Source organism: Eubalaena glacialis, chromosome 19, assembly GCF_028564815.1.
Source record: "Eubalaena glacialis isolate mEubGla1 chromosome 19, mEubGla1.1.hap2.+ XY, whole genome shotgun sequence".
Taxonomy (NCBI): Eukaryota; Metazoa; Chordata; class Mammalia; order Artiodactyla; family Balaenidae; genus Eubalaena; species Eubalaena glacialis.
The window spans coordinates 57,118,542-57,260,329 of NC_083734.1; the positions used below are offsets into that span (position 1 = coordinate 57,118,542).

At 47.1% G+C, this 141,788-nt stretch overlaps 4 protein-coding genes and 2 non-coding genes across 8 annotated transcripts; 1 reads left to right on the forward strand and 5 right to left on the reverse strand.

Annotated features, from left to right (window-relative positions):
- Window positions 1-627: 627 nt before the first annotated feature.
- RAB37 (RAB37, member RAS oncogene family) lies at window positions 628-70,594 on the reverse strand. Of its 3 annotated transcripts, none has more exons than XM_061174821.1 (9): window positions 70,523-70,594; window positions 15,554-15,664; window positions 4,976-5,017; window positions 4,402-4,468; window positions 4,246-4,298; window positions 3,268-3,333; window positions 2,640-2,696; window positions 2,485-2,561; window positions 628-2,289 (listed from the first exon to the last, which is right to left on the reverse strand). In XM_061174821.1, the coding sequence occupies exons 1-9, from the start codon at window positions 70,592-70,594 to the stop codon at window positions 2,184-2,186; spliced, it is 651 nt and encodes a 216-aa protein (XP_061030804.1). In that variant the 3' UTR covers window positions 628-2,183. The 3 variants fall into 3 exon arrangements, with proteins under 3 accessions (XP_061030804.1, XP_061030803.1, XP_061030805.1); XM_061174820.1 differs by lacking the exons at window positions 15,554-15,664; window positions 70,523-70,594 and adding exons at window positions 6,009-6,119; window positions 8,858-8,960; XM_061174822.1 differs by lacking the exons at window positions 15,554-15,664; window positions 70,523-70,594 and adding an exon at window positions 8,858-8,960.
- LOC133079937 (CMRF35-like molecule 1) lies at window positions 31,988-49,029 on the forward strand. The gene is made up of 5 exons (XM_061175680.1): window positions 31,988-32,096; window positions 44,294-44,620; window positions 46,034-46,097; window positions 46,882-46,994; window positions 48,974-49,029. The coding sequence occupies exons 1-5, from the start codon at window positions 32,054-32,056 to the stop codon at window positions 49,027-49,029; spliced, it is 603 nt and encodes a 200-aa protein (XP_061031663.1). The 5' UTR covers window positions 31,988-32,053.
- A 13,967-nt stretch (window positions 70,595-84,561) lies between the features above and the next one.
- On the reverse strand, window positions 84,562-85,076 carry LOC133079987 (adenosine 5'-monophosphoramidase HINT1). Its single transcript, XM_061175759.1, has one exon. It carries the CDS (start codon window positions 85,063-85,065, stop codon window positions 84,685-84,687), a length of 381 nt encoding a protein of 126 aa, XP_061031742.1. The 5' UTR covers window positions 85,066-85,076; the 3' UTR covers window positions 84,562-84,684.
- Window positions 85,077-85,148: 72 nt separating this feature from the next.
- LOC133081027 (U5 spliceosomal RNA) lies at window positions 85,149-85,266 on the reverse strand. Its single transcript, XR_009698699.1, has one exon. It is a non-coding gene; the product is annotated as a U5 spliceosomal RNA (small nuclear RNA).
- A 20,248-nt stretch (window positions 85,267-105,514) lies between these two features.
- On the reverse strand, window positions 105,515-105,587 carry TRNAW-CCA (transfer RNA tryptophan (anticodon CCA)). Its single transcript has one exon. It is a non-coding gene; the product is annotated as a tRNA-Trp (tRNA).
- Window positions 105,588-114,541: 8,954 nt separating this feature from the next.
- LOC133080121 (CMRF35-like molecule 8) lies at window positions 114,542-128,793 on the reverse strand. Its single transcript, XM_061175985.1, has 7 exons — window positions 128,733-128,793; window positions 123,426-123,755; window positions 122,598-122,739; window positions 120,415-120,509; window positions 116,674-116,711; window positions 116,120-116,227; window positions 114,542-115,260 (listed from the first exon to the last, which is right to left on the reverse strand). Exons 1-7 carry the CDS (start codon window positions 128,791-128,793, stop codon window positions 115,126-115,128), a joined length of 909 nt encoding a protein of 302 aa, XP_061031968.1. The 3' UTR covers window positions 114,542-115,125.
- Window positions 128,794-141,788: the final 12,995 nt, after the last annotated feature.

Below are 141,788 nucleotides of genomic sequence, written 5' to 3' on the forward strand. Positions count from 1 at the left end.
TTGGGGCGACTGTTGCCAGGAAAATCAATCCCGCTCCGGTGCTGCGAGCGGTCTTAGGAATAAGAACGAGGTCCACCGCGGACCCAACAGAGTAGTTTGAATAACGAGATTTTCCCATTTGTGGGGCCACTTTGCTTTGTCCCAGGAACTGCTAATAGGGGTGAGGGCTCTGATCCTCGCTGGGACAGTGTGAGGGTCCAGCAGAGAGCCCAAGACTTCATGGGGCTGCCCATCCAAGACAGGCCACCTAGGGGCAATGGCGTGGGAATTGGCGTCAGCCTTTGGCTAGGGAGGTGGGGCTGGGGAGCGGCAGATCAGAGTCAGGTAACCAATCTCTGGGTACAGCCCATAGGAAAAGGAGCCCTGGCTTTTTTCAGTAGAGAAGGAAAAATGATTAGGACCGTAAGATAAACCTTCTTTCAGCTCCCACTTTCAGATGAGAGGCTGGTCACAGAGGCTGGGGGCAGTCTGTTAGGGGTGAGGTGACCAGTTGGGGACATTGAAGGATGAGGATCAAATGATTTTGGCAATCAGTGACAAGCAACAACAATCCTTTCAACATGATCCGCCCCCGCACCCCCCCCACCCCCGCACCATGTGCACCTCAAAGAAGCAATGGACAGGGTGTACTTTCCAAAATACTGCCATTTACTTCTGAAAAACACAAATGCTAGAGGCCCAGAGCAGCCCATGTGATTGGATTGCCTGCGACCTGCCTTGGGCCCCAGAAGAACCCGGCAAGGTCAGGCTCCTCCCTGCTCTGCCTGGGAGAAGCCTGGAGACCTTCCTTATCGGCCTGAGTTGAAGCTGCTGACTCTGCTCTGGGAGTAAGATTTCTGCCTTGAAAGCAAATGCAGCAGCCTCAGAAATGTACAGTGCATACCTTTCTCACCCATCTCCCCACCCCTGGTGAACAGAGCTGGAGTAAAGTTGCCTCTAGGTCATAATCTGCGCGTCTCCTGCCCTCTTCCCATTGTTGGGGTCAGGGCTTTGGGAGACATGTGACCTTGGCCCCATGTAAACTCCTTGCTGCCCGTCTCCCCACCCACATGACCTTGTTTTGCATACAATGCGTTGATTTTCCCAGAAATGGATAACCTCTCACTCCCTAACCAGGCTCAGTACGGAGGGAGATAAAGCAGTTTGGGCCCTAATGTCCATCTGAGAAGAAAAGGATGTGGCTGATCGGGGAGGAGATGGCACCTGGGTTTAGGGGTTACACAATGGGGTGAGGTTTGCTCACTTCTACCTCCCACCTACTCCAGGAGTCAGGGCTTTCTTTTTATCTGGCTCTTTATCCAGTGGAAGCACTACAGCTGCTTGAAGAAGTAGCCTGTGGGCTGCATACCTGCCAAAGGATTGGGACAGAAGAATAACCTTTCCCTATCAGTAACTGTAGGTGTCTGGGGACACAGGCAGAAAGGTAGAAAGATAAGGCCAGGGATTCAGGGAGGAGGGGCTCCCCTGGGATCTGAGGTCCAGCGAATAGGAACCAGATGTTTCCAGGTGCCCTAATGTGCTTGTGGGCTGGGGGAAATGGGGTACACCTCCCAGAGAGGGGCGAGTAAGGCCAGAGGTAGCCAAACAGACAGACCTAATCTCTGTTACTCCTCTACCCACCTCGCCCCAGGGAACTGGGTCCCTGCCCAATCTCCACATCTCTTATCTTCCCGAGGCTTTGGTCTAGCTCCCGGCACAAGGGCCCTGTCTTATTGGGGAAGATTGTTCTCTGGGGAGCCGGAGGAAATGAAGGGCTGGGTCTGCTCAGCCTCTTGCCAGCTGAAGGGTGGGAATGGGGTCACTACCTGCCTCATACCCCAGAAGTGCATCAGTGCCCCCTGGTGCTGAGCTGAAGCAATATCACCCTCGTCGTGGTTAGGAGGGAGGCCCAGGCCCCTGAGTCCTAGCACTAGAAGGCAAAAGGGGCACCAGCTCCCTTCCTCCGCTTTCTGGTGCCCTTTTGATGAGATTATGTATCATTAAAATGAGATATAAATATTTTACCCTCCTCCGGGGATGCAGGGAAGCTACAGGAGCTAGAATAGGGGCAGGAGTACGGAGGGGCTGTGCACTGGGTCCCCCAACTCTCTCCTCGTTGGCTCAGCCACTTAGAATAAACCAGGTCTGAGGGAGAAGGCTGCGTCCTTGTGTGTCTCTGGAGCTTCCTCTCAGCCCCTTGGGATTCACAAGAAAGAGCAGCAGCTGGGCCGCTTCTTCTGGCATTCCACATAGTCTCGGATCTGGAAGCTGGGTTCATTAGCCTGCCGCCCGGCTCTGTATTTCAGCTCCCTTGAAGAGGAAGAAGAAATGGGCTGGGCAGGCAGTGAGGAACTGAGCCTTCTCCCACTCCCACGGCCCGGGGCCAGGGGGCCTCCGAATGCAGAATATAGTTAGGCCCGGGGACTGGGCCAAGGGCCAGGCCCTACTGAATTCCCAGATGGTGCCACCCTGCCCTGCACGTTCCCTTCCCGGCCCAGCGCTCACTTGGCAATGGCCAGAAAGGCTAGCTCCACGTTCATGCCCGTCTTGGCGCTGGTCTCCATGAAGGGAACTCCATACTCCTGCCAGGGTGAGATTATCCTCAGTGGCCAGTCTCCGGCTGCCCCCACCCCTCCCCCTCCCCCCAGGCAGTCACTTACCCTGGCCAGCATCTCTCCGTCCTCTGAACGGATCATCCTTTCACTGCTCACATCCGCCTGTCAAGCCCAGGTGGGTCACTCTGGGGAAGGAAGCCTTGACCCCAGCTGGCCCCTCTCCTGCCCCGCTGGCCCAGCTTTCTGCCCTGGGAGCAGGCACTGCCCGCCCTCTGCTGGTAGCCTGCGGGACTGCGGGTGGTATGATCCACCTGGGGCCAGGGCTTCTGCCTCCTTCAAGTTCTTACCCAGCTCCCAGCAGGGGGATCTCACCCCAACTCAGGGAGGTGGGTAACTCTGCTTGGCAAGGGGGTGGTGACCAGCCTCGAAGGGCTGACAGTATTTGAGGTTAACCCTTTCCACACTTAGCTCTTAATCTGTGTATCTAGTCCCTAGGATCTAATAGGGGCTGAGCAGCTGGTCATCCCTGGATCTCTCAGGAAGCAGCTTGACCTTTCCCTGCAGGGGGCCATTTCCAAAGCTTTAAGAGGGCAGATATGATGGGCTGAAGCCTCCAGATAGGTCTGACTCCTGAACTGGAGGCTGTAAAGAGTGCTTTGCTGGAAGGATGTCCAGCTAATACTCTTGTGGCAGTGGGAGAAGGGTGGGCTGACCCTGCCCTGGAGCCACTCACCTTGTTGCCTAGGAGCATGATCACCACATCTCTCTGGGCGTACTCGTGAATCTCAGTGAGCCAGGCCTGTGGGAGAGGGTGCGCTGAGCCCCAGCCATTCCCCTCCTCCCTCTTGCCTTTCCTTCTTCTGCCCTGTGGATTATCCTGGACTACTCACTGCCCCTGAACACCGATCATAATGCCCTGTGCATTCTCTCATCTACGTCTTTGTTTGGGCCTCTCCAGTCCTGAGTAGCTCTAAACCCCTTGCAGTGTAGCTCTCAGTTCTGTGAAAGACAGAGGTGACAGAGGCTTTATCTCATAAATCAGCAGTCTCCTCGAGTGCCCTGTTGAGGATTCTAAGGCCCCATAAGGGCTCAGTGATCAAAAATACTGTGATTGATTAGTGATGTCTGCCATGAGCATGGGGCTGGACGTGGCAGTAGGAGTGCCATGGATTCCATCCAGTTTATAAGCAGTTTTATATCTGTATGTCTTGTTCCCCCAGTTTGCTTGTCAACCCCTTGAGGTCAGGGAGCATGTGAAATCTTCACCGTGCTGTGCACAGAGTCAGTGTTTGTATTTGTTGAATTACTGTCTCGACTATTTAATAGTCTGCTTGTGAGGACAGAGCCACTCACTTTATCTGCCTGAGTCACCTTCTTGAAAGTTGGGGTGGACTTTTCTGCTTGGGCTCTCCCCTTGGTCTCTGTGGGTAATTGTCCAGGGTGGAGCTGGACACTTTCTGAACATTTTGTCATGAAATGCTCCATGAATCACAGTCAGGGATAAGCAGGTGGCACACAGCCTGCTTGGCCTTTATGCCCACACGCCGATCAACTACCCAGGAGTAGTTTATTACTTCTGAGTCACAGCTCGGGTGTTTTTAACGAGGCAGCAGTATTCTGTGCTCCACCCATTCTCACAAAGCAGGAAGCAGCCCTGGCCTGCACAGGCCCTGCCCTGCCTGCTCATGAGTGGTGGGTGGGGAGGACCTACCCGGATGTTGTCGAAGGAAGATTTGTTGGTGATGTCATACAGCAGGAGCAAGGCTGGAGGGGGAGAGAGAGGTCACACGGGGAACTTGGGGCAGAAGGGTGGATGTTACAAGTGGGCTGGGGAGGGGGGTGGAGGTGGAGCGCGTGAGGGACCTACCCTGGGCATCTCGGTAATAAGCGTGGGTGACACTGCGGAACCGCTCCTGCCCTGCGGTGTCCCAGATCTAGGAAGGGATGGACAAATGGTCAGAAGGGGGCAGGGACTGTGCTGGGCCGAGGAAAGCCATGTTGTCGTACGAGAGATGGGTGGGGAGCTGAGACGTTTCCTTCTTTAGTTTCTCATGGGCTTGTGAACATCTGATGATGTCCCGGATGGTGGTAGTTAATGAGTTCTCAAGCTCGTTCGGTGCTGTTGCCTCTTGCCCAGCCCAGGGATTAGAGGTGTCCAACTTCCTAGAGCAGATGAGGCCTGGGAAACTGGGGAGGATTTGGAGCGAGCCTAAGCTTGTCTGAAGGCACTTAGAGCTGCTGCCTTTGACAGAAGAGAGGGTGCCTGGGAACGGTTTTTCTGCAGACATCAAACAAACAAAAGCCGTTTCCTCTCCTGGCCCCACAGGAAGTTAGCCCAGGCTGAGCGCAGGGCCGCAGACCTCCTGTGGTTGGGTGCAAAGCTTGGGCAGGCTCCCCCATCCTCTCGCCCACACCCCAGCCCTCCCAGCCGCTGGTCTCACCTGCAGCTTCACCCTCATACCATCCACGGTCACCACCTTGTTCTGAAAGAGAAAAGGGCAGAGGGAGAGGTGGGCGTGGAGGGCAGGGGAGTCTTGGTTTCTGCCTTCTGCTGAATCCTACAGAACAGCAAACATCCTGTCTGGTTGTCCCCCAGGGCCACGGGGGTCCGGTGAGCCCTGGAGACGTCTCCAGCCAGATCGCCCCATCAGGGCAGTGGGACTCTGTCCCCAGGTACCCCTACTTTGGAGTCCTCTCTTCTGGGGACTCCGTCCGCCCTTCTCACAACACGCCAAGGCAGGGAGAGCCTGAGAACCTGCCTGACCGCACCCCTCCTCTTGCCCCGGCCCCGGGCTCAGCAGGGCGCACAGGCGGAGCCCAGCCTCCAAGCTCTTAGAGATGAGACGCCCACCAGCATCTCGGGGACCACAGAGGCTGGATCTGCAGGGCCGGCTTTCCCCTGGCTGTCCACTAGTTCTCCTCAGTGAAGCTTCCCCTCGCACTGGGCGGGAGGCACCTGGCCTTCGAGAGCACCCCTGCCAGCGTTAGACCCTCACTCTCCCGGCCCCTGTGCATGTGCAGTGCTCAGAGCCCTTGGCATCCGGGATGCTGATTTGTAAAGATGGGTTCATCGAGGTGAGAGGGAGGGATGCTGGCAAGCTGCTCTCTGCCCACAGGGCCAGCCCAGCTCCTCGACCTAGTGCGGTGCTGTGCTCCCCGGGACTCCAGAAAGGCTGGCTGGCCTCAGGTCTTGCCAGGGGGGCCCAGCTCGCCCTGTGGGATATATCTGCCCGGCTGGGGGCAGGATTTTAAGACTCAGTCTCTCATTTCTTATCCTGTAGGGGAGCCAGGAGCCTCCCCAAGCCCAGACTCCTCTAAGCTGGCCACCTCTGGGGTCCCTAGGGGAGCATCCTGTGCCCTAGGGTGAGCCACAGCAGTCCTGAGAAGCCAGCGCAGGTGAGGAGAGGACCGCCCCCATGCCTGAGCCATAGCCCCTGGCTCGCTGCTGGGAGGAGGAGCCTGCAGCCACCTCACCCTGAAGTCTATGCCGACAGTGGCTATGAAGGTCCCGGACAGGAAGGCCCCATCTTTGAATTGGATCAGGAAACAGGTTTTGCCGACGCCTGAGTCTCCCAGAAGCATCACCTAGGAGATGGGGGCAGAGGCAGTTAATGGGGAGCTGGGGCGAGTTTCTGGGCTTCCAGGGAGAGCCAGGGAAGGGTGCCGACTGCCCCGAGGGCACCTGCTTCTGGAAAAGCCTGCTGCTGCCTTCACCCTGCCTCTCCTCTCCACATTCCCTGGCTCCGGCTGCCTCTCAGGCTCTCCCTCTGACCCTCCTGTCCTCATCTGGTTTCCTGGAAGCCTGAGTTGCCACCTTAGCACTAAGAGGAACCCCAAACGTGCTCTGTGGCCCCAGAGAACAACCACATTCATGTGGTCTCGACTCTGGCCACATTTGCCGCCCGCTGCACCGTGCTAGGATCCCTTCCCTCTCTGTGTGTATTCCACGCATGTGTGCACACGTGGGCGGGGCTATGGTGCCAGAAAGAGAAGTGTTAATACCTCGGACAGGGATTCCCACCCAAGGGAGTGTATCAGAATCTGATGGGGGCACGGCTCTGTCATTTGCAAAGGCATATTCTAAACTTACTTTTGTTCGGGTGTTTTATTTTTGGTTACATTTATTTGGAAGTTCCTAATGACATTTTATGTTTATAAAAGCGTTGCATGAATTAGGGAAGGTTGAAATTTATACTGAAGCGGAGAGACATTTAGTCTGAAGTTCTTTCCGCAGAAACCTCCCACGTGAGACAAATGGCTGAAAATTGGCATCCCTGGGTCACTGTAGGTGGAGGAGCCGGAGGGAGTTGGGGGGGGGGTGTATGTCTGTCCCTTTCCTGTCTGGCCAGTCTCTGCTCATCTTCTCTGGGGACCATGGGTTGGGGAGGGGACCCCTCTGTCCAGTCATTCCTCAATCTTGGAGAACAGAGGTCTAGACCTAATGCTGGAACTTTCCCAACAGGCCGAGTCGACACTTAATGGGCTGAGCAGGGACTGGGTTTGAGTTATTTTTGAGGCTCTGACCTTGACAATGGAGCCCAAGGGCTTTCCTGCTGTGGGCATGGGGTATGGGATTAGCTAACTTTGGTGGAGAGGTGGGGGGCTGAGCCAAAGGTGTATGAAGGCTGGGGTCCTGGCTTGTACATGGGTTACTGGGGGACTTCGGGAAGATTTCTTAACCCTTCTGTGGCAGTTTCCACAGTGGTTAGAAGGAAAGGGGGATAATTTCTTTGAGGCCTTTCTAGACTCTGTTAATGTCTAGGGTCCACAATGTTGGCATGAACCACCTGACTCCAGAAGAGTGGCCCGGGGTGGGTGCTGCCTGCCTGTGGCCCCATCCCCTCTAATCCTCCCCAAGGAGCTCCCACCAGGCTCTTCCCAGACCATCCTGGACTCAGTCTCCTAGGCAGGCCTCGGGCACGAAGGCTGGTGGGGGCCAGAGGCCAACTCTCCACAGATGCCGCTTGGCCCAGGGGACAGAGGGCAGGCTGGGGGCTAAGGAGCCCTCTGGAGCCTGCATTGCTCCCTGGCTCCTGGGTCGCAGTACCCGATGGGGAAGGAGGGAGAGAGGGAGGGAGGGCAAGCACCTGTGTACTTTACAGACGACGGCTGCCTTGAGCAAATGATGCCACCCACCCAGCCAGGCAAGTCCACCAAACAAGCAGCTGCCCAGCCTTGCCACCTCCTAGGCAAACACCCAGCTGGCTTGTCAGGCAAGGAGGTCAGGCAGTTCCCAGCGGCCTGGGGTTGGCCCTCAGCAGCTCCCCCTCCCCTGAACACACTGGGGGCCGACTTCCTGCCTGGAGCCCACAGAGAACGCTTATCACAACGGCTCTGGGTGGGTGACTTGCAGAGTAGCTTCCCCTGAAACAAGGGGGGTTGCAGGAGGAATCCAAGGCACAGAAAGAGGCAGGTCTCCTTCAAGGCCAGGTAGCATGAGATGGGCGGCCCCTTCGCTAATCTATCCCCAACCCTACAGAGGAAGAGTGGAGGCTCTGGGCTCTCTCAGCACCTCTTTCAGAGCTCCTGGTGCCTGCCTGCTCCAAGGGCATGGAGGGAGGGCACACAGGCCAGTGTCCACCACCAGCCCCGCCTGCTTCCGTTCAGGGCCACCCGCAGAGGGAACCAGCCCCAGACAGCTGACTTAAGCTCTCCCAGGTGGGAGACTTGTGCCTAACGCCCCAGATCTTTCTCAGGTTCTAACAATTCCCATGTGGGTCTGCATTCTGGCTAGCAATATCCTCCCAGAAGAAGGTGTGGGCAGTGACTGCAGAGGTGGAAAGGGAAGGGGTAGCACCTGGGGGCAGCTGGGGTCCTAAAGATCTTCAGTCCTAAGGCCTGGAAACTGGGAGAAGGGCATTAACTGCAAGTTCCCCCGCCGCCAGGGGGCGTCCTTTCTGAGTCGCCAGGCAGCCCTATTTCCCAGCGCTTCGCGGGTGCCTGTACCCTGGAGGGTTGTGCGCTCAAACCCTACCTAGAAGCATGGGATTCCTGGGGCTCGTATTGGCCGGAGTGTGGCAGAAGAAAATGGGGTTGGGGTCCTCTGGGTGGGGAGGCACTCGCTCCTTCCGACCTTCCTCTCCCTTCTCCCATGGAGCCAGCCCAGATCCCTGGACGCTGGCATGGGCCCAGGGCTCTGTCTCGACCCTCCTTCCTTATTCTGGGAGACCCGGCTGCCTGGGGGGAAGGGATGAGTCCAACGCAGACGCAGCCAGAAAGGGTCTTGGGCGGGGAGGGCCGGGGTCCCAGGACGAAGAGCGCGGGGAGGGGTGACCCCCAGAGCCGGCACCGAGTCCCCAGCGCTGGGTGCAGTGCCCACCCACCTTGCCCGTAAGATCGTAGCTCGGACTGCAGGGTGGGGAGCGCTCGGGGGCCTCGCCATTCCGGGTGGCAGCGGCGCCAGGCGTGCCCGTCATGTCCCTGGACCAGAGGTGAGCTGGGGCAGGCGGCGGGCGAGGGACGGCGCAGGAACCGCCTCGCCTTAGGCTCCACCCACTCCTTCTCCCCTCCACCGCCCCGGCCCGGACCCCGGCAGGCTCCTCCCCGCGTCCGCCACCTGAAAGACACTGGCGGGGAGCTGGCTGTCCCGCGGGGGCGCGCAGGACCGCAGGGTCAGCTCCCGAGGGCCAGGAGGGCCCCCCTGAGCCACGCTGGCCTGAGAGCGTGGGCCAGATCCAGCCCTAGGACCGGTCCCCAAGGTTGCCAGCTGCCGGGGTTAGGTTCCCACCGGGAGCTGTCCCTGGAGACCCCGCCTTCAGGGGAAAGTCTGGCCTCGCTGGGACCCGCGGACCCGCGCCCGGGTTGCCACTGCGCAGCGTGGCCAAGAGGCGGCGCCCGGGCTCCGTCCAGCAGGCGGGCAACAGGTGGTTCCGGGGGCGGGGGCCGGGGAGGCTGGAGACGCCCCTGGGCAGCGCGGCGCGGGGTTCACGAGGAGGCGTGCCTTCCGAGCGCAGCTCTCAGGCAGTTTCGCTTTTGCTAATGCACCCCAGCTCGACATCATCTGAATGTAATTATGTTTACCGACCGATGGATATTCATTCACCTTGCAGCACATTTGCACTTCGGGGCCCCTGGCCGGTGCTTGGACTTTTACACCTCCCATTTCCGCCTGACCTGTTGGGCTGCGCCCAGAATGTGCCCCCCCCCCAACGAGAGCCTTCCGAGGTGGACTTCCCCGCACACCTCCCAATCCAGGCGCTCCCGAAGGCAGGGCTGGCCCCCGGCACCGAGTAGGCCTTAAACGTTTGGTATCAAAAGAATTCATGAAGTCCTGAATCTTTTTTTTTTTTGCCCCACCGTGCTGGCGCGTGGGATCTTAGTTCCCCGACTAGGGATCGAACCCACGCCCCCAGCAATGGAAGCGCAGAGTCTTAACCACAGGACCGCCAGGGAAGTCCCTGTGGTGAATCATTTTGAGCAGAGTCTCCAGGACATCCAAGGAACCCTGCAGCTCCTGGTGACAGAGGGTGAGAGTATGTCCGGGGTTGTCCATAGCAGAGTTCAGGGGCCCTGACCTGGGCTAACCATTCAATTACGCTGTCCCAACATCTTATATAAGTGAGGTCAGGTTCCCGCGGAACAGGGTGGGTGCGTTACAAAGGAACTGTGTGAAGGGTGTGAGGAGAGGCAGGGGCCCTGCACCTCTTTATCTACATGTTGGGGTGAGGGGCAAGGGGCAGGCATGGCTTATGGGTGACCATAGGCCCCGAGGGGACTGTGTGTCCACCCGCCTCCTACCACGTGACTTTTGGCATCGGCTGGAGCTGTTTGCCGGAAGTGCTGTGCCATAACCTCATCTGCACACAGGGAGGGACTCAAACGGGGAGCCATACCTGGGCGAGGAGCAGCTCTACGCAACCCTGCAGGCGTGCGTTCTTGCCTGCTGTTTGGGTGCCAGAGGCTCTGGCTGCACATAACGCCCCAGTGCATTCAATGTCCTGGGCTCCGGGCTCCTGAGGGCTCATCCAGGAACCCTGCAGGGGAGAGGGTTTCAGCGCAAGTGGGTAATGACCAAGGAGGAAGGAGAGAGGGGACCTGGCCTGGTCCTCCCTGGCCTTCCACTGCCAACCAGGCTGATACGGGTTGCATTATGGTCCCCCCGCTCCCCAAAGAGATGCTGAAGTCCTAAACCCCAGTAACTCAGAATGTGACCTTATTTGGAAGTAGGATCATTGCGGATGTAATTATTTAAGATGAGGTCATGGAGAGTAGGGTGGGCCCTTAATCCAACACGACTGGTGTCCTTATAAGAAGAGGACACACAAGGAGAAAATGGCCATGTGGAGACAGAGGCAAAGATGGGAGTATTGCAGCTACAAGCCAAGGAATGCCAAGGATTTCCGGGAGCCACCAGAAGCTGGAAGAGGCAAGGAAGACCAAGACAGAGGCTGGGGGGCTGAGGCATGTGGAGCATCCCTTTGAGCCTTCAGAGGGAGCGTGGCCCTGCCGATGCCTTGATTTCTGGCCTCCGGTTGTGGTTTGTGTTGGCTCCACCAAGACCCTCTTTGTCCTGTGGCACACAGGTTTGGGATGGAGACGGTTGCCTATCAGTGTGAACGCTCCAGAAGTAGTGGAGAAATACAAACACTGTCTTGCTGTACGCTGCACCGGAGTCCGAGTGGGCTGGTGGCACTGGGGGAGGCCCGGCTTCCCTCTTCTGGGCCACGCCTGTGTGGCCCGCTGGGTCTGGGGCCTGGCTGTGTTGTATGCAGAGCGTTACACACTGTCCTCTGGGACACTGCAGCGCAGAGGCCAGTGAGGCAGAAGCGAGAGGGGGTCAGGGGTGTTCAGAATTGGGGGTGCAAGAGAGGCAGGTTTTGCCCCAAAGGGAGGGAGCACAGCCCACTCAGGGACAGGGGGCTCTTTAGACGGGTGTCCTGGAGAGCACAACCTCTGGGAGGTCCATGCCTCCCGACAGCCTCTTTAGTGTTGTGTACACGCCGGGGCAGCCTGCATCTCCCCAGGTACTCACACCAGGCACACCTCACCCCACCCACACCTCACACCCCACACAGACACACACAGCTCACAGCACACCACAAATAGACACCTTACGTCATGCACGCAACTCACACACACACCTCAGATCTCACATGCGCCCAGCATCACAGAAACACGTACGCCTCACGCCATGCACACCTCACATCAAGCCACGTACACCGTCTTGTATCAGCTACAATCACACACACACGCCTCATGACACACCACACACCCTACATCATCCCACAAACACACGTGTCACATCATGAACACAGACGCACCTCGTATCATACCATAAACACACAGTGCCTTACACGGCCCCCCCGAAACACGCATCTTAAATGACCACCCCTCCCGAAGCACACACCTCACGTCCCCCCAGACACCTCTCACCACATCACTGTTACAGACACGGGTCATCCCACACCACCAACACACACACCACTGCACAAACACACCCCCCTAACTGGCCGCCATGTCTCACGCCGTCCCCAGGTGTACAAATCACCCTCCAAATAAAGCCCCTCTTTTTTTTTTTTTTTTTTTTTTTCCGGCCGTACCATGGGGCTTGCAGGATCTTAGTTCCCCTACCAGGGCTCGAACCCGCGCCCTCGGCAGTGAAAGCGAGGAGTCCTAACCACTGGACCGCCAAGGAATTCCTGGAAAGCGCCTCTTAAATGACCCCAGCCCCTCTCATCACCTCCGAATCCAGAAGGCACATACACCCCACATTACCCCTAACAGATCTCCCTGCCCTCCGGTGCACAAGTCACCCCACACACCCACACCCCTTCCTGATACAGGAGGTGATGATGTCTCGTGAAACCTCATGGTTGTTGAGAGGAGGGCCTTTGTGTGCAGCCGAGGAGATCGGGGAGCGAGCAGAGGGGGCTGGAAGAAACCCCCAGAGCTGGGCGGAAAGGTGCACAGCCCTGTGAGTGCAGGGTCAGGATGTGGAGGGGAGACCAAGACAGAGGCTGGGGGGCTGAGGCACGTGGAGCATCTGCATCAGAGTCCGTGGTGGCTGACAACATGCAAATCCTGGTCCCCACGTGTGCGTGGGTGAGCTTGGGACCTGCACTGCAGACAAAACGGAGGTTTTTATGTGCATTACATGAGTGTTTGAAAAACCACCAGGCTAAATTGTGCAAGACCTCAGCTGGCAGATGATGGGTTTTGACTTTACTGGAAGGCGGAAGTGAGACCGATAGTGCTTGGTGGTGGGGAGCAGGGGCAAGGCTTTTGGAAGATGAACTTTACAGCAGTGTTCAGGCAAGACTGGAGAGTTTGGGGGACACCGAGGCAAGAGATAGCCAAGAGGACCTGAACTGGCATGGGGGAGGGGCCAGCTGGAGCAACTACTGTGTGAGCCCGGTCGGTGTCAGCACCCCAGTAAACCCATCCGCGGGACTCGGCAGCCAGTTTGATGGAGGTGATGATGGAGTAGTTGGGGAAGATATTGGTTTGAGAGGCATCTACCCAGGACCTGGGCCGGTCCCACTTCCGGAAGCAATGGGCTCCGGAGGCTCTGAGAAGTGGCCTGAGGGCAGACCCCAGGTGGTCCCCCCACTTACCTCTGTCTCCTTTATTTTTTAGTATTATTATTATTTTTTTGGCCGCATGGCATGCGGGATCTTAGTTCCCCAACCAGGGATCGAACCCGTGACCCCTGCTGTCCTGCAGTGGAAGTGCAGAGTCCTAACCCCTGGACCACCAGGGAATTCCCCACCTCTGTCTCCTTTAAAGTGAAGATCAAGGACTCCTCCCCTCTCCTGCTGCCCAGGCTGCACTCAGCCTTTATGAGCTAGGCCAGCAGGACCTCAGTTACCAGGAATTCAGCCACAACCAGGGCTGGCCACAGGGCACTTGCACGTGGCCAGCTGTCGGCAGTGTTTCAAACCTCTGTGCAAATGACAGACAGACAAATGAGTGTCCTGCAGCCCAGCTCTCTGGGGCTCCCCAGACCACTGATATTGGAAGGAGACCCCAATGCCCTCCAGCCCCTTTGTCAGACAACACAGGAGACTTCAGCTGCTCCACAAAGATCGAGCTGCTCTGAGCAGAGGGTTGGAAAGAGACCTGTCTCTGGAAAGGAAAGGAATTGAGGGTCCTTAGTGCTAGATGAGGGGTGGGAAGGGGGCTTGCGGAGGAGACAGGCATTTTCTCAGCGAGAGCTGCAGACCTCTTTGTATATAACTGGGCAGTGTGTCTAGGCCCAGGGTCAGTCACTTGTCCTTGGTGTGGTTCCCATCATGGGCTGTTGTTCCTGCCCTCTACCACCAGTATGGGGGTTCCCCTAGGTTTGTGTCCCAGCTGAGGGGTAGACTATGTACCCGTTTTGCTCCCAGGTCATGTACTTGACCCAGGAGACCCCAGGTTCAGGCCTGAGTTGGGCCCTCAGGCCCTCACTCAGCATAAGCTGCCCACGGGTTTGTCCTGAGGTGCTGACCGGTGCCAGGCAAGCAGCCGAGGCTCTGGAAGGCCCTGGCCCAGGAGAGGGGAAGATCCCTGCCTGTCCTGTTGACCACACACTTTCTTCCTTCTCACGGGCGAGTTGCCTCACTTTTCTTACCAGGCTGGTGGCAGAATTTCAGGTCCCACCCCTGTGCCTCTGTGGAGTGTGAATCAGAGCCCCCACCCCACTCTCCGCCTCCTGTCCTCTGACAGGCGGAAGGACGGGGGTGGAGTGAGTGAGGAGTTCACTCCTGTGGGGACACCGTGTGCCCCGGGTGCTGAGGGGCAGGTGACGTGGGCCCGTGGTGGAGGACGCCTGACACTGCCATCCTGGTTCATTTCATGGCAGCCTGGTCCAAGGCTTGGGGGTTGCCAGGATGGCCACACTCTCCTGGAACTCAGCCCCGCCCCCCTGGGACTCGGCCCTGCCCTCTGGGGGCTCGGCCCCGCCCTCCTGGGGCTCGGCCCCGCCCCTCACGGCGCTCGGAGCCCAGCTGCTCCTCGTCCCGGGAGAGCCCTGGGTGCTGGTGTTTCAGGTTGGACTCCAGGCCCTGGCGCACACCCTGGCCAGCCTCTCATTTCTGCTCCGTTGTGGGCCCTTGCCTTCTGCACTGTGACCCAGTGGGCAGGCCCAGATTCTGGGGGTCCCCTCTCTCTTCCCACCAGCGTGGCTCTGCTGTGTCCCAGCACCTCGCAGGCCTGGTGCTCTGTTTGGTCCCGGAGGCTGGCCTTTCAAATACCCATGCTGCCCAAGAAATGACATTTGCTCATCTGCGTCTCTGGAGACTAGGATTCTGGAGACCCCAAAACAGGGTCCTGGTGCTCCTGCCACTGTCCAAGAGAGGGCCGAGACCCTTCCAAAGGCCTCCCCAGGGTTCAAGGTCTTCTGACAGCAGCCGGCAGCCGTGGTGAAAGTGGAGAGAAATGGGGCTGTGAGCTAGAGCAAGGGCTTCGTGGCCCACGGAAGGGCTGGGAATAGAGAAAACTTGAGGATGCTTCCTTAATTTGAGCTGCTCCTCTGTGCTGTGTCCAGGGAGAGACAGAGGGCTAAAACCTGAACTTTAACCCTTGACCTGCCAGCGCCCTAGGACCCACATGACAATGCCAAGTTTGGATTGTGCTTAAACTTTTAAGCCATCCCTTTGCCTCTCCAGGCTCTTCTTGCCCTGTGTCTGTATCAAGATATTCCCTTGCTTACTAGTTGTCTTCAGCCATGAGGAACCCAAGAAGAAGATGGAGGGGAAGCAGGAGGAGAGCACCATGGGGGGGGGGCCAATTTATTGCACTGGTTGCTACATTCCACCACCGAGGGTGACAGCTCCTCCCAGCCCTCCACACAGCCCTCTTTGTCCCTGGTTCTGGTGACGGTGCCTTCCTCACTTTTTTTCAGGCTCGGGGTGGGATGGACACCTTGAAACTGCCCAAGGGCCCTGGGCCATCCCTCCTGGTTTCCCCACCCATGGCCTGCATCTTGGTAAATAGCCTTTCTATTAAACCTCCTGAATGATCCAATGTGAGCATCCACCTGTTTCCTGCCGGGACCCTGTCAGAGGCCCAGCAGGGCCCCCGAGCCCAGAGGTACTTACTGTGAATCCGATGCCCAAGGTAGCTGAGAAGGATCCCGCGATGAACTTGCCCTGGTCGAACTGAACGAGCAGAGATGTCTTCCCCACGCCGCTGTCGCCCACCAGGATGATCTGAAAGGGAGCAGCAGAGACGGTTGAGGGCCTGCCGTGTAGATTAGGCTGCTGAGAGGTCCTGGTGGCTGCGGGAGTGCGTTCTCTAAATACACATATACGTGTGTGCACACACATCCCCCCCCCACACACATACACAGACACAGGCTAAACTCTGGATTTCCTATTGAAACCACTGAAGACAGCATGAAAGCACAGAGGAAATCTCGTTTCAACCCAAGTTAATTAGCATCTGAGGTGACCCTGAGAATGTGCCTCTCAGACTTCCAAACACAGGGGCATTCCTGACTGAGGCCCCCGTGGCTGCACTCTGCAATCCAATCCATCGCTGATGTGTTTGTGCTAAGGCCACGCTTCCCACGGGAACTTCCTGGCCAAAGGTGGAGCGTCGCAGGAACACTGAGGCAGATCTGTTCCTGGGAGACACAAGACTCCCCTAAAGGCCGACTTAGGCTCAAGGACTCTCTCTCGGTTTTACAGAAACTTCCAGAGACTTCAAAGCAGCCTCAGATGCTTCTACCCAACCTTGCTGCTCTCCCTCCTTCACCTGGGGTCAGACCTGCCCTCACCCATGGCCTCACAGCTCTCCCTACCTCTCCTGGCTCCCACCCCATTTATCTTGTAGGTGTTTCCCCTAATAAAATCCTTGTGCATTTAATTCCCTTTTGGCACCTGCTTCTTGGAAGACCTGGATTAACACAATGGGTCTCCTGTATGGGAAAGTCTATAGAATAAAAAAAAATCAGGATGTCTGGATATAGATCTTGGGAAGAGTTGGCACTTGGCCTTGGAGAGGATAACATTTCAAAGGGAAACAAAGTCTGGGAAAGAAGAGTCTGGCTACTTTTGAACTTGGAAGAAGTAAGTGGGGAGAATTAGCTGGAAGTTCAGGTGCTATATTTGAAAGAAAATCATAAGCAGCAGGGAAGAAATATACATGCACCCAGAGGCTGATACCCAGTGGGTGCTCAATGAATGAACGAATGAATGAATGGGTAAATGCCTTAGTTTCAAAGTGGACAGTAGCCGCTTTCCAAAGGCAAGCATTCAAGGTCATTGGAAAGGCTTAGGAGATGCCAACTTTAGCTCAACTTGGAAAAACATAAAGACATAAAAAACCAAAAATGTAGAAGCATAAAGATTGACAGGGCCTCCTTAGGTCAGAGCCGTGGGTGCCAGCACTGTTTGCTCTGACTGTGGCGTTGACTCGATAGCAGGGCAAACATGGGGTTATCCATGATGTTGCCTTTGGACCTCCTCTGACTACCGTCCCCCACCCACACTTCGCGAACCAAATTCCATTCAGCTTTTATTTTCCTCCCGGGTTAAAAGGTTCCATTTGTTTGTTGTGTGCAGCGGCTTTAATAATTCACATCTCAAATCTAACTTCCTCAAGCTGGAAGAAGTGCTTCCTAGAGAGAATATTCCAGAATGTGAGGGGTCAATCTGTCCATCCGTGTCCACCTCATTCATTTACTAAAGGATATATCCTTTTCCTTTCCAGGGTGAAGAGTTCTTATCACTTTCTTCTCTCAGATGAAAACAGTTCCGTCTTCTTCCTTTGCAGGGATGTGAACAGAGCTTGGATGTGAAGGCTGGGGTGTCCACGTGCATCCTCCTGAGGACCTTTGGGGTGTGGAATGTGCAGGAAGGAGAAGGGCAGGGGAGTGTCTGTGGATGGCGGGCTGAGGACCGGGAGATGGCTGTCACTAGGCTGCCACGTTTCGGTGCAGAACTTCTGAGAATCCTACATTCAAATCCAGCTTCTGGGTCAGTAGGCCGGTATTTTTGTCAAGGTAGGAAGATCAGATGCACTTGATTGGATAGTTTTTTAAGCTTGATTTAGAACATTAAAATATTGAGACATATGGTTTATGGGCCACCATTTATATTCTAGCCCTGGTCTCCCAAATGTTACGGGTGGGTCTGCCTAATCTATTACCTTAGAGACACAATGGAGTTTCTCTCTCCACTCAACAGCTGCCAGGATTTTCCTGAAGTTTCTCCAGGGGGGTTCCAAACTTTACTGCTTGGAGAAGCCAGATGCCAACCTCAGATCTAGATTTTCTACTCCACCTTCCCTCTTTTGGAGCATTTATGAAACTGTTAATTAATTGTGGTTGTGACAGCTTCGCCACCATTCAGACAAGTGTCTTTGTTCTCCCTTCTTTTTTTTTTTTTAAATTTTATTGAAGTATAGTTGATTTACAATGTTGTGTTAATTTCTGCTGTAGAGCAAAGTGATTCAGTTATATATATATATATATATTCTTTTTCATATTCTTTTCCATTATGGTTTATCATAGGATTTTTTTTTAATTTTTGAATTTTATTTTATTTATGTTTTTATACAGCAGGTTCTTATTAGTTATCCATTTTATACATATTAGTGTATATATGTCAATCCCAATCTCTCAGTTCATCACACCACCACCCGCTCCCCACCACTTTCCCCCCTTGGTGTCCATACGTTTGTTCTCTACATGTGTGTCTCTATTTCTGCCCTGCAAACCGGTTCATCTGTACCATTTTTCTAGGTTCCACATATATGCGTTAATATACGATATTTGTTTTTCTCTTTCTGACTTACTTCACTCTGTATGACAGTCTCTAGATCCATCCACGTCTCTACGAAAGGAATTTCGTTCCTTTTTATGGCTGAGTAATATTCCATTGTATATACGTACCACATCTTCTTTATCCATTTGTCTGTTGATGGGCATTTAGGTTGCTTCCATGACCTGGCTATTGTAAATAGTGCTGCAATGAACATTGGGGTGCATGTGTCTTTTTGAATTATGGTTTTCTCTGGGTATATGCCCAGTAGTGGGATTGCTGGGTCATAAGGTAATTCTATTTTTAGTTTTTTAAGGAACCTCCATACTGTTCTCCATAGTGGCTGTATCAATTTACCTTCCCACCAACAGTGCAAGAGGGTTCCCTTTTCTCCACACCCTCTCCAGCATTTGTTGTTTGTAGGTTTTCTGATGATGGCCATTCTAACTGGTGTGAGGTGATACCTTATTGTAGTTTTGATTTACATTTCTCTAATAATTAGTGATGTCAAGAAGCTTTTCATGTGCTTCTTGGCCGTCTGTATGTCTTCTTAGGAGAAATGTCTATTTAGATCTTCTGCCCATTTTTTGATTGGGTTGTTTGTTTTTTTAATATTGAGCTGCATGAACTGTTTATATATTTTGGAGATTAATCCTTTGTCCGTTGATTCGTTTGCAAATATTTTCTCCCATTCTGAGGGTTGTCTTTTCGTTTTGTTTGTAATTTCCTTTGCTTTGCAAAAGCTTTTAAGTTTCATTAGGTCCCATTTGTTTATTTTTGTTTTTATCTCCATTACTCTAGAAAGTGGATCAAAAAAGATCTTGCTGTGATTTATGTCAAAGAGAGTTCTTCCTATGTTTTCCTCTAAGAGTTTTATATTGTCCAGTCTTACATTTAGGTCTCTAATCCATTTTGAGTTTATTTTTGTGTATGGTGTTAGGGAGCGTTCTAATTTCATTCTTTTACATGTAGCTGTCCAGTTTTCCCAGCACCACTTATTGAAGAGACTGTCTTTTCTCCATTGTATATCCTTGCCTCCTTTGTCATAGACGAGTTGACCATAGGTGCGTGGGTTTATCTCTGGGCTTTCTATCCTGTTCCATTGATCTCTATTTCTGTTTTTGTGCCAGTACCATATTGTCTTGATCACTGTAGCTTTGTAGTATAGTCTGAAGTCAGGGAGTCTGATTCCTCCACCTCCGTTTTTTTCCCTCAAGCCTGCTTTGGCTATTCGGTGTCTTTTATGTCTCCATACAAAATTAAGATGTTTTGTTCTAGTTCTGTAAAAAATGCCATTGGTAATCTGATAGGGATTGCATTGAATCTGTAGATTGCTTTGGTTAGTATAGTCATTTTCACAATATTGATTCTTCCAATCCAAGAACATGGTATATCTCTCCAACCGTTTGTGTCATCTTTGATTTCTTTCATCAGTGTCTTATAGTTTTCTGAGTACAGGTCTTTTACCTCCCTAGGTAGGTTTATTCCTAGGCATTTTATTCTTTTTGTTGCAATGGTAAATGAGAGTGTTTCCTTAATTTCTCTTTCAGATTTTTCATCATTAGTGTATAGGAATGCAAGAGATTTCTGTGCATTAATTTTGTATCCTGCAACTTTACCAAATTCATTGATTAGCTCTAGTAGTTTTCTGGTGGCATCTTTAGGATTCTCTATGTATAGTATCATGTCATCTGCAAACAGTGACAGTTTTACTTCTTCTTTTCCAATTTAGATTCCTTTTATTTCTTTTTCTTCTCTGATTGCCGTGGCTAGGACTTCCAAAGCTATGTTGAATTATAGTGGCGAGAGTGGACATCCTTGTCTTGTTCCTGATCTTAGAGGAAATGCTTTCAGTTTTTCACCATCGAGAATGATGTTTGCTGTGGGTTTGTCGTATATGGCCTTTATTATGTTGAGGTAGGTTCCCTCTATGCCTACTTTCTGGAGAGTTTTTATCATAAATGGATGTTGAATTTTGTCAAAAGCTTTTTCTGCATCTACTGAGATGATCATATGGTTTTTATTCTTCAGTTTGTTAATATGGTGTATCACATTGATTGATTTGTGTATATTGAAGAATCCTTGCATCCCTGGGATAAATCCCACTTGATCATGGTGTATGATCCTTTTAATGTGTTGTTGGATTCTCTTTGCTAGTATTTTGTTGAGGATTTTTGCATCTATATTCATCAGTGACATTGGTCTGTAATTTTCTTTTTTTGTAGTATCTTTGTCTGGTTTTGGTATCCGGGTGATGGTGGCCTCATAGAATGAGTTTGGGAGTGTTCCTTCCTCTGCAATTTTTGGGAAGAGTTTGAGAAGGATGGGTGTTAGCTCGTCTCTAAATGTTTGATAGAATTCACCTGTGAAGCCATCTGGTCCTGAACTTTTGTTTGTTGGAAGATTTTTTTAAATATAAATTTATTTATTTATTTATTTTTGGCTGCATTGGGTCTTCATTGCTGCGTGCGGACTTTTCTCTCTAGTTGCAGCTAGTGGGGGCTACTCTTTGTTGTGGTGCACAGGCTTTTCATTGCTGTGGCTTCTCTTGTTGCAGAGCATGGGCTCTAGGCACCCGGGCTTCAGTAGTTGTGGTGCGCAGGCTTCAGTAGTTGTGGCTCATGTACTCTACAGCGCAGGCTCAATAGTTGTGGCTATTGAGTCTAGGCACGGGCTTAGTTGCTCCGCAGCATGTGGGATCTTCCCGGACAAGGGCTCAAACCCATGTCCCCTGCATTGGCAGGTGGATTCTTAACCACTGTGCCACCAGGGAAGCCCCTGTTGGAAGATTTTTAATCACAGTTTCAATTTCATTACTTGTGATTGGTCTGTTCATATTTTCTATTTCTTCCTGGTTCAGTCTCAGAAGGTTGTGCTTTTCTAAGAATTTGTCCATTTCTTCCAGGTTGTCCATTTTATTGGCATAGAGTTGCTTGTAGTAGTCTCTTATGATGCTTTGTATTTCTGCGATGTCCATTGTAACTTCTCCTTTTTCATTTCTAATTTTATTGATTTGAGTCCTCTCCCTCTTTTTCTTGATGAGTCTGACTAAAGGTTTATCAATTTTGTTTATCTTCTCAAAGAACCAGCTTTTAGTTTTATCGATCTTTGCTATTGTTTTCTTTGTTGCTATTTCATTTATTTCTGCTCTGATCTTTATGATTTCTTTCCTTCTACTAACTTTGGGTTTTGTTTGTTCTTCTTTCTCTAGTTCCTTTAGGTGTAAGGTTAGATTGTTTATTTGAGATTTTTCTTGTTTCTTGAGGTAGGCTTGTATTGCTATAAACTTCCCTCTTAGAGAACTGCTTTTGCTGCATCCCATAGGTTTTGGATCGTCACGTTTTCACTGTAATTTGTCTCTAGGTATTTTTTGATTTCCTCTTTGATTTCTTCAGTGATCTCTTGGTTATTTAGTAATGTATTGTTTAGCTTCCATGTGTTTGTGTTTGTGTTTTTTACATTTTTTTCCATGTAATTGATTTCTAATCTCATAGCGTTGTGGTCGGAAAAGATGCTTGATATGATTTCAACTTTCTTAAATTTACCAAGGCTTGATTTGTGACCCAAGATGTGATCTATCCTGGAGAATGTTCCATGTGCACTTGAGAAGAAAGTGTAATCTGCTGTTTTTGGATGGAATGTCCTATAAATATCAGTTAAATCTATCTGTTCTATTGTGTCATTTAAAGCTTGTATTTCCTTATTAATTTTCTGTCTGGATGATATGTCTATTGGTGTAAGTGAGGTGTTAAAGTCCCTCACTATTATTGTGTTCCTGTCGATTTCCTCTTTTATAGCTGTTAGCAGTTGCCTTATGTATCGAGGTGCTCCTATGTTGGGTGCATATATATTTATAAATGTTATATCTTCTTCTTGGATTGATCCCTTGATCATTATGTAGTGTCCTTCTTTGTCTCTTGTAACATTCTTTATTTTAAAGTCTATTTTATCTGATATGAGTATTGCTACTCCAGCTTTCTTTTGATTTCCATTTGCATGGAATATCATTTTCCATCCCCTCACTTTCAGTCTGTATGTGTCCCTATGTCTGAAGTGGTCTCTTGTAGACAGCGTATATATGGGTCTTGTTTTTGTATCCATTCAGCGAGCCTGTGTCTTTTGGTTGGAGCATTTAATCCATTCACGTTTAAGGTAATCATCGATATGTATGTTCCTATTACCATTTTCTTAATTGTTACGGGTTTGTTTTTGTAGATCCTTTTCTTCTCTTGTGTTTCCCACTTAGAGAAGTTCCTTTAGCATTTGTTGTAGAGCTGGTTTGGTGGTGCTGAATTCTCTTAGCTTTTGCTTGTCTGTAAAGCTTTTGATTTCTCCATCAAATCTGAATGAGATCTTTGCTGGGTAGAGTAATCTTGGTTGTAGGTTCTTCCCTTTCATCACTTTAAATATATCATGCCACTCCCGTCCGGCTTGTAGTGTTTCTGCTGAGAAATCAGCTGTTAACCTTATGGGAGTTCCCTTGTATGTTATTTGTCGTTTTTCCCTTGTTGCTTTCAATAACTTTTCTTTGTCTTTAATTTTTGTCAACTTGATTACTATGTGTCTCAGCGTGTTTCTCCTTGGGTTTATCCTGCCTGGGACTCTCTGCGCTTCCTGGATTTGGGTGGCTATTTCCTTTCCCATGTTAGGGAAGATTTCGACTATAATCTCTTCAAATATTTTCTCGGGTCTTTTTCACTCTCTTCTCCTTCTGGGACCCCTATAATATGAATGTTGTTGCAGTTAAGGTTGTCCCAGAGGTCTCTCAGCTTGTCTTCATTTCTTTTCATTCTTTTTTCTTTATTCTGTTCTGCAGCAGTGAATTCCACCATTCTGTTTTCCCAGTCACTTATCCGTTCTTCTGCCTCAGTTATTCTGCTATTGATTCCTTCTAGTGTATTTTTCATTTCAGTTATTGTTCATCTCTGTTTGTTTGTTCTTTAATTCTTCTAGGTGTTTGTTCTTTAATTCTTCTAGGTCTTTGTTAAACATTTCTTGCATCTTCTCGATCTTTGCCTCCATTCTTTTTCCGAGGTCCTGGATCATCTTCACTATCATTTTTCTGAATTCTTTTTCTGGAAGGTTGCCTATCTCCACTTCATTTAGTTGTTTTTCTGGGGTTTTATCTTGTTCCTTCATCTGGTACAAAGTCCTCTGCCTTTTCATCTTGTCTATCTTTCTGTGAATGTGGTTTTCCTTCCACAGGCTACAGAATTGTAGTTCTTCTTGCTTCTGCTGTCTGCCCTCTGGTGGATGAGGTTATCTAAGAGGCTTGTGCAAGCTTTCTGATGGGAGGGACTGGTGGTGGGCAGAGCTCAGTAAAACTTTAATCCACTTGTCTGCTGATTGGTGGGGCTGGGTTCCCTCCCTGTTGGTTGTTTCACCTGAGGTGACCCAGCACTGGAGCTTACCCGGCTCTTTGGCGGGGCTAATGGCGGACTCTGGGAGGGCTCACACCAAGGAGTACTTCCCAGAACTTCTGCTGCCAGTGTCCTTGTCCCCACATGAGCCACAGCCACCTGTGGGCTAGAGCCCACGAGCCACAACTACTGAGCCCTCGAGCCACAACTACTGAAGCCCACGTGCCTAGAGCCTGTGCTCCACAACAAGAGAAGCCACCACAATGAGAAGCCTGTGCACTGCAACGAAGAGTAGCCCCTGCTCGCCGCAACTAGAGAAAGCTCACACGTAGCAATGAAGACCCAACATAGCCAAAAAAAAAAAAAAAAAGGGGGCATTTGTAATTTTGCAGAGGATGCAAAGGTTTTCCTATAGTTTTTGTATCGACCCTTGCTAAAAACCAGGGCCTAACATTAAATCACATTTCCATAGAGGCCTCTCAATGGGAGCTGGGCTAATGCTGTCTAAATACATTGCTTTCCTGTGACTTTGTGATTCAGGGGAACATTTAGAAACCAAGATGAATGGGGTGGTTACCATGGCTCTTACAGTGGCTCTGAGCGACCTTTTTTTTTTTTCTTTTTTTTTTTAGCATTGGTGTGTTAATTTCTGCTTTATAACAAAGTGAATCAGCTATACATATACATATATCCCCATATCTCCTCCCTCTTGCGTCTCCCTCCCACCCTCCCTATCCCACCCCAGAGACCTTTTTTAACAAGACAGGAAATTTAGATGCCATAAAGAAAAAGATCAATAGATCTGATTGTATAGAAAAAAATACTCTGGTCTACAGAAGATACCAGCAACAAAATCAAAAGACAGAGGGGGACATATATACACTACCAAATGTAGAATAGATAGCTAGTGGGAAGCAGCCACATAGCACAGGGAGATCAGCTCGGTGCTTTGTGACCACCTAGAGGGGTGGGATAGGGAGGGTGGGAGGGAGGGAGATGCAAGAGGGAAGAGATATGGGGATATATGTATATGTATAACTGATTCACTTTGTTATAAAGCAGAAACTAACACACCATTGTAAAGCAATTATACTCCAATAAAGATGTTAAAAAAAAAAGAAATAAAAATGCAGTTACAAACCAAAAAAAAATGAAAAGACAGAGGGAAAATATTGGCAAGACGTATGACAGACAAAGGGTTAAAACACCGAGTAATATAAAGAGCTCTCAAAGGAAAGTCTCAATAGAAAAATGAACAAAGGTTATGAATAGATATATTTTATGTGTGTGTATATATGGTTAGTTTTATGTGTCAACGTGGCCAGGCTATAATCCCAGTTATTCAATTAAACACTAACCTAGAGATTGCTGTGAAGGCATATTTTCGATGTGATTAACATCTACAATCAGTTGACTTGTAAGTCTTCAATAATCTGCATTTGCCTTATCCAGTTAATTGAAAGACCTTAAGAGCAAAGCTGAGATTTCCCTGAGAAAGAAAAAATTATGCCTCAAGATTGTCGTATTGGCTCCTGCCTGAGAATTTCCAATCTGCTGGCCATCCCTACAGATTTTGGACTTGCCAACTCCCACGGTTGTATAAGCCAACTCCTTGAATGAAATCTCTCTTTATAGATATATTTCCTACTGGTTCTGTTTTTCTGGAGAACCCTGACTGATACAAAATAATATACAAAGGTTCGATAAAACTTTGATAATGGTCAATATTGGCTGAGACTTGGGGAAGCAGGTACTCAACACATACATCGTTGGTGGGAGTCTACATTGGGGCATTTTGGAGAGCAGTTGACAATAGCAGAGCTACAAAAGCAAATTCCTTTGACTCAGCAATTCTATGGCTTTGCTTGCAAAAGTACACCAAGATATGTGTACAAGGCTGCTCGTTGTAGCATTTGTAGGAGCAAATAATTAAGCAGTTGGTATGGGTGAAATAAACTCTAGAATGTACATGCAATGCAATATTGGGAATGATAAAAGAATGAGGAAGATCTGTATGTGCTGTTTGGGATAAACTATATTATTAAGCAAAAGAAGAAGGGGCAGAGAAGTCTGCTTGTATGATGACCTATGTGTACTTCACTTAGGTATATATGCTGGTTTTGCATAAGCTTTTTAAAATACTTACTTAATTAATTAATTAATTTTGCCCACGCCTCACACAGCATGCGGGATCTTAGTTCCCTGACCAAGGATCAAACCCATGCCCCCTGTAGTGGAAGCACGGAGTCTTAACCACTGGACCACCAGGGAAGTCCCACACATTACTTTTGTAATCTGAAAAAGTCTGTGTCTGTGTTGGGGAAGCATGGTGAGCTAGGACAACTCTGGTAAAATCCAAGAAGAATGCCAACGTTTAGCCTAACTGTTGCTTAAAAATACTTGATTTTATTTTTGCAAATAAATCTAGCACACTAAAATGTGCTTAAAAAAGGATCAGGCTCTTTGGGCAAAGGGAGCCTGAATAGCAGCTATTCCGTTTCGTCAATTTCAGCAGGTGTTGTGCACCTTGGATACCCGAGGAGCGGGCAGCAGAGATGACAGACACTCTGTTCTGAAAATCAAAGAACCCTTTCATCTTCTGATCCTAGTAGGGGGTAAACTCACTCTCTGGAGACCTATGTTTTTCTCAAAAAGAAGTTTTGCCCCTGCCTGAATTCCTGGACAAGAGCTTGGTTGAGACTCAGTTTCTCATTCCATAGACTGCAGACTAGAGGGGCATTAGACCTGGAAAATGTTCAACGCCAGTGTTATCAGTCACTTGCTTTGTTAAATCAGTTTCCAGTTCACGATAACACATTCTTTCACTTTTGCGGAAGGTTTTTTTGTCTTTACTCAGACAAAACTATAATTCGAAAAGATACATGCACCCCTATGTTCATAGCAGCACTATTTACAATAGCCAAGACATGGTAACAACCTAAATGTCCACTGACACATGAATGGATAAACAAGATGTGGTACCTATACACAATGGAATATTACTCAGCCATTAAAAAGAATGAAATAATGCCATTTGCAGCAACATGGATGGACTTAGAGATTATCACGCTAAGCGAAGTAAGTCAGAAAAAGAAAAATACCATATGATAACACTTATATGTGGAATCTAAAACATGACACAAAAGAACATATCTACAAAACAGAAACAGACTCACAGACATAGAGAACAGACTTGTGGTTGCCAAGTGTGGGGGGCAGGGAAAGATTGAGAGTTTGGGATTAGTAGATGCAAACTATTATATATAGGATGGACAAACAACAAGGTCCTACTGAATAGCAGAGGGAACTATATTCAGTCCTGTGATAAACCATAATGGAAAAGAATATGTATATGAATAACTGAATCACTTTGCTGTACAGCAGAAATTAACACAACACTGTAAATCAACTATATTTCAATAAAATTTTAAAAAAAAACAGCCTTGGAGTGGATACCCTGAAGACAAGGAGCTCAAGGGTGCTCTGTTTTATTAACTCTTTGATGCTGAACTTCTTCTTCATTGTCAGCACTGAACAGAATCAAAGGGCAGCTGGCTTCTTTCTCAACCTCTCCAGCAGGAAGCAGGATGGCATGCTTATACGAGCCAGACCTGGGGCTGAATCCTGGGTTTGCCAGTTATTAGCCATGTGACCTTGGACAAGGTACTTGCTCTCTGAGCCTTGATTTCTTTACCTGAAAAATAGGAATAACATCACCTTTCCCCTAGATTTGTAGTGAGGGTTCAATACGGTAACTATGTGAAATATGGAGCGTAGCACATAGTGGGTAGAAAAGATGGAGTGAGGTTGGGCCCAAGGTGAACCGAAAGGGTTGGGGACAGTTGCTGAGAACAATTATGGTTTATGACTGGTTCCTAGGTGCTAGACAGAGTTTCTTAGCAGAGGTTACATGGCTAGGGGAAGAATGACAATGCAGTAAAAATGGTTCATTTGTTTATTCATTTTCCACCAATTACTTTATTGAGAATCTACTAAGTGTTAAATGTGGTTTTAGCCACTGGGGATACAGCCCTCACAGATCTTCTAATCCAGAGTGGGAGAGACCCAACGAACCTGATGTTTTCAATACAGGAGCTCCTTCACCTGTGAACAAGTTAGGTTCTGAAAAGACTGTAGTTTGCAAGTCCAACGTGACGAAGAGGAATTTGTGGTCATAGTCTCTGGAGGCATTTCCACCAAAAAGAAATGTGAGCTGGTTCTACTCTCCAAAGCTTTAAAACCATCCTTTTTTTTTTTTTTTTTGGCCATGCCACGCTTCTTTTTTTTAATTTTTTAAATTAATTTATTTATTTTTGGCTGTGTTGGGTCTTCGTTTCTGTGCGAAGGCTTTCTCTAGTTGCGGCAAGCGGGGCCACTCTTCATCGCGGTGCGCGGGCCTCTCACTATTGCGGCCTCTCTTGTTGCGGAGCACAGGCTCCAGACGCGCAGGCTCAGTAGCTGTGGCGCACGGGCTTAGTTGCTCCGCGGCATGTGGGATCTTCCCAGACCAGGGCTCGAACCCGTGTCCCCTGCATTGGCAGGCAGATTCTCAACCACTGCGCCACCAGGGAAGCCCCGTGCCACGCTTCTTGCGGGATCTTAGTTCCCTGACCAGGGATTGAACCCCGGCCCACAGCAGTGAAAGCACCGAGTCCTAACCACTGGACCACCAGGGAATTCCCTAAAACACGGATGACTCTAGTGGTCCAAAGGCTGTTCTGATCTGAACCACAGCGGGGAAGAGGTGAGGGTGAGAGTCTTGAGACAGGAGGGGCAGGACAGGCCATCCTTGAGGAGCTGCGAGGAAAAGTCAGAAGGGCAGAGAGGATTGGAGTGAACAGAAACCATGGGGCAGCTAAAGCTGCAGAGTGGAGGGAGAGGCAGCTGCTGTCAGGGCGGGTCTGGATTTTGTGGGGTCTTCTTTTAGTTTTCGATTGCCACAATAATGCCGCAATGGACTGTCCCAAACTCAGTGGCATGCAATAAGTTTGTGAATGTGGCAGTTTAATCTGGGTGGTCCTTCTGGCCTCAGGTGGGCTCCCTTGCATGTCTGGGGGTCAGCTGGCTGTTGGCTAGGGCCGCCTGGCTCCGTTCCACCTGTCTCTCAATTCAGCCACTGGTTAGCCTGGCATGTTCTCATGGCAGAAGCAGAAGAGCATGAGAATAAGAGGAAGTGCAGGAGGCCTCCGCAGGTTGGGGTTTGGAAATGGTGCAGCATCACTTCTTTCCTCCCTTCCTTCCTTCCTTCCTTCCTTCCTTCCTTCCTTCCTTCCTTTCTTTCTTTCTTTCTTCCTTCCTTCCTTCCTTCCTTCCTTTCTTTCTTCCTTTCTTATTTTTGGCTGCATTGGGTCTTCATTGCTGCACACGGGCTTTCTCTAGTTGGGGCTACTCTTCATTGTGCTGCACGGGCTTCTCATCGCAGTGGCTTCTCTTGTTGCAGAGCATGGGCTCTAGGCGCGTGGGCTTCAGTAGTTGTGGCTCGCTGGCTCTAGAGCGCAGGCTCAGTAGTTGTGGTGCACGGGCTTAGTTGCTCCACGGCATGTGGGATCTTCACGGATGAGGGATTGAACCCGTGTCCCCTGCATTGGCAGGTGGATTCTTAACACTGCACCACCAGAGGAGACCCAGCATCACTTTTGCTGCATTTTCTTGGGCAAAGTAGATCCTAAGTCTGGCCCAGACTCAAGTGGAAGGGGGAGAGACTCTGCCTCTTTGTGAGAAGAACTAGGGGATCAAAGGGTAGATATCCAGGGTGGGACCATCTATCACAGGCCTGAGGCTTATACAATGTTGGGGGCCCTTTTTTAGAAAAAAAGGATCCCCAAATTATGAATACAAAATTTGATATAGGGGTCTGGTCAAGTGAGGGGTGCTGACACCATCGGATTCGTGGCAAATTCACCTCTTCCTCACTTTCACAAAGAAACAAGAATCTAGCCACCCCAGTGAGCAGAGCTGAGAAGGGGAGCACAGCAGAGCCACTGTCATGCTGGTGGCAGAGCCCAGAGTGAGGCTCCTTCAGCCCAGGGGTGCCTGGATTCTGGACACCCATCTGCTCTGGTCCCGGTGAAGTCTGGCTGAACGCTGTTTGCTGTTGTTCCTCCATGGAGAGACTTAGATCCTTGGTTTTCTTCAGTTCCACCTGGTTTAGACTTTGGTTTTGTAATTCTCCAGTGGGTCTTGGAACAGACATCTCGTGGACCTTCTATTCCAGAGTGGGAGAGACTCAACGAAACTGGCCCTTTCAATACAGGAGCTCCTCCCCCTGAGAACAGATTGGGTTCTGAAAAGATTGTAGTTTGTTAGTCCAATATGACCTAGAGAAGTAGCTCGAGCAAGCTACTTGCTCCTTGTCACCAGGAGAACCCGATGATTGCATCAACACACACACAAAACACACATACTACATATGTGCACACACAGCACTAGCACGCACAATGCATTACACACTTGTAACACAGCTCCCACACATGGGCCCACATACAAACAGGAACCCACCACACATGTGCTCATACATGCACGCGCACGTGTGCACACGTACACATATTCACGCACACACACACAGGTGCCTCGGGGCAGGGGAATCTCAGACGACCCGTCCAATTCCTTCCTTCGCAGACGGGGACATTGGAGGCCATTGAAGGTAACTGCTCATGCAGACGTCAATGGCCAAGCCAGGATGAGGGCCTCAAATGGGTCTTTGAGGACACAGGGTCCCCAGAATAGCCTGACGCTCCCCTAGTGCCCAGAGGCATTTGTTTAGAGGAACAGACTTGCTATCACTTAGAGGTGCTCAGAGAATTCTCTTTTCTTGATTCAAAGGAGAATTTCTGTTCTTGATCCAGGAGGGCCCAGGAGCAGAGGGTCAGGCCACAGGCAGAGTTTTGGGTAGTTCAGAGGCTGTTTACTCCTACTGCCTGCTCCCAAGAAAGGAAAGATTACCCCACATCCCTCAAAGCACCTGCCCCTTATTTTTCAGGACGCTCCAAATTGCTTAATTCCTTGTCATTTCCCCTGGAAGCCAAATGGTGTTCCTGTTTGCTGGGGCCCAATGTCTCTTGGCATAGCTGTTCAGTGCCACAGGCCGAGGATGGCTTTGCTGAGCAGCGGGGACCAAGGGCTGACCGAGCTCTCACCCTATGTTGTTGACCTTCTTTTACGGTCTGGAGGTATGTAAAGTGAAAGGCCAATTCTGGCCACATCCTGGCTTATCAGCTGCTGCGTTTTTCTGTGCAGATAACCCTCCTGATGCCTACTGACTCCTGATGAACCTGTGAGGACTTATATCTCTCCCTGGGATTCACTCACTCCTCAAGATGTCACAAGGTATGTGTGACACACAGCAAAAGTGGCTCCAGGAACAAAATATGAGAAAGGTCCAATCCTTTCCTAATTTCTGTGCTTAACCCCAGGTTTTGCTGGGATTCTGATGGGGGAGACGGGTGGGAGATGGGCACAAAATTGTCAAAAAAGAAAGGGAGTCAGACAGGCGAAGCTGGTGCATCCTTTCTTCCCACTGCAACAGATAGTTATTACAAGGTGTGTGTCAAGGGGTGAGGAGCTAGGGGGTAATAGCCACGAACAATGAGCTGGTTTCTTCAGGAAGGTATAATTGACAAGTTTCTGGAGGATTCAGGCTGGAATCGATATCCATGGATTCTCACCTTGTAAGCTGGGGCACAGCAACAAGAGTTCCTGGTATGTTCTCAAGACAGAGGCCCCTCTTGCCCATTGGACCAATAGTTCCCTGCTCACTTGTCCCTACTCTGTTTTTTAGTTCTCCGACCAGGGATCGAACCCGTGCCCACTGTAGTGGAAGAAGTGTGGAGCCGTAACCACTGGACCCCCAGGGAATACCCGTGTCCCTACTCTTTGAGCCCCTTTCTTTTAGTAGGTAGTCTGGGTTTTGTTATCCCCTCACCCCCTCATTCCAATCTCTGGTCTAGATTGGAATCTAGAATCTCTTCTCTGACTTTGGCTCAAGCCCCCCGCGATACAGTGGAACTCCTGACCTTCCAGGCTCCCGAGAATTTGGCTACGCTTGAAATTCCACATTTAGGACATTGTGTGCATCAGCCTTAGCTCCCCACTACTTCTCCAGTGGGGCTGGTTTCCCCCATCCCAGTCTTCCCACCAACGGAGAAGGACTGAGTAAGAGCTGCTCAGAACTGGTGGGTCTGCAAACTTCAAGGTCAAGAAGGAGCAAAGTTCTCCTTTTAGAGAACCCATCATGGCTCCGGACAGGGAGGTATTTCTCAAAAGCTTATTTGTGATCACTTCTGGCATTGTCAAGTGCCTTGAAATTTCACCCATTCCACCTCCTTCCTCTTTTGTCTCATGCGCCAGTGGGAAGGGCCTGAAGGAGGAAGTACAAGAGTGAGAATAAGTGAAAGCAGAAGGGCTGGAAGATGAAGCAGACTGCAGTTGGTTCTCGCTGACACGCTCCGCCAAGGAGGACCCGTGTGAAGAGAAAATGCACCTGCTGCTGCTGTTCTTCCTCCTCCGCCGGCTTGCAGGTGAGCTGGGCCTGGGTCTGTTCTCACGGGAAGAGCCTATGGGGCAGGAGGAGGTGGCTGGCAGAGGGAGGAGGGAGCCCAGCAAGGTGTCCTGCTGAGAAACCAAACCCCTTTCTAAGCAGTTCCTCCCAGTCGTGAGCCTGTGTGTTTCATCCACTCAATCCCTCACCCAGTGTTGCGGTGCCCACAACGGCCAATGCAGAAATATGGAGCATGGTCTTCATAATGAACCCAGAACCAGGCATAACTCCTGACCCCCCAGGGGCTGGTCATTCAAAATGGACAGACTGATGGCCCCCACTGGTCACAGAAAAGCAGAGGCGCCCTAGTTGCTCAGGAGAGCTGGTGAATATTCGCCCCTGCACTGTCACCTTCCAGAAAGCTTTATGAGCAAGGGAAGGCTCTGGGGAAGGGGTGAGGGTGAAGGGGGCCTGGAAGGAAGGGAAGCGGGAGTTTGCCAGATGGAGAGGGAGAGGCAGTTCTAGGCTTTTGGGGAAGGAAATAGTAGAATGGAAAGGTCAAGAGGAGGTTAGCTTGGTAGAATGAAGAGGAAAAGAGGACAGGGCTGTGAGCAGAGACAGAGGGTTGAAGGCAACTTGAAGTTGATGGATACCATTTTTTTCTGGCCATGCCGTGCAGCATGTGGGATCTTAGTTCCCCGACCAGGGATTGAACCCGCACCCCCTGCATTGGAAGCGTGGAGTCTTAACCACTGGACTGCTAGGGAAGTCCCATGGATACCATTTTGATTAAAAGTCAAGGGGATTTTCCTGACTTTGAAATGTTGGGGGACCTCAGAGCTCAGTGTTTGGGCACCTTCTCTATCTAGAGTCATCCTCTTGTTGATCTCACCTCCTCTCTTGGCTTTAAATACCATCTCCATACAGATGATTCCCATTTTTATATCCCTAGCCTGGACATCTCCCTGAACTCAAGAATCTTCTATCCAGCTGCCCATTTGACATCTTCACTCAGATGTTGACATTTCAAATGTGACCTGACCACATCTTCTCCCCTCGAATTCCTTTCTCTCCCATCTTTGTGTTTGGCAACTCCATCTTTTCAGGTGCTCAGGCAGAACCCCGGGGGCATCCATCTCTTCTCTCATATCCCACAATGATTCTTTGAAAATGTAAGCCAGATCCTGTCTCTCCTCTGGCCAAAACCCTCCAATGACCTCCACGTTACTCAGAGTAAAAATCCAGAGTCCTTACAGAGGCTACAAGGTGACACCGTCTGGGTCCCGCACCATATCATCTCCCTGGTCTCCTCTTCTACTCTGCTCCCCCACTTCAGCCACACTGGCCTCTTAGATGTTCTTTGAACATGCCAGGCACACTCCTGCCTCAGGGCCTTTGCACTTGCTGTTCAGTCTGACCAGAGTGCTCTTCCTCAGATAGCCATAGGCTCGAGTCCTCACATCTTTCACGTCTTTGCTTCTCACTGAAGCCTTCATTGATAACCCTAATTAAAACAGCAATTCCCAGGACTTCTCTGGTGGTCCAGTGGTTAAGACTGTGCTTCCACTGCAGGGGGCATGGGTTCGATCCCTCCGCATGCTGTGCAGTGAGGCCAAAGAAAAAAAAAAAGAGCAATTCCTGCATTATTTTTCTCCACGGTTTGTCCTCTCCCTTCCCCCACCTTGATAGAATGTAAGCTTCAGGAGGGCCAGGATTTTTGTGCCTACAACCATGGCAGGTGCAGATTAGACAAATAGTAAGTATTAGTTGAATGAGTGAATACATCTAACGGACAGGGAACAATATGATTGCTGTAACACGCACCACCCCCCCGACCAAATCTTTCTCCTTCTAGTTTCATAGAATTAAATAATTGAGACTCGTAACATTACCCGGTGAGGACATTGCTCGTGGGGTTGTAAAATGGTGCAGCCACTTTGGAAAACAATTTGACATTCTTGAAAATGTTAAACAGGTAGTTACCGCATGACCCAGCAATTCCACTCCTAGGTATATATCCCAGAGAATGGAAGACGTATGTCCATGTAAAAAACTTGTATGCCTGCTGGCGCAGTGGTTAAGAATCCGCCTGCCAATGCAGGGGACACGGGTTCGAGCCCTGGTCTAGGAAGATCCCACATGCCACGGAGCAACTAAGCCCGTGCGCCACAACTACTGAGCCTGAGCTCTAGAGCCCACGAGCCACAACTACTGCAGCCAGCGCACCTAGAGCCCGTACTCCGCAACAAGAGAAGCCACCGCAATGAGAAGCCCGCGCACCACAACAAAGAGTAGCCCCCGCTCGCCGCAACTAGAGAAAGCCTGCGTGCAGCAACGAAGACCCAACGCAGCCAGTAAATAAATAAATAGATAAATAAATAAATTTATTTAAAAAACAAACAAAAAACTGGTATGCAAATGTTCAGGGCAACATAGTTCATAATAGCTAAAAAGTGGAAACAATCTAAATGCACATCAACTGATGGATGGATAAATAAAACGTGGTATACTCATACCATGGTATACTACTAGTCAGAAAAAGGAATGAGGCACTGACACTTGCTACAACCTGGATTAAGCTCAGTGAAAGAATCCAGACACAAAAGACTGTACTTTGTATGATTCCATTCATATGAAAAGTCTAGAATGTGTAAATTCATAGAGACAGAAAGTAGATTAGCGGTTGCCAGGGCCTGGGGGAGGGAGTAAGGGGAAGGGACTCCTCATGAGTATGGGGTTTCTTTTTTGAGATGGTGACAATGTTGCGAAATTGGTGCTGATGTTTGCACAGCTTTGTGAATATCTTAGGAAACCACTGAGCTGTACACTTTAAAAGGGTGAATTACATGGTATGTGAATTATATCTCAGTAAGAAAATAATTAAGGAGCAGAGAGAAGAATTAGGAGCAGTCATGTTGTCCTGAGAAGAGTTTCTGTGGTTGCATTTGGATCTGAGTCTCCAGAGGGCATGACAACCGGACATCCCTTTGTGATCCGTGACTCTTTTACGTGGTCTGATTGGACCATTCATTCCATCTGGCATAGAAATGAAAATGATGCTTCCAAGCAGTGACACATGCTGTGAACAGAGCTGAGCTAGATGTCCTGATTGAGGGGGTGGTGACTGTGCTTTCGACAGGGTGGGCTTAGAAGGAGCCCTCTGAGGCGGAGCCGCCTGAGCTGAGACCTGGAAGATGAGAAGAAGCAGGCACTTCAGATCAGGGACATCTTTTCAGGCACAGGGAACAGCAAGGCTCTGACGTGGAAACGAGCTTGGCCGTGGTACGTTTGAGGAACAGAAAGACCTTGTGGCTTCCTTACACACTTCACAACAGCCTGGTGGGGCCGATTGGGAGGATACTATTATCTCTTTGGGGAGAAGGTCTCTGGGGAGGAGAGAGATGTGTGGCTCTCCTCCTCCTGGCGGCTGTGGGTGCCTTGTGGATGCTCAGCCTTGAGTTTCGGTGTAGAAACAGAGAAGATAGATTTTGGGTGAGGAGTCAGGGGACAAATTGACAAGCAAGGCGGGGAATGCACATAAAGGATTGCTTTTTTCCTCTGACGTCTGGGAACAGGGGAACTTGATGGTGAGCAGATGTGAGAGTAGTGTGTGTGTGTGTGTGTGTGCGCACGCACGTGTGTATATGGTTTAGGAGTGACTGAGGCAGAGCGGGAATATCTGTCTGCAGTGGAACAGGCTAGGCTGTGCACTAACAGGAAGCCAGGCTCCAGTGGGAACCTCTGTGCCCCCTGTCACCAGCCTTTCCCATAGAACTTCCGATTGCAAGTAACACATTTAACCAGCACTACTTCCCTCTTTGCAAGAGTTCATTGTTTTAAAAGTACACAAGAAAAAACCCCAGAAAGTTCCCACCGGGCTTTATAGCATTCATTTTCTGTGAGAAAAGAGAGTTTTAATCCTATCTTTTTCAGAGAAAAATTAGCTGTCTTGTCCAACTTAAGCCTCACCGTAAGTGGTGGCAGAGGTGGACAAGACCCCAGACGTGCTGACCCAGAGTGGAAATTAGCTGATGTCCCCTGTTGAGCCAGAGGCGGGGTCCAGTCCCAACTGTCACTCACTGACAGTGAGCCACTCACCTCCCCCTGGGGCTCAGCTTCCGCCTGATCTAGGATTATTCCTGATCATCTCGGCTGTGAGTAACCATGCCCGGGGAGGATGCTGCTTCTTCGAGCTCCAGGCTGCCTCTGTGCCAAGAGGGTTCCCACAGCAGAGCCAGTGCTCTGCTGAGGTTGATGGGGAGTGGGCACCTGGAAGAGGGGTCCGAGAAGTGAGTGGAACAGATGGTCCAAGGGTCAGATCTGATACTAAATGCTCAGTCGAGTTCAAGGGTCAGATCTGATACTAAATGACAACTAAAGATGGAATGGCCATCCACGTTAGAATCCTAGGGTTGCTGGGACAAATGACCACAAACTTAGTGGCTTAGAACAGCACAAATTTATAATGTTACAGTCTAGAGATCAGAAGTCTAAAATGAGTCAACAGGGCAGCGTTCCTTCTGGTGGCTCTAGGAGGAGAATTTGATTCCTCGACTTCCAGAGGCTTTCCAGAGGCTGCCTGCCACACCTTGTGGCATGCGGATCTTCCCCGACCACCAGGGGTCAAACCTGCGGCCCCTGCAGTGGAAGCGCGGAGTCTTAACCACTGGACCGCCAGGGAAGTCCAGAGGCTGCCTGCTTTCCTTGGCTTGTGGTCCCACATCACTTCAGCCCCCGCTCCATTGTCATCACTCTTTCCCTGACTCAGACCCTCCCGCCTCCCTCGCTTAAGGACCTTTCTGATTATATTGGGCCACCGGGATAATCCAGGATAATCTCTCCATCTCAAGATCCCTAATTTAATGACATCTGCAAAGTCCCTTTTTGCCATGTAAGGGTGAACATATTCACAGATTCTGGGGGTTAGGACACAGACATCTGTAGGGGCCATTGCGCTGCCTACCACACAATTAAACAGCCCTGTCCAGGCATTTGTTTTTCCTACGATTTTGAAAGTAGTAAATGCTCATTGTTGGCACTTGGGAAAGTACAGGAAAAAAATGAAGAATTAGGAAAAATGAAAAAAACCTTATGTCTGCCTTAATGCCCGAGGTGACCAGTTGTTAGGATTTTGGTTTATTTATATTTAATCTTTGTTTTCTATGCATATTTAAAAAGTTCATTGGTATTATACTGCATACGATTTTTTAAAACCCTGATTTTCACTTCATATGAGAGTTTTCCACATAATTAAAAATATTTCTAAGCATAATTATCAGTGTTTGCATTATATTTCATTATATACTTATTTCCCTAATTGATGGAAGTTAACTTTGTTTCCTTTATTTTTGCTAATTATGTGATGAATCTTTGTGCACACCCTTTTTGTTAGCCTCTCTGATTATTTCCTGAGAACCAAATCCTAGATGTAGCATTACTGGAGCAAAGGGCATGACTATGTTTGATACATATGACTGCCATACGGCTTTCTGTATGGCTGAACCAGCTACATTCCTTCCAGCATATTCTCACAGTGCCTGGACCACCTGGCCCCCGTCAGCAAAAAGTGAGTCATCAAAACTTGATTGGTTTGTTACGTGAAAAATGGTGTTGTCTTCCACATTTCTTATTTGCTAGATTATTTAAATGAAACATTTGAATTTTATTAGCCGCTGAATTTCCTCTTTGTGACTTGCCTCTTATCTCTCATCAGTTTTCCAAATGGGGTATTAATGTTTTTCTTCTATACACTCTCAATCGAGAGAAACTATTAATCCTTTTCTATGTTATTTGTTCTAAATATTTCTCTCAGTCTGTTCTTTGCCTTTTCAGTCTTTTTTTATTGGTATGTCCAAGTGTTATATTTGCATGCAGTCAGATTCACTACTAACTCTTTCTTGTTTCCTGTCGTCCAGTGATTTCAAGTTTCAAAAGATCTCCCTGTCATCCAGGAATTGTATAGAGATTCACTTCTGTTTTCTTTCAGTTTAAAAAATGCTTTGCTATTTTATGCTGACCTCCTTAATCTCTCTATATTTACCTAAATGGAGCACACTGAGAGGTGACAGGATAGGGTAATGCCTTAACCCTTCCCTTCTCTGTTTATCGTTTTAGTCTTCTATGGTATATGCGAAATTCTTAAATAGACCAGGTCTGTCTTTAGGCTATTGACTGTGTCCTATTGATATGTGTATCTAGTCTTGTTAGATTCACAAACTGGTTTCTTTATTATGGCCGGGTACTATTTTATTTTTTTAAATTTATTTTTAAAATATTTATTTATTTATTTTTGGCTGCGTTGGGTCTTTGTTGCTGCACGTGGGCTTTTCTCTAGTTGCGGAGAGCAGGGGCTACTCTTTGTTGCGGTGTGCCGGCTTCTTATTGTGGTGGCTTCTCTTGCTGTGGAGCACGGGCTCTAGGCTCGAGAGCTTCAGTAGTTGTGGCACGCGGGCTCAGTAGTCGTGGGTCGTGGGCTCTAGAGCGCAGGCTCAGTAGTTGTGGCACATGGACTTAGTTGCTCCGCAGCATGTGGGATCTTCCTGGACCAGGGATCGAACCCTTGTTCCCTGCATTGGCAGGCAGATTCTTAACCACTGCGCCACCAGGGAAGCCCCTGGCCTGGTACTATTTTGATATCTGGCAGGCAAGTCCCTCCTTACTGCTCATCTTTAATATGTTAAAAATTCTTGTCTTTTCATTTATTCAAATAATCTCTAGCATATATTAAATATAATATTTATTACATAGCCATACATATCCATATATATACACACATGTGTATAGATGGAGATTATCTGAAAAAAATGTACATGCTCTAAAAATGTTCTGGAGGTTTTGAGTTAAATCTATAAATGTATTTGGGAAGGAGGAAAATCTTTACAATATACAGCATTTTCATTCAAGATCATAACAGAGCTCTTCTTTTATATTTATTTATTTTTAAAAATGACACTATTTATTTATTTATTTATTTATTTATTTATTTATTTGTGGCTGTGTTGGATCTTCGTTTCTGTGCGAGCGCTTTCTCTAGTTGCGGCAAGCGGGGGCCACTCTTCATCGCGGTGCGCGGGCCTCTCACTATCGCGGCCTCTCTTGTTGCGGAGCGCAGGCTCCAGACGCGCAGGCTCAGTAGTTGTGGCTCACGGGCCCAGTTACTCGGCGCCATGTGGGATATTCCCAGACCAGGGCTCGAACCCGTGTCCCCTGCATTGGCAGGCAGATTCTCAACCACTGCGCCACCAGGGAAGCCCTTCTTTTATATTTAAACCTTTATGTCCGTCAAGAAAATTTCATTGTGTTCGTGTATGGTTTTTTTTCCTATAAGTCCTGGTTGTTTCTGTTAAAGTTATTCCTTGGTATTTAATACACCTTTATTACTATTGTAAATGAGCACTTTTCCATTTTATTTTCCAACTACTTGTTACTGGTTTATAGGAAAGCCATTGATTTTAATATATTTATTGTGTCTTTAGCCACTCTGTTGAATTCCATTATAAATGAAAATCCTTTTAAACTTAAGATTTAAAAATTTTCTCTAACTGTTATTATTTCCCCCCAATAATTATATATTTTATATTTTTCCATGTCTCACTACATTGGTCAGAATTTCAGAAAACAGCACATGTACAGAAAAGTGGATACAGGATCAATGTCCAGGTTAACACATTATTATAAAGTATATGCCAATGTCTCACATTAATTGTGGTATTTGCTGAGGCTTTTAAGAGATAATCTTTATCAGATAAAGCAAGTTCTATTCTTAATTTGCTAAGAATGTTTAGAAAACCATGAATGGGTGTTGACCTCGTGGCATGTGGGATCTTAGTGTAAAGTGGGAAGAACAAATGTTGTGAACTGATGAATGGATATACAAAATGTGGCAGATCCATGGAATAGTCATCAGCCATAAAAAGGAATGACATACTGACACATGTTATAACATGCATGAATCTTAAAAAGATTCCCTGGGTTCAGCCTGCTGATTTTTCATTTCAGACTTTTGCACTTAAGTTCATGAGTGATATTTGCTTATAATATTTCTTTCTTGCACTGCCCTTGTCAGGGTTTGGCATCAAGATTATGCCAGTCTCATTAAATGGATTTGGGACTGCATCCTCCTTTCCTTTGTTTCAGAATTTTTTTTGTGTAGACATTAAAGTAGGTAGACATTAGGTAGACATTATTTCTTCCTTCAATGTTTAGTAAATAGATATCTCCATTGAAGCTGTATAAGTCTCGAGTTTTCTTTTGGAGAGGTTTTTAATAATGGATTTAATTTATTTAAATAGTTGTAAGATTATTCAGATTTCTATATCTTTTTGTGTTGTTTCAGCATATTGTATTATTTTTGCTAGGCATCTGTTTATTCCAAAAAATTTCAAATTTATTGCCATAATCTTATCTAGATATCCTTTTATTATCCTATCCTATTATTGCCTTATCCTCTTGTTAGCTTTTTTTTTTTTTTTTGGCTGCGTTGGGTCTTCGTTGCTGCGCGCCGGCTTTCTCTCGTTGTGCGAGCGGGGGCTACTCTTCCTTGCGGTGCGCGGGCTTCTCATTGCGGTGGCTTCTCTTATTGCAGAGCACAGGCTCTAGGCGCGCGGGCTCAGTAGTTGTGGCGCATGCTCCGCGGCACGTGGGATCTTCCCGGACCAGGGATCGATCCCGTGTCCCCTGCATTGGCAGGTGGATTCTTAACCACTGTGCCACCAGGGAAGTCCTTATTATCCTTTTAATGTGTGCAGGATATGTACTGATGTCCCCATTTTCATTCCTGATATTCATTATTTAGACCTCTCTCTTTCTGTAATGAATATCTAATTAGGGTTATTTATTTATTTATTTTTAACCAATCATTAATTTGTATTAACTTCATTATTTCCTTTCTTCTACTTTCTTCTTTCCTCCTACTCCTCCTTCTGTTTTTTGTTTAACTTCTGAAATATATGTTTATTAAATTCAAGTCCTTTTTACTTTTCTAATAGATACATTTAACGCTATAAAATGTCCTTAAGCATAACTCCAGATGCATCCCGTAAGAGTCGTTTAAATTAAGGTATAATTTACATATAGTGAAATGTATAGATCGTAAGTGTATAATTCTATGAGTTTTGACAAATTCGTGTAACTTGTATCGCCTATCAAGATACAGGACATTTCCATCACCTGGAGTTCCTTAGTGTCCCTCCCAATCTTTCCCCCACCCATGAATCACTGTTGTAATTTCTATCACCAAAGGTTATTTTGCCTAATGTAGAACTTGGCATAAACGGGATCATGAAGTTTATTCTCTTTTGATCTTTCACTCAGTGTGTTTTTGAGATTCATCCATGTTGTTTTGTGTATCACTAATTCACTCCCTCATTATTCTGTACTATGCTGTTACTATGAATATGCTACTATTTGTTTATCTGTTCCCCTGTTGAACATTTCAGTTTCTTTCTCTTCCTTTCTTTCTTCCTTCCTTCCTTCCTTCCTTTCTTTCTTTCTTTCTTTCTCTCTTTCTTTCTTTGATTTACAGTGTTGTGTTAATTACTGCTATACAGCAGAGTGACTCAGTTATACATATATATACATTCTTTTAAAATATATTCTTTTCCATTATGGTTTATCATGGGATATTGAATATAGTTCTCTGTGCTATACAGTAGGACCTTGTTGTTTATCCATTCTCTATATAAAAGCTTACATCTGCTAATCCCAACCTCCCACTCCATTGAGTTACTTCTAATATGTTGTTATTATAAATAAAGCTGTGATAAAAATTCTTTTTTGTGGACATTTGTTTTTAACTTCTCTTAGATAAATATCTAGAAGTGAAATTGCTAGGTCATAGGATAGATTCATGCTTTGTTTTATAAGAAAAGCACTTTTACAGGGTTCCAAAGTGATGTATAAAGTGGAAACAACCCAAATGTCATGAACTGATGAATGGATATACAAAATGTGGCAGATCCACACCACAGAATAATGTTCAGCCAGAAAAAGGAATGAAATATTGACACATGTTATAACATGGATGAATCTTAAAAAGATTATGCTAAGTAAAAGAAGTCAGACAAAAAAGATCATATATTGTATGCTTCCATTTATATGAAATGTCCAGAAAGGCAAGTCCATAGAGACAGAAAGAAGAATGAAATGTCCAGAAAGGCAAGTCCATAGAGACAGAAAGATTAGTGGTCGCCAGAGGCTTCAGGGAAGAGGGAGGTGAGGAGTCGCTACTAATGGGTACAGGGCTTCTTTCTGAGGTGATGAAAACATTCTGGAATTGGATAGAGTTGATGGTTGTACAACTTTGTGAATATCCTAAAACCCACCGAAGTATACATTTTCAAAGCGTAAAATTTATGATATGTGAATTATATCTTAACTTTAAAAGTGGACAAAAGTAAACACTTAGTCTTCAACACGCTTTATTTAATTTTAGAAAGGAAGAAAATTATCACAGTTTTAAACTTAGCAAATTAGAAAAAGATACGTGGTAATCTCAAGGAAATAAAATTATATCTATGAGAATTAATAATTTAAAACTAAAAACAGTAACATTTACCAACTAAATCTCAAAATGGTTTAACGCAGGAAAAAAGAAAGAGAAAGGGGGGAGGAAAAACATGAAGGAGGAAATCTTGTGGCACATGTAATCAATAAAATAAAACAGCACATGTCATCAAAATGTGTCATTATAATAGGTTTGAAAATTTTAATTATTAAAAGATACTTTATATTTGCAGAACTTTATGCTAATACACTGTAAAATAGATAACTTTTGGGGAAAAACAAAAGAACAGAATTTATTAAAGGACAATAAAAAAGCTTAAATAGGTCAATATTCATGGAGAAAAAAATTTAAGTAATCAAAGAATTTGCCCCAATGAAGAATTTGCCAGATAGTTTTGTAGCCAATTTTTTAAGATCCTAAAGAAACCAAAATTCCTTTGCTCTATTTATGTTCTTATCTCAGAGCACAAAAAAATGGAGATCTGCCAGATCAATTGTGTGAAAGTAGCATATCTCTACTACCAACCCTGACAAAGACACACAAGGAAAATGACAGAAAGAACCTCCCTTATGAGTATGGATCTGAGTTGAGCCCGGACAGCAGGCTCTGCCGGCAGACGGGTTTGGGTGGCCCAGGCTGGATTGCTGTTGTTTCTAAATAAGGCAGAGTTTTAAAATTGAGAGGTTCCACCCCAAACCCAGATTTTGGACTACTCCAGAAAAATGAAAAGATCTGAAATTACACTGCCTGCTTCTTGCATGAGGACAGTGAGCTGAGTGGGAGGGGCCACGCCTCTGCGGGTGGTGTTTGCTCTCCAGATTGCCCTGGTCCTCACTACCTCCCACGGTCTGACACTGATGCCATTCTTCATCATGCTTGAAGTGTTGTTTTTCTTATAATAAAGATACATTTCTCTGTATCTTGAATCTTTCAAAGGTGAGAAAATGAAAGAAAGAGCAAGAACGTATATATCGGAAAATGCTGCTTTACTCTATGATACCTGCCTTACTGCAAAGCTATAGTATTCAAGACAGTATGGATTGACAAAAGGACAGACAAATGGATCAATGGAACAGAACGGAAAATCCATAAAGAACTCACATATTTGCTTTTTGACAAAGGAACCGAAGCAATTCAATGGGAAGAAATGGGATCTGGGCGTTACAGATTCCATAGCATGGGGAGACTGACTGGCATCACTGTTTTGGTCAATTTCAAAGGTGTTCCTTCCAGGGTGGTTTACAGTAGAACCGCTCGAAACAATTAGAACCATTAGGAAGTTTCTCCAGGGCTAGGTGATGGGGGTGTTTCAGCTGAACCTCCTGAGGTCATCAGTACAAAGTCATCTTCTGTGGAAATGGGTCCTCTGGTCTTTCCTCCCCATCATACCAGCATAACACAGAGATGGTTGCAAAAGGACATTGCTGGAAATAGAAAGACTTACTGACCACAGAGAAGGGGAGAGGGGTGAACTACAGGAAGCTATTATTGCTCTGTGTCAATGTTTTTGTTTCTTTGAGATCTGTAGTTGTGCTTTTATGGGATTTTCCTGGTGGCTTTGACCTGAAAGAATTTTGAAGAACAAAAGGTCTTTATGTGTAAGGTATATTCCTTTCTTAACTGCTATTTAACTCATGAGGACCTTGGGTTTATTGGAACTATTCACGATGCAGGAGGCTGTGGCCCTGCCCTCAGGATGGGAGGTGACAGGTACATGGATTCGTGTTTTCCAGAATCTGCCATCACTGGCCCAAAAGCAATGAGCAGCCTAGAGGGGGGCTCGTTGACGGTGCAGTGTCGATACAGCCCTGGGTGGGAGACCCATGTGAAGTGGTGGTGCCGAGGAGCTGCTTGGGGCAGCTGCAAGTTCGTTGTTAAAACCACTGAAGCAGAGAAGGAGGTGAAGAAGGACCGCGCGTGCATCAGGGACAATTGGAAAAACCGCACCATCACCGTGACCATGGAGAAACTCAGGCTGAGCGATGCAGACACTTACTGGTGTGGGATTGAGAGATTTGGAACTGACTATGGGGTCCAAGTTAAAGTGACCATTGACCCAGGTAAGAGTATGTGTATGTGTAGATGTGTCTCTTCAGGGCCTGCTCTGTCCTGGTCCCTGGGGTCCCTCTTTAGTGACCTGTGACTCAGAGTGAACTGTCACAGAGGGTGGGGGAGTCCTGAGGTCTCATGGAACCCACACAGACCACTTGGGATTGGGAGGGGCAGGGCTTCCCTTAGAGGCTCTCGTGGCTCCCAGGGCCTCCTCCAGGATGGGATCAAGCCTTTCTTGACACATTATTTTTCCCTCTGCACAGTCAGTGCCCGAGTCTATTGCCCATGGAGGTCAAGGCGAAGGTCTCACCCGGAGACCCTAATTTCTGCTAATGTTTTCCTGGGACCCCTGTTGCCCAGGTGTTCCTGCTCTTTCTGGAATTTGGGGCTGGGTCTTCAGAGCTGCTGCTCCCACCCCCTGGTCCATATCCCATCTCAGGGGGAAGGACCCAGCACAGTGGGGCTGCTGCGGTTAATTCCTGGGGTCTGGAAAGGCCTCCACAGTCAAAGGGCTGCATTCCCAGGTGCCTGAAATCCCATCATGAGCCATTTACACATTTGGGATTAACGATGTTCTCTTCCTAAGTCCTTTTAGAATGCAAACACTCTGGGCGTGTCGGCTCAGGGGTCTCAGTGCCTTGGTTTGACCGAGTTTATCTGTGGGGCTCTGCTTCTGCTGACCCTCGGGACAGGTGACACCAGCTCATTGGGCACCTGTGACAACGGGGGTGGGCGCACAGTCAACGGAGCCTCCACCACACTGGGAACGAGTGAGGCTTGCTATACTTGCAAAGCACAGCATCATTTCATTCAATCCTGACAACATTCCTGAGATGTAACTATCCCCATTGTGAAAGCTTTATAACTTGCCCCAAGTAAAGGCTCTTCCTGAACCTTATGATTTTGCTCAGGGCTGGTCCTGATCTTTGAAGTCACAGATTTTGGGTATGTCAGCCACCTGATAGCCCCCATTCTGCTCCTGTCCTTGTGGATAAATAGGATGAGAGGCACTGGCCACTGGCCGAGGCCCTGTCATAAGCAGCCGGAGTGTTTGAATTTCAGCTGAACTCCAGCTGCCCTTGTCCTGAGGCAAGCCTGGCCCCCTCTAACCTTCCAAGTTCTGCTTGACGTCCTCTCTGGACCTGTGCCAGCTCCACCTGCCTCTGAGGCTCTGAGTCTCCTAGCGGCCAGGGAGATATGAGCAGTCCAGGCTATAGGCCCTCTCCCTTGGCCCTGCTCCAGACTCCTCAGGCAGCCCATGATCCCCACCACCACCCCCCTACCCACCCCCGGCTCAGAGCCACGTTTAAGGCTGCGGGTGGGTGGGCAGGCAGAGCAGTGTGTAACCTGGTCCGTACGCCAAGCACCAACTGCAGTGCCTGCCACCACTCCTGCCACCTCTGCCATCAACATGTTCACAGCGCCAGTCAGCTTGGAAGAGACCAGTGGCTCCTCGGCTGTGACCAGCCCCGGCTCCAACAGCGGGTAAGCCAGCTCTGATGCTGTGGCCCACTTGGCCCAAACTCTACCAAAGGGGGGACTTTTGTAGTTCCAGGTCCCAGCCAGAGCTTGTCTCCGGACCCTCAAGCTCGAGGATGCTGGGGCCTCCTCTCACTTGCTCTCACAGCTCAGGAGGCCAGAAATGAAATCAAGGTGTCGGCAGGGTTGGCTCCTTCTTTGGGCTCAAAAGTAGACTCTGTCCCAGGCCTCTCTCCTAGTTTCTGGTGGTTGCCAGTAAGCCAAGCACTCCTTGGCTTATGGCAGCATCACTCCAATCTCAGCCTCTGTCATCACATGGCCTTTTCCCTCTGTGTCTGTGTGCCCCCATTTCCCTTTTATAAGGACACCAGTCATTGGATTCAGGCCCGTCCTAATCCAGTACGACCTCATCTTAACTTGACAACCTCTGCAAAGATCTTATTTCCCAATGGGTCACCTTCTCCAGTTCTGAATGAATATGAATTACTGGATGAGGGACACTGTTAGGCCTGTACAGGGGGCAAGCTTAGAAGCAAGGAGACATTTTCAGAGCCTTTGCAATATAATTTCTGTTTGGCTTCTAGACCCACTGAAACACCTTATGGAACCCTCCTCTCTCTTTTTTTTTAAAAACCATCTTTGAGGGCACCTGGGAGCAGGGGTTCCCAGACTGGAAACCTCAGGCCTGTAGGTCAAAAGGTTTCAAGGCATGTGGCTGTCCCTGCTCCCAGGTGGGTGGGATAAGGCCAAAGACAGGAGGTGAGCATGGGGCATCCTCTGTCGTTTCCAGCGGTGTCTTCCTGAAGGTCAGCATCCTCCTTCCCCTCATCTCTGCTGTGTTGCTTCTTCTCTTGATGGTGGCCTCACTTGTGGTTTGGAGAATGGTGAAACAACAGAAGAAAGGTGAGGGGACCTGGCTGACACCGGGCTGGGGCTGGGCTGGGTGGGCGTGTGTGGGATTGATGGCCAGCATGGTCATCCAGGAACCATCAGCCCAAGGGAATACCTGCACTGTCTGGAAGGGGTGCCGTCCCAAAGGCCGCAGCAGCTGGCAGTTTGAGGGGCTGGAGCTTGGAGGGGAACCCAGTAGGTTTGGGACTCAGTTCTGCCTTGATCATCCCTCTATGCTCTTCTTGCTTCTCTGCTCCGCCTCCCTATCTGTTTCTTGGTTTGGCTCCTGGTGGCAGAGATGGCAATGGCCTTAGGCAGGCAGCCTTCCTAGGGTACCCAGACACTTCAGTGGAATTCCTGTGGCTGTCAAGGAGGTACTGAATAGACGTGGGGGCATCGAGACGCACACGCACGCACGCACACGCGCGGATGTATACACGCATGCACGAGCACATGTTCATGCATGCACACACAGCATAGCCCGCGCACGAATGCGCACATGTGCGTGTGCACACTCATACCCAGTTCTCTGTGTTTTCTCAAGCATGTTGGTGGCCACTCCTATTTTTGCCCTTCCTCCCTGCAGTCCTTTCTCAGGCTACCCTACTTGTTCTGTGTATATTTGCCCTTTAGGGAAGGGCCTCGGCTCACCAGTCTGCACTTGTCAATCACGAGGTCTGGCCTCGGCCAAACACTTTTCCTGTCTGGCTCCACTTCCACGTTCTCACATCAATTGCCCCTCCTCCCTTTCTCAGAACCCACTGGGATCTGGGCGCTCACGGGACCCTCTTTAACACTGCTCCCTCCCTACAGCCTGGGGAATCTTGTAGTTTGGAAAGATGGGAGCCTGACTCCTGTTCATCATCCTTTCCCCCCAATGTATTGTCCGTGACCTAAGTTAAAAATACTTTCTGTCCCCCTCAGTATCTATAAACCATAGGGAAAATCTTCTTGTTTCTTTGTTGTCTCCGAAGCTGGGGGCGTGACGGTGGCAGGGGGAGGGCAGGGAGAGAAAGAAACAGGAAGCAGAGGGCACGTGAGAGTAGGTCCAGGCAGTGATGACCCAGCTCGAGTACGCCGCTCAGAGGGCAGCTTCGAGCAATCTCGTCGCGTGGACGACTTGTACTGATGGAGCCCCTCTTGGGTCTGGTACAGTCCGCGCCCAGAAGGCGTGGGAGGAACAGGCTTAGCCATCCAGCAGCCCGCATCCCACCTGAAGACCAACCAGAATTCAGTGGGACAAGGGTGATGAGACAGACATAAATCAAATGCCCTGGGAGCCAGGGAGGGAGGGATTCGACAGCCTGGATAGCTGGAGAAGGTAGGTGTGACTTTGAGTTGACCCCTGCAGGTGGAGAAAGGGTGGCGTCACAGGCAGAATCCCATCAGAAGTTTTAGGTTGAGCCTAATCCCGGGGGAGCTGATAATTGGCGGGGCCACCTGAGCAGCTGATCGCACAGTTCTGTGATGTGGGGAATAGGTGGGCTGAGGTCTCCTTAGTTCTCATCTGAGGGATCAGAATTAGAACCAGGTCTCTTCTCTGTGAGCCCGAAGCCTAATTCACCTCTTTTCTTTCCCAGACCTGAGGGCGCCTGTGAGCCTCTGGATGGGCTTTCTAACTCTGATTGTTTTTGTCTTTTAGCTGCTGGGATATCCCCAGAGCAGGTAAGAGAGTCCCCGAGGTCAGAGCAGAGACACCAGACGCCTTTCCCTCACTTCCTTATTTTCCCTGTCCCAGGAGCACCAAGGTCCAAATGCATCAGACAAGCCCTGTGGCCAAGTGTCCACATACTCATGGCCCAGCTGCAAGGGCCGGGGAAGGGGCCCGGTCGTATGCTGGAATCAGCCAGAAGGGAGGAGGGCTCGGGAGGGGGAGGTGTGGGAGACTAAGAGGAGATGGGGGTTGCAGAGGGAGCTGGGAGAGGGGGTCCCAGGGGAGCAGAGAGCCACGCGTCCCTCCGTGGAAGAAGAACCTGTGTTTCCTCTCCTAGGTGCTTCAGCCCCTGGAGGGCATCAGCTATGCAAACCTGAGCCTGCAGCAGACTGAAAACTCTGGGTCCTCCCGGAAGAAGGCTTCCACGAGGTCCTCTTCCTCTGCCCAGGCCAAAGCGGGGGAAGTGCAGTATGTCACCATGGTATGTGCTTGGTGGGGCTGCTGTGGGGCTCAGACCGGACCCGCTGTTGCCCCTCCTTTGAGGACCGGCTTTCTCCCACCCACGTGGGAGGGTGGGTGCTGGGCAAAGATGCAGCCATTGAAAGACTTGCTGGCAGAGCTCCTGTGCGCTTTTGGCATTTGAAGTGCTTCCACACCAGGTCTTAGCATTGGGAGACTCAGAGCCCGGTCAGACACGGTCCTCATGCTGGGCAGGGGAGACCCAGACAGGCTGAGGGACCTGGGATTCCATGCAAAATGTGCTGCCCTGGCATGGAATTGAGGGAGAGTGCCTTCTGCCGTGGCCGGAGCTAAAGGTGCCTGGCAGAGTGGAGGGAGGAGGAGCTGGGGGGCCTGGGAGAAGACTCCAGAAGCCCTGGAGGGTCTGTCTCCCCAGGGTCCTCCAAGGTCTCCTCCATCCATGGGCACAGCCTCCTGCCAGCCTCTCTAACCCCGAGGACGTCTTCATTGCAGGCTCCCTTTCCTAGGGAGGACATTACCTATGCAGCTCTGTCTTTGGAAACCTCAGATCAAGAGTCAACCTATAGCAACATGGGGTACCTCATCACCCACATTCCCAGCGGGAGCCACGAGGAGCTCACGGAATACAGCACCATCAGGAAGCCTTAGCCTGTGCTCCAGGGGCGCCTCTCAGACCCACTCGAGGCCTCTGAGTACATTCCTGCTTCATCTGCTTTCTGCCTGCCCCTCAGTCCCCTCATGGGACCAGCCAGTTACTGAGGCCTCTGCCTGATGCAGCCAGCATCATGGCCAGCTATGGTTTGGGCTCGGGGCCTATTCTCAGGGAGCTTCTGGGAGTTAGACAGGGGTCTTTCCACATCCCTTTCTCTCCCACACAGCTTGGGAGGGGGCTAGGGATATACTCTGGAGCTGCTGAGGGAGCAATCACAATGATAACGACAATAATAGTAATTCACTTTTATTTATTGCTTATCATGAGTGGTGGACTGAATAATGGTCCTAAAAGTTATTGGCATCTGAACCCTCAGAACCTGTGAATGTTACCTTCTGTGGCATAAGGGACTGTGCAGATGTAACAGAGTTGAGGATTTGTGGATGGGGAGATTATTCTGGATTATCCAGCTGGGCCCTGAATATAAGCTCAAGGGTTCTTATAGGAGGGAGGCAAGAAGGTCACAGAGGAGAAGACAGTGTGATGGTGGGAGCAAAAGTCGGAGTGATGCAGCCAGGATCCACAGAACACCGCAGCCTCCAGGAGCTGAAAAGGCAGGAACGGATCCTCCCCAGAGCCCCCAGAAGGAACCAGCCCAGCTGACATCTTGACTTTAGCCCAGTGAAACTGATTTCATACTTCTGGCCTCCAGAATTGTAGGAGAATAAATTTGTATTGTGTTAATGAAGCCATTACATTTGTGGTAATTTGTTACAGCAGTAATAGGAAAAAATATACTATGTAACAGGTACTCTTCCCTAAATGCTTTACCTACAGTAACTAATTTAATCCTCACTGCAACCCTAAGAGGACGCCTTTATTATTGTCCCCATTTTACAGAGGAAGAATCTGGGTACAGAGAGGTTCAGTGACTTACCAAATTTTACTGCTAGCAAGTGGATAAATTAGAATTTGAACTTGGGCATTTTGGCTCCAGAGTCTGGAGTCTGGGCCACCACCCTGGACTGTGTGTAAGGAGGATAATGTGTGTGAGTGTGTTTGTGTGTGTGTGTGTGTGTGTGTGTGTGTGTACACAGCTACTCACACAGGGACAGTCATCGAGTATATACAGACGCTGGACTTGCTGTCTTTATTCTAGGGTCCTGGCAGCTCTCCCTCTGGAATCCTGAATCTGGTCCCAGCTTGCCATCTCCATGGTTACCAAACTAGTCCAGTCCCCGGCCTGGAGTCCCTCTTGCTCTCTGCTCCTGAGTCCATTCTCCTCCCAGCAGCCAGAGGGATCTTTTTAAAGCACAGACCTGATCACTCCCTGCTTGTAACCTTCCAGTGGCTTCTTCCACAGCCCAGGAGGCCCCCAGGATCCATAGGTCCCTGGCTGCCCCTAAGACCCTCTCTCTGGCTACTCTCCCTCTCACTTGCCCTGCTCTGCCCACACTGGACTTTCTTCCATCCTTCTAACAAGATAATACGTGGTCCCTTCTCAGGGCATTGGCACTTGCTATCCCTTCTTTCTGGAATGGTCTTCCAATGGATATGTGAGTAGTTAGGTTTGCCAAAGAGAGAGAAAGGCAGGGAGAGAGGGAGGGAGGGAGAGAGGGAGAAAAGGAGAAAAGGGAATTCCCTGGTGGTCCAGTGGTTAGGACTTGGCACTTTCACTGCCGGGTGCCCATGTTCAATCCCTGGTCGGGGAACTAAGATCCCACAAGTCACGTGGTGTGGCCAAAAAAACCCAAAAAGCTTATTTTCATTATCACAACTCAGCTCAAATATTCCTCCCAGGGTGGCCTTCCCAGACCCCCCTAACAGCAGTGGCCCCTGCTACACCTCTGATTCCTCTCTGTCACATCGCCCTAAGTAAAAGTAGTACTTACTTTTGAGCTAACTTTATGAGCCTCCCTCCCTCCCACCCTCCCTCCCCCTTGGCAAACAAGTCTGTTCTCTATGGACAGAGACCTTTTGAGAGTCAGTTGAGGGAGAAAAATATACTGCACTGGCAATCTTCAAAATACATGGCCTTTAGCAGGAAGGGCCAGGAAGGGCCAGGCAGCTAACATCAGGGAAATTGTTTCATAATCAACAATTTTTTAGATCAAGAGGGACTGATATAGTAGTCAGCCTTTTATTTTATCAAGTAGGTGCATTCTTACCCAATGTAGTTGGAATTGTTATTGGTCAGTTCATTGGAAAAGTTGGTTAAATCAAGGAATCACACAAAAGATATATTCTTTCTCTAAATGCTTTCTTTGGCTCAAAATATCTAAATGTGTCGTCATTTGCTAGTATTTGGTTGTAGCTCTAAGCCTCTTTTTCGCTGATGGGTCTGCTGAAAGAGGGACTCATTGCCTTTTCTGCACAAATCACACACACTGTCTCGTCCTGGAGTTTCTAGTTCCAGTTTCCCTAACGTTGGAGCAAGACATTCTAGATACTTACGAAGCAACCTGATTGCAAAACTTCTTCTCATTTTTATGTTTTCACTGTGAATATTTTACAGTCCTCTCCCTCATTCCTAATTTGATCTTTTTTAAAAAAATGGCATGCTTTGAGTTTTTCTAAAGCATTCAATTTAGTTTTTGTAGAAATAACCGTTCTTTTTGTTTACATTTCCTGTCATTGGTCAATATCCTTTCTGTTTACACTCTTAATTGGTTAGTTTATGGATGAATTCATTAAATTGCATAATTATAATTAACATGTTTGACCGGCCTAAACAAGTTTGGGCCTGAATGCAGTTGAGTCTTGTTAAACACGTACCTCAACGGATGAGAGCACAAGCGAGGGGACCTTAAAGGCATCTGCCCGTTGCCACAAGCATAAAGATGGTATGTTTCACCAAGAGATTGAAGGGTGTTGGTTGATCTAATAAGTTGGTTAAGAAAGGGATCGGGGGCTTCCCTGGTGGCGCAGTGGTTGAGAGTCTCCCTGCCGGTGCAGGGGACACGGGTTCAAGCCCTGGTCTGGGAAGATCCCACATGCCGCGGAGCAACTAGGTCCGTGAGCCACAATTACTGAGCCTGCGCGTCTGGAGCCTGTGCTCCGCAACAAGAGAGGCCGCGACAGTGAGAGGCCCGCGCACCGCGATGAAGAGTGGCCCCCGCTTGCCACAACTAGAGAAAGCCCTCGCACAGAAACGAAGACCCAACGCAGCCAAAAATAATAAATAAATTAATTAATTTAAAAAAAAAGCAATTGTATTAAAAAAAAAAAAGAAAGGGATTGGTTAAGACAGTTTCTACTAAACCATCTGTTATGACCATAGTTTCATAAAAGAAATGACATTTAAGCACCCCAAGTCAGAATAATAGGCAGTGTTTCCCAGGAAGGACAGTTGGCGACTTTATGCCAATATGGATTTCTGTTGTGTGTGTATATAATCTCCTACAAATTTATTGATACTTTGTCAAGGGCTGGTGCTCACATATGGACTAAGGATTGGCAGCTACTGAGCTTGTCTACACTGTTCTCTAGACATGGATTCTCTCCTCTAGGTCCAGCTAGTGTGGTCTAGTGTCCCCCTAAAGCCTTCTAGTAATCTTATTCATCGGAACTCTAAGGTTTTCACTCATGAGGGCCCCGTGACCCTACATCAGTTGGGAAAAAGGCCCCTTTAATCACTCAGATTCCCCCGCCCAGCATAAGCTCTCCCCCAAATAATCCACTGTGATCGCAAACTCACACGGTCTTGTCGTGAAGGGGTGCGGTTCTAGCATCAAGGAAGGGTGACTCACCCACTGGTTTTACTGAGGAAACTCTGAGGAGCGGTTCAGAATTAAGGAAGGGGTAAGACTCTGTTTCTAAGGGTCAGAAATAGAGAAGAGACATTCTGAATGCTTGTGTGGTAGAAAATCCACTCTTAGCAGAAAGGAGGGATGTCTACTCTATGTTCCAGAATAAAAATTCCATCCTGGGGAGTTCCTGAAGACTCCCACATCCTCCCTATCACCCTTTCCATCTTCAGTGCCACAAACCCAGATATCCCCAATCCTGTTTTTTATTAGTTTATTAATTGTTTCATTTTAAGTTATAAAATATTTGGTGCATACTATATGTTTATATAGGATGCAGATATGTTATAAAGGGTAGGGAAGCAAACACCTCATGCTCACAACCTTAATGAAGAAATGGAACAGTACCAAATCCACTGAAGCCACCCACTCATTGTTTGTCCTTGTTTTCTTCCAAGGAAGAATGTGCTTGCCTAAGGTGGCTCTAAGGGCCCATCTCAACACTTGGCCCGTTCTCCTTGCCTTCATGTTAATTACCAAAGCCATCAGATAGCTGGTCTACATTATGCAGCATTCATACTAAGTTAACACATCTATGCAACTCTTCCTGTATTAATACGACTTTTCTCCCCCAGTAAACCTACAAGCCAATGCTTAATTGTGCCTATGTGCTCTTTAAAGATCTGGTGATGGGTTTGTCACTGGGGGAGCAAACACGTAGAGTTTCCTTCTGGCATCCCCATGCAGAATGCTCCCCTCTATCAAGGATGGTGAGGGTTTCTGTGACAAAGAAGCACCAGGTCACAACCCTTGGTCTCAGCCACACTGCCCAGCGCCAGCCCTCTGGTCATTGGAAGGAGCTGCAAAGTTCAGACGATGTACTCATTTCAAAAGTTCACACAGCCTTTGCAAGATTTGTAATAAGCCACAAAAGCAGAAGGACTAAACGCCAGAGACCCTTGTCCTCCCACTGAAACACCCTGATGTCTGTCGGATGGCAAATGAAAGAAGAACCAGCAGAGAAGTATTTTACCTAAAAATATCTGAGACATGAGAACAGATGTGAAAGTGGAGGTAAAATGAAGGAGCTTCTTCCCTGGAGCTGTCTTGGTGTCCGTAAATCTTGGCTTTCTTTCCTGGGGTTGTTATCTTGCAGTTGGTTTAAAAATTTTTTTTTAATTTTTAAATTTTTATTGAAGTATAGTTGATTTACAGTGTTGTGTTAATTTCAGGTGTGATTCAGTTATATATATATATATATACACACATATATTCTTTTTCAGACTCTTTTCCATTATAGGTTATTACAAGATATTGAATACAGTTCACTGTGCTATACAGTAGGTCCTTGTTGTTTATCTATTGCAGTTGTTGGGTTTTTTAAAATATATATATTTTTGGCCGTGCTGTGTGGCAGGTGGGGTCTTAGTTTCTTGACCAGGGAACGAACCTGTGCCCCCCACAGTGGAAGCTCGGAGTCTTAACCACTGGACTAGCCAGGGAAGTCCCAGCAGTGGGGTTTTTTGTTTGTTTGTTTGTTTGTTTTAATTTAATTTAATTTATTTTTTATACAGCAGGTTCTTATTAGTTATCTATTTTATACATATTTGTGTATACATGTCAAACCCAGTTTCCCAAGTCATCCCACCCCCACCCCCCCGCCACTTCCCCCCTTGGTGTCCACATGTTTATTCTCTGCGTCTGTGTCTCTATTTCTGCCCTGCAAACAGGTTCATCTGTACCATTTTTCTAGGTTCCACATATAAGCATTAATATATGATATTTGTCGTTCTCTTTCTGACTTACTTCACTCTGTATGACAGTCGCAGTGGGGTTTTGATGGAGGCAAATTCCCAGGGGATAACGTTGCTCCTGAGCCCCAATTAACAGGGACTCACTGCACCAGGCCTGCTTTCCAATGATGTCTGGGCAGCTCTGGAGGCAGAGTCTTGAATCTGCTTCGTGTCCCCCATTGGCATCGACTGTGCTTCGGTGTCTGTCCGGGGCTAGGCTGAGATTGTTGCCAGGGCCACACTAGAATTTTGGGAGGTCAGCAACAGAAGGGGCTTGAGGCAGCTTCCAGTGCAAGCTTTTGTTTCCTGTGGACCCCGGTGGTCCAAGGTGGGACATGCCAGCATGATAATGGGGAGGAGCTTAGGGCCTGAGGTCAGACGCCCTGGGTTGGGGTTCTTTCTTTCTTTCTTTCTTTCTCTCTCTGTCTCTGTCTCTCTCTCTCTTTCTTTCTCTCTCTCTCTCGCTCTCTCTCTCCCTCCCTTCCTTCCTTCCTTCCTTTCCTTCCTTCCTTCCTCCTTCCTTTCCTTCCTTCCTTTCCTTCCTTCCTTCCTTCCTTCCTTCCTTTCCTTCCTTCCTTCCTTCTTCCTTCCTTCCTTTCCTTCCTTTCCTTCCTTCCTTCCTTCTTTTTTTTCTTTCTTTCTTCCTTCCTTCCTTGTTTTTTTCTTTCTTTCTTTCTTTCTTCCTTCCTTCCTTGTTTTCTTTCTTCCTTCCTTGTTTTTTTCTTTCTTTCTTTCTTCCTTCCTTCCTTCCTTCTTTTTTTCTTTCTTTCTTCCTTCCTTCCTTTCCTTCCTTCCTTCTTTCTTTTTTTTCTTTCTTTCTTCCTTCCTTCCTTGTTTTTTTCTTTCTTTCTTCCTTCCTTTCCTTCCTTCCTTCCTTCCTTCCTTTTTCTTTCTTTCTTTTTGTGGCCCCACAGCATGGCATGTGGGATCTTAGTTCCCCGACCAGGGATTGAACCTGTGCCTCCCACAGTGGAAGCGTGGAGTCTTAACCACTGGACTGCCAGGGAAGTCCCGGGGTTCTGTCTTTTTCTTGTTTATTTGCTGGGTGGCCTTGGACAATCATAGATGTGTCTCTGGGTCTTTTCAGTTCTCTGCAAGATGGAGTTTAACCAAAGTGCCACAGACCCTCTAGCTTGTGATCTCAAGGTAACCTTCTGGTTCCCAGTGTGTAATAGCGTAGGCCCCGCTGATGTCTTTCCAGCCGACCCCAGCTCTCTCTGAGAGGTCCCTCAGGAGCTACTGCCACACACCCAGTAGAAGCTCCTTTAAGGCTTTTTAAAAGGCAATATGTTAGCATTTAGTTAATACGGATGGTGGGTACATGGGCATTTCTTTTTTGTTATGCTAGTCTCTGTATCTTTTGTTAAGCTTCAAAATTTCAGAATTAACAATGAATTTTCATGTATACATACAATGGAATATCATGTAGTCATTAAAAGATGTGGATGACAAAATGCCTGTTCTATATATATATATATATATACACACACACAGATACATACATATATACACACACACATATATATCACATATGTATATACACACATATATACATATATACACACATACATATATATATACACACACATACATATACATAGATATATTCAGAGTGCAATTCCATTTTTATTTAAGGTAGGTGTTTTGAAGCAGTGGCATCACAGGTAACTTTTTCCTTTGCTTTGCATTTCTCAAATTTGTAATTAAACATGTATTAATAATAATGGTTCCCATTATTAACTAATAGCCACCAATAAAAGCTGACTGTTCACTCAACACCATGCTCAAATCACAAACACAAGTCTCGTTTACTTCTCCCCCAGCCTATGTGGCAGCCACTTACCCCCAGGGGCCTGCCCAAGGCTGGGGCCTCGCTTATCCACCCTTGGATGTTCTGATCTGCCTTCCATGCCATGCTTCCTGCTGCCCACGGCCCTTGCAGACTGCTCTTCTCCTGGGCCATTCTTTGCCAGTGACCACCGCTGCTGACACAGTGATGGCCCTGGGGAGGAATACAACTCATTCCTCAGCCATTCTGCCCAGAGCATAAGATAGCCCTTCTCTGGCTCCTCACAGCTCATTTGAAACCAGGTGTGGGGTGAGGCCAAAAGAAAGGAGATACACCCCAAAGAATAGCTCAGAACTACTGCAGAGACCTGCGCTCAGACCCTCCAGGGGTTCCTATTTGACAGCAGGAATGGTTATATAATTTGTGGGTCTCAGCACAAAATAAAAATATGGGGTTCCTTGTACAAAAATTAATACTCTCAAGATGGTGACAGCAGAGTATTAAAACAATCACGGAGCCCTTCCAAATGTAGGGCCCAGGTTGCACACTCATGACACTTGCCTTGTTTGGCAGGCTTCTGTCTCACTTCTCATCTGCCTTCCTGAGTCCAATCCAGGCATCTTCACACAACCTGATTCTGATCCCAAAATGAGGAGGAAGAACTTTCCTTCATTCCAGCCTGAGCTTCACCTCCTGCCTCCTCACCCCCGTCCCCCCTTCCCCCACCCCAATCAGCCTCCTCCCTGGGTGATTGAAAATTGAGAGTTGGGTCATCTTCCTCCATAGGAAAATCTACTCCCACCCGCAGGGTGAGGTCTGGCTTCACAGCCCCAGTAAACCAATCCCTTTATAGGGTGACGTCAGTTCATTTCCTGAGTCTGGTTACTAAGAAACTAAGTTGGATTAGTCAGTCTTAAGTGACACCATGAGTGGGACACAACTAGCCCAATTTAGATGGGAGAGTGACAAGTTCAGTTCATTTCTTTTTCAATCACTTCTCACTAAAACATTTAAAAGACACTGTGACCCAACCTCCTCTGGGATTACCATAGGGACATCCGTCATTGCATGACGAGTCCACAGCTTACATCACCCCCATTTTCTTTGGAAATTGCTCTCTTCCACTCTCCATTGATAGGGAATGGGCAGGACCAACTCCACCTTCGGGGTGGACATGTGACGCATCTCAGCCCAATGAGCATTAGATCTAGGACTTTAGTTGAAACAGGGAGCTGTGAGGATGTGACCCTGGAGCTGCTGGCAACCATGTGACCCCAGGAGGAGGTTGTAATTAAAGTTGAACCAGAGGGAAGAATGTTGAGGGACAGAGAGAGTGAGGCTGCTGGTGCCATCGTTTGAGTCCCCAGATCCAACCTAGCCGGATGTCAGCAGCATCCCCCGGCTCGCCAGTGAATTCTCTTTTTGGCTTAAGATGGTTTGAGTTGGTTTTGTCACTGGCAATCAAAGGGGCCCTGACCACAGGGCTCCCCTTTCACAGGCAGTAATAATGTCTGTGCTGCTTACACTCCGTGCTGTGGAAATCAAATGTGACAACTTATATGCAACTGCTCTGCAGGCTGCAAAGGGCTTTTGAATGGAATGACCAGGGAAGGTCAGTCAGCTGATGCAGAGCCAGGACAGCACCCCGAGCCCAGTTCTCTTTCATTGCTAGTGAGCTGCCTCCTGCTCTAAGAAAATCAGTGAAAAGGGCAAGTGGTGGATGGAGCAGGTGGCAGACAGGGCAGGGAGTGGGCAGGATAGTTGGTGGACAGGACAGGGGTGAACAGAGCAGGGTGTAGATGAGAAGAAAGTGGACAGAACAAGAGGTGGTCAGGGACTACCCTGTGTGGCCTTCTCATGCATTTGTGGTGTCTATGATGTCTGGGGGAGACCTGGCTTTTCAGGCATAGGCAGGGAAGAGTGAAGGTCTTGGAGGGCATGAGCCCAGAGCTCACCTGGCCCCTCACTTCTGCCTTTCCAAAACCTCTCTTCATGCATCAACTTGTCATCTCAAGGGGTCAGGGCCCTGGCCTTTTTTGTTTGTTTGTTTGCCACTTGTGTCACTTTCATCCAACACAGTACTGTAAGTTGCAGCCAGAACAATCAGACAAGAAAAATAAATAAAATAATCCAAATCAAAAAAAGGCCCTGGGGGCTTCCCTGGTGGCGCAGTGGTTAAGAATCCGCCTGCCAATGCAGGGGACGCGGGTTCGAGCCCTGGTCCGGGAAGATCCCACATGCCACGGAGCAACTAAGCCCATGCACCACAACTACTGAGCCTGCGCTCTAGAGCCTGCGAGCCACAACTACTGAAGCCAGCGCGCCTAGAGGCCATGCTTCGAAACAAGAGAAGCCACCGCAATGAGAAGCCCACACACACCGCAACAAAGACCGCGACTAGAGAAAGCCCGCGCGCAGCAACGGAGATCCAATGCAGCCAAAAATAAATAAATAAATAAATAAATTTATTAAAAAAAAAAAAAAAAGGGCCCTGGCATTTTTGAGTTTGGATGTTTTTTTGGCTCAGATCTTTAGAGACGCTGAGGGAGGGGTACCAGCTTTGTTTCTCTGAATCTGACTCTGCCATGCTTGGGCCATGGATCTTTGCTCTGGGCACTTCGCAGAACAAACCCCTTCCTTTTTTGGACGTGGACTTGAAGGGATCCCTGTCTTGGGTGCCCAGAGCCATTCTGGCCTTCAGAGGTGGGGCCCTTTCCTGGAGCTGTGGAGTTTACAGCCTTTCGGATCAGTGACTGAATCAGGATCCAGAACTTGGCAGCCTGAGAGAGCTGCAAGCATTTGACCTGGTCCCCTGCTTCCCACCATGTGAGACGAGAGGTCTCTGACCTTTGAGAAGTCTTCTTGGGCACTGATGTCCATGGGTCAACATGGGCTACAGTCAGATATGGCCTGAGTCCTCTGTGCCAGCCGGCTAAGCCACCCAGCCTGCCAGACTCAGCTCCTTGGGGTGGGGAATGGATCTTGTGCCTGGACCCTCAGGGACACATGGCACTTGGCAGACGTTTGCTGATTCTCAAGATTCTCAACCAGAAATATCCAGTTTCAAGGGGGGCATGTGGAATGGGGCAGTGGTGGGATATAAGGAAATGACTGCAATCACCTTTTTTCTCTTTCATGGTCTCTCCCGTGAAACCCATATCCCTAAGGCCCTGACATGGGCCCTGAGCGAGATGGCGGCAGAGTGGTGGGATGACAGCTGGGGGAAGCATCCCTCTCCCACCTTCCTCTCTCCCCATCACCAGGTCAAGTCCAGGGCATTCTCAAACTCAAAGGCAAGTGGTCCCTAAAGGAGTGTTGGAAACTGGATATCTGGGGAGAATAGAATGCCTACCTGCCCTAAGTCACAGTTAAACACAGTCAAGGGAGGCAGAGGTCAGTGTGGAGAGGACCCAAGGGTAGGAGGGGCAGAGGGGGTTGTAGACTGAGGCTGTCCTTGTAGTGTAGCCAGCCGTCAAACCATAGCAGCCTGATATCTTTAAACTTCTGAGTTCTCCAAGTCTCTTTTTTTTTTTTTTTTCTGAATTTCATGCTTAGCAAACCATCTCCTGATTATAATGTGGCTTGGCATCTAGGACAATACCTCAGTTTTGTGAGTTTGATTAACACAAGCCTGCCTGGAGATATGGTTCCATTCTTTTTTGCTTTATTTTGCATTTTTTTGGCTTTTATTTTTAATGCTTTTTTGAGATGGATCCACCCTTGACTGAGTGAACAAAACTCATCTCTGATCCTGCAGAGCTGGGGACACCCTAAAGTGATGACAATCTGTGAGCCCCTTGGAGAAACCCTTTGCCCTCTCCTGACTCTACCTCTTTGCATTTGCAGCTTGCTGGGGTTTGAATCTGGGCTCTGCCACTTATTAGCTGGGTGACCTTAGGTAAGTTTCTTAATGTCTATGTGCCTCAGTCTACTCATCTGTAAAATGAGATTAAAATAGGGTTGTTGGGACTTCCCTGGTGGCGCAGTGGTTAAGAACCCGCCTGCCAATGCAGGGGACACAGGTTCGATCCCTGGTCCGGGAAGATCTCACATGCCGTGGAGCAACTAAGCTCGTGTGCCACAACTACTGAGCCCGCGCGCCACAACTACTGAAGCCTGCGTGCCTAGAGCCTGTGCTCCGGAACAAGAGAAGCCACCGTGATGAGAAGCCCATGCACTGCAACAAAGAGTAGCCCCCGCTCACCGCAACTAGAGAAAGCCCGCGCACAGCAACGAAGACCCAACGCAGCCAAAAATAAATAAATAAATAAATACATTTATTTAAAAAAAAAAAAAATAGGGTTGTTGCAGGACTGAAGGACATCAAATGCTTAGCACAGTGCCCGGCACATACGTGCTATGTAAGGCTCTGCTGTTATTGTTTGAATTCCCATAATGCCTACCTGCTGTGAACCTCGAGCAAGTAACTATTTTTTTTTTCCATCTGGCTTCCATTTCCTTATTTATAACATGGAATTAATAATAACATCTACTAGAAAAAGCATGGGGTAAGAGTACAGTGTCATAGCATTTATTACAGTTTTTTTGTAAAACCTATAAACTATAATGCTTTATAGCATTATAGTTTTTTGTAAACTATAATGCTCCACAAATGAACCATTTGTCTTGATTTTTATCATTTATTATTAACAATTGTTAGTCTTACTGGGCCCCTCTAGACTATAGTGCAGATGATTTTAATACTTAGTTCATAGCCTAATGAAACCTGAGAAGGGGACCAGAGAAGAGGGCAGAACCTGGGTGAAGAGAAGGTTTGGCGCTGCCCCCCCAGAGCGAGGAGGTGCCTGAGGGGCTGGAGGGGGTCTCTGCCTCTTCTGTGCTCTGTACCGGCGGCTTCGTTCCCTCTCAGAGGTTAAGTGGCTGCGCCATGTGAAGTTGGGAGGGGCTGGAAGAAGTAGTTGACTGTCCCCTGGGGGTATCGCTCTGCTAGAGGGCAGAGCCGCCTTTTAAAAAGCAGAGCTGCCAGCAGTGGTGTGGATGCAAAACTCAAACGGCAGAGGGAGGAGGAAGAGGGAAAATTCTTGCTTTGCCTTTAAAAGGCTTGTAACAACAAAAGAAGAGACAAAGAATAAGAACGCCTCATCCCTGGCCCTGCCTATACCTTGTGAGAGGAGGGGTGTGTGTGTGTGTGTGTCTGTGTGTGTGTGTGTATGTCTGTGTGTGTGTCTGTGTGTGTGTCTGTGTGTGTGTTTATGTCTGTGTGTGTGTGTATGTCTCTGTGTGTGTGTGTATGTCTGTGTGTGTGTGTCTGTGTGTGTGTGTATGTCTGTGTGTGTATGTCTGTGTGTGTGTATGTCTGTGTGTATGTCTGTGTGTGTGTGTATGTCTGTGTGTGTGTATGTCTGTGTGTGCGTGTATGTCTGTGTGTGCGTGTATGTCTGTGTGTGTGTGTGTCTGTGTGTGTGTGTGTCTGTGTGTGTGTGTATGTCTGTGTGTGTGTATGTCTGTGTGTGCGTGTATGTCTGTGTGTGTGTGTATGTCTGTGTGTGTGTCTGTGTGTGTGTATGTCTGTGTGTGCGTGTATGTCTGTGTGTGTGTATGTCTGTGTATGTGTGTGTCTGTGTGTGTGTCATGTCTGTGTGTGTGTGTATGTCTGTGTGTGTGTATGTCTGTGTGTGTATGTCTGTGTGTGCGTGTATGTCTGTGTGTGCGTGTATGTCTCTCTGTGTGTGTGTGTATGTCTGTGTGTGTGTATGTCTGTGTGTGTGTGTATGTCTGTGTGTGTATGTCTGTGTGTGTGTGTATGTCTGTGTGTGTGTGTATGTGTGTGTGTGTATGTCTGTGTGTGTGTGTATGTCTGTGTGTGTATGTCTCTGTGTGTGTGTATGTCTGTGTGTGTATGTCTCTCTGTGTGTGTGTGTATGTCTGTGTGTGTATGTCTGTGTGTGCGTGTATGTCTGTGTGTGTGTGTATGTCTCTGTGTGTGTGTGTGTATGTCTGTGTGTGCGTGTATGTCTGTGTGTGTGTATGTCTGTGTGTGTGTGTCTGTGTGTGTCATGTCTGTGTGTGTGTGTGTATGTCTGTGTGTGTGTATGTCTGTGTGTGCGTGTATGTCTGTGTGTGTGTATGTCTGTGTGTGTGTGTCTGTGTGTGTCTATGTGTGTGTGTATGTCTGTGTGTGTGTGTGTGTCTGTGTGTGTGTATGTCTGTGTGTGTATGTCTGTGTGTGTGTGTCTGTGTGTGCGTGTATGTCTGTGTGTGTGTATGTCTGTGTGTGTGTGTCTGTGTGTGTGTATGTCTGTGTGTGTGTGTATGTCTGTGTGTGTGTGTGTCTGTGTGTGTATGTCTGTGTGTGTGCGTGTATGTCTGTGTGTGTGTGTATGTCTCTGTGTGTGTGTCTGTGTGTGTGTGTGTGTGTGTGTGCTGTTGGCAGCAGGGGGCAGAGGACTAGAAAGCCAAAGGAAATATGAACTTAAACACAACTTGGTTCAAGACACCTGAAAGCGTACCTATGGCATTTACATAAGCACAAATTATTAAAAATACACCCTTATGTTGATGGGTAAAAACTGTCCGCTAATAAGCAGAAATGCAAATAAGAAGGGAGGGAGCAGACTTTGGCATCAAGGTCAGGGAAATAAGAATCATTTGCTGGGGGAATTTTGAGTTCTGCTTGTTTCAACAGTTATATTATTTTCACTGCACTGCTTAGGACCTTGCTAACTTCGGGAGCAGCGTGAGGTCGGGGAGGCTTTGATGGGTGCAATCAGGGGTTAAGATTTCCAGATCTGTTGTCTGCTGCTGTCTTGGAGTTCTCTCATTTGTCCCCAGAAAACCTCCTCTGCTTGGCAGATGGGAGGATGGTCCAGGGCTGTTCCATCTGGGGAGGTACATTGCCTGAGCTCTCTGCTAGGTAGCAAAGGAGCTGTGATCTCCATTCTTACTTGGAATCTCCAAGGATTGTTTCTCTTGCCTGAGAGAGGAGGATAGAAACGAGGAGCATGCTGGGATAAACTTAGAGCCACTTCAAATGTCCAGTTCCACAGTTCCCTAGCCAGGTGCTCACCTCTGGCTGTTCACTTCCAGCAAAGCTGGATTTCTGGTCCTGAAGATGAAGGAAGGCATAGCCCTTTCCCAGAACACCTCACAAGGGAAACATTAGCATAGCAACACTAGTGAGTTTCAGAAGTTTCTTCACAAAGGGTCCCAGGAACTCTAAATTAGAGGGAAGAGTGCTCGGAGAGGGAAGCCTGAGAGTTTGGAAAATGCCTTTGAGACATGGGACAGAGTCATTTGTCATGGGATGGTCATTTCCTGCTAAGGTTATGCAGGAGAACCAGCCAGCATCACTCCCCATGCTAGCTGGCTGGCTGGGATCTGGGCGGGACTGACGAATTAGCCAAATGAGTCCCAGATGGTCAGAGATGGTTAATGATGTAACATACACATTTGTTTATCCGAAAGTATCCAGAGTGGGCAAGAGAGGAAAACAAGCAAATGGAAATATTCTACAGGGAGTGGAGCAGCTAACCTTTCTTGGCTTTCTTGTTTGTTCCTGAGCTGAAGATAGAAATCTGGCAAGAAGTGGATCTAGTCTTCTCACACTTTCCTTTTATATATATTTTTCTTTTGCTTCTTCCTTCTCCATCTCCTCCTCCCCTCCTCCTCTTCTTCTTCTTTCCTCTCTCTTTTTCTTTTTTTAGAAAACAAACCACTTTATTGAGGTATTATGGTACTGAAGTATGATGAACTCACTTTGAGACTAAAATCTCTTCACCTACAGGGCATGGATTTTCTGTGGAATCGGATTCTTTGACCACAAATTTGTGTTTCATTAACATTGTTTTTTTAAAAATATTTATTTAATTATTTGGCTGCGCCGGGTCTTAGTTGCGGCACGTAGGATCTTCTATCTTCCTTGCAGCATGAGGGATCTTTTAGTTGCGGCATGCGAACTCTTAGTTGCAGCATGTGGGATCTAGTTCCCTGACCAGGGATTGAACCCAGGCCCCCTGCACTGGGAGCGCAGAGTCTTAGTCACTGGACCACCAGGGAAGTCCCCCATTAATGTTGTTTAATGGAAGAAAAGTGCTCTTGAGGGATAAAGAATGGTAGAGGGAGACAGAATAGCTGGTATGGCCTTTTGCTGGTTGATTTGTCTTTCTCTGGTAAAATTTTCTGTCAAGGAAGAACAATACCACTGAACCCAGACCCTTCTCTAGGATCAGTGGGTGACAGCCTTGTGGGAGGGAGGCTGGCTGGTGTATGGAACTCTGCCTTTTTTAGATATTAACTCTCAAGCAGAGGCCATGAGAGAGAGGCCTCAAATTGAGGTCAGAAGTGACCATTTCTTTCTGAGTTATCTCACTATATCTTCCCGTACTTTTATCAGGGTCCATCTGAGACTCTGTACAGTATTATAGCAATTTGTGTGCATGTTGTAGAGGCCATGAGCTTATTGAAGGTGGGAACTACTTTTTTGGGGTGTGCGTGTGTGTGTGTGTGTTCTTCATAACGCTCAGCATAGTTTCTTACCCTTTGAAAATGCTCAATACGTGTTTGCTGAATGACTAGATGAGGCACGTGGGCTATTGAAAGAGGTAGACATACAAGATGAGCTGTAGAAGTGGGACGTGAAAGACAAGCACAAGAGAGGTGGGAGAGGAGTGGAGGTGACCTGCTTACCTTTCCCACTCACCTAGAAGAGGTGTTGGAGCAGAGTTAGAGGACATGGGAATCCTTGCAGGACAGAGAACTTTCATCCTTATCTCTCTAATGATTCCATTTTTTTTCCAGTGAGGCCCAAGCCCTGGATGAATGGATGGACAGTCCATGCCTTTATGCCCCCTGGGTGCTGGTTTTTCTGAGATTCAATAGAAGAGACTGACTTTAACTTAGTAATTATTTGCTCCTCTTGGAACAAGATTGGCATGTGGGTGTTCATCACAGCACTGGTGTGGATGAGTTAGGAAGTGAGTTCTATTTTTTTTGCGGGGGCGGGGACCTGCACCACGTGGCCTGCGGGATCTTAGTTCCCTGACCAGGGATCGCACCTGTGCCCCCTGCAGCGAAAGCGCCAAGTCTTAACCACTGGACCGCCAGGGAAGTCCAGGAAGTGAGCTCTTGAACTCACTTTGTCCTGATTCACTAGCATCTGGGGCAAAAGCTGCCCCCATTCTGTACTTCATTTGCTCAGAATTCACAGCCAGGACCTGACACAGCAAGAACCCACCACGGAGTGTTTCTGAGCCCCTAACTCACATCATTGCCTTTGATGGCTCATGAGACTGTACTGGCAGCGAAAGAGGGCCGGGAGTTCTCTAAGGGAAAGAGCAGCAAGGTTGTTCACATGTTTTAAATTATTTAGTTGCATCAAATATTCAGATTTGTGAGAACATCAGCAACTCTATTTAAAAACTCCAAGCACGTCATGGATGAACTCAGTGTTTCCAGGCAGTTCCCAGCTTCCAGCCCACACTCAAATATTCTAAGAGTTACTCAGGCTCATTTGGGTCAGCCTTCACCTCTCGGGATGAGCTAAAGTGCAAGTGCCATCCAAGGTTGATGATACTTGGTGTATGTTTTTCAGATAAGTGAATTTTAATGAGAGGTCTCATTGCACCCCATACCTCACCTCCCAGAGGAAAGAGCTATTCAACTTAGGAAATCAGAGTTGCAAGGTTCACACAGTCATGACTTTTGTGTAGGGGTGTGTGTGTGTGTGTGTGTGTGTGTGTGTGTGTGTGTGAGCTTAATCCCTTGGGATTGTGCCTGTGAAATATGTGTGTGTTTCTGCATATGAAGTTGCTGCTCTTCTCACAAAGCTTCATTATTTTAGGTGAGACCCAATGTGACACCTATTGACGTTGTTCTGGAGCTCAAGATGTGTGTCCTAATAACAACCATTTATTGAATGTTTCCTATACATCCAAGAAAGAAAGAAAGAAAGAAAGAAATTACATTATGTTATCTAACATTTTCACTCAAAAAACCCCAATAAGCCAGGTATTATTATTCCTATTTTATAGATAAGAGAAGAAAGGCTCACAGATGTCATTCAAAGTCACATCAAGGTCTGATTCCAAGCCTGGGGTTTCTTTCCATCATACAGCAATACCTCTTTTCCGGCAGGTTTCTAAGACTATCCTACATAAAATCTGGTAGCCCTGTCGAAACATTAAATAACACTTCCCCCTCTATAAAGGTGACCTCTGGGGAGGAGAATAGGAAGTGTGTGTGTGGAAGGGGGTATGTGGGGTGTGGTTTCTGGGAAGCTGGTAAGGGTCTACCTTTATTTTGATAGTGGTTGCACAGAGCTGCTCTCTTTGTGATAACCCATCATGTTATACCCCATCAGGGTATACACATATGATTTGGGCTTTTCTTGTGTTTGTTATACTTCAATAAAATGTTTATTTAAAAAATCCTTCCTAGCAACTAATGCTGGAGGGGAGCCCTGCCTCCCATGGTCAATATGTTCTAATTAATCAACAGGATTCCCTGGACTCTATTACACAGCAAATTTAAAAATAATACAAATATGTCCAGAACTTCTGCTGCCAGTGTCCTTGTCCTCACGGTGAGCCACGGCCACCCCCCGCCTCTGCAGGAGACCCTCCGACGCTAGCAGGTTTACTCGATATATATGGAAGGAAGGAGAAGGACGTGCCTGCCATTTTATGGATTAAGAAGAATGCCTGGAGTTATGCCAGGGAAAATCATCATTTCTTACTCTATCAACTGGAGATCTTTTATAGTTTTGGGATAATTAGTAAGATTATTGATCTATCATTAATTCAAATCTGAGTTTCAATTAATTTAATCAGACTATCAGATGGAAATCTAGGTAACTTGAGGCTTTGATTCAGTGGGAAGATAAAAGAAAGAAGGAAAACAGGGAATAAGGCATCAGACTCTGTGTGGACCAATATTATATGCTGGTTGTATCACACTGCCATTTTAGTTGTAAGACTTTTTAAAATTTGGATATACACAAATAATGTGATGTAATTAGCTTTATCAAGTGAAATGTATACAGTAAGCATTAAAATGTATACATGACTCATGAGGAATGTTTGCTCTTAAGACTAATGTCCCTTCCAGGGGCTTCCCTGGTGGCACAGTGGTTGAGAATCTGCCTGCCAATGCAGGGGACATGGGTTCGAGCCCTGGTCCGGGAAGATCCCACATGCCGCAGAGCATCTGGGCCCGTGTGCCACAACTACTGAGCCTGTGCTCTAGAGCCTGCGAGCCACAACTACTGAGCCCGCGTGCCACAACTACTGAAGCCCGCGTGCCACAGCTACTGAAGTCCGCATGCCTAGAGCCCGTGCTCCACAACAAGAGAAGCCACCACAATGAGAAACCCGCGCACTGCAACAAAGAGTAGCCCCCGCTCGCCACAACTAGAGAAAGCCTGCGCGCAGCAACGAAGACCCAACACAGCCAAAAATAAATAAACAAAATAAATTAATAAAAAATACAAATATGTTGATACCTTGCCCCTTTACAAAAAGGTTTCTAAGCGTATCATAATAAAAAGTCATGTACAAAAATAAAATAATATTAGGAGGAGGTGACCAGTATTATAGGAAAAGGAACATTTCTACACATCACAGAAGGTTTAAGGCCAGCTTCTGCTCTCAAGATGCTTACAACCAAGCTGAAGATATTGAGTATTTACTAGCGGTAAGTAGACACCTGTCTTCAAATATACTGGAACTCATAGGAAAAGGCTCTCTTCCAATTTGGTAATCAATAAACCCAAAGGAAGTGAAAGTTCTCATGGGCTACATCTTACATTTCATGTGTGGGTAATTGAGGTGGGAAAGACCACACTTGACCAATAATTTTAAATCTTTGACCGCCAAATCTTAAAGCTTTTAAAATGAATATTTATATCTTTATAAGATGGTTTAAACTTGGAGAGACCCATGTATCTAGTCACCAGGATGCTTTTGTAATTGATTTGTAACTATGTTCCCTTTTGTTTGCATGCATTTTCTACTGAGGTTAGATTCACCACCTCAAAGAACACACATCTTATTCTAGTTTACTTCAAACTGTAGTGGTTTTTAAACTTCCTGACTGGGGAAGTTACACACTTTTCGCCTTCTCTATACCCTAGGGGCTTAGGGACCTGGAGGGAGAAGTCACTGGGCTATTCAAATCTATAGACCACTTCCCTTAGTAATTGGTTTTCTGCAATTTGTGTCAGAAATAGCCAGCGTGGCACACGGCTGTGTTTCTGAAATTTAATGTGCATATTTATTTTCTAGGGATCGTGTTAAAACACAGATTCAGATTCAGCAGGTCTGGGGTGCAGCTTGAGATTTCACATTTCTAACAAGCTCTGAGGTAATGCCAACGCTGCTGGTCTATGGGCCAAACTTGTGGAGGGAAAGGAATATTAGGCTTTGAATCATAATTCCTGGCCTTGTTTTCTTGGACAAGTCACTTTGCCTCTCCCGATTTCAGTTTCCTCAAATGTCAACTATATAATAGGGGACAAAAGTGGATGCAATTACTTCGAAGCTTACATTCATGGAATTTTCAGAGTGATACTTTGATTTAAAAAAATCTCCACTTATAGGATCATGTGCAGCCTTTCAGGGAACTAATAGATAAACCGGTATTAGCAAAGTAGGAAATATAAGGGCTGAATGAGGAGGGCAGAGAAAGGGATGAGGTGCAATAACGACTTCTTATGGCAAATATAAGGTTCTGATGCTTCAGAGTGATGGATGTTGGATCAATAAGTGTTGCCTAGAGAGGCTGCTACTTTTTCCCAACAATCACTTCAAGAGGATATTTTTGATAATTTACATTATTGATAATTTAGTTATAATCTAGTTATGTTATTGATAACTTAGTTGTATAAAAAACTTGAATGAGGGAAGCAAGGGATGAGTGCGAGCAATGAAATAAGCAAACACTTTCAGGAGGCTATGAGTGAGTCATGGCTGGAGGGCAGCTTTCTGGAGGCACAAGGGAGTCTGGTTTGAAAACAGCAGTTTATTTCTGCTGCAGATCATTTCTATGTTTAACTTCAGCCAAGTTGGCCAGGAACTCAGATATTTGACCACAGCTACCAGACTTAACGGGTCCGGAGCTTGTGAGGTAAGGGTGGGAGGACAAATGTAGCCTCCCACAAGGGTTACGGAGGGCAATGGTGCTCGAGGTTCACAGGGTTGAGAGGCAGGAAGAGTGAGTGAGAAGGGGACACAGGTGATTTAAATGCATGAACCAAGCTCCTGACCATCTGAACCTCTGGGGGCGGCCCCTCCCCCGCCTTCAAGCATCTGTTTTGAGCAGCAAACAGGATCACGCAGAAAGCGTTCTCCAGGCTCACAGACACAGGCTAATTTCTCTTTAAGTTCCAAAGCCAAGCGAGGGGAACGGAGAGAACTGGTGACGGCGCCCTCTCCCAGGATTGAGATGGGGGCGGGGGACTAGAGATCCTTACCTTATGCAGGACGTGCTCATGGAAGTCAGGGCCAGCTCCCCCCTGGTAGGAGTCGAGTCTCTGCAGATCCATGCCTGGCTTGGAGCCCGCTGGTCCGCACTCTCCCAGCGCTCTGCGTCAGTGCTCCCAGAAGCTCTGTCCGGGCTCTGCGGGGTGCAGCCGGCTCCGGTCTAAGCCTCGCGGACCGGACCGCATCCGGTTCAGCACTGGACAGCTCCCGCAGCCGCTGCGGCGCGGTACCCTGAGAGCAGGCGAAGGCTGCTGCCCTCCGCAACCGCGGCGTGTCAGCACCAGGAACAGCGATACAGTCCCTGCGCGCCTGGGACCAGAGTTCTGTCCTAGTCCCCTGTCTCGTGACTCCAGGATGCTGGGAGGGACGCCAGATTTTAATCTAGCCGGTGGCCCGTGCGTATCTCATTCAGCTACCGGATTCCGGAGCCTCAGCGACCCAGCTGCGTTCTCCGGGTATTGCGGTCCCGGGAGCTCACCGTTCCTGATTCTTAGTGACCGAGCATGCCCGTCACACCACGCCGCTCAACTCTCCTCCCGCGGTTGCAGAGGCAAAGCCCTGCGGCGCTGGAGCCACTGCTCTTTTGGTCTCTGGACAGTTCCCTCCAGTAGGTATGAGGTCGACAGGTGATGGCCCAGAGGGGTCCCTGACGTTTCTGAAATATTTTTCAAAATCTTGCTTCACTGCATTTTCCTAGAGGGAGGGTCCAGAGCTTAAATTACACTCTCTAGGATGCATATGTCCCCCCCAGAGTTAAGAACAATTGTCTTGGGAAAGGCAGAAGGATTGTTTGGTTAAGAGCACAGGCTCCAGAGTTCAAATCATGGCTCTGAAAGTTATAAGTTGTGTAACCTTGGACAAGTTACTTAACCTCCCCTAAATGTCCACAAAATGCAAATAATAATAGTACCTACACCATGGTGTTGTTCTGAGGATTTAATGAGTTTATTTACGTAAAGAGCCTAGTACGGTGCCTGACGCATGTTAGGAACTCAAAAAATGTTAGCCATTGTGCTCTCTGGGCAAGGGGATGGGAGCTCTGTCTACCTCCCCTAAACACCAGGAGAGTCCTGCTGCTGGGACCACCAATTTGCAGAGTTGTATTACCACCAGGAAAGGTGAGCATGAAGATGACCACCATTGGAACTGGGAGCTGAGACTGTGGTCTCAGAGGTTTTCCTAATATGATGACCTTGACATTCAGCAGGCAGCTACCTCATTAGACACAAGTCCTATCACCACTGGCCTCTAGAGTCAATATTAATATGGAGGGAAAGGGCCAGGCCTAAGTTTAAAAGGGTGCCTTTTACATCTGGGCTTCAATTCCTTTTCTGGCTGGGTAGTTTTAACCAAATCACTTAAGTTCTCTGGGATTGCTAACATTTTCTCATCTGTAAAATAGGTAGAGCTATGTGTGCCTACCTCATTGGGTTTTTGTGAGGAGTAAATGAGACAATTATGTGAACATCTTACTTTCTTTTTAAACTGTAAAACAAGTTTCACTTACCAGGTGCTAGTATTACTGGAATCTCTATACTATAGATACTCAATAAGTATTAATTAAATGAACAAAGCCAGGGAAACTGTGTTTGTATGTATGAGATTCTCAGTAGTCCTATGGGTGGGGTTCTTAACCTGAGGTGAATAGATGGACTTTAGGTGAACTGTGAAACATTGTTTGATGGAACAATGTTATGAAAAGTTTTGCTTATGTGGATTTTTATGGAGAGAAGTCTCATAGATTTCATTATGTTTTCAAAGTTGTCTAGTCAAAAAAAATTTAAGGGTCAACAGCTTAAGAGAAACTCTCATCATAACTTTTCCCTGAGCTTCCTCATCATCCATGACTACTGTAGTTAAGAAGGTTCCAGAAGCCAACAGCTGCTTTGCCCCAAACTTTACATTCCTGGGAAGGGTCACCACTTCTTGGGGTCTGGTTCTGAGCGCTGAAGGTTCATAAACATGATTCCATCTGTTTGCTCAAGGCTTATGGAGAGCACATAATGGAGGATCTGAACTGATCTGGAGTTGATGATGGAAGACCTCCCTGAGAAATGATGTTTAAGCTGAGATCTAGAGGAAGAGTGGGCATCAGTCAGGTGAAGGAAGTGGTGGTGTGTCTCTAGGCACATTGATCAGCATGTGAAAAAACTTCACGGTGGTCAGGAGCTGAAAAAAAAAGCCAGTCTGGCTGGAGTCCAGAAAGGGAGGGGAGAAAAATGACGGGAGACAAGTCTAGAGAGGTAAGGACCAGATCTGTGGGCGAGGTTTTGGACTTTATTCTAAGCAATTCAAACCATGGAAGGACTTTAAATAGGGGAGTGACATGGCCAGATTTGAGTTTTAAAGATACTACTCTGGCTATTGTGTAGAGAATGGATTAAGAGTCAAGAATAAATGTGCTCATCTTTTTATATTGATTTTAAAATCTCTTTATATATTAAGGACATTAATCTTTTATGTCATAAATATTTCATTATTTTCTGTGGATTGTTTTCTAATGATTAACTTTGTTTATGCTTTTATTGTACCATATTAAAGTTTTTAATCTTTAAGTTTGGATTAAGCATAAGTAGGTGTTAGCCAGGCAGAGGATATCAGAAAGTGTATTGTTGAGCAAACAATATAAGTAAAGAAAAATAGATATTCTTTAGGGACTGTGTCCATTAAAATGTGATAGGATGATAAATTGATTTTCTCTATTCTAGGGCTATTTATGTTCAAATAACTAATACTATTAATTTAGAATTTCAAACTTTATAATTTCTTTTAAAGTTGTTAAGGTGTGTTTTATGATTTATCTTGCTGAACATTCCAGGTGATCTTGAGAAGAATATGTATTTTGTTGTTGGATGGAGTATTCTATAAATATCAATCAGATCGGACTTGAGGACACGGGGAGGGGGAAGGGTAAGCTGGGACGAAGTGAGAAAGTGGCATGGACTAATATATACTACCAAATGTAAAATAGATAGCTAGTGGGAAGCAGCCGCATAGCACAGGGAGATCAGCTTGGTGCTTTGTGACCACCTAGAGGGGTGGGATAGGGAGGGTGGGAGGGAGAAGCAAGAGGGAGGAGATATGGGGATATATGTATATGTATAGCTGATTCACTTTGTTATAAAGCAGAAACTAACACACCATTGTAAAGCAATTATACTCCAATAAAGATGTTTAAAAAAAAAAAAGATGTTTAAAAAAATATATCAATCAAATCAAGTTGATTGATAGTGCTTTTCAAGTCAACTATATCCTTATTGATTTTCTGCATGCTAGATCTATCCGTTACTGACAGAAGGTTTTGAAACCTCCTACTATAATTGTGGGTTCGTCTTTTTCTCCTTTCAGTTCTATCAGTTTTGGCCTCAAGTATTTTGACACTCTGTTTTTAGGTGCATACACATTTCTTGGAGAACCGACTCCTTTATCGTTTTGAAGTGCCTTCCTTTATTACTGACAGTTTTCTTTGTTTTGAAATCTTCTTTGCTTGAAATTAATATAGCTACTCCAGCTTTCTTTTGATCAGTGCTAGCGTGGTATAACTTTCTCCATCCCTTTACTTTTTTTCTTTTTTTAATTAATTAATTTAATTTATTTATTTTTGGCTGCAGTGGGTCTTCGTTGCTGCGCGCAAGCTCTCTCCAGTTGTGGCGAGCGGGGGCCACTCTTTGTTGCGGTGCGCGGGCCTCTCACTGCGGTGGCTTCTCTCGTTGCGGAGCACGGGCTCTAGGCACGCGGGCTTCCGTAGTTGTGACTCGCGGGCTCTAGAGCGCAGGCCCAGTAGCTGTGGCGCAGGGGCTTCGCTGCTCCGCAGCTTGTGGGAACTTCCCGGACCAGGGCTCGAACCCGTGTCCCCTGCATTGGCAGGCTGATTCCCAACCACTGCGCCACCAGGGAAGCCCTCCATCCCTTTACTTTTAGCCTATTGGAATCTTTATATTTAAAGTGTGTTTCTTGTAGACAACATATACTTAAGTCTTTTTTTTTTTTTTTAATCCACTCTATCTCTGTCTTTTAATTGGTGTATTAAGCCATTCACATTTAAAGTGATTGCTGATGTATTTGGGTTAATATCAACTGTGTTTGTAACTATTTTCTATTCATCGCCAGATGCTTCTTGCTTCTGCATTCTCTGGTTTTAAATGAGCAGTTTTATATGATTCTTTTTATCTCCTCTTTTAGCATATCAATAAAAAATTCTTAAAACTTTTTAAGTGGTTGTCTTAGAGTTATCAGTACTGTGTGTGTGTATATATATATATATATTTTTTTTTAAAATATTTATTTATTTATTTGGCTACACTGGGTCTTAGTTGTGGCACATGGGATCTTTGTTGCTGAGTGTGGGATCTTTAGTTGTGGCATGCGGGATCTTTTTAGTTGCAGCATGCGGGCTCTTAGTTGCAGCATGCGAGACCTAGTTCCCTGACCAGGGATCGAACCCAGGCCCCCTGCAATGGGAGCGTGGAGTCTTAACCACCGGACTGCAAAGGAAGTCCCATCAGTACTGTATATATTTTTAACTAAACTAAATCCACCTTCAAATGATACTATCCCTGCTTCAAGTGTAGTGTAGGACCTTAAAAACAGTATTCTCAATTCTTCCCTCCCATCCTTTGTGACATTGCTGTCATTCATTTCACTTATCCATGTGCAATAATCATTAAATACATTGTTGTTTTTGTTACTTTAAATAATTATGTTTTAGATCAATTAAGAATAAGAAGAATAAGATTTTATTTTACCATCATTTATTCCTCCTCTGACACCCTCCCTTGCTTTATGTAGATCCAAGTTTGTGAGGCATATCATTGTCCTTTGCCTGAAAAATATCTTTTACCATTTCTTGCAAGGAAAGTCAGCTGACAATGAATTCCCTTGGTTGTCTGTCTAAGAAAGTTCTTTATTTCTTCTTCATTTTTGAAAGATAATTTTGTTGAATATAGAATTCTAGGTTGGTGAGTTTTCCCCAACTAATTTAAATATTTTATGTTACATTCTTGCTTGCATACTTTTTGATGAGAAGTTTGCTATAATTTTTACTCCTGTTCCTCTATAGGAAAGCTACTTTTTCCTCCTTTGGCTTCTTTCAAGATTTTGTTTTTGGTTTTCTTCAGTTTGAATATGATATGATTAGATATAGTTTGTTTGTTTTGTCATGTTTTTGTTTTTTGGCCTTTATTGTGCTTGGGTGTTTTTTTTTGCTGCACCATGCAGATTTTGGGACCCTAGCTCCCCAACCAGGGATCGAACCCTCACCCTCAGCAGTGAAAACGTGAAGTCCTAACCACTGGACAGCCAGGGAATTCCCTGTACTTAGTCTTTTAGATTTGGTTTCTGTCATTCATTTTGGAAAATTCTCAGCCATTATTACTTCAACTATTATTACTTCAAATATTTCTTCTGATACTTTCTCCCTTTATTTTTCTTCTGGCATTCAATTCACATGCATATTACATCTTTAAAAATTATTCTACAATTCTTGGATTTTCTGTTCTGTTTTTCTTTTCATTTTGTTTGGGAATTTTCTATTAACCTGTCTTCAAGCTAACTGATAATTTTCTTAGCCAGGTGTAATCTACTGATGAGCCCATTAAGGTCATTCTTCGCTTCCATTACAGTGGGGTGTTTTTTTTTTTTCCCTGACTTATTTCTCTTTTTTTCCATTACAGTGCTTTTGATTTCTTTCTACTTACATTACCTGTCTTGGCATGTTGCCTACTTTTCCCATGATATCCTTGAACATATTAATCACAGTTATTTCAATTTCATGTCTGATAATTCCAAGATCTATGTCATATCTGAGTCTGGTCCTGATGTTTACTTTGTCTCTTTAGACTGTGTTTTCCCTTGCCTTTTAGTGTGCCTTGTAATTTTTTGTTGAAAGCCAGACAAGTTGTATCAGGTAATAGGAATTGAGGTGAACAGGTCTTCAGTGTGTGGATTTATGCTACTCTGACTAGGAGTTAGGACTTGTTCAATGTTTGTTGTAGCTATGGGTGCCAGAGACTTTAGAATGCTCTAGGGTCCTTGTTTTTGTCTCCTCTCTTGACATTGGGCTTCCCTAAGTACTTCTACATCAGAGAGTCTGTGCCTTGCAGCTCTTTCAGCTGTAATCCGCCATTACTATATTGGAACCCTGTTGGTGCGGGAAAGGGGGATGTTTCATCATCTTCCAGTTAAATCTCTTTTAATGGGTCTTTTAGTGGGTCTGTGTCCCTGGCTTGTGACTTCACCAATGTTCTTCTTGCTCAGATTTTTACCTGCCTTAAGTGACACAGGAAGGCTAGAGGGGGCTCAAGTGAGAGGAATGCCCTCCCCTCATGGCTTTGGGACAAGGCTCAGGTACAGTCTTCTCTCTGCAGATGAGGCCTTTGTTACAGCGAAGGCTTTGGGCATATTTCACAAGGATTGCTCTTTCCCTCCCCTTGCAAGAGCCATGAGGATATTTTTAAATCTTTCCTGTGAGAACCTGGTGGGTTGTCTGGAGGTCAAGTCTGTGAAAGTGTGGGACCCTCCTAAGACTGTGGCTCCCAGGAGTTTCACTCTCACATGAGTCCATGTTCAGCCTCCAGTAGTTCCTCAAAATTACTGTTGCAGGAAAGGGGACCCCTTCCAGGGCCCGAGAGTGGGCTCTTGTCTAACACTCGGAAATGAATTGTCTGAGGAGACACACGTGCTGACAAAGCAAGAGAATTTATTGGGAAGGGGTGCCTGGGCAGAGAGCAGGAGGATAAGGGAACCCAGGAGAACTGCTCTGCCACGTGGCTCGCTGTCTCGGGTTTTATGGTAATGGGGTTAGTTTCCGGGTTGTCTCTGGCCAATCACTCTGACTCAGGGTCCTTCCTGGTGGTGCGTGCATCACTCAGCTGAGATGGATTCCAGCGAGAAGGATTCTGGGAGGTTGGTAGGACTGGTATCTCCTCTCTCCTTTTGACCTTTCCCGAATTCTTCCGGTTGGTGGTGGCTTGTTGGTTCTGAGTTCCTTACCAGGACCTCCTGTTGCAAGATAGCTCATGCAGATGGTTACTGTGGTGCCTGACCAGGGTGGGTGGTTTCAGCCAGTGGTTCCCCTAACATTACCATTTAAGAGTTCCTATCAGTTCATGGCTCCAGTGCCTTTTGCTCCAGGGAAGCTGATCTCGGCCGCGACTTTCTGGATTCATCTGTCTCTCCAGATTTCAGGGTAGCAGTTTTCCCTGCAGACTCAGTTCTCTGATGGGTCCAAGAAAAGCAGTTGATTTTTAGTTTGTCCTGCTTTTTCCTGTAAGGGTGGAAGTGATGACTTCCAACTCTTACCTATCAGAGTTAAAACGAGTCCTTCATTTAGATTTAGAGTATCATCTTTCCTGGGAAAAATACCAAAAAACAAAACAAAATAAATACAAAAATCAACCAGCCATACAAACAAACAAACAAGTTTGATTTTCCAATCTCTTTTTCTGGGCTTCATGCCTTCTGGACCTTTTTGTAACATTTTAAATCAACGTAATAATTTTCAAAGACACCTTATTCTCACAGTAATTACATTTTGGATTGGTATGTTTTTAATATTTGGAGCTGCTCAAGTGTCATTGGAAAGTACATTTGTTACTTGAAAACTGGGTTTGCCTCTTGAGCGGGTGTCTAAGAAAAGACACAACCAAGCCAAAGTGTGGGAGAAGGAAGGATTTATTACTTGCAGCAACTAAGGAGAACACTGGGGATCTTTCCCAAAGCAGTGTCTCTCCGAACAGCAAAATTGGGAAAATTTTAAGCTAAGGGTGCATGCATGTTCATGAAGGGGCTTGAGCAGAGGAGAATTCAGCATAGAACTGGGTCGACAGAGTCCAGGCTCTAGTTGATTGAAGTCATGATGGTCAACAAAGGTCAGCATCATCATTCCTTAGGTTCCTGTTAGTCTGGTGGTTGGTTGCTTAAGGGGGTTTGGATCTTGCAAAACAGCTCAAGAACGTCCTTTAGGCTAATCTTTACCTTCAAAACAGAACTGGGAGTCTTTGTAACTGATATATTGCCTCCGATATGGTTAAGTTATCTCTCTGGGCTGGTAATAGCTGTTTGTTCTTACATTCTTTATTCCTCTTAAAATCATTAACTACTGAGAACTATTCTGCAAGGGTGAGCATTGTGGTCAGGCTTAGGTCACAGAATGACTTAGGCCTTTTTTATGTCAAGAAAGCTATGTCTGGTTCTCTTCCTCTGGGGACCCCCAACCCTATCTGCCTACACATTAGCAGACCTATCTCAGGATAGTGATTCATTTTATGGAGATTTTTAAAGTGACATTTTCTTACAATGCAATGAAATAAAATTCATATTTTATGGCAAGACAAGAAAAATTCAGATCTAACATATTTCTCTGCCTGTTTGGGTCTCCTCCCTCCCTTTTAGTATGTATCATGCATCTGCGTTACCCAGACCTCCTTAGACAATAACATTCCTTCCTAATCTTGTAAGTGGTCACGATGACCCATTACTCGCTTTGTACGTGTAGATCTGGATTGTGTAAACTATCAATACTTCATTTGATGTATAACCCTTTGTCTCAGAAACACATATAACAGTCCTCAGAGCTTTCTGAAAGACTGTCTCCCAGGTTATAATCCTTAGATTGTCTTGAATAAAATTATCTGTTCCTTTCTTAGATCAACAAAGTCCGTGTGCAGCAACGAAGACCCAACGCAGCCAAAAAAAAAATTAAAAAATAAAAAAAAATTTTTTTTGATTCAGTTTTTTGTCGACAATTGTCTCCATGTGCTGAGGAGGTAATTTATTTGCACGTGGACTCTCTGACGCCATGTTTCCTTGAAGAGGCAGAGAGGCAACTACACTGCAAATCCAGCTTTGTTGCCAACTGCTTATTCCCCGTTCTGGGGTCTGCCTCTTGGTCCAGCTCCCTCTGTGGGAAATGGAGCTAGAATTCTACTAGGGCATGTGGTTCTCAGAGTCTCTTCTTTCAGCCCTTGATTTCAGGGTCAGTGACTATTTGAATTTTCTGTGCTCAGTTTCCCTTCCTTATCTCTACACAGCTCCAGTGATCAGCGGTGTTGGGTTATGTGGGTTCAGTTGCCTTTGCTTTTGTGGTTTGCAATCCACATTTTTATATTAATGGCAGGTTACGTCCACCCTGAGAAATTTACCTCTATCAGCATCTCCCTGTTAGATGGGATTCTTACGAGCACTCATTTACATTTTAATAGGAAGCTTTCAGTTCTTTGGGAAAGACAATCACTTTTGGTGGATTCCCTTTCCATATCTGTCATGACTGAACTAACGACATTCAAGAATTTTATTTTTTTCACTTCATTTTGAAAGTTTTAAACAAAGCAATAGGGACTTCCAGTGGTTAAGACGCCACGCTTCCAATGCAGGGAGCGCAGGTTCGAACCCTGGTCAGGGATCTAAGATCCCACATGCCATGTGGCGTGGCCAAAAAACCCAAAAAACAAAGCAATAAATGCCTATAGCCAAAACCAGAATGGTATACTAAAGAAAAAAAAATAGAAAGGAAAATAAAGTGGTGAGAAAGGGCTCTTCTCTCCACTACCAATCTCTCTCCTTTAAGGCAAACCCTTTTTAGCTCTTTCTCGTTTTTAGTTCCTACGATGTTGATTTTATGCTTATCAACTACAGGCACTTGCTGTTGACTTGTACCCCTATATTTCCCCTGCTTATCCTTCTTGATATAGTTATGCCACTGTCTTTCGTTCTTTCACTAGTTAACTCTGCCATTTCGCGTAACAGACTGAAACCTCCATTTCTTGTTTCATTAATCGTAGATTGTATCTTTTTAGTCCACAAGATGTAAGACGAATAATTAGCACCCCCATCCTTCCTTTCACTTCTCTTCCCCTTACATTTCCCAACCTCTATCAGATATACTTTTAAAAATAGCCTTTTAGAATTATTTTATGCTTATAGAAAAGTTACACAAATAGTATAGAAAGTTCTTTTATACTCCCAGTTTCCCCCAGTTATATACCCAGTTTCCCCTACTATTAACCTTTGCACATTTGTCACAGTTATGAACCAGTATTGATGTATTATCATTAACTAAAGTCCATACTTTGTTTGTATGTCCTTATTTTTTAACCTAATGTCTTCATTCTGTTCCAGGCCCCAATCCATGGTATCACATTATATTGAATTGTTATGTTTCCTTAGGCTTCCTCAGACTATGCAAATTGCTCAGACTTGCTTTATTTATGATGACCTTGACAGTTTTGAGGAGTATTGGTCAGGTATTTTGTAAAATGTTTTCAATTTGGATTTGTCTGACGTTTTTCTCATGATTAGTGTGGGATTATGTCATTGTCAATTTACCATATCAAGAGAATGTGGTATCAGTATGACTTATTGATGGTTTAAACCTGGATCATCTGACTGAGGTTGTGTTTGTCAGGTTTACCCACTGACATTTATCTCCTCTTTAACATCCTTTTTTTTGGAATACTTCATTCTTTTCTGGAACTAAGATTCCTAGGATTCCAGGGTCCTAGCTCTAGGGTTATCTTGTATGTTTCTTTTTCCCTCTCTTTTTATTGAAGTATAGTTGATTTACAATGTTGTATTAGTTCCAGGTGTACAGCAAAGTGATTATATATATAAAAGCAGATTCTTTTCCATACACATTATTGCAAGATATTGAATATAGTCCCCTGTGCTATACAGTAGGACCTTGTTGTTTATCTATTTTATATACAGTAGTGTGTATCTGTTAATTAGGGTTATCTTATACATTTCTACCCCAGACTTAGAATCAGTCATTTCTCTAAGAACCTCTGGTTCCTTTTGTTGGAGAAAGTATTAGGAACAAGATCTGGGTGCTTCATATGTTCGTTGCTACTGAGATATTGTCAGGGGTACTTTTAAAAAAATAATTAATTAATTTATGGCTGCATTGGGTCTTTGTTGCTGCGCGCGGGCTTTCTCTTACTGTGGCGAGCAGGGACTTCTCTTTGTTGCGGTGTGTGGGCTTCTCATTGCGGTGGCTTCTCTTGTTGCGGAGCATGGGCTCTAGGCCCGTGGGCTTCCGTAGTTGTGGCACGCGGGCTCAATAGTTGTGGCTTGCGGGCTCTAGAGCTCAGGCTCAGTAGTTGTGGCGCACGGGCTTAGTTGCTCCGTGGCATGTGGGATCTTCCCGGACCAGGGCTCGAACCTGTGTCCCCTGCACTGGCAGGCGGGTTCTTAACCCCTGTGCCACCAGGGAAGTCCCTGTCAGGTGTACTTTTGCTTTTAAAGTTTCTCAACTGATAGAAAGAATGTATTTTATGTAATCATAGTAATATAATATGTAACTATACTATAATCTTTTGTGATTCTTTATAGACTTATTCTAAAATTTGAATCCTTTTCCAAACGCTGGTATTTAAACTGCTATAGGTAGGCAAATACAGTTTACTCACAGAAGCAGATAGTACATTACGATTATGTTTTCATTTCATTTTCAAACGCTTATATCAGCAAGCTCAAAAAAGATTATTCCTATAATACCCCCATTGCTCAAAATCATGCATTGTTTTAATATGTACGTGGTTTTTTTGTATATTTGTTGTCTTTTCGCTGATGTTTATGATTGCTTTTCTTTTTGCTTGTTGGAAGAGGAGATACATTCCTTTTTTTTATTATATCTCCCAGATTTTCCATCTTTTTTGCTTTTCTTTTTCTGCGGTATTCATTCCATTCCTTTTTTGAATCTCAGTGACTTCCTGGTCTGATATGGACTGGTTTCTTTGTATTTAGATAATGACTTTCTTATATTTATTTCCTTTTCCTTGAGTGTTTAATTGCTTTTAAAAATTGAATTCTGGGCCTTCATCACATGCTCAAGGCTGGTTTTCCAAGTTCACTTCTATGCTCTCTCATAACCTCTCCGCTCTAGGACTTTATTTTCCTGCTCCAATCTGAGCTGGCTGCTTTCTGGGCCTGCTGCATAGCTGTCACTAGGGTGTTTTCTTTCAGTTTTATTCCCATGTGGATTCCATATTCCACGTGATTCATACCTTCCTCCTCTTTCTTTGTTTACCCCCTCATGAACTTGGCTTACTTTTCTTGATTTACTTCTCGTGAATAAGTATTTGAGGAAGTTACTTGAGAATGTACTCAAATAACTTCTTAAGAAAGGGAGCATGGGAGGTGAACTTCCTGAGTCTTGACATATCTGAAAATGTGTTTGCTCTCCTCTTACTCAATTTCAGCTGAATTTGGAATTCCAGGTTGAAGACTATTTCCCCCAAGTTTGAAGACATTACTGCAGTGTCTTCAGGTACACGAATCAGAATTAGCATTGCTAATTGGAAGTGTTGCCAACAGAAAGTCTGTTGCCAGACTAATTCCTCAGCTTTGGAAATGAGCTGTTTCATTATTTGTTTTTTCTTTGGCAGCTTTTAGGATCTTGTCTTGATCCATGGTTTCCTGAAATTTCACATTAATTTATCTAATTGTATACCTTTTTTTAAAAAAATATTTATTTATTTGGTTACACCGGGTCTTGGTTGCAGCATGCGGGCTCCTGAGTTGCGGCAGGAGAGCTCCTTAGTTGTGACATGTGAACTCCCAGTTGCTGGATACACATGGGATCATACTCCTAGGCAAGGGATCAAACCCGGAACCCCTGCATCGGGAGCACCGAGTCTCACAAACTAGACTAGCAGGAAAGTCCATCGCTAGATCTATTTTTTTTTTTTTTTTTTTTTTTTTTTTTTAGCGGTTATCTACCTGATTTATTAGCACTAGTTTGATGAAATCAATGGGAAAGTTAATATGCCTAAGGAACTAGACTCAACCCTCTTATATATAATACAAATGCTTCTCTCATTATTACATTTTATACAGTGGCACAAATCCCTCCAAAACTCATCCCCCGCCCCAGAACTTCCCTCATAAAAAAGTCATAAAAATACGTAAAGCCATAAAGTATTAGGGGAATAATTTCTTTTATAAATCCTCCTAGGGTAGGAAAGGCTCTTAAAAATATGAACTAAATTAAAAATTGATACATTAACTATATAAATATTTTAAACAAACACCATAAACAAAGTAAAAAAATGACAGTTGGAAAAAACTCACTTGTAGGACATATACAGCCAATTTCCCTAATCCACCCCCTCTAAATTTTTTAAGTCACTAATAAAATTAAAAATTTAGAAGAAAAACAATTTGCAATAAAATGTGTCAAAATCTACTAAAATGGTCTTAGGGATTAAAAATGGAAGGAACCCATAAACACAAAGAGAATGAGAGAAGAGACAAAGCAGGCAAGAAGTATTAAATTTTAGAAGCTGGAAATGCCTACATGAAGGAAAGCAAAGAAGCAAACCTGTTTGCCCTGCACAAACTTAGAAAGGCTAGGGTGCATGGCAAGACCAAAAAAAAAAAAGTTTTGTTGTCAGCCTACATAAGAACTCAAACCCTGAGATTTCCCCCCAACTCTACATAGCCAGAGTCATGCATAACCTAAAAATTTTTGCTAGTGTGCACATACACATTCACAACAATGAGTTTTCAATTTGGAGAGTTAATTCTAAATAATATATTTTCAAGTCTTTATAATAAATAGCATTAGGTAACAAGGAAACATCATTGTATGGCTTCACATGGTCATCAAAGATTCTGTGACAAATCTACTTTCACCCCTTCCACACTACCCCAGTAGTCCAGGAGAAACACGTGAGCTGGACAAAAAGCATCTTTGCTAGACCCACAACTGTCATTTTCTGGATCAATCACATCACATACTCCTTTTTTCTTAGAAAATAAGAGAATTGGATTAGAAAATCTTCTCCTGGACTAATATTTTACCCTAAAAGGATATTTCAAAGCTAAAGCTAATTTTATGAAATTTTTAAATTTGTCTTCAAAGATCACTCACACCATTATAGCCATGTACATATGCTGAGTCCTCCGTGGGGAGAAAAAAACAAAAACCTCCCAAATTATGAACTCTACCTTCAAACATTCCAACAAATATGTTTTTTAAAATAAGTCAAATACAGAATTCAGACCATGCAACAATGTCTTTTATTACGTATGGGTTTTTAAAATTATTTCTGCAATCTCTCCATACACAGGCAAAAAAAAGTATTGTTTTGCATATTGGAACTTGCAGACCTGATCACTGCATAGAGAAGGGAAAATGATCCCTACAACACACTTAACCAGGAGGCCAATTCATCTGCCGACCTCCAAGAACATGGAGATGAACATGATAGACAGACTGTCCCCCATCTGAACCTTCATTCACCACCATTCGATAACCCTTCTTCAGGCCCAGATCAGCAGCACATTTCTTGCCAACAATCATTAAATGTCCAAGAAGACCTTCATCGTCATCTTCTGCTGCAGAAATCTGGGATATATGTTTCTTGGGTATCACCAGAAAATGTGTTGGTGCTTGAGGGGAAACGTCATGGAAAGCAAGACACTGGTCATCCTCATAAATGATTTTGGCTGGGATTTCCTTGCGAATGATCTTCCCGAAGATCGTGTCGCCACCAGGCCGAGCGGCCTGAGCCTTAGCGATCTCATCTGCCATCTCAGCCTCCCTCCCGCCTAGATCTATTTTTATCACAGAAATATCAGCCTTGTTTATTCCCACAAGGCCTCCATGTGCTGAGGAGGTAATTTATATCACCTCAATATCAAAATATTGAGGCAACAGTCATGCTTTTCCCTCCCTATATGAATCTTTAGTAAAAAGCAAAAGACTCATTCAATTATGAAGAGAATCATGAGTATAGATTGTATACCTTTTTATATCTACTGTGCTAGGTGCTCTGTAGACCCTTTCAGTTTGAAGATGTGTGTCTCCTTTTTCTTTGGGTAATTCTCTTGATTTAACCTTTTTCTCCCTTTAACTATTGATATCCAGAATCAACTCCGTGATGATTTAATGCTGCAAAAAGTTGTGAAAGGAGGAGATGGGATGACCTTTCTAGCATTAAAGATGCAGCAACATCTCTCCCCTAGTGAAGGGCTTGGCTCAGTTCCCGTGATCAAGCTCTGGGCTCTTGGCGTGAGTGAGAAATACATTATAGGAAGGAGCAGCCTGTACATGTAGCCACCTGTCCTTTCCCCCAAATCCACCCCCTCCCCCAACAAGCTTGGATGAGGATGGAGGTTATGAGTCATATTGACCTAGGAGGAACAGCGGTGCCGTCTCCTTCCTTGGGGCTTTGGAGAAGATCATTCATTCATTCATTCATTCTTAGCCAGGCACTGTGCTAAGTGCTGGGGAAAAACAGATAATAGAGCCTCTCGGTTTCTGCCTCTGAGGAGCTGACAGTCTACTAGGTGTGACTAACAGTTACAGAAAGAGCATACCATGTGATAAGGGCCATGATGGGATGTCAGGGAGACAGTGTAGCACTGAAGTCAGCAGCCTGAATCCCAGCTCTGCCATTTGTTATCTGGACGACTCTATTATTTCACTTTGCTAATCTTCACTTTCCTCTTTCATGGGGTTGTCGTGAGGATTAAATGAAATAAGGCATGGGAAATGCTCATCTCAGTACCTGGTAAATATTGAGAATAATAATATTGAGAATAACATGTGCTGCTAGTCTGGAGAAGATGGTGATCAGCTCTCTGCCTGGAGATGAGGAGGAGGGTGGGAGTCAGGGAGGGTTTCATCCAGGAAGGGATCTCCAAGTACTGACACTTCCTTCCTGAGAAAGACCCCCAGGGACTTCCCTGGCAGTCTGGTGGTTAAGACTTCGCCTTCCAATGCAGGGGGTGCGGGTTTGATCCCTGGTCGGGGAACTAGATCCCACATGCCTCGTGGCCAAAAAACCAAAAAACATAAATCAGAAGCAATACTGTAACAAATTCAATAAAGACTAAAAATGGTCCATATCAAAAAAAAAAATCTTAAAAAAAAAAAAACGGCCCCCAGATGGTATCTTCCCTTGTCCCAGAACTCCAAAGAGTCACATTTTTGACCATTGACAAGAGCCTTGCATGAGGGAAATTCACTCTAAGGCCACTGGGGTAGCTTAACTATGATACCAGATTTCTGCTGCCTTGGCTTCTTTATTGGGTACTTTCTGGGAGATGCAAGGATGAATAATGAATGAACCTGCATTATGATCACCATCTGCCAGACTCTTTTGCAGGTATTGTCTAATTTAATCTAACCCAATAATCCTCTGGAGGAGGCTACTCTTCTTCCGGTTTTATGGATGGTGGACGTGAGCTCAGTTCAGGGACATTAAATTAATCACCGACGTCATGCAGATAGCAGACAGAACTGAGATTTGGTCCCTGCAGTGTGGCCACAGGCTGATATGCATTTCACATCCTGCAACTGCCTCATTCGCGTAGAATCATCAATCAAGAATTGTAGGGGGGGCTTCCCTGGTGGCACAGTGCTTGAGAATCTGCCTGCTAATGCAGGGAACATGGGTTCGAGCCCTGGTCTGGGAAGATCCCACATGCCGCGGAGCAACTAGGCCCGTGAGCCACAACTACTGAGCCTGCGCGTCTGGAGCCTGTGCTCCGCAACAAGAGAGGCCGCGACAGTGAGAGGCCCGCGCACCGCGATGAAGAGTGGCCCTCGCTTGCCACAACTAGAGAAAGCCCTCGCACAGAAACGACGACCCAACACAGCCAAAAATAAATAAATTAATTAATTTAAAAAAGAAAAAAGAGAAAAAAGAATTGTGGGGACTTCCCTGGTGGCGCAGTGGTTACGAATCCGCCTGCCAATGCAGGGCACACGGGTTCGAGCCCTGGTCCGGGAAGATCCCACATGCCGCGGAACAACTAAGCCCGTGCACCACAAGTACTGAGCCTGCACTCTAGGGCCCACAAGCCACAACTACTGAGCCCGCGAGCCATAACTACTGAAGCCCGCGCACCTAGAGCCCGTGGTCCACAACAAGAGAAGCCACTGCAATGAGAAGCCCGCGCACCGCAATGAAGAGTAGCCCCCGTTCACCACAACTAGAGAAACACTGCGCGCAGCAACGAAGACTCAGCACAGCCAAAAATAAATAAATAAATGAAATAAATTTATAAAAAGAAAAAAAACGAACTGTGGTTCAGGAAGGGACCTTAGAGATTCACTCAGTGCTTTAAGTTCCGTCACTGGGAACACTCTCTGACATACACTACTTTTTCTAAGTTCCAACCTTTCCTGCCACTCAGCCAGGGTCGGGGGAGGAAAAGCTAAGGGGGTCTGCCTCTCTAGAGGCACAGAAGTGCTGGTGGTCTTGCCGCACCCGCTCCAGCACCCCCGCTCCTGGCACACACAGGGATTGCCACAAAGTTCTGAGCAATGTCCCTGTGCCTTTCTTACCTGGAATCTGGGCAAGTGTGGTAACCCCCAGGGGCTGGGACCCACAAGCCGGTGGTCCTTCTACTGGGTGGGTGCTGCCCTGTCTTGTGTACAGGCCGGCTGCACAGCCCACCGGACCCTGGAGCGTCCAGGCAGGCTCCCTACTGAGCTCAACGTCCTTCGTAACTTACTGCCTCCTCCTTGTGGACATTTGTCCCCAGCGGGCTCACAGAAGCTGGCAGCTGTGCTGTTGGAGGACTGTAAGGTCAGAAGTCCCGGGGGAGATGCGGGGAGATGGGCTGCGTTTGCCCAATAGTCAGGCAAGACGATGAAGGGGGCGAAGTTTCCCTGCGCTTCACTCGGCTACCCTCTCTGCTCCATGTCTTCCTGCTTGTGTAACTTAGGCCCCTTTGCACATAAGAAATATACTTTTAGGAAGTGAAGTCATTTACATCTTAATATGCTTTTCAGTGCACATATCACCTTTTGGGAAGGGATTTGTTCTTTAGGCTTCAGCCTTGGCTGTGAGAATTAACAAAAGATTTTATCCATAGTTAGCAGCAGGTGTGTGTTGTACATCTCTGTGTAGGAGGCATCATATTTTTTTGAGGGTCTTTCTTTGCTGAAATCACACACCACCTGGCCATGATCCTATGCCAGCAGGCCCTCTTACGCAGCCTACCACCTGCTTGCAGTGATCAGCAGATTCAGTTTCAGGTATTTTTCAGAAGAGGCAGAAGGTACTCTGGGCTCCTATGTGCTCCCTCTCCTTTGTGATTTTCTCCTCAAGGCACACAACTGAACGTCAAAACTGGGAAGAGGAGAATTCAATCCCTCCTTCCAAGAGCTGATAATGCAAGGATCCTAAGCTATTTATTCGTCTATTAACCTATTTTTTCTTTCAGTTGAACTTCAGGGTGCACAGAATTGGGATAATCAAAATAATTGAATTCTAGCACATTCATCATTCATCCATGAATGATTCCCTCCCTCCCTCCCTCCCTCCCTTTCTTCCTTTCTTCCTCCCTCCCTCCCTTCCTTCCTTCCTTCCTTCTTTCATTATAACGCAATAAGAAACTGTAAACCCAAACCAAAAGCTAGGACCTTGACAATGACCTATATTTAATCATATTCCCTCTACCCATCCCACCCATACTTTTGTCTCCTGCATCTGAGGTTATGATCATCCTGATTCCTGTGTCCATCACTTCCTTCTTTCCTTTTTTAAGATAGTTTTGTTGCACCTATATGCATTTCTCACAATAAGTTTTTTATTTTAGTTTTTTTTGACTTAAGATTATATTGCTAAGATTCTTCTACATTTTTGCTTTTTGCTGTCATTTGTTGTTTTGACTGCTGTGTACGTTTGGTTGAATGAATAGACCACATTTGTTTTTATCTGTTTTCCTACTGAAGGACACTTGGGCTGTTCCTGGTTTTTATCTGTTGTGTGCAGCGCTGCTGTAAACTGTCTCATAAATGTCTCCTGTTGTACATGTGCAAGCATTTCTCTTTATTTCTCCATCTGAGAATTATTTATTCAAACCCACCGCATGTGCTGCCCTGGTCGTCGTGGAGAGTGTGGCATTCCTCACCTCAAACCTTGTTGGGGGGATGGAGCTGCAGGGCGCTCTGCTGGAAAGGGCTGTGACATATTGAGACAAACCTGGGATTTTGGTTCAGACAGACTTGATCCAAGGTCCACCTGGGTCACTTACTAGGTATGTGACATGGAGCATTTCTTGACCTCTTTGGATTTCAGTGTTCCCGTTTTTAAAATGAGGAGCAATAATATTGCCTCACAGGGCTGTGAGGAATAAATGGGATAAGCACTGCCTAGCACATAGTAGGTACTCTCTATATGCTTATTCTTTCATTCTTCATTTATATCAACCCCCAGGTGCTATCATTATTCCTATACAATATCATATATACTGTACATCTACTATAATACTATGTTGTTATACCTAGTATCAGAATAACAGAAATAAAACATGCAATTCTCAATTTAGAGGAATTTATGATATATCTGAGGATTAAAAATAACATGCAAGAAACAGTGAGACATCAAAGCATAGCTGGAGATGCAGAGCTGCCTGAGAGTAAGTACGCCCCCTTGAGGTAACACGTCAGAGTTCACACTGCGCTAGCCCACTCCACTTACCTGCTTATGACCTCAGGAACCTCACTTTGCTTTTGGAGTCTCTGTTTCCCTGTGGGGGTTAAGAATTATCCTGAGCTCTGAGGCTTTTGTGTGATTAAATGAGATAATCCATAAATCCCTGTGCCGGTGCCTGGCTCACAGTAGGTGCTGCTATTAACCTGGGGTGTAGTGTGAGCTCCTTACACAGACCGAGTGTCCACTGGGTGGGGACTCTGCAGAGGAGATTCAAATCCTGGATTTGGAGGGAGGGAGTCTACTAATAGTTCTCAATACAGACTTCAGATGAGTTCCCTTGGAACTGGGGGGACGGTTGGGTGCCCTTATCAAAAATACAGATTTCAAAAAAAAAAAAAAAAAAAATACAGATTTCCCCAAACTGTCTGAATCAGGATCTCTTGGGGGGTAAGGCTTGGGAATTTGCATTATTATAAAGTTCTATGACGACTCTAATGTGAAGACAAGTTTAGGAACTATGGGATGGGGTTGGGTGGAGAGGAATTAAAGGAGAAGAAAGGAAGAGAGGAAAGGGAAAAGGAGAGTCGGGGTAACCTTCAAGTTAATGGTTCAACGTGGAGTATTTTTGATTCAGAGGGAACATTTCTTTACACCTGATAGTTTAGAAGTGGGAACAGATAGGAGGTCTTATTTCATCTCTCTGCTCTAAAAACCAGGCATAGACGGGGACAAAAATACTGCACTCAACAGGGAGCTTGTGACAAAGGACAGGGACTTGTGACAGTCAGGTGAGTATCAGCAACCTGACCCCTCCCAGCCATATTTGAAGTGAGGTCACCAGGCAATGGCTGTGGCTGAACTAGAGGGGGAACCTATTTCCAAGACAAGCTCTGAGGATGGGACTTTGGTCTCATGTTCTTCCCACCTCCAGGAGGCCAGTGCAGGTGTCAGAGCTATTTTGTCCTGTCCTATCAGCTACGACATCATAGTCTGCCAGGTGATCATTGGCTGTGAGACACACTAAATAAAGTCAGCCTGGAATAATCTCCCAGAGTCTGGTACTGTCTATGTCTGTTATATATCAAGTCATTACATGACCTCATTGACAGCCCTGCAGTTTTCCCATAGCACAAGCATGGAAAAGGGGAGATCCAGACTCCAGGGACGGGTCATGGGGACAAGGGGCAGCCAACTGGATGTTGCAGTTGTCTGGAATTGCTGCTTGATCCAAGCAATGACTGTGCTTAAAAACAATTCAAATAGAGATTTGTTTCCTTCGGTGAGCTGGGAGAGAGTCTTGGTGGGAATGGAGGTAGATGGTGGTAGACATAGAAGCAGAGAGCTTTTCTTTGTGGAAGGCCCTAAGAAAGGGGCTGGCTGAGGGGGGCTGGCTTCTGTGACTCTGTCGTCTCCTTCTGGATAATTTACATCTTTATATTGCATCCACCAGTGGGGAGGTAGTAGAAAGAATGGGTGAGAATATGAGTTTTGGGTCAGATCTGTGCAATTTATGATAATAAATATTAGCTATTATTATTAGAAATAGTTTATTATATTGCACAGCATAAGCATTTAATGTGGTGGCTGATTTCATAATGGGAAGTTGCCCGCAAAGGGTTTAGTGTCAAGGGGTATCGATTCCATAAGCCCACGTGGTTCAGGTGGAGGGGACTGTCCCCTCACCTCTGCCACTTCATCTCCCACTGCTTTTCCACCCTTCCTTTCTAAGTTCCTCAAGAACTACACTCATGGTCTGCATTGCCTCATCGACAACTGGCTTCCACTCCTACACCTCCACTCACTGGCATTTGGATAAATCACAAATGACCCTTATGCTGCTAGATCCCAAGGCCATTCTTTGCATATTTTATTGGACTCCATGCTGTTGGTTTCTCTGTCCTCCTTCAAACCCTAGTCTGCATGGCTCCTGTGACCCTGGGCTGTCCTGGTCCCCCACCTACCTGCTTTGTCACTCACTTCCTTCCCTTCCTTTTGTCACTCATTCCCTCTTTCCCTCTTCCTTTCCTTCCTCTTTCCCTTCCTTCTTTCCACTCTTTACATTTCATCTTCCTGCTGGGTTCTGTCCTCCCTTTCTTCTTTTCTTTCTGTACACTCACTGGGTGATCTCAGCCACTGTCGTGATTCAAGTCTCACTGCTCTTGGCCCCAGATATCCCCCATGGCTATAATGGAGGAAGCATGGCATCACTTATTTATTTATTTTTTTGTGGCATCACTTTTTTTTTTAACATCTTTATTGGAGTATAGTTGCTTTACAATGGTGTGTTAGTTTCTGCTTTATAACAAAGTGAATCAGTTATACATATACATATGTTCCCATATCTCTTCCCTCTTGCGTCTCCCTCCCTCCCACCCTCTCTATCCCACCCCTCTAGGTGGTCACAAAGCACCGAGCTGATCTCCCTGTGCTATGCGGCTGCTTCCCAATAGCTATCTATTTTACGTTTGGTAGTGTATATATGTCCATGTGTGGCATCACTTTTAAAGGACCCTGCCCACCTGGCCACAGTGGAACAGTCCAGGATGTGCACCTGATGAAAGCCAGGCCAATCTCAGTTCTTCCCAGGATTTCTTATTTTCTTTTAACTGAGACTCAGTAAGGGAGTAAGACTCTCTCTGGGAGTAAAACCCATAAGATCGTAAACTTGGGAGAGGTCAGTGGCTGTATTTTCCTTCTCTTGGAAGAAGCCAACTGTGCCCAGGGAGCTGGGCTACAAAGGGTATAGAGTCTTTTGTCTGCGTGTCCTACTTTCCCCATTAAATTGTTAACTCCTTCAAAGCAATACCCATGCCAGCTTCTTCATTGCCTACCTCAAAGCCCCCAACACTGTGCCTTATTCTCTGGACAAATTATGATTCAACAAAGATGCAGTGACAAGGCACAGGCAATGAGCACTTTTGGTCTGTGTTGAGAATCCACCCTGGACCCAGAACTTGGCTTGGGCTGAAGAGAAGGCTTCTCAGGCATTTTTGCTTATCATGAAAGCACTGGCTTTTGTTTTCCCTCTTATCTCCAGAGATGCTTTCAGCCTCGTGAGAGGCAATCATCAATCAACATTTACTCACCAGATACTGCCCTGTGCCAGACATGACAGGATGCACTTTATCAACCTCTTAATTTAGTTTATGTTTCAGGTGGAAACCAGACAAGAAAGATTTCCCCCATCCACCAATTCTCGCTTCTGCTTCTTTTTGGAAAAACAACTCTCAGTTCAAAAGTAAGAGTATTTGGGGGTCATTTTCTTGGCATCTCAGAGGTGGAAGGATGCTAAGAGATTACCTGGTCCAAGGAAAGTGGTCCTGATGACAAAAGGGGGCAATTTGTATAATAGGATTTCAGTTTCAGAAAAATAGTATATCCAGAATAAAGGGGGAAGTATTATTACCAGAGCATTAGCAGTAAGGTAATGGGATTGTGATGATTTTTATTTTCTCAGTATTCTGGATCTTGTGGAATCTCTATAGTGAACATATATTACATTTAAACGAGGAAACAAAAATTAAAAATTTTAAAAATTAAAAAAAACTAAAGAAATTTTCTTCAGTTGGATGGGGGGGCATACAAGTGTACATTTTATTATTATTCTTTATCATGTACTTCTAGGTTATGTATACTCTTTGTATGAAATATTTAATACTCTATTTTTGTAGGTTGCAGAAAATTTCATCTGGAAGCTGCCTTAATTGAAGCAGGGGGCTCCGTGGAGGCTGGCTCTATCAGCCCTTCCCTCTAAGGCCTAGAGACGACCCCTGAGGGGGGCCAGGACCTCAGGTGGGAGCTGTGAGGTCTGGCTCCCTCACTGGGTCTGGTTTCCTCCTGCAGGTGGGAACCCTCAGACCCGGGGGAATGGCAGAAATGGGTCTAGACTCCACCCTTCTAACTTCTTGCTGGCTTTCCCCTCATATACTGCCTCTCTTCATTCAATTTCCTTCTAGTCTTTTCCCCTCTTAATGCCCCAAGCCTAAGTGATACTTTCCTCTTAACCTGATTTTCCATATTCACTCATTTTTCAGGATTTGTTCTTGAAGACTGACTTTTTATTTTGGCAGATGGTGGGAAAGGAGGTGATGGAAAAGGTGTGGGGAGAGGGTTTGGGGGCCTCCCCTGGGTTCGGCCTGCTTGCTTGGTTGCCTGGCAGCCATGTGGGTGGTTCTTAGGTGGCGTGTGGTTAAGAGAGGTTTCCTGGTGTTGCTGGGTCAGATGGGAGCGGAGGGCCCCAGGAGGTGCTAAAACTGCAAACAGATTCCATCCAGACTCCATGTCCCTAAGGGGCCTGGAACCCTGACAGGTTCAGTGAGGGCGACTCTTCACCTGGCTGAACAGTAAGGGAGAAATCGTTTCCGATTCTCAGGGGTCAGAGTCTCGGAGACAGAGTTATTACAGGATCTGGCTCTGGAACAGCTCAGACCGGGAGCGGTGAACACTTGGCACACGTGCCCGCCCTCTGCCTTCCCTTCACTGATCACTAACCAGTGACAGCCTGCTGACCTAGTGAGTCCGGGCTCAGCCTTCAACTCCTGTCAACTCACTGTTCCAGGCACACTTCCAGGGGACTGGAGGGGACCTAAGTTGATTTCCCATCCTGGAAATGCAATCACCCACCAGACGTTAGGTTTCAGCCGCTAGAGGTCCTCCGCTTCCGAAGAGGCTCTGGAGCTCCCCTCCCCCCCCTCCTCCCCCTGCTCCTCCTCCAATCCTCACTCACTCCCCCTCCTTCCCCCTCCCTCTTTCTCCCCCTCCTCCTCTCCCCCTCCTGCTCTCCCTCCAACTCCCCCTCCCTTTCCCCTCCCCCTTCCTCCTCCCCCTGCTCCTCCTCCTCGGCGCCCCCCTTCCTCCTCCTCTAAAGTCCGCTAGGGGGCGCGCTCTCCCGTTCCCCCTCTCCCGGGTGCGGGTGAGTCAGAACTCGAATGCACCGTCCACGCTGCGGAGCTTCTGCGGGCTGGGTCACGGAGTATTGCTTCCCCTGCCGTCAGTCATCCTGGAGTTTCGGTTCTCGAAAATGCAGCTGAGTCAAGAAAAATGATAGCATTACTTCGTCTCCTGACTTCCAGGATTCTGGCCTAACCCGGGACACACACCAGGCTCGGACATGTGGCTTTGGCTCCCGGCGTCCGCAGCCCTGGATTTACGGGGAGAGTAAGGAGTCTGTCCCAGGGCTCTTTTAGCTAGTTTCCCCCACAGACGGCAGTTTGGAGCTGGTGGGCCAGGCTTTCTGGGCCCCGCTGTGGGCTTCCGAGAGGGAACGGTGGTCTCCAACATCGTGGGGACGCGCGGGCTCTGCGTCTGGACGTCAGGGCCCGTGTGGCCGACCCTCTGGAGGCTGACGCTTGGCTGGTGGAAGGAGGTGATGAGAGAGACTCGGAGAATGGGGGATGGGGGACGGGGCGGGGGTGGAACTGTCTGGCATTTGAAAGGGTTTTCAGTGGGATCGGAGATTTCAACCTGGAGAGGTTTAGAAAGGCGTTTCAGATGGTGGTGGACCTCCCAGGAAGACCCAGGAATGTGAGATGGTGACATATCTGGGCTAAGAAGTGGACTTACCAGGACAGAGTCATATGGGCTTGGGTGGGTAAAGAGAGAGGCCGGGGGAGTTGGGAGACTGGGAGGTGGTGGAAGGTTCCAGGAACAGGCTTCTGCTGGTGAAAGGGTCAGTGGGAGGGAGACTGGGACAGACCCAGGAAGACGGCCACGTCCTGTCACAAGGGACTGGACCACCCGCATCTGCCTCTTACCAGCTGTGAGTTCCTGGGCAGGTCATAAAGCTCTCTGTGCCTCAGTTTCCACATCTGTGAAACGGGGATAGTACCTACTTTCTTTGACTGGCATGGGGGATTATATGAGGTAATACATTTAAAAGATTTTAAGTTGTCGTTGGCACAAAGTAAACACAGCAGTTGTTAGCAATTTTATGTCTCCAGCCACGACTGGTGGACCCCGGGCCTGAACCCAAGTGGCACATGTCACGCCACCCTGATATGCTGTTCTTTGATATCGTGACTGGGTACAGAGCAGACACAGGATGACTGCTTCTAGCAGAGCCCTGAGAGAAAAAAGAAGGCTGAACTTAGCAAATTGTGGAATTGTGTATATGTTTGTGTGTGTGTGTGCTTTTTTCTTTGTTTTGGGATTTGTTCATTCATTCATTCACCAAAATTGTATAGAGCATCTGTTATGGGCACTGGGTGTTGGAGATGCCGTGGTGAGCAAAGAAACCCCATTCCTGCCTCTTTGAGGCTCACAGCCCAGTAGGGGGAATCAGACATTAATCAAATGTGCACAAATAAATGTCCGGTTACAACTGCCATAGATGAAGGAGGTGCTCTGGGAACTTACAAGCAGGAGCATTGGTGTATCTGGGGTCCAGTGACTTCTCGCCCCCTCCGTGGCCCACCCCGGTCCACCATCACCTCACACCTGGAATGCTACAATTGCCTCTTCATGGTCTCCCCTCTTCCACCCCTGCCTCTACCATTTGTTTTTCCTCACAGCAGCCAGTGTGATCCTTACAAAGTCAGATCATGTCATTCTCCAGTGACTCCCTACATCATTCAGAGAAAAACCCACACTCCCCACAAAGGCCTACAGGTCCTTAAATGACGACTCTCCATTTGCTGTCTGATCTCATCTCCTTCCACTCCTGCCCTCACTTCCTCTCTTTCAGCCTCTTTGCTCCTGTCTCAGGACCTTTGCACTTGCTGTGCTCGCTGCCTTGGATCCTTTACCCCCAGCTCTTAGCACGACTCCTTCACTTCTTTCAGGTCTCTGCTAAAATATCACCTTATCATAGAGACCTTCCTAATGTATAACCACACTTGTGTCCCCTTGACACCCTCGGCTGTCTTTTTCTTCAGGGCACTTGTGACCACCTGGCATATTTTATGTTTGTCTCCCCTCCCCCTCCCACCAGGAGAATGTAAGCTTCTTGAGAATGGGAACTTGATTTGTTTTGTTCATTGATCCCAGCGCCTAGCACAGTGCCTGGCATGTAATGCATGTTCAATAAATATTTGTTGAATGAATGAATGACTGTTTAAGATCTGAAGGAAGAGTATGGGTTAACCAAGCAAAGGGAAGAAAGGAGCATCTTAGGCCCAGGAAACAGCACGTGAAAAGTTCCAGTAGCCAAGGGGATGTGCACTCTATGAGGAATTGAAACCCTGTGGTTGTCACTTGGGGAAGGAAGAGGATGTTGCTGTGGACCAAGGCCTGGGGAGTTGGCAGGGTCCAAACTGAGGTCTGGTGGAGGAGTTTGGCCTTTATCCTAAAAGCCTTGGGAGGCTGTTGAATGTTTTACAGAGTAGTGACAAGGTCGGATTTGTTTTTCAAAAAGCGTATTCTGGCTGCAGGGTGGTGAATAACCAAGAGTGAACGTGGGCAGACCAGCTTGGAGGCTATTGAGAGTTGATACGGTGGTAGCTTGTGCTAAATTGGCAGGGATGGAGATAGAGAGATGGACAAACTTGAGAGTCTTTAGGAGGCAGCATTGAATGGAATACAAGCAGGACAGGATGTAGGGGTGAAGACACAGATGGGTCAGGGATGACAACTAGGAAACGGCGGAAGAGGGTGAGGCTCCCTTTTCAGAGGGGCATAATCACGAGTTTAGTTTTGGACTTGTTGAGTTGGATGCATCTTTGAGACAGTCCAAGGGGAGAGATCAAGGGCATGACTGGTATAGAGGTCTCAGGTTGGAAGGAAGTTAGGAATACAGGTTGTGAGATATCCAGGGATCTGCTCATAATTGAGGTCCTGGGGGGTCCCTGGGGGTTCTTATGTTGAAGTCTGTCATCCATTTTGAGTTAATTTTTTGTGAATTATGTAAGATAGGGATCCAGTTTTATTTATCTGCATGTGGTTTTCCAGTTTTCCCAAAATCATTTGTTGAAGAGACTATCCTTTCCCCATTGAGTGCTCTTGGCTCCCTTGTCAAATATTAGTTGCCTGTATATGCAGGGATTTATTTTGGGGCTCTCTATTTTGTTATGTTGGTCTTTGTGTCTGTTTTTATGCCAGTACCATACCGTTTTAATTACTATACCTTTGTATATAATAGTATTGAAATCAGGAAGTGTGAAGCCTCTGGCTTTGTTCTTCTCATGAATGCTTTGGCTATTCAAAGTCTTTTTTACAAATTTTAGGATTTTTTTTGATTTCTTCAAAAAATGCTATGGAATTTTAATAGGGATTGTAGTGAATCAATAGATGGCACTAGGTAGTATGGGCATTTTAACAATATTAATTCTTCTGATCCATGAACATGGGATATTGTTCTATTTGTTTGTATCTTTTTCAGTTTCTCTCATCAAAGTGTTGTAGTTTTCATTGTACAGATTTTTTACTTATTTGGCAAAATTTATTTCTAAATATTTTGGGGGGGGGCAATTTTGAATGAGATTGTTTTCTTTATTTCTCTTTCAGAGATTTCATTGTTATTGTATAGAAACAAACTTTTCTGTATGTTAATTTTATATCCTGCAACTTTACTGAATTTGTTGATTAGTTCCAATAGTTTTTTGGTTGAGTCTTTAGGATTTTCTATATGTAAGATCATATCTTCTGCAAGTAGTGACAATTTTACTTCTTCCTTTTCTTTTTGAATCCTTTTTGTTTATTTATCTTGCCTGATTGCTCTAGCTAGGTTTTCTAGTAAGTACTATGTTGAATAAGAATGGTGAGAGTGAGCATCCTTGTCTTGTTCCTGATCACAGAGGAAAAACTTTCAGAATTTCATCACTGAGTATGATGTTAGTTATAGGTTTGTTGTATATTATCTTTATTATGTTAAGGTATGTTTCTTCTATACCCAATTTGTTGAGGGTCTTTTTTTTTTATATGAAAAGATGTTGTGTTTTTTCAAGTGCTTTTTCTGCATCTATTGAGATAATTATAAGATTTTGATCTTTCATTCTGTTAATGAGTGGTGTATCACATTTATTGATTTGTGTATGTTGAACTATCCTTGCATCCCAGGGATAAATCCCATTTGATCATGGTGTATGATCCTTTTAATGTGCTATTGACTTTGATTTGCTAATATTTTATTGAGAATCTGTGCATCCTTAAAGCTGAAGTGAGTGTCTTGTAGACAGCATATAGTTGGGTCTTGTTTTCAGCCACCGTATGCCTTTTGATTGGAGAATTCAATCCATTTACATTTAGAGTAATTATTGATATGTAAGGACTTACTAATACCATCTTGTTAATTGCCTTCTGGCTTTTTTGTGCTTCCATTGTTCTATTTTCCTCTCTTTTTGCCTATCTTTGTGAATTGATGATTTTCCATGGTGGTATCCTCGACTTCCCTTCTCTTTATCTTTTTGGAATCTACTATAGTTTTTTGCTTTGTGGTTACCATGAGGCTTTCATAAAACACCTTATAGAGAAGACAGTCCATTTTAAGCTGATAGGAACTTAACTTCAATCTCATACAAAAGCTCTGCCCTTTTACTCGCCTCGTTTATATCTTTGATGTCACACTTTACCTGTTTTTATATTGTGTATTTGTTAACAAATTATAGTAGCTATAGTTATTTTTAATCCTCTCTTCCTTTAACATTTATATAACTATAGTTATATAACATTTATATAACAGTTATATAACTGTTTATAACTAAATATAACTATTTATATAACTATGGTTAAGTGGTTAACATGCCATCATATTACAGATTTAGAGTTTTCTAAATCTGACTGTATATTTACCTTTACTAGTATACTTTCATATGTTTTCATGTTACTAATTAAAATCTTTTCATTTCAGCTTGAAGAACTCCTCTCGGCATTTCTCGTAAGGCAGATCTAGTGGTGATGGACTGCCTCAGGGTTTCTTTGAAGGAATGTCTTTATTTTTCCTTTATTTCTGAAGGCTAACTGCCAGATAGAATATTCTTGGCTGGCATTATTTTTCTATAAATTTATTTATTTAGTTTGGGCTGCATTGGGTCTTCGTTGCTGCGCGCAGGCTTTTCTCTATTTGTAGCCGGCAGGGGCTACTCTTCATTGCGGTGGCTTCTCTTGTTGCGGAGCACGGGCTCTAGGCACGTGGGCTTCGGTAGTTGTGGCCCGTGGGCTCTAGAGCGTAGGCTCAGTAGTTGTGGCGCACGGGCTTAGTCGCTCTGCGGCATGTGGGATCTTCCCGGACCAGGGCTCGAACCCATGTCCTCTGCATTGGCAGGCAGATTCTTAACCACTGCCCCATCAGGGAAGTCCCAGCTGGCAATATTTTTCTTTCAACACTTTGAATATGTCATTCCACTCTCTCCTGGCCTATAGAGTTTCTGCTGAGAAATCCACTGATAGCCTAATGGAGCTTCCTTTGTAAGTTACAGTCTTGTTTACTCTTGCACTGTAAGATGTGCACACAGGCTTCTTGGTGGCGGCAGCAGCAGCCTTAGTGTCTCATGCCCGTCTCTGGGGTCCGCGCTGATAGCCACGGCTCGTCCCGTCTCTGGAGCTCGTTTAGGCGGTGCTCTTAATCCCCTCTCCTCGTGCACCCCGAAACAATGGTCTCTTGCCTCTTAGGCAGCTCCAGACCTTTTCCCGGACTCCCTCCCGGCTAGCCATGGCGCACTAGCCCCCTTCAGGCTGTGTTCACGCTGCCAACCCCAGTCCTCTCCCTGCGATCCGACCTCCGAAGCCCGAGCCTCAGCTCCCAGCCCCCGCCCGCCCCGGCGGGTGAGCAGACAAGCCTCTCGGGCTGGTGAGTGCTGGTCGGCACCGATCCTCTGTGCGGGAATCTCTCCGCTTTGCCCTCCACACCCCTGTTGCTGCGCTCTCCTCCGTGGCTCCGAAGCTTCCCTGCTCTGCCACCCGCAGTCTCCGCCCGCGAAGGGGCTTCCTAGTGAGTGGTAACTTTTCCTCCTTCCCAGCTCCCTCCCAGACCTGCAGGTCCCATCCCTATTCTTTTGTCTCTGTCTTTTCTTTTTTCTTTTGCCCTACCCAGGTACGTGGGGGAGTTTCTTGCCTTTTGGGAGGTCTGAGGTCTTTTGCCAGCGTTCAGTAGGTGTTCTGTAGGAGCTGTTCCACATGTAGATGTATTTCTGATGTGTTTGTGGGGAGGAAGGTGATCTCCAGGTTTTACTCTTCTGCCATCTTGAAGGTCCCCCAGATCCCTTTTTCTCCACTGAATTGTAAATTCCAGTTCCAAACTTCCTGGGAGAAGTGATTTTGTAAGATAAAAGCAAGTAAAGGTTAGGTATAAACAGAGCAGCACCCTTGTATACCCTCTGGTGTCTTGTAAGGTTTTCATTAAACCTGATGGAAATGATTCAAGCAGCAGTTCAAAAATGAGTGAACTGATGTGACTGTTATCTCTTCTCTCAAACCATCTGTGCTCTGGGACAACACTCGCCTGCATAGTATTTTCAGTCTAATCATTTGCTTAAAGGCACTCAGAGCAATGGAAATAACTTAAATCAGACCTCCATTAAAAAATTGTTTAAATCTACTGAACTAAACACAAACCCATGCACAGAAACTCTGACCATATATAGAGCCAATAGACATTCAGTGTGGCTGTTCAGCATGACTTTGAAATGCAACTAGAAGCACGTGCAACACTTGATCCAACAGCTTCAAACAACATGTGTTTTAAAGCACCCGGAGAACATTTGCAAAAACTGACAAAGAGACCTGCCCTAAAATAGGTCACTGAAGTGTTCCAAAGATTGAAATCATTGAGTATGGTCTCTGAATGTAATTCAACTGAGTTAGAAATTAATAACAAAAACAGAACTGAAACATTTCTACATGCTCAGAAAATGTCTAAACAACAAACTATTGAAGAAAAAAATCACGATAAAAAATTTTAAAAGATTTTTACTGAATGAAAAAAAGACTGCAAATCAAAACTTTGGGGTTATACCTTTAAAAGTAAAGTAGTTGGGACTTCCCTGGTGGTGCCGTTGTTAAGAATTAGCCTGCTAATGCAGGAGACACGCGTTCCATCCCTGGTCCGGGAAGATCCCACATGCCAAGGAGCAACTAAGCCTGTGCACCACAACTACTGAGCCTGCGCTCTAGAGCCCGTGAGCCACAACTACCGAAGCCCACACGATCTAGAACTCGTGCTCTGCAACAAGAGAAGTCACCGCAATGAGAAGCCCACATACCACAGCAAAGAGTAGCCCCCGCTTGCTGCAACTAGAGAAAGCCTGCACACAGCAACGAAGACCCAACACAGCCAAAAATAAATAAATATAAAAATAATAAAAAAATAAAAGTAAAATAGTCTTATTCAAGCCTACAAAATTGTATTGTATATTTTTGAGTGTTTTCATGTTACCAATTAGCATCTTTTCATTTCTCCTTGAAGAATTCCTTTTCAGCATTTCTTATAAGACAGGTCTAGAGGTGATGCACTGCCTCAGCTTTTCTTTGTCTGGGAATGTCTTTATTTATCATCATTTCTGAAGGGTAATTTGCCAGATAGAATATTCTTGGCTGGCAATATTTTTTCTTTCAACACTTTGAATATGTCATTTCACTCTCTCCTGGCCAGTAGAGATTCTGCTGAGAAATCCACCGATAGCCTAATAGGGATTCCTTCGTAGGTTACAATCTTTTTCACTCTTGCTGATCTTAGAATTCTCTCTTTGTCTTTGATTTTTGTCAGTTTCATTATATTGTGTCTTGAAAATGATCATTTTGCATTAATGGGGTGATCTGTTAGCTTCATGAACTTGGATGTACAAAATTCTCACCAGGTCTGGGAAATTCTCAGCTATTGTTTCTTTAAATAAACTTTCTGCCCCGTCCTCCCTCTCTTCTCCTTCTGGAACTCCAGTGACTCTGATATTGGTTCTTTTGGTGGAGTCCCATAGATCACGCAGGTTTTCTCTGCTCTTTTTCATTTTTTTTCCCCTTAGTTCTCTTCTGCCTGGGATATTTCAAAGTTCCTACCCTCTAGTTCATTGATTCTATCTTCTGTTTGGTCTATTCTGTAGTTGATACTCTCTATTGCAATTTAAAATTTAATTCATTGACTTCTTCAGCTTCAGAATTTGTTCTTTTTCATGATTTCTATTTATTTATTAAATTTCTCCTTTTGTTTGTGTATTGTCTTCCTTACTTCATTGAATTGTCTTTCTGTGTTCTCTTGCAGCTCATTGATTTCCTCAAAAGAGGTATTTAAAATTCTTTATCCGTTAAATTGCAAAATTCCATTTTTGTGTTTGGTCCCTGAGGATCCTTGTTTTCTTTGGTGATGTCTCATTTCCTTGATTTCTCATGTTCCTTGAAGTTTTGCATTGTTGTTTTCACATTGAAGTAGCATCACCTCCTCTAATCTTTACTAGCTGCCTTTAGGTTGGAGATATTTTTCTTTGGCCCTGCTTATATCTGGAACATTTTCCCGACCTTGTATGGATATACCCACTCCACGTTTCTTGCTCCCTCTTGAGGCAAATCTCTCAAGCTTGAACAGGCATACCTCAGAGTTATTGCAGGTTCAATAAAGCAAATATTATGTTTATACTCTACTATAGTCTATTAAGTGTGCAACTGCTCTATGTCTAAAAAAAACAACATACATACCTTAATTACAAAATGCTTTATTGCTAAAAAATGCTAACCATCATCTGAGCCTTCAGCGAACTTTAAAGTTTTTGTTAGTGGACGGTCTTGCCTTGTTGTTGATAGCTGCTGACTGATTAAGGTGGTGGTTGCTGAAGGTGGGTGTCCGTGGCAATACCTTAAAATAAGACAACAATGAAGTTTGCCATATCGATTGACACTTCCTTTCATGAACAATTTCTCTGTAGCATGCAGTGCCGTTTGATAGCATTTTATTTACTGTATATATGTATATACATCTTATAAATGTGGATTATACATATATATATTCTAAAATACTCTGCTGGCTTTGATTTTGATTGAGTTAAGTCTATAAATTCATTTGGGAGAAAGGAGAATGCATACATGTATATATAATCTAGAGATTTGAATAAATGAAGAGAAAATTTCTAATATCTTAAAGATGAGCAGTGAGGAAGGATTACCTGCCAGATAGTAGAGCAGTACCAGGTCATAATAAAGAAACCAGCTTGTAAATCTAACAAGACTAGATAAACATATCAATGGAACACAGTCAATAGCCTAAAAACAGACCTAGTCTACTCAAGAAATTCACATATGGCATAGAAAACTAAAAAGATAAGCAGGGAAGGGAAGGGTTAAGTCATAACCCTATGGTGTCACCTCTCAGTGTGCTCCATTTAAGTAAATTCAGGGAGATTAGGATATCAAATAATTTTTTAAACAGAAAACGGAAGTGAATCTCTATAAAATTCCTGGATGACAGGGAGCACTTTCGAAACTTGAAATTAACGGTCGACATGCCACAAGAAAGAGTCAGTAGTGAATTCGACTGCATGCAAATATAGCACTTGGACGTACCAATAAACAAAGACTGAAAAGACAAAGAACAGAATGAGAGAAATATATAGAACAAATCACATAGAAAAGGATTAATAGCATTTCTCTTGATTAAGAGTGTATAGAAGAAAAAATATTAAGACCCCATTTGGAAAATTGAGGAAAGAGGCAAGTCACGAAGAGGAAATTCAGGGGATAATAAAATACAAATGTTTAATTTAAATAACTTAGCAAATCAATGTGGAAGACAATGCCATTTTTCACATATCAAACCAACCGAGTTTTGATGACTCATGTGTTACTGATGGGGACAAGGGGGTCCAGGCACTGTGAGAAGCTGCTGGAAGGAATGTAACAGGCTCAACCATACAGAAAACAATAAGGCAGTTGTATGTATCAGACATAGTTATGCCGAGACTTCCCTGGTGGTCCAGTGGTTAAGAATCCGCCTTCCAATGCAGGGTACTCAAGTTTGATCCCTGGTCAGGGAACTAAGATCCCACATGCCGTGTGGCAAATAAGCCCACGCGCCACAACTAGAGGGAAGCCCGCAAGCTACAACAAAGAGCCCACATGCCCCAACTAAGACCTGACACAGCCAAAAATAGTAAAATAAAATAAATATAAAATTTTAAAAAAAAGAAAAGGGACTTCCCTGGTGGCGCAGTGGTTAGGAATCCGCCTGCCAATGGAGGGGACACGGGTTCGAGCCCTGGTCTGGGAAGATCCCACATGCCGCAGAGCATCTATGCCCGTGCGCCACAGGTACTGAGCCTGCACTCTAGAGCCCAAAAGCCACAACTACTGAGCCCGCGAGCCATAACTACTGAAGCCCATGTGCCACAACTACTGAAGCCTGCGCACCTAGAGCCCGTGCTCCACAACAAGAGAAACCACCTCAATGAGAAACCTGCACACCGCAGTGAAGAGTAGCCCCAGTTTGCCACAACTAGAGAAAGGCCACACGCAACAACGAAGACCCAAAGCAGCCAAAAATAAATAAATAAATTAATTAATTAATTTAAAAAAATACATTAAAATAAAACTCAGTGTTGGGGGCTGGGGAGGGAGGAAGTTTAGAAAGACACGTGGAATGTTTGCCAGGCCCAAAGGACCAATGTCATGACCTGACTTCACTTTATTTTATTTATTTATTTTTTTCTGGCTGTGCTGAGCATCTTGTGGGGATATTAGTTCCCTGACCAGGGATCGAACCTGGGCCTCCTGCAGTGGAAGCATGGAATCCTAACCACTGGACCACCAGGGAATTCCCGACTTCACTTTAATAAGCCAAACAAACCCTCTAAACCAGAGGTTCTCAACCAGGGACAAGACAACAAGGGGCCATCTGTCAGTGTCTGAGACGATTTTGGTTGTCACGACAGGTGTGTCTTTGGGCTGGGGGCTGCTGCTGGCATCTACCAGGTAGAGGCCAGGGATTCTGCTACACATCCTACAATGTACCGTAAGTCCCCTACATACGAACGAGTTCCGTTCCGAGAGCACGTTCTTAAGTCCACTTTGTTCGTAAGTCCAACAAATTTAGCCTAGGTACCCAACTAACGCAATCGGCTATATAGTACTGTACTGTAATAGGTTTATAATACTTCTCACACAAATAATACAAACACAAAAAATAAAGCATTTTTCATCTTACAGTACAGTACCTTGAAAAGTACAGTAGTACTGTACAACAGCTGGCATCCAAGGGCTAGCATCGAGTGAAGAGGCAAGAACAGTTACTGCCTGGAGGAGGGCGAGGAGGTGGGAGATGGTAGAGCTGAAGGATCGTCGGCAATAGGAGACGGAGGGCAAGCTGCAGTTTCACTCACACCTGACATTGATGGCACAGGTTCTGGTTCCTTGCTGGATTCAATTCTACCTACCCTCTTGATCTCATTTCAGCATCACCCCTGCATGTCCTCACTAAATCGCTGTCCTGAGCCTGAAGTTCAGTAGCAAGGAGAAGAGCCCCCTGAGGGAGGTCAGGAAGAGTCACCCACACTGAGCAGATGGTCAGGGGAGGGAAGGAAACTCACATCATAGGTCAGTAATAACGTTTTGTAACACACATACGCACCACATCCTAACAGCTCAAACCCCACTTTTACCCATCCATCCCACCTGTCCTTCCCAACACTTCACAGGTGAAGGAATTCAGCTCAAAGAATAGACTCAGGAAATGTTACTCAGCCATAAATAAAGAATGAAATAATGCCATTTGCAGCAACATGGATGGACCCAGACATTATCATACTAAGTGATGTAAGTCAGACAGATTAAGACAAATATATCACTTACATGTGGAGTCTCTAAAAATAATACAAATGAACTTATTTACAAAACAGAAACAGACTCACAGACATAGAAAACAAACTCATGGTTACCAAAGGGGAAAGGTGGGGGAGGGATAAATGAGTTTGGGATTAACAGATATACACTACTATATATAAAATAGCTAAATAACAAGATCCTACTGTATAGCACAGGGAACTATATTCAGTATCCTGTAATAACTTAAAAGGAAAAAAATCTGAAAAAAGAATATATATGTGTGTATAAAAAAACTGAATCACTTTGCTGTACACCAAAAACTAACACAACATTGTAAATCAACTATATTTCAATTAAAAAAAAAAAAAAAGGATAGACTCAGGTCTACTTAGAGGTCTATTTAGAGCCTGGTCCAGAATCCAGGCTCTGTGCAAACAGTGCAGACTCGGGTGCATCCCTTCACCTCCTTGGGCCTCAGTTTTTACATCTGTGAAATGGATGATGCGTGACCTGTTCCACCCCTGCCAGCCCCTACTTCCCATGATTCTGAGCCAGGACAGGATGCCCGTTTCCTGGTACCTGGTCCATGCCTCTCTAATCACTGACCAGGCTGTGCTGCTCTTCCGGCGGAGAATTTGAAATTGGAGGACTTGCTACCTCAGATATCTGTGGGTAGAGAGTGGCTCCTTCTGAAGTCAACCCCCTAAAGCTATGTCCCCAGGAAGAAAGATGCTTCAGTGACAAGGGTGGGGGCAGGTGTTTGTCCCTAAGCCAGAGTCCCAGGAAGGCAGGAAGTCCTGCTATTTGCACACCTTCCTGGCCAGTTTCCACCAGGAGCTCCTGATGTAGACTTTGGACTGTTCCCTCGGGCACGTGGACTTGGGTTGTGCTCCCTGCGTGCGTGGGTCTGAGGCTTGCATTCTCCAGGCTGTTCCAGAGCACCGAGCATCTCTGCTTGTGTGCGCAGAGTCCACACACTGGATGGATGGGATCCCGTGGGCTGAGCAGTGAGGGTCACTCGAACCACGTGGAAGGCTTCTGGGCAACAGGGGTGTCAGGGCAGCCTGGGACTCCAGCTGAAATGTGCCTCAGGCTGGAAGTGATACGAGGCTGTGTGTCTGTCCCTCAGGGACTTCACGGGGATGCACATTCACAGTGACCGTGACGATTACCCACACTTACTAACATGGCTTAGCACTTGGTGGCACCTGACCTGGGGTCCAGGTGAAAGTGGCGGTTTCCCGGGTTCTGGGGTTAGAAGACTCTCGCTTCCTCCTTCTCGAGGATTTTGGACCGCGGTCTGGATCCCTGGCCTCCAGAGTCTTTTCCCTCCACTCCCGCTGCTGGCTGCATCACTGTAGGTGAGAGAGGCTTCCTATTAGAAGCCTTACACCTTTTCAAGAGGAAAGTCACAAAGTCCAGGGGCTTCCCCTCCCCTACCCCAGCTGATCCTGAGCCTCATCTAGGGCTTTGTCCAAACCCCTCCTGCCCCAGAGGCTCCCAAGTCTCCCCAGAGGAACAAAGTCTGCTAAAGTTGCAGATCCAAATAAATAGCTCCCACTCGCACAGGTGGAATGTAGGTGATTTGACAGGTGGGCGGGAGAGTTGCTGGGGTCTGGGATTTCTCCGGGGCCCCCCGACAGCACCCAGCAGAAGCAGCTGCCTCCCCGTGAGGACGTACCCTCGGGCCCCCACTCCCGTGTGTGACCTCACCCTTAAAGACCCTTCACATCCAATTAGAGCAGCAGGAATGCAAATAGCTCAGACCTGGGACCCATCCCAGGCGGTGGGACCCTTCATGACTTGCTCTCACTTGTAAAACAAAGAGCAGTGGTCAAAACATCAAGGCAGGAAGGAAAGGCTATGGACTTCTGAGCCAAACAGAAGAGGTTTCAAATACCGGGTAAGTCGCTTGACTTACTCCCTGAGATTCCAACGGAGCACAGCAGAGCCTTGTACAACGCATGGGAAAGGAAGGATTTTTCAATAAATGGCATTGACATAACTGGCTGAATCTTAGAAAAAACGAAGTTCTGGGGCTTCCCTGGTGGTGCAGTGGTTGAGAATCTGCCTGCTAATGCAGGGGACACGGGTTCGAGCCCTGGTCTGGGAAGATCCCACATGCCGTGGAGTGGCTAGGCCTGTGAGCCACAACTACTGAGCCTGCGCGTCTGGAGCCTGTGCTCTGCAATGAGAGAGGCCGCGATAGTGAGAGGCCTGCGCACCGCGATGAAGAGTGGCCCCCACTTGCCGCAACTAGAGAAAGCCCTCACACAGAAACGAAGACCCAACACAGCCAAAAATAAATAATAAATAAATAATAAATTAAAAAAAAACAACAAAAAACGAAGTTCTATCCATATGTCACTCTCTAAGCCAAAATAATTTACAGATGGATGAAAGATTTAAATACAAAATGAAACTAGGGAATTCCCTGGAGGTCCAGTGGTTAGGACTCCGCGCTCTCACTGCCGAGGGCCCTGGTTCGATCCCTGGTCGGGGAACTAAGATCCCACAAGCCACGAGGTGTGGCCAAAAAAATAAAATAATAAAATAAAATGAAACTAAAACTTTTAGAATAATGGGTGAATCTATTAGAATCTTGAAATGGGAAAGATCTAAGGACCTGGACCCCGTGAGCCATAAAGCAAAAGATGGAGAAATCTGACCTCATTAAAAACATGAAGCTGCACTGGGTGAAAATACCCCAAACAAATTCAGAATGAAATGGCAAACTGGGGAGGAAATGTTGCAGGCATTTGACAAGGAGCTTTCATTTACAAAGCGCTCATGTAGGAACTCAATAAGAAAATGGTGAACAACTCAATGGCCAAGTGGTCAAATGGGTAGTCCACAGGAAAAGAACTTAAAATGGTAAATAAACGTGAATATGGGTTCAACCTCACTCACGAGGGGATGCAAATTGATACTATTTTCTCCAATCACACTGAAAATAAAATAGAGGTCTGAAAATATCCAAAGCAAGTGAAATTAATTTTAGTAATATATTTTATTTACAATATATCCAAAATATTATCATTTCAATATGTAATCATTGTGTTCAATTATTGATGAGATATTCTAAATCCTCTTATTTTCATCGTCTTCTTGGACTCACAGCCCATCTTAATTGAGAACTAGCACATTTCAAGAGCTACTACCCACCTGTGGCCCATGGCTGCCTCAGTTTGAACAGCAGAACTGCTGGTTCTCTGGGCAACTCCAAGCTGGGGTCCAGCCCCCAGCCACTCTTTTCTGGTCTGAGGCTGGAAAGCTTTCTCTCGCTCCTCACGTGTCCCTCAGATCTATGGTCAGTGCACATTTCTTCCTCTTCCAACAAAGCCTTGACAGTTTTGGAACTACAAAGGCAAGCAACCTTTATCCTCTGCTTTCTGTGGTGCCCTGGCTTCCCTGAGCCATGAGGGCAGTAAACCCAGTGTACTGAATGGATTAGAAGGAACTACAAAACTGAATCAAAACAATTTTTCTACAGCAAAGTATTTTTTTTCCTTTAATTTTGTTTTCTGTGTTGTGGGGTGCAGGGGGTGGGGAGAGCAGTGGGCAGCTCCCTAGTAGAAAAAGGATTTCCCCCAAAACTCCTCCAATTCCACCAGGAGGCGATAATTCAGGGTCAACAGGTTCCTCTTTTCAGGTCAAGGCTCCGATCCTTCAGCATCTTCAACATCACTTGCTTGAATGTAAGAAGGATTAGCAGAGGCCAGTTTAGGGAATGATGGTTTGGCTTGGAGGACCAGGGAGGGAAAGGTGCCGGGGGACAGACTGTAAACTCCCTGTGGGCAGGGGTAGTATTTTATATCAGCTGCATTTATTATTACTGTGTTATGTGATTTAAGTACCCTGCTATATCATTTTATCCTCATCACAAACATATAAAGATTTATAGTGTTACTTCCCCCATTTTACAGATAAGAAAACTGAAGGTCAGACATGTATATGTCATATATCATGTATCAAATCATATATATTATATATCTATATATATCATATACATCATAGATAAATAGATGATAGGTATATAGATAGGTAGGTAGCTAGAGATATATGCTGTATAGATATATGCTATATGATTAAAAGGGAAGAAACATAAGAAATATTAACATTATCTCTGGATGACTAGGGACAAGAATAAGGGCACTGATTTTCACTGTACATTCTCCTATAAATCTTGAGTTTTCAATTGTGTAATACGATGCCCAATGTTTAATAAATACAACTTAAAATATGAAATCCAGTCGAATGTAAGTTGAGGCATCTCCCAACAAATCACCCTAGAGTAGATATTTGTTCAGGGAAGAGTCACCAGGTTGCCTCTCTTCCTGATGCAGTTATGATACACGTCCCCCGGGAGCCCTGGAGGAACGCTATAAAAGAACTTAAAAAAATATCTGGCTTGCGAAGATTGCCTTTCCCAATGTCCTTTGGTGTGCAGAGCTTCCTGAAAGGAAGTTGGGCAAATCTGTGTAGATTAAGGCAACAAGACTTCTGCGAAAAGAAGATGGAGAACCAGCCCCACTTTCTCTGGTAGACCTCCTCTGGAGAACTGGGATGGTCTCAACTGAGACCCACTGTCAGGAAGTGATATTAAGGACTCCCAAGGGGTAGCAACCATGCTGGGCAGTCTACACTGGGAAGCATCCCTACGCCATGCCTTAGAGATTCACGGGGCGGGGGGTGGGGGCAGCATGCAGCTATGACAGAAATACCATCTTGATCTGGCCTCCACTGCCATGCCAACCAGTTTCATGGTTGTGGTTGTTACAGCAGCTAGCATCAATTCCCCTGACTGATACTCTAGATATTTGCATTTTACAGGGGATGTCTTTCTAATTGGTGAAAATTCAGACTAAATAAAGATCTTAAAATTCACTCCATTTGAGGAGACAGAGTCCTGCAAAGAACCTCTTAGGTCTTAGATTCTATCTTCTACCATGTCCTTCTATGTTTTAAACCACCCTGCAGAGGTCACTCTCTGATTGGAAATGGGATACCTCTAAGGGCCGCTTTAGGTCAGGCTTGGAATGTGACTGGACCAAATTCAGTTCATGTCAACAAATGTTTCTGAGCGCTTACTCTGCACAGGTACATGACTAAGCCCCCATCCATATTATGGGGCCCCTCAACACTCTTCACATCCACCTTTCAAATCCTCATTGCCAGGAGTCCATGTTGCACGACATCAGGGAACACCACTCAACACCGTGTTGTATGTGAAGGGTTCCGCCTACCGTTGTGTCATGGTCAGGCTTCACAGACGCATGAGGCCACCTGGCTATTCCTCTGGTTGTTTTCATTTTGTAATTTAATATTGCTCCCACTAGACAGCAAGTTCTCTGAAAACAGGTATGGTGTATCTTTTTCACTACTGTATTTGCTGCTATAGTTTCACTGCTGCATTTAATAGTACCTTTGAGTGTTCAAATAATTTTTGTTGAACCAATGACTAGGTAGATGGATGAGTGAATGAGTAAACGAATGAATACAGACTTGATTAGAACATACTGGGGGAACTCCAAACAGATGTCTTCTCCATCTGGGTGGATGGTGAAGTTTTAGCAAACATCCCTGACAAAATAGGAAAAGATTCTGGGTTAGAGCACTGCCTCAGTTTGGAATGTAGTTTCCTGTAAATAGCAGAAACTCCAACAAACAGTTACCTAAAGATGTTCAGGTTTATTTGTCTCATACAACATAAACGTGGACAGGTAGTAAGATCAAGAAGATACAACAATTAAACATAATTATGGACCTAACAACAGACCATCAAAATATATGAAGCAAAAGCAGACAGAATTGAAGGAAGACATAGACAGTTCTACAATAGTAGTTGGAGACTTCAGTACCCCACTCTCAATAATGGATAGAAGGACCAGACAGAAGATAAGTAAGGAAATAGAGAACTTAACACAATAAATCAACTAGATCTAACAGATACATACAGAACACTCTACCCAAAAACAATATACTTATTCTTCTCAAGTGCACATGGGACATTTTCCAGGATAGACCATATATGAGGCCACAAACTAAGTCTTAATAGATTTAAAAAGATAGATACACAAAGTTTCTTCTCTGACCACAACAGGATGAAATTAGAAATAAATAACAGAAGTTAAACTGGATTCTCTTCATTGTTTTTTAACTGCATTTTATTCATATTGAGACAGGAGAGGAGCCACATCTGATGGCTGGCCCAATTCATACTGCAAGGGCATTACTCAATGCTCAAAAAAAATTTTTTTTCTTATAAGAGATTACACAGTATTATAAGACAGAATTCAAAAAACTAATTGAAATAGAAATAGAAAAACCCATCCTAAAATTCATATGGAATCTCATGGGACCCCCAATAGCCAATACAATCTTGAAAAAGAAGAACAACACTAGAAGACTCACACTTCCTGGTTTCAAAACTTACTGTAAAGCCACAGTAATTAAAAGAGAGTGATCCTGGGGACTTCCCTGGTGGTGCAGTGGTTAAGAATCCGCCTGCCAATGCAGGCGACACGGGTTCGAGCCCTGGTCCGGGAAGATCCCACATGCCGTGGAGCAACTAAGCCCGTGTGCCACAACTACTAAGCCTGCGTTCTAGAGCCCGAGAGCCACAGCTACTGAGCCCAAGTGCCACAGCTACTGAGCCCACGTGCCACAACTACTGAAGCCCGTGCACCTAGAGCCCATGCTCCACAACAAGAGAAGCCACTGCAATGGGAAGGCCACGCACTGCAACAAAGAGTAGCCCCCGCTTGCCGCAACTAAAGAAAGCCTGTGCACAGCAACGAAGACCCAATGCAACCAAAAATAAATAAATAAATAATTTAATTTAAAAAAAAAAAAGAGAGTGATCCTGGCATAAAGTCAAACACATAGACCAATGGAATAAAATAGAGTCCAGAAATAAACCCTCACATATATAGTCAAATGATTTTTGACTTGGGGGTCAAGACCATTCAATGGAGAAAGGACAGTCTTCTCAACAAATGGTGTTGGAAAAACTGGATATCTACATGCAAAAGAATTAAGTTGGTCCCTTACATAACAGCATATACAAAATTAACTCAAAATGGATCAAAGACCTCAATGTCAGACCTAAAGCCATTAAACTCTTAGGAGAAAATATGCGACAAAATCTTCACAACCTTGGATATGGCAATGATTTCTTGACTATGACCCAAAAAGCATAGGCAACAAAAGAAAAAATGGACAAATTGGACTTCATGAAAATTTTAAAGTTTTGTGCACTAAAGACACTATCAACATAGTAAAAAGGCAACCCACAGAATGAGAGAAAATCTTTGCAAATCATATATCTGACAAGGATTAATATCCAGAATATATAGACAACTAAAACTCAACAACTACAAAAAAATCAATTTGAAAATGGGCAAAAGGCTTGAATAGGCATTTCTTCAAAGAAGATATACAAATGGCCAATAAGCACATGAAAAGTGCTCAATATCATTAATCACTTGGGAAATGCAAACCAAAATTGCAATGAGATACCACCTCACATCCATTAGGATAGCTACTATTAAAACAAACAAACAAACAAAAACCGGAAAAACAAAACCAAGTGTTGAAAAGGATGTGGAGAAATTGGAAACCCTTGTGCACTGTTGGTGAGAATGTAAAATGGTACAGCTGCTGCAGATGACTGTATTGCAGTTCCTCAAAAATTAAAAATAGTTTATCATATGATTTAGCAATTCCACTTCTGAGTATACACCCAAAAGAATTGAAAGCAGGGTCTCGAAGAGATACTCGTACACCATGTTCATAACAGCATTTTTCACAAGAGCTAAAACGTAGAAGCAACCCAAGTATCTACTGACAGATGAATGGATAAGCATAATGTGATATATACATAAATGGAATATTATTCAGCCTTCAAAAGAAAGGATTTTTCTTTTAATTTTTCTTCTCTCTTAAGATACTTTAAACTTTATTAATATCTCTTATATTAACAGTAAACCTAAGAGTCCAGAGAAACGTGCCGCTAGTTCTGGAGCCATGGGCAAGACTCTCTTCTCTCTGGGTCTTAGTCTCCTTGTCTGTAAGATGAGGGGGACCCAGCCTTCAGTGCCTTTGTATTCTTCTGGCTCTCCATCAGTTCTCCCCACTCCCCAGCAATCCCAGACATTTCCATGGGGCTGTGATTTACAAAGCTATTCGAAAGTACCACCCTACATGAGCCACATCTTTTCCTGGAGTCACATGGGGCTGAGCTCCTGCCCTCCACACACAGAGCTGGGATGAAGCAGAGAAGACAGGAGAGATGCATCGAGAGCCAGTAGGATGGAAGGTTCCCCACAGGTCCATCCAGAACCCCACTCCCGGTCGTCCTCAATGAAGCCAGCCTGGCTGATGGCACAAGAGGGACAGTCCTGGGGAGCCCAGCTGCCTTGTCGGTCACCATCAAGGGGAGCAGGTAGAGGCAGACGTGGGTGGGGGCTGAGCCCTGGGCCTCCTGTGACCCACAGAGCCCTCCGGTTGGCAAGCCTGGAGACACAAGCTTATGTCTTCTTAACCATGGTGTATACTGGCTCCTGCGTCTGGGGCTTCTGGGAGGGAATTCTGTCCGTCTTAGAATCCCGGCTTCGGGAATCAAATACCACGGAGGTGTAGTGAAGATTTTCACTGGCGAGCCCCTGCAGAGACAGAGACCAGAGGCTCAGGAGAGGCAGGGGAAGCAGGAACCCCCCAGCTTAGGGTGGAGTCTGGGAGACACCAGACAGGGCCTTAGAGAGGTTCCACTGGGGGGCGGTGGCTCCACCCTTCCCCACTGTCCCGGCCTCTTTCTCTTGCAAGGGCTGGTCTCCAAGATCCTGTCCACCCTCCTGCTCCACCTGACCTGGTCAAGACACAGCACAAAGTCCCAGGCCTCAGAGCCGGGGGATTCCCTGGGGTCTACATTAGTCACCAAGTTAGAAAAACAAGGATGTTGTTAGTCTCAGGGCCACGTGTCTGATGCTTAAATCTCCCCCTCATCTTCTCTAACAACTGATCCCTCAGCCTCTGTCTAAACTGTTCCACTAATGGGTGGCTTACGACCCTGGGACGGGTGGGGTTGGGAGGCAACCTCTTCCATTATTCTACTTTACAATGGCTGTGCCGAAGGGTTGACCCACAGGGGGTCATTGATAAAAATCTGAAAAGCAGAGTTCATTCCAAAGAGATGATAGGACCAAAACAGTGAGAAATCATAGTCTTTAACGCTGGGTGTATGGTACATAGTCGGTGCCTAATAAATGCTGTACTTTATTGACTGTTGATTATCACTGGCCATTTCAATAGCTCCTTCATCTCCCACCCCACTCCCTCACCCCCAGCTACAAGGATAACCTTTGGCAAAATCTACACTTGCCCCGTTTTCTACGTGTCCTTGTCCTAGAGAAACACTGTGGATCCCCTCCCCTCACTCGCCTCTCTGCCTGCTGCCACCCCACAAGGTGATGCCTCTATCATAGCCCGGGGTCCCTGTGATGGGAGCTGGGCCCTTGCACTCACCAAGTTGCTGTATTCCACCTCCTCCTGGGTGGGTCGAACGGGCTGTTCTGGAAGGGGCCACATCTGCAGCTCTAGATTCTCATAGCAGAGTTCACTCTTTTCAGCAGCCTAGGGTGGGCAGGAGGTGTGAGGGCTTGCTGGGTGTCCACAGAGCCCCTCTACGGCCCAGCCCAGAGGGCCCTCTGTCCCTCCTTCTCTGCAAGCATCTCCCCTTTCCCTCTCTGCTCTGAGTGTCCCACTCTTCCCACTCGGCCTCCCCCTTCCCACACTCTGGTCCTCTCTGGGGAGTATTTGAATGGTCAGGTCAACAGCTGGGCTGGGAGGACCCTCCCTCACCCCACTATCCCTGGAGTGGGAAGAGACTGGCTAGAGTTCATGACGACCCAGTGACCGGATCTCCCAGGCACTGTTCTTCCCGCTCGGGGTGAGCACCTCGCTCCATCCATGTGTGATCCACACAGACCTCCACTGGCTGATGGGACAGTGCAGGCCCCAAACATCCTCTGTGCTCCCCCCAGCTACCCAGACACACCTCCTGCAGTAGCCTTTCTTACCTGACTGGGGTTCTGGGGAGGCTCTGGATTCTCACCAGCTAAAGAGACAAGAGAAGAGAAAGGAGGTTGAATCCCAGAGCAAGGCAGGGATGGGGATCCCTATGGTCCAACCGGAGGAAGGCCTTTCCCTAGAGACTTCAGCCCTGGGGACCTATCGCTTCAGGCCGGTAGCATGGTAGGAACTCAAGGGTTTGTTGAATGGGTGAATTAGTGAATGAGGAAATGAATGAATAAACGAATGAGCAGGAAGGCTCCAGCCTGGGGAGAGGGGCCAAACAAAGGTAGTTCTCCAAACAGTCACTCATAAAAATGTTCCCCAGGGACTTCCCCTGCAGTCCAGTGTTTAGGACCCCACGCTTCCAATGCAGGTGGCATGGGTTCAATCCCTGGTCAGGGAACTAAGATCCCTCATGCTGCGTGGCATGGCCAAAAACAAAAAAAATTCCCAGGTGGGAGAGACAAGAAAGGAAGGACACTCATTTAAAAGGAAGTGTCTGTATGATGAAAAATTTCTAGGAGTCTCTTTTGCAACAATGTAAATATACCATGACTCTACTGAACTGTAAACTTAGAAATGGTTAAGACGGCAAATTTTATAGTAGGGGGCTTCCCTGGTGGCGCAGTGGTTAAGAATTCGCCTGCCAATGCAGGGGACCGGGTTCGAGCCCTGGTCGGGGAAGATCCCACGTGCCGTGGAGCAACTAAGCCAATGCGCCACAACTACTGAGCCTGCGAGCTAGAGCCCGTGAGCCACAACTACTGAAGCCCGCACGCGTAGAGCCCGTGCTCCGCAGCAAGAGAAGCCACCGCAATGAGAAGCCGGCGCACCACAACGAAGAGTAGCCCCCGCTCGCCGCAACTAGAGAAAGCCCGCGTGCAGCAACGAAGACCCAACGCAGCCAAAAAAAAAAAAAAAAATTTACGGTAGGTATTTTTTTACCTCAATTAAAAAAAAAATGCAGATCTGCAGGCCCCACTGCTGATGTACTAAATTATCAACGTTGGGGATGAAGTCCAGCTATCTGTGTTTGAACAAGCCCTACATGTTTTAAAATAAAATAATAAAACAAAAGGCAGTGTCCTTGCGGAGACCTAGAGCCGCATCAAACTGTACAAAGTCACAAGGGTCATCTGCTCTGACCCTCTGGCCTGGGAGTCTGCGCCTCCCAGACACGAGGCCCCGTCAGCTCTGAGGGATCGCAGCTCAGGTCACAGCCTTTTGCTTCTGGCTCCTGCAGCGCGGCTCTGCAGGCGTCCTGCCTCTGAGCAAAACTCTGTGCACCTCTGGCCCTTTCAACCCGGGGCCGATGGGGAGCAGGTGATGCACACGCAGCCAGAATGCTCTAGGTCTGGGTGCACCGCCAGGCAACTCCAGGGCCCAGTCTACTAAATGCTGCGGGGAGACACTGTCCAGCCTCAGGGAGGGGGCCCCAAAGTCAAAGGTGAGATACCCACCTTCAGGAGACACAAGGCCACGTACGACAGAAGTGTTTGCTAAGCCCCACCAGGGGACTCAGCAGAACATGCAACCAGGGGCTCTGAGATATGAACACATTTTGTTCCAAATGCTGCAGGCGGGTGCCCCACTACCCTCCGTCCCTTCAGCTGAGATGGGTGATTTGATGGGAAGGAGGAAGGGGGCTGGTGAGGAAGGGACGGGAGTCCATTCCTGGGGAGGGAAGTTGGCATCGAAAGAGTTGGGTGGCAGCCAGCTGGACGGGATGCACCCTGAAGGCAGACCCAGTCTATCCTGGTCATGACAGTGTCCCCAGGAGCCCGGCACAGGCCCTGGTGCACAATAGGTGCTCAGGACAGCTTTGCTGTGTGAGTGAATGAGTGAATGAATGAATGAACAAGAGTGGGCTGAGGGGAAGAACCATGAGTGGGTGGTAGGGCAGGCATCAGGCTGAGGCGGGAGGGGCAAGGACACTGGGAAGACAACCCCAGATGCAGCCAGGAGACAGGAGCTGAGACGCAAAGCAGGGGAGGGACAGTCAGGCTACTTGAACAGAAAACCTTTCTCCTGTTAAACAAATATCACGTAACAAGGTGTCATCCACCCGCACAAGTCAACTCTGAGTCAGGGATTTTCAGAAGAACATTATTAGCAGGGAAAATCATACACTATGTTAAGGTTTAAAAGTGGAATTACAGTATGATGCAAACATTTTAAGAAGTCAGATACGCAAGGGACTGCAAGGACGTGACTCAAATGCCCGTGCTTGGTTTTCTCTAGGTGGTGCAAGTTTCCGTTTTTATTTATTACGGTGAGTTTATTTCCTTCTTCGTGCTTTACTTACTCTTCCTATTTTCTACAGCGATCACACATCCCTTTTTTAAGCGGTGGGGGGGGGGCGGTGCTTTTTAGGTGAAAGGGCACCGTGGAGATGGCTGGGACCCACAGATCTGAGGCAATCCAGGCTGGGAAAACCCCCATGTGGTAAGCAGTATGGGCTGAAGTTTAGGGGGAGGGTTCCCAAAAATGATATGGGAACAGCAGATGGGGTAGAGGAAGTGGTTTTCTTTCCATCCACCAAGGACACATATGCTGACGCTGATTTCTCTCCTAAAGGCCTGAGCTGTGCTGGGGGGAGAGGCTGAACCCCACGGGGAGGCTGGAGGTGAGAGAGTAATGCAGGGTCCCCTCCACCCGGCCCCCAGAAAGTACCAACTCCCAGTTAGCACTGCAGCTATGGAGCAGAGCAACCTTGAAAAGCTCAGCATTGGTAACTACGAATGAACATCCCCCCAGAGCCCTGTGCACATGGAATCAAGAACCCTCAGCCCAGTAAGCAAACTTAAGGCTCACATTCCAGCTCAGGCAGAAACCTGCTCTCCTCCAGGTGACAGTTGGGCCTCCAGCCAGCAACAAGACCACAGCTTCACTGGTTCCTCTGTTCTTCTGTTTATTTAATTTGCTCAACTGTTTATTGAGCACCTACTTACTGAGCGCCGGAGAGGATGCTGGGTGCACCCTACATTCTCTCTTTTAATCTGAGCTCAGAGAAGAGCGATTGGACCACAAGATGCCTGGAGCTTCCTGGGGTGCCCGATGTGACGATATTAAATAATACATTCATTCAACAAGTACTGTACTTTCTTGAGTCAGGGTCCTTGATCTTAAGGAGTCGCACGGGCTGGTGGGCAGGCAGGCATGGAAGCAGGTGTGACAATCTGGTGTGAAAAGGGCTATGATGGTGGAAGAACCGAGGTCCACCCGGAAAGGGCCCCTAAGCTGCTCTTTGGGGGCCAAGAAAAGGTCCCAGAGGAAAGGAAATCTGAGAGCAGTGCTTAGGGCCCAGCAGGAGTGAGCCACAGAGAGGCAGGGGGGCACCCCAGGCGCCCAGAGCAAACGCAGAAGAAGTTGGGAAACAGCTGCCTTCCAGAGTGTTAGGATGGGCAGATTGCAGAGGGCTTTCACTGTCCTGTGGGGACCTGGACTTTGGAGAGTGTGGGAGGTCACAGAAGGGTTTAGACAGAAGAGGGACACTGCTTCACATGCACCCACCCCAGGCCCCGCTGTGGGAAACGCCTCTTTTCGGGGAGCCATCTCCCACAGCCTGGATCCGCCATGCCAGGACACCGCCTCTGGGGTCTGCCCTCTAGGGTCACCCGGGATATGTGGTCTCAGGGGATGCATCTGAGGACCATTCTGGGCACCAGGACACAGAGCCTCGAAGACCAGAGGCTGTGGGCGGGGCCTGCCTACCCTGGGGCGGCAGGTGTAAGGAACTCACTCACCTTTGATCTGTCTCTGAACCATTCTCCAGGCCAGCAGTGAGATGACCCCCAACAGAAGCAGCAGAAGTGCCAACAAGGCCAGTGGCACTTGGAGCCTGAGGGGAGAGAGGGTGAGGTGGGGCATCACGCCTTCCCTCTCTTGTTCAATAGTTAGATAAGGTCCCATTGAAAAAACTGTAGATGGTATAAAGTCTCCTTTCTACACATCCCCCATCTACCTAAATCCCCCCACAGACACACACACGGTGTACCTAAGAACCTTCCAGAGGCTCTTTATTCAGATACAAGAAAATACGAATGTATATTATTTTTATATATGTCCTTTTTTCACACAAAAGAGGCAGAGTATAAACACTAGTTTTTTTACTTAACAATGCATCTTGGAGAGCTTTCCATGTCAGTACATAAAGAAGTCCTTCGGGGTGTGTTTTTTTTGTTTGTTTGTTTTTTTACAGCTGCATAGTATTCCGTTGCACGGACGGACCATAAATTATTTAACTCTTCCCTCTCTATGGGCATTTCTCCCAGTCTACTGCAATTACAAACATGGCTGCAAAAAATCACCTTGTAACTATACCACTTCACACTTGGACAAGCAACAGCTGAGTTCCTGGGAAGCTGACATAATTTGGGGTTTCTGGTCCCTCACTTGCTCGGGCCCCTTCTTTAATGCCTAGTTTGCATCCATAAAGCTCTAGTCTTTTTCTTAAAGATGCACTCCCCCGCCCGCTATGAATTGCATAGGCTTCAGCCATACAAAACCCAGCTCTGTCCCCCAGGTGTGTATCTGCAGAGCCAGTTTCTGGAAGTGGCATATTTGGGGCCTGAATTTCACCTTGCCTGTTATTAGGATTGTCACTTGGGTTGTCAGGAAGCCAGTGGAGGGGCCTTGGGAGTGTCATGTAATAAAGAACCTGACTGGCCTTTGCCCCTGGCTCCTGGAAGGAAGACTCTAAATCCTTGGGATTTTCCTAGTAATAGGAGTACGTTTGTTATTCACGAGCCCCTTAGATCTGCCTGAGTTTTTGCTGAGAGATGGCATGACTCAGGATGGGAGCTGGTCACCAGAAAGACTGACCACGTAATTAGAGATCTGGGGCTCTGAGTCAGCCTGACCTTCAGGGAAGTGAAGGGGGGCTGGGGATTGAGGTCAGTCATGCAGACAATGACTCAATCAGTCATGCCTGCGTCATGAGACCCAAATAAAAACTATGAACACTAAGGCTTGGAGGAACTTCCTGGCTGGTGAACACATCAATGTCCTGGGAGGGTGATGCCCCCTGACTCCACTGGGAAAGGGCACGGAAACTCTGCATTCAGGACCCTCCCAGACCTCGCCCTGAGTGTCTCTCCATTGGCTGGTCCTGACATTTATCCTTTATGATAAAAATGTAAGTACAGCACTTCCCATGGGAACCCCCAAATTGGCATCCAATTGATCAGAAATGTGATGACCTGGGGAATCCCCAAAGTCCTCTGGCACTTCTGAAGTCAGCCGTCTTATGGGACTGTGCCTTAGGAGTCTTATGGGACGCTGGGGTCTGTGCTAACTCCAGGCGGTCAGTGCCAGAATCAACTGGCAGGGCACCAGGTGGTGTCAGAATAGAGAGTCTGTGAACCCCGGAAACGGTTTCTGACAGTATGTATTTTCTGGGGAGAGAATCTATAAATGTTGTCAGATTCTCCTGGGGTTTTTGGCCTCTCCCCCCAAAAACAGGATCGAGAATCACGAATTTAGAAGAAAGAATCTAAGACTTTGGAATCTCACAAACTTGGCTTGGGAGCCTAGCCTGCCTCTGTGGCTGCATGACCCGGCCAATCACTTAACCTCTCAGAGCCTTGGTTTACTGGTCTGTAAAATGAGGGTAATAATGGTAAAGGTTGTGAGTAACAAACGAGAACATTCATGTGTGGCATTTAGTATGTGCCTGGTAGGATATCATCAGCTCTCATTAAATTTACTTTCCCTCCATCCACCCCCCAGCTTCTGCCCGGCCTGAGCCCTCTCTCAGAGCCCAGGGCAGGTTCACCCTGACCCCTACAACCCACGCTAGGAGATACAGACCGGCTTCCAGCCTGGGTACAAGGGAGCCAGAGGTCCCCAGCCAACAGGGATGGGGCTCCCGACCCCAAATGGACAAGAGGAAGCCCACCTCCAAGACATGGGGACTCGGGCGCCTTACCCCCACCCCTGCATGGCTTCCTCCTCATTGCTGGCACTGTAGGTGGGGCTCGCTATGGCCAGGGTGGTGAATGACATGGTTGAAATATTGATTGTGATTGTCGAGGTCTCGGCCACAGTAGTAGGGTGGGTTGACACTGGTGCTGGTGCAGAAACACAAATCAGACCCAGGGAGTGCTCTCTGACTCTCCCACCACTCGCCAATACCTTTTTTGTTTGATTTCACACAAAATGCTCACTCAGGAAGAGGGCAGGATGGAGGACCCTGCAGCTAAAGTCTCCCCAGGACCCTCCCGGGGCCGAGTGAGCGTTTCCAAACAGGACACAGGTCCCCAACGGTCCTGATTCCATCCTGCAGATGAGGTCAGGGTCCTCTGGAGGGCCCACAGTCACTCCCACTCCCAGGCTCGTTCTCCCCCCACCCCAAGTCACAGCCACACGCTGCCTGCCAGAGACGGCTGTCTGGATTGCAGATCCTGTTAGCATTCCCACTGCACTCGGCACCCGGTCCCCCACCCTGTCCCGCCTCTCCACTCAGCTCCCCACCTTCTGTGGGGCTGCCCCCAGCACTCCCTCCTCTCTCCTTGGCACACTCACTCTCTCGGCCTCTCCTTCCCCTGACAGGCACCTTCCCATCGCTCAAGACTGAGGAGAGGTGCCAGCGCCCTGACTCTCTCCCTCTCTCTCTCTTTCTCTCTCTCTCTCTCTCTCACACGCACACACACAAGGAGTTTGGTCTCTGATCAGATTTCTGCCTTGGCTATTCTGACCTGACACTCTTCAGGTAACCCTGTTGCTGGTACAGGGGGAAGGGGTGTGCACGGCTCACCTGGGAACACAGACACCACAACCTGGACGATGGGGTCAAATGAAAATGGTACCGTGATCCCACACCCGTACGTTCCTGCATTGTCTTCTTTGAGGCTCTCCAAGGTCACTGTGAAGGTGAGGTTTGCAGGATGGTCCCTGATGGACACGTGGCCCCTTATCACTTCTCTCTCTGATGCTTTGGTCTCCACAATCTTCCCCGAAAACAAACATGGGACTTTGCACCAGTATTTGCTGTTGTCTCTGTATTTCTCCGCGTACCGACACTCCACGCTCAGGGATCCCCCCACGATGCCTGTCACTCTGCTGGGGCCACTCAGGGACAAACAGCCTGGAAAACACAACCGAGTCTGGCTGTTCATTAGGTTGGCTTGGGTCAGGGGCGCCCTGGGGGTCACCCCCCAGTGTTCCCCCATCTCATGCCAGCCACCTGCCATCAGCCACAGAGTCCTCCCCCGTCCACGCTGTCACCCCTAAAATTTTTTTTAATATAAATTTATTTATTTATTTATTTGGCTGTGTTGGGTCTTCGTTTCTGTGCGAGGGTCTTCTCTAGTTGCAGTGAGCGGGGGCCACTCTTCATCGCGGTGCGCGGACTTCTCACTGTCGCGGCCTCTCGTTGCGGAGCACAGGCTCAGCAGTTGTGGCTCACGGGCCCAGTTGCTCCGCGGCATGTGGGATCTTCCCAGACCAGGGCTCGAACCCGTGTCCCCTGCATTGGCAGGCGGATTCTCAACCACTGCGCCACCAGGGAAGCCCACACCCCTAAGATTTTGATCACAGCAGCTCCTTCCTCCAGATCCCAACCTCCTTTCCTCTGCCCTTCCCACCCCTCACCAACCAGGGACCTCCCACTTCCGAACTTGTCTAGACAATAAGAGCTCGCCTCCAAGCACCCGGCTCTTCCTGAGGGAGAACATCTCACCCTGAGCCCTGAGCAGCTCAGTAACCTGAAGAACCACTCGCAGCAATCTGTTCCCACCAAGGGAATACGCACCAAGGCCAAGAAAGGGCTGCCAAATATTTCACAAAAAAAGACTGGATACACTTGGTAAACTTTGTGGATTAAAAAAAAAAAAATCCTTCACACACACAGAAAGTTTACTGATGACAACCTTCATTTCATCCTGGGTCTTACTTCAGTTTGCCCAGCTCCTGTAGACTTAATTTTCAAGGGAAGCTAGTGTTTGTTTGGTTTTTTTTTGGAAGCTCATGTTTTGTGTCTAAGATTTTATGTCTGCCATTTTCCCAGAGAGTCCTCAGCTAAGGGGAGTTGGGGGACTAAGATGATGCATGTGACGTTAATGCTAGCCTCCAAGCCGAGGACACGTCCCCCTCCCTGATGCATTTGGGTACCACTCCTCACCACCCTTGTAATTCTGTGATCAGGCCCCCAGAGTGGTGGGGGAGGGGTGGCTTGCTCTCTTTTGCTAGAGTTAGAACTCTTTAATTTCACTTGCTTTTTCAGGTTCTTAAATCACTTGAAGACACTGGAATGTAAACTCCAGGGGCCTTCTTCTTATATCTTCAATGTCTACAAGTGCCCGACACATAGTAGGCCCTCAACAAACACTTGGGTGTGAGCACGTCTCCCACCCCACGCAGCTCTCAGTCCACAGGTGTCCAAAGCTGACTGCCAACTCCCATCCTCCCGCTCCCGGGGGCCCATCAGGACGTCCTCTCCTGGCCTGGGTGGCAGACGCCCTTCAGAGAAGCCTTTCCTAGCCCCGTCACAGGTGTGACGTTTCCTGAGATGCTCTGTAGCCATTGCCACAGTGAAGTGGAAAGGCCAGAAGAAGAATCTGGGTTTTGTCGGTTCTATGACATATCTGCTGTGTGTTCTGGGGGCAAGTAACTTAACCTCTCCGAGCTTCAGATGCCTAATCTGCTATGTGGTGATGATTGGTAAGCCTCACATGACATTTGGGGGTGTTGAATGAGATAATGGGTGTAAAATGCCTGGCAAATAATATTAGGTTGAACCATACGAAATTGCTGACATTCTACTATTTTTGACGAAGAAAAAAGGAATTTCAGAAAATTCAATCTAATAAAAATAGATAACCCTCTGTCCAGCTGAATGAAGACATGAAAAGATAAAATAATCACAGAGACAGAGAAAATTAAAAGAATCAGAGACAGCCCTTTGCAGAAATTCTCTACAGATAAATGCGTAAATCTGGATGAATGTGTGATTTTCTAGAGAAACAAAAATCCGTAAAATTGACACATACCAAGTGCTTAATAGATAAATGTCTGTCCCAGCCCTTCCTTCATTTAAGATGCTGCTCCTGGTCCCCACACCCAGACTCGATTCCCTGCCTCTCCTTGACTGTGAATTGTCATCTTTCTCTGCCTGGCTCTCGGCTCCCCTCCCTGGTCTGGGTCACCCCATCACCCCCACCCACAGTACCCAACCATCTGTCTCCAGGGTCTACCTTCCCTTTGCTCTATCTCTCCATCTCTCTTTGTTTCTCTCCCTGTGTCTCTGTCTGTCTGTCCTTCTCTCTCTCCATCTGTCTCTCTCACTCTGTCTCTCACTGTCTCTTTTTTCCTGTCTCTGTTCCTCTGTCTCTCTGTGGGTCTCTGTCTCTGTCTCTCATTATCTCTCTCTCCCTGTCTGTCTGTCCCTCTCTGTCTGTCTGTCTATCTGTCTGTCTCTATCTCTTCTAACAGGATATTCCTTTTTGTCCTAATGTTTTGCTTTAGAATCGCAAAGTCTCATCCCACTAAATCTCAGATAAACGAGTGAATCATCCAACGCAAGAAGTCGAGAGAGGAACACATGCATACACACCCAACCCAGGAGAAAAGAGTAAAGCCAGAGCAGAAGTTAGTAAATTAGGAAAAGAAAAACCATGGAACTAGTACATACACTGAAAAGCTGATTTTTCTTTTGGGAGGAACAAACAACAAAATAGACATTCTTGTGCGAAGCCAGATCAAGAAAAAAAGGAGAAGACACACATACACAATTAAAAAGAAAATAGCCCGGGGTAATTTGCAAGTCCCTACAAAAGCATTTGTAAACTTGGGCAAAACTGGTGATTTTCTAGGAAAGTATAAATTACCAGTATTAGCCCAGAAAAGATTTTTTTAATGTAGACCAATACTGGTAAGTGTTATCAAGGGGTCCTTTCCCAGTGATAACTATGTGAGATGATATAATTATTTCACAGTGTATACGGGTATCAAAACATCACTGTAATTATACACCATAAATATACACAATCTTTATTTGTTAATTATACCTCAGTAAAGCTGGGGGGAAAGAAAAAAAGAGAAGTTCCTTTTTCTTTCCTTTCCAAAAAAAGAGGAGCAAAACCCAGAGAGTTTCACAAGTTAGTTCTCTCAAAACCTTCAAGGACCAAACAATCCCAATTTTATTTAAACATTTGCAGAGGATAAAGAAACAGGAAAACCTCCCTAATTCTTATCATGAAGTCAGTATAATACATCAAGACTAAAATCCAGCCAAATATCTTAATATAATTCACCACTTGAATAGTTCAAAGGAGAAAAAATTACAGGCATACTTAGGCAATATCGCAGGTTTGGTTCCAGACCACCGTAGTAAAGCGAATATCACAATAAAGCAAGTCACATGAAGTTTTTGGTTTATTAAAGTTATGTTTACACTATACTATGGTCTATTAAGTGTGCAATAACATTATGTCTTAAAAAAAAACAATGTACATACCTTAATTAAGAAATACTTCGCTAAAAAATGCTACCCATTATCTGAGCCTTCAGTGACTTGTAATCTTTTTTGCTGGTGGAGGGTTTGAAATATTGCAAGAATTACCAAAATGTGACAGAGACACGTAGTGGGCAAAAGCTGTTGGAAAAATGGAGCCAATAGACTTGCTCGATGCAGGTTGCCACAAACATTTAATTTGTAAAAATAAAACAAATACAAATAAACAAACCAAAACAAACAAAAAGACCCCTGCAGTATCAATGAAGCGCCATAAAGCAAAGCACAATAAAATGAGGTGTGGCCTGTAATCATCTCTATAGATAATGAAAAAGCGTCCGACACCTGATGCTGCTGTTTTTAAAAACACAAGGGGATGCCTTCTTTACACTTAACGGAAACTCTGGACACCTGCCCAGTCAGGGACAAGGCAGGCATGACTGCTGCCGCCTCTGTCCTGGACATCATTCTGGCCAAACCAGCCCGTGATCAATGAGAGAGGAAACCAGAGAAACAGCGAACCCTCCATGCAGGCAGATCCCATGAACACCCTAGAGGGTCAGTAGAAGAATGGGTGGTGGGACTTCCCTGGTGGGGAAGTTAAGACTCCCACTCCCAATGCAGGGGGCCCAGGTTTGATCCCTGGTCAGGGAACTAGATCCCACATGTATGCCGCAACTAAGAGTTTGCATGCCGCAACTAAGAAGCTGCTGAGCCTCAACTAAGGAGCCGGTGAGCTGCAACGAAGGAGCCCACCAGCCGCAACTAAGACCCAGCACAACCAAATAAATAAATATTTTTTAAAAATGAGTGGTGAGAGGATGACCAATTTCAAAATTAATACACAAAAACTCACAGCTTTCCTATTGACAACTAGTTGGCAAATAGAATTGAAGAAAACATCAATTTATAAGCAAAACAACCCCCAAATTAAAAATGCTAGGAATAAACCTAGCAAGACTGCAGGAGCAATCTGAGGAGAGCCCTGAAAGCTCCTGGAGGCTTAGGAGAGAAATAAATGCAAGGACGCCCTCTTCTCCCCGGAGCAAGCCTCCCCCTTCTGTCCCACAGCTGCTCTGCCCCACTCTCCCCATGGGATGGGAGTCCCATCTCCCTTCCTTGGAGACCACTGGCCCCCTAGTTCTCAGGCCCCTGCCCCTCAAGCCGCCCTGGACAGTCATTCACCTCCATGACCCTGAGACCAAGGCCTGCCCCTGCCTGGTCCCCGAGGTTCCTCCACCCCCTGGGACCCGTGAACCACAGGGAGCCTCCTGACAATAAACATGTCCCCGGGTGCACTTGGTGGTCACCCTGCCACTCACTCTGGTGTGCCTGCCTCTCGCCCTCCTTCTTCCTGTAATAATTCATCCCCAAACCTCCTGCAAAGCCCCTCCTCCGGGCCCACATCTTTGCCCCACTGTGGCTCATCTAAGGCCAGATGGATGCAGAAGGGGAGACAGACCCTCAGCCCTACCCTTCCGAGGATGTGTGCCTTATGCGGTGGACAGAGGGCGTCCCATTCTGAGTCTCCTGACACCTCCCCTGCAGCTCTCCCCCTCACACCCTCCCTCCTCCCCCTGCCCGCCCCCCCCCCCCCCCGTAGCCCCTCACCTGGGATCCAGAGAAGCAGCAGAGCTGGGGGCAGCCACGTGGCCTGGTACCACCAGGCCATCTCTCCAGCAGAGATGTCACCTGCAACAGCGCCAGGCCACAGCTGGTCCCAAGGCTTCAGTCCCCCCTCGAGGAGGAGTGTCAGGCCTCCAGGGTCCTACTTCTGCTTTTCCTCATGCTTCGCTGTTTCCTCATTCAGCTTCTTTTCGGTTCGGTTCCTGGAGCTGCTGAAAAGATGGAGGTCTTCGCTGAGGAAGCAAGGCCACCGCCGGGGCCTGAGACGCCCCGGCCGTGTTGCAGGTTCTGTACGTATTTCCAGTAAGGAGACCCTCCCCAGTCCCACAGCTCACCTCCCCTTCCCTCCCACCCTCCAAACCGCAGTGTCAAGGTCCCTCCTAGTCCAGCCAGTAACTCCCTCGGTTTCCCCATAGTCGGGGTGGTCAGGGTGAGCGCCCTGGGGGAGGAGCGAGGGCCCCGGACAGTACCCACAGAGCGACTGCCCTGGGGACCAGCCCTTCCAGGAGCAGCCCCGGCTCAAGGCCTGGACCTCCAAGGTGGCACAATGACCCCAGAGTCCCTGAATGATTGCTCGTCTTGGACATGTGTCCTCCACTTGGCCTGAAGGTCCTCGGTCTGTGACCTTCCTTCCCATGCAGCTCCCACTGGACCCAGCTCAGGGCTGAGTACAGAGCAGGTCTCAGCAAGCCTGCAGGGACTCCTCCTTCGGGGAGCTCAGACTCTAAATATACACACACATATTCCTTGTGACAAGTGCCCCCAGCTCGCCCAGAATGGCCACACGAGCATAGGAAACTAGTCCTAACGTGTGATGTGTCACCTGAGAGCTTGCAGATAGTAACTCCGAATGCCACCATCTGGAGTCCCCAGAATGCCCTTCCCTTCCTGCTCTGGCTCTAAAGTTTCCAGAAATGTATATCTTTCAGTTCAGCCACCAAAAGTCATTGCCAAGGTCTTGAATGTCAAGGTTAAGAGGCAGATGCACCGGACTGAGAAGAAGCAGGAGGCTAGGTTGTGGCTTGTCCACGTACCACTGGCGTGACCTTGACCAAAACCCGTGACTCCTGTAAAATGTCAATAATAATAGCTAGGGGCTTCCCTGGTGGCACAGTGGTTAAGAATCCGCCTGCCAATACAGGGACCGGGTTCGAGCCCTGGTCCGGGAAGATCCCACATGCCTCAGAGCGACTAAGCCCATGTGCCACAACTACTGAGCCTGGGCTCTAGAGCCTGCATGCCACAACTACTGAAGCCCATGCGCCACAACTAGTGAAGCCCGCGCGCCTAGAGCCCGTGCTCCGCAACAAGAGAAGCCACCGCAATGAGAAGCCAGTGCACCACAATGAAGAGTAGCCCCCGCTCGCTACAGCTAGAGAAAGCCCGCGCGCAGCAACGAAGACCCAGTGCAGCCAAAAATAAATAAATGAAATAAATAAATTTATTTTAAAAAATAATAATAATAGCTAATTTGAGGGAGTAAATAGTATCATAATTATAAAAATACCTGAATATGAGGTAATGGTATCCTCAAGCCAGTTTCTTTTCCTGAGGGAATAAGTCTGTCCTCTAATGAAAGGCGATAGGAAAATAGGATTTGTTAGGGAGACATATGCTTTACAAATAGTCTACGGGATGCACTTGTCTTTAGAAAGAAAAGATAGAGAAACACTTGAACTATGGCAAAGAGGAAAGGACCAGAGGAATTGACCCCCGCCACACCCTCCTGCTCGCCCTAAGCAAGAAATAGAATGATGCAAAATTACCGCATGACGTCAGAAAATAAAGGAAGTGGCACTTGCCCCACTGCTCCCTAGTGACCATCAGTGCACATGAGGTAGGGGAAGATGAAACTTACCAGCTGCAGGCCTGAACCCTCTTTCTCGGGGAGCGGGGGGGTCCTGCAACCATACAGCCGCTCACCAAGTTTGGGATCCTGTTCCCAGTGTGGATGCACATGCTCAGAGACCAGCCGGCAAGGGTGACGTGCTGATGGATGGGGGCTCCCTGGGCAGACTGGCGGCAGCAGCATTGAGCCCCGAGAACGGTAGGGAGGGGCCAGAAAAAATTGAAGGGTGGGGCCGCTCAGCGGAACTTCCCTCTGCGCAGCAGCACAATCTAAGAGCCGCCACCCCAGGAAGGTCAGCAGCTCCCCGTCAGCTCTGCCTCTTCCTCCTCCTGAGCTTGAAGGAAAGCCAGGGGGGCCTCAGGGAGGGAGTGTCTCACCCACAGTGTCTTACCCACTGCAGTGGGTTGACTGTGGCCAAGAGGCTGGGCTGAGAAGCAGGAAGAAGCGGGTGCCTGTGGCTGGTGGTGAGAAGCGGAGCTTGACAGCTGGGTGAGTTGGCAATGGCCGGGAGGGGGCCGCCGACATCCGCTGAGCACCTACTGCTCTCCAAGTGCTTGCGTGGTGGTGGAATGCACCGGCTCGGAGTTTCATCACTGCAAGATCCATAGGGCAAAGGGATGGACTCCAGATGAGAAGCAGTCAGGGGCAGGGCAGCGGGGAGGGACGGATGGAGCAGCTACTTTCCCTCCCGCCAGAGCCTGGGTGAGACCAGCATCCGCGGCCTGACCCCGAAGCTCCCGTCTGGCCTGGCCTGCCTCTCTGTGGGACTCCCCGGGACCGCCCACACCTCGTCCTCCTGCCCTTCTCTAGGGAAGCTACCCCAGCGTGGCCTGACCCTCTGGGGGCCCAGGTGGCTTGAGCAGCCCACGTTCTGGGGCATCCCACAGTCCCAGGGCTACCGTCCACCGCCAACGTGACGGCCGTACCATGCTGTTCTGCTTGGGTCTGGACGTGCCGTGGTTGAGACCGAGAGGATGAGGAAGCTGTGGGTGAGCAGAGGGCTGGCAGTGCCAGCCAGGGGCCTGGGAGCCCTCACCGTCCCTTGGAGGGATGCTCCAGGTTTCCTGCCCCAGCTCCACGCAGGCCCTGTCCCCCCTCGCAGGCACCTGGACCTGGAGAGAATCTCTCCACCCTCAGGGAGGAGCCGGGATCGAGAGCCGGTGCACCGGGGCCTGCGGAGCTCACCGGGCACCCGTGGTTGGGGGGTGGGGTGGGGGGCGGGGGCTCGGGAGGGGAGCGTCCCCCTGGGGCTGCTCCTGGCTCCACTGCAGAGAGATGGTCGTGAGCTCCTCAGGGTCAGTCGCGGGGATGGGGCACCCACAGTGGCAGGGGCGTGGACGACTCCTCAAGGCCATTCCTCCGTCCTCAGCCTCCCCCATGCCCGCCACTCACTCTTTCACAGCCATACTCAGCCATCTTCTCAGAAGACCCCCTCCTTCTTCCGGCCTCTCTGAGCCCCCTCCTTCACCTCCGTGTCCTGCAATGCCTCTTTCTGTATTTGATCACCTATGCCCAGGTGTCACTGCGTGCCCTCCTTTTCATGGAAAGACTGTAAGACCTCACGAAAGCGGGGACCACACGGGGCCCCCATCGCCCCAGGCTCACATGCCCACCGCACTTCCTGGGGAAGGGAAACCAGACTGGAGATCAATCCAGAGAAGGCCAGGGCACTGAGGTCTCTCTCTCGTCCTCTTGCCAAACTCCACCCCCAGGGAGAAGAAAGGGATAGAACTTAAAATGGTGCGAGCGTGTTAAATCCATCCAACCGAGCATGTAAGACATGCACTTCACCTAAGTCACATCTCAAACTAGGTTCAAGCAGAGGCCAGTGGTCTGCACACCTGGAAGGGAAAGCACCGGCAGCACCATGGACAAAGAGCCCCCTCCCAACTGCCCAGGGATGCACAAAGGGACAGGGGTCTAAGGGGGCAGCCTTCTCCCAGCGCTGGCTTCCAGCGTCTCTGCTGAATCACAGGTAATAACCTGAGATCTCTCCAGGGAGCAGGACTGAAAGTGTGGGGTGGGTGAGGGGAGCCGGCCTCCGGGGGACCCCTGATTGTGACAATGGGGACAGGACAGTGGGGAGGGTCCAGCCTTTGTGTCCCGGCCCTGAGCTGCATTCCGGCTTTTTGGGTATCCTTGTTCAGTCAGTTTCCCCTTCTGTGAAATGGGAACACTACTCCTCACCCTGCCCCCTTCACGGGAGGCTTAAAATGAGATCAGAGACGTGAATGGGCTGGTCCATCATTTACTCTCCTGTTTCCTCAACACACATCATGCACATGTGTTCACTTTTACTCCTCACAACCCAGAAAGATGAGATAACTTACTTGTAAGAACCCACGTCTGTCCATAGTAATCCCCAAACTTCTGTCCACCAGACCATGACGCATGACTCAAAGGGTGGTGACTGCACAGGGCAGGGCAGGGCAGGGAAAGAATGGCTTCGAGAAGGCAGTGGAAGCTGCCCAAACTGCTGACCCAGGAGCACAATGGGAACAGGATGATGAGGCCACGGGAACCAAACTGATGAACTTGCCAGGGAGTACCCATCCCCCCCGCCCTCCCCATCACCACTACCACCTTCTGCTTCCTCCTCCTTCCCAAGGGCCGCCCCAGGCAAAGACAAAACTGTCCCTGGCGGCTCTTGCCCCTGTGCTGAGGAAGAGCAGGGGTGGGATGAAACAGCAAGTGGTCCATTTAAAAACTTCTAATATTTGACTTTGAGGGGCACACTTGGCCTTGAGCTTGAATGTGTGAGTTTCACGCTGAAGATGACCCCAGCTCCCAAGGCCTCAGGAAGGTCAGAAGCTTCCTCCCCACCCCCAGCACCCCTGTAACCATCCTGACCCCACTGCTCGTCTGTCTCACACCACAGCGACCTTCTCGCAGACATTTCCAGAAGCTGGTAGAATGTGTGTGTTTCAAAGGACCACTGCAGGCAAGCCAAGCGTTAACAGCACTTCATTATAGGGGAGCACTAACTAGAGAAAAGCCTGTCTCTCCATTCGTGTTCCAAGGCAGCAGGTTGAGTGTTATACGTGCTGCCTGTTAGGAAAGAGAGAGCCAGAAGTGCTGATTCACCTTGCCCTGAGTCCTGTGTGTTCCCTTCATCTTTCTGTTTTCCTGTGCTGCCCTGAGACCCGAGAGGTCTAGCCCACTTCCGTTTTCTGAGCCTCTTAGTGCTTTACACAAAGAAGAGATTCCAAAAAAGGATTAATGAAAATTACAGCATTTAACAAATCAAGGCTTTTGATATGCAACACACACACACACACACACACACACACACACACAGAGCAAGAAATTGGACTATTCTTTAGACAGCTGCAAGATTTATAAAAATATTAATTCATGGTGTGGGCTGGTAACGGGACCCCGGTGTCAAGTTATGGGAAAGGTACCTTCTTTCCTTCCCAGAAGGGGAAGTCCCATAAATTCTGGGCCTTTAAGGAGAAATTCACTGAAAATAATGTCACTATTAAGTTTGAGGAAATGTTCTGAAATTGGGTTCTCGTAATGGTTGTATAACTCTGTAAATGGACTAGAAATTATTGAATTATACATTTAAAAGGAGTAAACTTTATGGAAGGTAAGTTATACCTAAATTTTTAAAAAGCAAAGTTGAAGCCCGTGGTGAAGATGAACCAGAAGACCCTCTCTCTACCCCACCCCGACCCCATCCATCGTCTTGACCCCGGCCTGCCTTTCTCCTTGGGTTTTCCCCCCTCATCTGCCCCTCCCCCACTTCCTGATCAAATGCTTCTACATCAAAGAGCTGATTGCCTCCTTCCTGCAAAACTGAAAGGAAACAGGAGAGGCTGTCAACGTGCCAGAGATAAAGTCATCAAAAAACTTCCAGCAGAGGGGATGGGTGTCTGTACCTCGCTCTCCCTGGGGAGCGAGGAATTAAGTGCAGGGGTGTGGTTCCTGTTGGTCAGCAGAGCTGCAGGCAAGATCTACTTACTGCCTTGGCCTGGCCTCGACCCTCTGTGCGCCCAAACCAGGCCTATCCGCTCCATCACACTCGGAATTCCAGTGCCTTCTGTGCTTCAACTCCTGTCTGCCCACCTGGCTCCATCTCTGCTTGTCTGTCCCATCTCTGGTTGCCCCAAGGGGACACACGAGGGCCCCCGGAGACTCAGTGTGACGGGGAGGGGAGTGAGCAGGGGCTGGACGGTGGAACTGGGGTGAACCAGATGACCAAACCTAGCCTTGGAACAGGCAGGTTGTGGGGCGGTGCTGGGAGGTCCAACAGGCCTGGTCCTGATTCCCAAGGTGGCCGGAACCAGGGTATACCAGTCAGGCAGCCAAGAAGCAGTGCAACAGGGACTAGAGAAGTTGCTTTCCTTAGAACCTCGGCAAAGACGCAACTGGCCAGCCATGAGCAGCCCCTGTCGCCATCTGTCGGTGATTGCCAGAACTGCCGGCTTTCTGCTGCAGGTAACTTTGTTCCCGTCGCTGCAAGTCAGGAAGTAGAGAGGCTTCTGTCCGGGTATCCAGGTGTGTGGCACTGATCCTTCCAGATCCCCCAGCCAGTAGACCAGGAACAAGAGGAAGCCTCCAGTCCCTTAGAAAGAAGATGTAGGGGCTTCAGAGAGGCAGGCTGGCCCTCCGTGGTGGAGAAGGAGGGGATGAAAGGAGAAGGGGTGGAAGGGATGGAGAAGGAAACGGGGCGGTGCCCAGCTCGCAGACCAGGAGGGATGGCAGATGCCAGAGCTCAGGCTCCGGGGTCTCTCGGGCTCCTGGTTTGCAGCCAGTGAGACCAGGAGGGGCTGAGATGCCCAACTAAACCACCAGCTCTCAGGCCAGCCTGGGACGGTTCAGTTGCCCCATTAATGTGGGCACGCTGTTGCTCCAATTCCTGCCTCCTTTGGACTGTTCTAGAAGAGGGGTGGGGCTGAGGCTGCAGGTGTGGGGGAGGAGCAGCCTCACCTCCGGTTGGGAAGCAGAGACAGGGAAGTGGGTCTCACACACCCCTGCCCTCCCCTGCTGGTAATGTTCTCCACTGTAAAGATCTGGGTTCAAGGCTGCACCACCCCAAGGCTCCCTGCTGACAGGAAGCCCTTTCTGAGTATGTATTTTGGCCACAGGGAGCCAAGGATGAAACCTTAAACGCTGCTGAGGTTTCCAGCTCTAGAGAACAGGAGGCTCAGCTCTTGTCATGGGCAGAGTGCATGTTTGTATGTACGTGGGGGAGAGGGTAGGAGAAATAGCACAGCACTGCGGGGGCCTGGTGGGGTGACGCAGACAGAGGCATAATCCTGGTACGGCTTCCCAATCCTGTTCACCGCATTGTTTACACAGAAGCTGGCAGGGGTCTTAAACCTGGATGCATATTAGAATCTCTCGGGGAGCTATTTTTTTATTTTTTATTTTTTATAATGTTCTATGTCAATTATACCTCAAGCTTTTTTAAAAAAATTAACCAATTTATTTATTTTTGGCTGCATTGGGTCTTCGTTGCTGTGCGCGGCACGGGCTTTCTCTAGTTGCGGCGAGCGGGGGCTACTCTTCGTTGCGGTGTGTGGGCTTCTCATCGCGGTGGCTTCTCTTGTTGCGGAGCACGGGGTCTAGGTGCGCGGGCTTCGGTAGTTGTGTCATTAGAGCTCAGATGCTGTGGCGCATGGGCTTACTTGCTCCACGGCATGTGGGATCTTCCCGGACCAGGGCTCGAACCCATGTCTCCTGCATTGGCAGGCGGATTGTTAACCACTGCACCACCAGGGAAGTCCCTTGGGAGCTTTCTTAAAACGCCCTTGCCTAAGCCACTTCCTCTATCTCCCTCCCCCTTTTCCCTACCCAACTGCACGTCGAGATTCACACTCAGCTGGTCTGGGTGGAGCCCTGGCATGGCATCATGCTCTGAGGAAGAGGGAGGAGGGAGGATGCTGCAGGGGGAGAAAAGAGGTTTCAGACAGACCCTGGACACATCCAGGAACAGGTGGAGGAAGCACAGAATTCTGCCGGAGAACTCAATTCAGGGAGCCACTCTCTAACCCCTAGACCACCAAAACTCTCCCGAGAAGGAGAGGGCTCAAACAGGGGGACGTGACGTGACTGGGGGATTTGGTGTCCCATCGCATCCCCTTCCACAGGGTCAGATCCATAAAGGTGGCTCTGAAAATGAATGGATGGATGGATGGATGGATGGATAGATGGATGAATGGATGGATGGATGGATGGATGGATGAATGGATGGATAGATGGATGGATGGATAGATGGATGGCTGGATAGATGGATGCTGAGAGTGATTTAGAGTGTAGACTCTGGGTCTCACTGTCTGGCCAGCCCTGCCTATCCTAGGAGAGCCACATCTTTCAAAGGCCCAGCCCACCCCTTCCCCTCAGACTTTGTCCAGGGACTCCTACCCCTACCCCAGCCCCACGTGACGTCACACTTGGACGGGCTGCCCTGAACCCGAGGGCCAGGACATGTCCCTCCAGTTTGACTGTTCCAGCCAAGATCCAAGATCCTGCCATACTCTCTAGCTCCACCAGGGGGCACTCTATGCCCAGGCACCATTTATTCATTTATTTGACAAATATTTAATGGAGATCTGCGTTGTACCAAGAACTGGGCCCAAAGACGGGAACATGAAGATAAAAATACAACAATTCTCCTTTCCAGGAGTTTGTGGTTCAGGGGGAAACACGGAAACAAAGACAGGACAACAAAAGATTACCCTTAAAAGGTAGAAGTGATGCTCAGGTCAAGGCAGAAATCCAAGTGGCCTGCGTGAGGAGGGGCCACAGAAGATCAGACACAGGGGTCAGCACAGACAGGCGGCCCAGGGCCCTGCACCCTCCTTCTCAGTCCCACTTGATCTCTGCCCTCCTGGAGATATTCTGGGAGATGGATGGACAGAGCCCTTGAAAATTCCAGAAGGATGTTTGTCCTATTCCCAGCTGGTTGTGAACATAGATCCCGGGCGCACCTCAGACCTCCCGCTTCAGGATTCTCCAGGGCTGGGGACCGGGAATCTGTCTTTTTTGTTTTGGGGGTGTTTTTTTGGCCTCACCACTGCTTGTGGTAACTTAGTTCCCCAACCAGGGATTGAACCCGGGCCACGGCAGTGAAAACGCCAAGTCCTAACCACTGCACCGCCAGGGAATTCCTGAATCTTTCATTTTTAACAAGACCCCGCAGAAGATGCCTACAATCAGATAAGTTTAGGAAATTACTGTGCAGGATTTGTGGGATGCCTGGGACTCTACTTGTGCTCAGAGGTGGCAGAGAGGATAGGACAGGATAGGACTGTGCCTTACACATGGTGGCCAACTCAATAGATATTTATTGAATGAAATGAAATCAGTGGGAGTGGCTTAAAGAGCTCTCTGGTACCTGCACAGGGGAATGGAGATCAGCAGCTCCCCAGCTTTCCCCAGACAGTGTCAGGATTCCCACTGGGTTCCCAGAGGTCTGGGGCATTAGGGTGAGTGTCCCATCTAGACTGAGGGCCCTAGAGTCCTAGTAAAGAGTTTAATGCCACCGCACTCACATGCTTCTGCATCCTTGAGCATCAGAAAGATTTGGTAAAGCATTGTACAAGCAACGGAAAGATAACTGTGCCTGTGGTGCTCCAGATTCTCCCAGAGCTGAGTTAAGATTAGACTAACAGGGGCAGGGTAAGGGGGCTCGGACCATCTTTTGGTCACTGGTGAGGTTATGACCAGCAGCATCCTCGTTTACAGACTGTACAGCCAGGGTGAGCTTGCCCAGGGGCACTTGGAAGACTGGGTCCTGGTGGATTTGGAGGAAGGAGGGTGCTGGGAGATGGGAGACCCCAGTGAGGGGAAGTAAGTCCAAGGAAAGGGTGGGAGGGAAGGTGGAGGGTAAAGAGGTTATGGCAGTGGAAAGGATTTCAAGATTTGAAACTTGGAAGAGGAAAGAGTTTGTAAAGAACGATCCTTAGAAAGATAAAACCTGGAACTTCCAAGGTCAGCATCAAAGTAAACAAGATTCCTCCAGGAGGTCCTGACTCTGTCCCTGGAGTCCCCCTTCCCTGCTGCCCCGTCCAAAGATGGCCAGAAAACCTTCCCCTGGTCACCACTAGGACAGCAGGGGCAGGATGGCCATCTGAAAAGACCCCTCCTCAGCGCCTTGCACCCCGGGAATGCCAGGGTAGGGTCTTTCCCTCCTACCGGGCAAGGCTGAACTTCCTTTGCAATCTCAGTGAGTCCGAAACTGGCCAAGAGGACTGTGGTCCTTTGTGCCCTCCAGTTGGAATACAACACTGTGTTCGGGTGTTACCTGCAGCTTCTGTTCCTTGGAAGATGGATTCTTTAACCACCTGCCCAGGTGGCCTTGGGGGTCAGAGCTGGTGGGCGGTGCTCACTCCTGGGGTGGCCGACACTTATGGTGGTGCTCTGGACCCAAGATGGGGAGATGCCCATGGCTTTTATGGCTTTCCTCCGGGGCAACTGTGGGCCCACTGTGATAGCCAATCACAGCTCTCTCACCTCACTTGGGATGCTGGGGTGGGGGTGGGGCAGCTCCTTCCCTATTCTTTTATTGAAACATGAAAGACAAGGAGGCACGCTTTCTAAACAGAGGGACTTTACATGTGGGGTTGCTCAGTGCCGGCCCTCCCTTGACCCAGATCTGCAGCCCTTATCTGGGAAGGGGCACAAGGAGCTCAACATTCTTGGCTTATGCACAAGGGAGATAATTGTCTCCGTTTATTTATTAATGCCACCTGCTTTCCTGGAGGAGAAAAAAAAACAATCTCAGCCTGGTGGTGCCAGGGAGTCTCAGCCCCCATGCAGGGGTATCCCATCCCAGAAAGAATCAAACGAAGTCTGCACGGGGGTGCTTGAAACATAACAACAGCCATGTGTGCAAGACTGCACTTCTCAAGGCGGTCCTTTCCTGGGGTCCCTTTCCTCAAGCCGCCCCAGGGTACTGCCCACTCGCCTCAACTTTGCCCAAGACTAGCCCAGGGGTTGTGGGAGAGTTTCATCCCCCCCACCCAGATTCATATGGTGAAGTCCTAGTACCTCAGAATGAGAATGATTTGGAGAGATGGTCTTTATAGGAGTAATCAAGTTAAAATGAGGTCATGAGGGTGATCCCCAATCCAATATGACAGGAGTTCTTATGAAAAGGGGAAATTTGGACTCACAGACATGCACAGAGGAAATGATGTGAAGAGACACAGGGAGAAGATGGCCATCTGCCCACCAAGGAGAGAGCCTGGAACAGACCCTTCCCTCGCAGATTCAGAAGGAACTAACCCTGCCGACGCCTTGAGTTTGGACTTCCAGCCTCCAGAAACGTGAGATGACGCACTTCTGTTGTTTAAGTTGCCCAGTCTGTGGTACCTTGGCAGATGGCAAAATAGCAAACGAATATACCAGATTCTCTACTCATTGGTCCCCATGGAGAATGGACCTTCTGATGACTCACAAACTCCCCTGTTGGCCTTTGTGATTCTGACCAAGGGAGAGACTCCCTCACCCCTGCCCAGGGGTCATGGGCTCCACTTTCTAATCTGACAACCTCTCCCAGGTCAGCCCTCACCCCCAACACAGGTACTCAGACACACGCACACTTATGGGTGACTCTGTCCTCGCAGCCCAAGAGTATGGCAGCACCTTCTCGATGCGGTAAGGTAACTGTAGAAATCACACAGACGGTGGGTGGTAACTCCCAGAGACATCTGACATGTGGCTGAAGTGACACGCAGAGATGGAAGTCACAGATTTGAGGCGTTAGGAAAATTGTGTGCCCGACAGAGTTCAGTGTGGAAACTGATGTCAATGAGCATGATGGCAGGGAACAGCCTTTAATAAATATTGATGAAGAAGTAAAGAATGAATGAAATGAACGAGCCAAATGTTATTCCCAGGTCTGAACTGTCTGCCCTGCGGGACACGGCATGCTTTATAAGGATGAGCTACATGCAGAAAAACTGAAAACTGCAGGAGCACACCAATCTGTGGCCTGAATATCTCATTCAGAGTCCTCAGAATTGCAATTATTTAGCAAGGTAGGGGTGGGGTGGGCGTGTGGTTCCCATGCTCCTGCATGCAATGAACACACTCTGCCTTCTGAGGCCCCCATCCTCAGCCTCCTCAGAAGCCTCCCCAGGGGAGAAGGCACTGGACAAACTAGGCAGGGTGAGAGCTGCCTATCTTTCTTAGGGGATGAGGAGTGAGAGGTGTGGCCAAGGATCGCTGGGTCTGGCCTCTGCAAAGGGCAGGGCAGTGACCACACAGGCCCGTGGGAAGGGGGCTGCTACAGGGTGAGTTCACTTTGGGGGCACCTTTTCTTTCTTTCAGATCAGTTGTTTTTAAATACGTAATTTTTTTTTTTTTTAAGCTGAGCTGCGAGGCATGTGGGATCTTAATTCCCTGACCAGGGCTCAGACCCGCGTCCCCTGCATTGGAAAGGTGGAGCCTTAACCACTGGACCTCCAGGGAGGTCCCAAAGATATGTAATTTGTTTTTATGGAGAAGGAAGGAATGAGGGGAAGGAAGCAAGGAGGGAAAGGTGGGGGTGGGAAACAGTGAAAAACCTTCTTGTCCCTCATCTGCCTGGTCCTGGGGACCCGTCCCCTCCTCTTTAACCTGTTATGATGTCTTCTGTCTCTTTATGCAGATACTGGAAAATATGAATATGGGGAAAGAAGGGACTAGTAAAACCTCCCCACTTCTGGCTGGGATTGGATCCTTTTGAAAATTCTGCTTTGCATCGGGGTGGTGGGGTACCCCACCCTCTCTCTACCCCCGACCTGGCTGTGAGGGCCAGCCCCAAGCGGGCCTGGTTAAGGGGTCGAACTGAATCTTCCCCAGCCGGGACCTATAGTTTTTGTGCTCCGAAAACCCCATTCCCCTACCCTCTACCTCCACGTGTGTACATGTGTGTATGTGCGACGTGTATGCGTATGTGTGTGTGTGCACGCTCGTGTGTAAGAGGCTGCCCTATTTTTAAAAAAATTAACTAATTTATTTATGGCTGTGTTGGGTCTTCGTTTCTGTGCGAGGGCTTTCTCTAGCTGCGGCAAGTGGGGGCCACTCTTCATCGCAGCGCGCGGGCCTCTCACTATCGCGGCCTCTCTTGTTGCGGAGCACAGGCTCCAGACGCGCAGGCTCAGTAGTTGTGGCTCACGGGCCCAGCCGCTCCGCGGCATGTGGGATCTTCCCAGATCAGGGCTCGAACCCGTGTCCCCTGAACTGGCAAGCAGATT

What these genes read in the sequence shown, in the direction of transcription:
- LOC133080121 (XM_061175985.1), bottom strand. Translation starts at nt 128,793, where the DNA reads ATGGCCTGGTGGTACCAGGCCACGTGGCTGCCCCCAGCTCTGCTGCTT. An exon ending in GGTTCAGAGACAGATCAAAG is followed by an intron (nt 116,712 to 120,414) that starts GTGAGTGAGTTC and finishes TTGTCTCTTTAG; the next exon opens with CTGGTGAGAATCCAGAGCCT. An exon ending in AGGTGGAATACAGCAACTTG is followed by an intron (nt 115,261 to 116,119) that starts GTGAGTGCAAGG and finishes CTGTCTCTGCAG; the next exon opens with GGGCTCGCCAGTGAAAATCT.
- LOC133079987 (XM_061175759.1), bottom strand. Translation starts at nt 85,065, where the DNA reads ATGGCAGATGAGATCGCTAAGGCTCAGGCCGCTCGGCCTGGTGGCGAC.
- RAB37 (XM_061174820.1), bottom strand. Translation starts at nt 8,950, where the DNA reads ATGACGGGCACGCCTGGCGCCGCTGCCACCCGGAATGGCGAGGCCCCC. An exon ending in GTATGAGGGTGAAGCTGCAG is followed by an intron (nt 4,469 to 4,975) that starts GTGAGACCAGCG and finishes ATCCCTTCCTAG; the next exon opens with ATCTGGGACACCGCAGGGCA. An exon ending in GCCTTTCTGGCCATTGCCAA is followed by an intron (nt 2,290 to 2,484) that starts GTGAGCGCTGGG and finishes TTCCTCTTCAAG; the next exon opens with GGAGCTGAAATACAGAGCCG.
- LOC133079937 (XM_061175680.1), top strand. Translation starts at nt 32,054, where the DNA reads ATGCACCTGCTGCTGCTGTTCTTCCTCCTCCGCCGGCTTGCAG. An exon ending in CCTCCTCCGCCGGCTTGCAG is followed by an intron (nt 32,097 to 44,293) that starts GTGAGCTGGGCC and finishes CGTGTTTTCCAG; the next exon opens with AATCTGCCATCACTGGCCCA. An exon ending in AGCCCCGGCTCCAACAGCGG is followed by an intron (nt 46,098 to 46,881) that starts GTAAGCCAGCTC and finishes TGTCGTTTCCAG; the next exon opens with CGGTGTCTTCCTGAAGGTCA.